At 40.8% G+C, this 144,179-nt stretch overlaps 1 long non-coding RNA gene and 1 pseudogene across 1 annotated transcript; both read left to right on the top strand.

Moving 5' to 3' along the window:
- Positions 1-41,582: 41,582 nt before the first annotated feature.
- On the top strand, positions 41,583-106,282 carry LOC148019749 (3-deoxy-manno-octulosonate cytidylyltransferase, mitochondrial pseudogene; annotated as a pseudogene).
- Positions 106,283-118,330: 12,048 nt separating this feature from the next.
- Positions 118,331-119,544, top strand: LOC148019748 (uncharacterized). Its single transcript, XR_015694867.1, has 2 exons — positions 118,331-118,724; positions 119,084-119,544. It is a non-coding gene; the product is annotated as an uncharacterized LOC148019748 (long non-coding RNA).
- Positions 119,545-144,179: the final 24,635 nt, after the last annotated feature.

Raw genomic sequence — 144,179 nt, 5'->3', positions numbered from 1 at the left:
TGCACTTCCTTTCCACAACTCTCTTAGGGGTGGCTTCCTCACCCTGCTCTTTTGTTTGTGCTTGAATTTGCTGTGGTGGGCTTGGCTTATGCGGTTGCTCTTCTTCATATCCTGGCTTCGCTGAAAGTATGGTCCTTCTTCTCTTGATGATTCCATTGGGGCTACAATGGATGGTTGATCTTTTTGTTACGGCTCTCCAAATCCTAATTCCTCTAGCTCCTTTGTCAAGAGCCTAGCCTGCCTTAGGTACTGTTGTTGTTACTCCATGCTTAGGCTAGTGCTCTCTTTTAGTACCTTTTCATAGAGTCCATATCTCAGGGCTCTTCTTATAATTTTTAGCTTCCTTCTTAGCCCTTCTACTGTATCCTCACCCTTCTCGGCCTGGGTCACATGCAACACTGTATTCATGAAGGCTTGTTGTTGGACTTCCATACCTACCTCCACTGCTTCCACCCTTGCTAGTGCCATGATTCATTCACTTTTTGCCAAGGCATCCCTAAGCCTTCCAATAGTCCTTTCTTTCCAAGCCCTGGCCTTTTCCTCCATCTTTTCTATGCCTAGACTTTGGTATTGAGATAGGGTCGTTACCATTTGTTCATTCTCTTTCTAAATCTCAAGCATCTCCTCTTTCTATTGTTTGAGGTGATTCAATTGCTATTCTAGTCATTCTTGCTCTAGGAGGGCCACATGGAGTTAATTTCCACCTTTGTTAGTCTTTTGGTGGATGATACCTCATCTCTTTGTGCCTTAACCTCATGTAGTTCTTTAAGTAATCGTTTCTTTTGTTGTTTCTCCTTACAGAACTTTGCATAGGCCTAGATCTTTACTCTTTCTAGCTCCTCGATGAGCTCATCTCTAATTTTTCTCAATTTCTCAAGGTGCTTCTCCATGTCCTTATTTTGTTGTAAGAGGGATGAGCAATCCATCTCTAGCCCTATTGCCTCCCCTACCTGCGTATCCTGGGGCTCTTTTGTGCTCTCTTCTTCCTTCTTTGCTACCAACTCCTTCCTGGGGTCACTTATTTGCCTCTGCTAGGTGGCTATTTGCTTAGTCTTCTTTAGTTGGTAAGCTGAGAATGCATCTTTTTTCATTTCCAACTCCACCAACACTACCTTTCCCTCTTCTTTCACCTTTTCTAGTTGGCCTAGTAGCTCTTGGACGTATTCATCATACTTTGTCAACTCTTGCATGGCCCAGGGTATGGACATAGTTGAGGCTTCTACTCTTGCTTTCTTTGGATCTTTCCTTGACTTTGCACATCTAGAACAATAGGCCTCTTCATCCTTGGCATTGGGGCTCCTCTACTTAATGCTGGGCCAAGTTGCTGCATTGAGCTTATTAGGTACTGTATCCATGTTGCTTTGGTCCATTGTTGCATTTGTGGTTTCCTGTGTGGTGGTAGTGGTGGCAACCATGATGGGCAGTGGTGGGTCTAATGGAGCCTTCCCTTTGCCTACCACCATTGTAGGTCGTCCTTGAGTTGCTTTTGTTGTTGGAACATTGGTGCCTGGTGCATCTTCTAGGCTCACCCTTTCCCATTCTTCTGATTAGGAGGTTTGCTTGATTGACAATTAGAGGGCAAGAGCCATCTGCTCATCATTTTCTCTCTTTAGTCTTTCCTCTTCCTCTCGTTACTTCTTCCTTTGTTCTTCTTCTCAACTTCTAGACTCTTCTTTTGCCTTTTGCAGGCATTCCTCCTCTTCTTCCTTTATTCCTCCTCTAGCTTTCTTGATTTTTCCTACACGGCTTTTCTGAGGCTTTGTTCTCCTCCTCTGTTGTAGTTTCCTTTCTCTTGCCTGGGATTTTCAACATGATTTTCCCCTTCTCTCCTTGAGTCGATGGGACAGAACCCTCCTCACCTTGCTCACTAATGGTCCTTTTTCTTGAACCCTTCTATTGCCGCTATGCTTGGGGTTGAGATTCTTTTTTTCCTTGCAGCTTGCTCTACTTCTTCTTTGTATATCTTGATAGCTTATATTGTCTCCCACATTTCCTATTTTTGGAGACATTGATGGGCTTTTTGTGACCTGGGAGTGGTGCTGCTCTTGAATAGGAGATCTCTCTAGTGCCCCTATTTTGTCTTCCCTTTCCATCTCTCCCACGGCTTCTTGGATGATGGCCATCAACACCCCTCCAAATCCTATCATGGATGCTTTTGATGCATGTGTTTTTCTATCTGATTCAGTTGTGGTGCTTGGTGACTGACCTCATGTAGGTCTTTGGCTTGATGACAATGCCTTGGTTGACGATTCAATCATTTTACGGATGTAGAAATTCAAATTCACTTTTTCTAGGACTCCTGATCTGTGTTACTTTCAAGCATCGGCACTTGCATTCGAGTCATGATTGAAGTGTATGTGACTAGAGAAACGGGCATGCACCATCTTTGCCTATAACTGGATGGCAGGGTCAGGGATGTCTACTAAACTAATCCCATCATTGGTCTATACCTTTGTCTTCGACATCTTTAGCATGCTGTAAATATTTCTCTTTGGTCTCTTTCCCCCTTGTGTTTGGCAAACCTCATGCTTTCTTCACTTTTTCAAGGCTAAGTGCAACTTCTATCCTTTGGGTGAGCCTCCTTGCTTGACAGTTACCATACCACTATTCTTTCTTGCATCGAAAGATCTCAGGAACTCAGTACATCTACCGTGGTTGATTTTTTTGCCAATCTTCTCTATGTATTTGTGGAGATTGCATTGATCAACTATTTGCTTCACTGCATCTTTCTTGGTCACCAGCTCTTCCAAATTGTTGATGCTTTGGTATTTTAGCTGGTTGTAGACTTGGGTCTTAGTGGCCAATTAGTACCTATTGTGCTTTTCCTTTGCGAATGGAAATTATCCTCATCATCTCGAGTTCTTGTTATGGCACAATAGCTTACAATTAGCACATTTGAGAGTACCTTTTGCATATAGAGAAAAAAATTATGAACAAACACTATGGAATGGTGTGCACAAAAAGTATGGAATGGACATTTTTAAAACTTTAAGCAGTCCACGCATTCCAAGCACGAATTCCATAAATTTTTCTCCTCAAGTACAAGTTCACTTTATCCATTCTTTTTTGCTTTTGAAGTTTGGTTTGAAGTTTTGAAATTCATATCATGTTTTCTTTTCCACCTTATCCCCTCCCCCCGAGAATGATGAAGATCCTTCCTAGGATTGGAGGATGAAGGATTAAGGGCGTAAGCATCTGCTTGTTGTGCTTTATTTCTTTGTGAGCCAAGCATATAACTATGGGTCTCTAAGTGGATGTGGCGGTCCATATTTTGAGGCCTAATGCCTATGTGTGTAATGTAGGTCAGGACATTGGTTAGGAAGTCACTAGAGTTCATCTTGCTAGTGATGTGCAATTCTTCCTCAGATTCAAATAGGGATGGGCCATAGCATGCTCTTCTAAAGGTTGATTGTGCGTGATGGCCAATACTCTAAACGAGATAGGAGCCACATAGGTTGGATCATACTTAGAGGTTTTGAGTGCACATCTCTGCTCAGTGTTAGTCATAATTTGGTAGCCCTCTTGTTCCAATTAGAGATGGAGAGCATACCATTTTTGCAAAAAGAAAGAGTTAGAGTCGGTTAAATATTTTATCTCTTCTAGTTCCTGGGTTGTTGTAGAGACTTTGCTCTTGCTATAGAAGGTGAGCAACCGTTGTTTGAGAGCTTATTCTCGAGAAATTTTCTTCGCAATCAAGTTATCGGCTACCTTGGAAATCTTGAAAAACATGAATTTATATTCCTCCCAAGTGCATGGCAAGGAGCGTACATCCGCTCTACTAATGGCTCATTGAGGAGGCCTAAATCTAACTATTCATACCTTATTAGCAAATGTGATGAAGGTGATGTCCAAGAGTCTAATGTAAGTGATGAGGTTGTCCCTTGTAATTGTGGCTAGGTCGTCTGAGGCCAAAGTAAGGATAGATCTCTACTCATAGGAGGGTCTAAGGCCCACTGGAGGTTTGGGGTTTGGTTGGATTGGATAACTTAGCTACTGATGTCTACTTCATGGGCTAGTCAGTGGGGTGTTTGTTGGCCACTTGTGCAATGGGTTGGTCTTGCGGCTCAGTTAATGTATTGCTTTCTACTTGTGGAGCAGTTGGAGTAGTAGAAGTGTCAGGTTGAGTTAACTCAGATACATCGGGTTGCAAATTTGGTCGATAGGCATGTTGAGGCTCGATCAGTTTGTTCCTTTTGGGTTAGTTCATTTCTTATACCTAGATGGCTTTTAGTCTCATGGAGATGGGCTGGAAGGTAGTGGTTGAGGGAATGCATGCCACTCGTGGTCTTAGGTAACGAAATCCAATTGTTGCCTTCGTAGTAGCCTTGAGTGTGTAATAAGGCTTTGGGCATCCATCACAACTTGACTATTTGTTGGCTTATATAGCACCAGTTTTGTACCCTAGGCCTAGGGTGTGAGGTTCTGGGATTATGACTCCATGGGGGTTGGCTTCTTCCAGGTGACTATGATTGTCATTTAGGTACTCATTTGAGTTTTTACTCAGTGGCTTTGTGTGCATTTATTGGGGATTGTAGCCAGTTTATTATGGTGGGTTGGGATAAGTCACGACCCCCCCCCTTAGGCTTGGCACTAAGTTGCTCTACCGATGGTGTTGTGGCCTTAGATGGAGCTACGCTACCCTTGCTAAAAGCTGTCACTATTCAAACATTGCCAATGGTAAGGTGAATACGCTATGAATCCTAGTCGACATTGTAGTGTGCTTGTTTCTTGAATGCACATCTTAGCAGTGATTCCTTATTAGCAACCTTGGTGTTAGGCAACACATAGAAGATCTCTAGTAGGCTTTCAATCTCAATAGAGATTGCTACATTGCACTTTTCCAATAGTGAATAAGATTGCTCCCCAAACAAGCTAAGTTTAGTATTAGCAGGTTGCAACTAGGGCTGATCAATGAGGGTCCAATGATCGTATAAGGATATTAAAGTCATCTTTCTCGTCAATGAGTGCATCATTAAAGGCATGTGTCCTCTTGGTAGCAATCGATATGCGCAGGTATGCAGGTGCCACTGCTTCCTCATCCTCATCCTCTATCTCATTGATGGTGGCTACTCTTACGTTCACAGGCGGGTCCAACATTGAAGGCTTGTGTAGAGGGTGTGTTGGTGGAGTGTAGTACTTATTAAGGTAAATTCCATTAAAGAATCCTATGCTCTCTTCCTTTAGAGTCTTGAGCTCTACGTTGCTGGTTTGACTAATGTTACGGACCTTGAAAGGTCCCAATCCTGTGAACTTCATCTTTTGCTTATGGCCCTTCACAGATTACAGGAGTAATAGGTCACCCTGCTCAAAGTCGTGTTATTTGACATGTTCATCAAACCAGCTCTTGCATCTTTCCTTTTCACAGATCGGTGCATGGGTTGCTAGGATTTGGGTTTTAGAGAGGCCTTCTAACTCCACCAGACATTCCATCTATGCTTCCTTTCCATCCCATCTCTCTTGTACTGCCACTCTCAAGCTTGGAATGAAGAACTCCGCTGGCAGGATTGCTTCAGTCCCATAGGTAAGCTTGAATGGTGTCTGCCCTACAATTGTCTTATAAGTTGTCACATAGGCCCATAGTGCTACCATGAGCTTATTGTCCCAGTCAGTGTGTGCGCGAGGTGGAGACTACCTTAGTTAGAACATTTACTAAGATCTTAGTTATAGATTTCACTTGACTGTTAACTTGAGGGTAATATGGTGAGGATTTCCTATGGATGGTTAAGAAGGTGGATAGTAAATGGGCAATCACTTCATTAATGAAGTGTGTACCTTGATCACTAACTAGTTTGATGGGGCAACCAAAATCACGAGATCACTTGCTCCCAAAGGAACTTAGCCATGGTCCTAGAATCATTTTTCCTGGCAGCCCAAGCTTCAACCCACTTTGTGAGATAATCAATTGCCACGATTATGTACTTTGCCTATGAGTATTGCATTGTAGGACTGATCAGCCTAATGAAGTCAATTCTCCACTTTTCAAAGGGTTATCATGCTATTATCAGTGTCAACTCCATCTTGTCCTTATGGATGGGGACTTTGGTTTTTTGGCACTCGTCGCAATGCTTCATGAACTTAGTTGCATTGTGGAATAGGGTGGACCACCATAGTTGAAATTGTAGCACATTGTATGCTATGGTATCTTCATTGAAGTGTCCTCTAGTAATTCCACCATGCACTTGCATCTTGTGCTCACATACACATCTTTGTAATAACCCATACTGTCCTAGTCTATAGAGCTGGCCATCTATTAATTGATAGGGCTAAACCTTGAGGATAAAGCACTTTAGCCTAGTTTTCTCTATAGGTCTCTCAAGCAATCCATGCTCTAGGATTTGGACTATGTCATCTACCCAATACGGTGTTAGATTGGCCCTTAATAGGTCTCTCTCACTGGGCATGCTAAAAAGTTGTGCATCTGGTAAGTCATCTACGATGCCTTGGGCAGTAGCTTCTCTTGTGGGTATGTGGGACACATGGTCTGCCATGTAGTGTTGCTTGCTTACCCTTGTATACAACCACGAAGAAGTCAAACTCTAGAAGCAAAAGTAACCATCTAGCTATGCATCTTGTGTAGCACAAAGCTTGTTTACTAAATAAAGCAAAGTGTGATGGTCAACGAAGAGGGTGAAGGGTGTAGCTAAAAGATAATGACAAAACTTCTTCATAGCGAATACCATAGCTATGCCTTCCCTCTTCGTCATGGAGTAATTCATCTTCATATCTATGAGTTGTTTGCAAGAAAAATTCAAAGGATAATCAAGATTACATTCACCAGTTTTGCACAAAATAGCTCTTGTGGTGAACTTTGATGAATCAATGTAAACATGGAATGTTATGTTCGAATTTGGGGCTTGTAGGATTAAAGCAATCATAAGAGCATTCTTTAGTTCTTCCTAAGCGTGTTGACATTCCTCAATCCACTCAAATACAATCAACAATTTGTAAAGGGGTCTAGCAATCAATGCATAGTTTAGAACATATCATCGATAGTACATTGTATGTCCCAGGAAGCACTAAACTCTCTTATAGTTCATGGGTGGTGGTAATTTGACAATGACCCTCACTTTGGAGAAGTCATTGGCAATGCCATTCTTAGATACCACATGCCCTAGGATACCTTCATGTTTACCTAGAACTAACACTTTAGGGGATTCAAGGAGAGATTATATAGCCTACACCGCTCAAAGTCTACATGAACTTTATGTACATGTTCCCTCCAAAAGTGGAGTGGACACATAGATAATCAATGAATACCTCCAATTCTTGCCTAAGTGTGTCATTGAAGATGGTGCACATGAGGCACTAAAAGGTAGCTAGTGCATTCGTTTGTTCAAATGGCATGACTATGTAGGTAAATACACCCCATTTGGTTGCAAAATGTTGTCTTATGTCTCTCGTTAGGGTGCACATGCACTTGATTGTAGCTTGAGAAGCCATCCAAGAAACTGTGGGCTTCCTTCCCCGCTACTCTTTTGAGCGTGTACTTCGTGTAGGCTAGTGGATAGTTGTCCCTCTTAGTCACATCATTGATCTTTTTATAATTCACACATTCTTGAATCTTCTCATTCTTCTTTAGGATAATAACTACATGTGACACCCAATCCGTGTGCTCAATTTTATAGATGAATCTGGCCTTTAACATCTTATCTATCTTCTCTTCCTTAACGGCATGTGCATGCTTCAAATTTATTGGGTATGATCGTTGTTTAACTAGCATTGCATTAGGAGTCATAGGGATATTATGAGTCACGACCCTTGGATCTACTCCTTTTAGTTTGTTTAAGGACCAAGCTAACACATCTATGTACTCTCGTAGGAGAGAAACGAGATTAGCCTCCTCTTGCTCAGTCAACATCAGGTCCTCCGCTATGAATACGGATCAAGGCTTTTCACCTTCCCTTGCTAAGTTGACCTCCTTGACCTTAACAGGCCCTTCTATTGGTTCGCTTGCCTGTCCTTGCCTCTTAGCTCCTATTAAGATCACTATCTTGTCGACCTTTTTGAACTTTGTGAAGTGCTTTGATAGATCCTGAGGCTTCCTTTGCTCTTCGGCTTTTGATCCATTTGACTACCTCCTCTTTTCCTCCTTCAACCACTTGCGCCTTAGGTGGAATCATAGGTCCCCTTTGGTGCATTTGGTCTTGGGTGGTTGAGGTATCTCTAGATCGCTCTCTGACCTCATTTTCAATTCAGAGTTAAACTCACAACCCTTTCTAAAAGGAGTGTCCCTTGGTGGTTGTAGCTTTGAGGCCAATTTAATTCTAAAGAGTGGTGTGGTACTTGGCTGAACTAATCCAACTTACTCATAGTCTATTACACCTAGACCAAGTACAATCACATTCCGTCTTGATGGCTCCTCTTTCAATCCTAAGCACATTTCTTTTGTGGCTTAGAGTCTACTTGTATCTGTTCGTCTGTCATACTCTATTGTATCGGCCTCTTCCTCTCACTTTTTTCATTTGTAGAGTAGTAGTCTTTGTACTTGTCATTTGAGTCGTCATATTCTACCTACTCATTATCTCCTATGCTTCTATTCTTAGCCTTGTTTTTGTTTGTGACGAGTGTCCAATTGTGCAATAGATTCAAGTCGTGCACTTTGGTCCATTGCCACTTCGACGATCCATAAGGTCCTTGAGGGGTTTGAGATTGGCAGCTAGGTTACCAGCTAGCTCTCTCGTCAAGTATTCAAGAATCCCCCGGAGTTTGATTTTGTTAGATGGAATGTGAAAGGGGACATGTGTTGGTTGATTGCTAGAGCTCTTGGCCATCATGCAAAGTGGTATTGATGATGGGATTGTACTCTTCGATAGCTAAGATGGTGTGACTTTGTGGGACCCATCAACTACCCTGTCAGCCTACTTATAATCCTCCTCATAATCTGAGAATGGCAGATTGATGGTGGCTAACACATGCATCCGATCCCACTCATCCTCGGGGCAAGGTATATACTTTGTTACTAGCCCATAGGACTTGCTAACTTGCGAGTCGCCTTTCAAGATAGTAGCTGGCATGGTCTTCCAGGTGTCCATCTTGACTCTTATAGCTTCCGTTCTGATGCCTAAGAATGTTAGACCTTTGCCCTAGTCTTCTATCACTCGTGTGCTTTGCATCTAGGGTCAGCCTAGCAGGATGTGGTAGTCCACTTCCTTCATGATTATGAAGTTCACAGAGAATCAGACCCTAGCTAATTCTCTTAAAGAGACTCTGCACATGGGTGACGTAGTCTCAGATATCCTCCTTATCCTTTTGGCTGACATTCATCAACTTGATGATGAGGTATCAGAGTATCCCACTTCAAGAAACCAAAATTATTATGTCTAGCATTGTCTAGGCAAGTAAACCACATCTATCCTTTGTCTCCTATGCAAAGTTTGAAAGCTTGTGCTTATTGAGCAAGGTTCGTGAGGCTATTCGCATCGCATACTTGCTTGAACTGCTCCACGAAGTCATACAAGTCATTGCATACTTGTTGAGTTGCTTAGCAAACAATTGCAAGTTTTGGTATGGCTCTTAGAGTTTGGCATGATTCCTAGTCCTACTAGCCCTAGCAACTACGGTTGCGGAGCTGCTCTACATATGTATTATCTAAGAGTCACTTTGTGAGAAGCTCGCTCATCATAATATCATCCCCTAGCGCTCTCTCCCTCTCAGCATTTGGTCTTGTCCTAGTTCTATCGGCAAGAGCTAAGATGCATTGGACCTCACGCATTTCTATGTTTTGTCTTAATTTCTGAGCTTGCTACTCTTGGTTGTAGGTAGCTATACTTTGCAGTGCTTTCCTTGCCAACTTTCTCTCTTTCTCAAGATTGGCTATGATATCCTCGGCTGGTCTACCATGATGCACCATTTTAGTTCATAGGATGTACTAATTTACCACTTACTGAATGTCGACTGGAAATTCTCCTGACATGTTAGTGATTTCTTGAGCAACTAGGATGTCGATCAGATTGATAAAATTGGGTAAAGCTGCATTCTTAATCGTGTCGGTTCTCTTTTCTTCTCCTTTACTTGATGATTTGCAATCGTTCTTTTCAGCTTTTGGTTCTCAAGTTGTATTTGGCTTCTTGAGGTTTGCTCCTATTAGTGGGTTCATTCCTTACTTAGACCTCGTTAGCGTGTTCCTTGTTACACAAATCAGTTTGCAATGTTACATGAATTGGACACACGAGTGGTGGAGTGGATTTGTGCCAAATTAGGCTTTCTATATTTTGTTGTGCAGTTCAAGTGTTTATGTGATGAAGCGTGTGAGTTTAATCATAATCAACACAAACCACATTCCCTTCAATTAATTTCTGCTAGTTGCAGCTCTTGCGTGCAAGTGGTTGCCACTCGTAGTGGTCCACTCTAGGTCTCTGTTGCGCACGTTTGATGCATGGTTTAAAGGGTAGCTGGTTCAGGTTGTCAATTTATCGGGTCTTAACCATTGAGTCAGTCAGCTCTATTGCCTATCTACTTGCATGGGGTTCTATTGGGATGTCCTATAGCTAGGGTTTGACCCCTATAGCATTTGGGAATGTAAAAAACTGCTAGAAATTGATGCTTTGTTTCCTTGTTTAATTTGCAGGTTTTAGTCCATTCTGAGAATCAAATTCCTATTCTGGGCTGTTCGATTCTAGATTATCTAATTTTGATCCGAATGTGCTGCTCGAATCTGATTTATTTGAATCAAACGATTAGAGTTGTCCAAATTTTGTGGGCCAAGTGTTATATGATCGAAAAATATGGTTACGATGTGTTGGAATATGAAAATCAGATGACTTTTGATAGTTGGATGATTCGATTCTGGGAATAGGACAGCCTGCGGCTCTGCCTGACGGCAACAATATGTGCAGACTCAATGAAAATCTGGTGTATCACACTCAATGCTTCCTCTTGGTCTCTAGCAAGCTCCGTAATCAAACAACAAGGGGTCAACAAATCAAAATAGCTCACTTGTAGCCTCCGAATACACCCAATTGCACAAATTGAAGCTCCCCTTGCCTCCTTGCTATCCTACAGCAAACCTATCCATCTCTCTTCCTCTCTCTCAAACCCTGAGTGTAAAAATGAGCTCCCCCTTGCTCTCTCTGCCTTTTAAACCCCTTCTCTTTGAGTCTCTCTCTCTCTCTCTCTCTCTCTCTCTCTCTCTCTCTCCTTAATGCATTGAGGCCCCTTTTTCTTCCTGTTTTACCATGTTTTACATCTGTAACCCTACAATTTGTTTCCCTTCATTTCCCTATATTTCCCTACCTAAATGCATCCAAATCACAAGCAAATACTTAAGCTAGTTCAACCTACTCACCTAAATCTTAAAAATCAAGAAAACTTGCAAAAGAGATTGAATGCCCTCCAACTCCCTTACTTCCTACCTATCTCAAGCACCGGTTCTTCGGGGAAACCCCTACTTCAATGCTCGATTCGGAGTATGAAAGCACTCAAAGCTTGAATTCGTTAGTCCCAGGAAACGAAACCAAAATGTAAGAGCTCTCGCTTGATCACCAAGACCCATGGATCACTTATTATTTTAAGTGTTTCAAGCCAAGTACAATGGTTACCTCTCACATATAGCGGTGCGCACCCTCACACCTACAAGTGTAGTGAGCTTATCTTTATGCCCTATGAAGTTGCCTTCTCCCACGAACTCTCCAATAGCTCCACAATCCAAGGTGCAAGCTCAATCCTCAAGCTCCAAGCACCAAGCTCCAAGCTCCCTTGCCACGTGGGAGATGAGAAGAGAAGAAGAAGAGAGGAGAAGATGGAGAGCTTCTTCACCATGGTCCCCCACCCTCACACACTCACTCACTCTCTCATTCTCCCTCTCTCAAGCACAAGCACAAGCACAAGCAAGAAGAAGAAGAAGAAGAGAGCTAGTTTTGGCCATACACAAGAATGAGCTTCTTCATTCACTTTTTGCCTTTTATATGTACCCTACCTACTCCTTGGGCACCCATCCCTTTTTTACATGACCGGCCATTTTACCCCAGGTCCTCTTTAACCTATTTTCTTTCTATTTACACTATTCCTTCACCCATGCCCTCTACATTTACAGATTGCAAAGGAGGAAGCTTGGCACTCTTTTACAAGAATTTAGGGTGCACTTTTAAATTTAAGATATGCCATTTCCCTTTTGTATTTGCTCTAGACTTTTAAATTTGCTCCTTGGGCTTTTGGCCCTTTTGACTCTTGTTTTTCTGTTGGGCCACCTTTTTCCGTTTTGTCTTGCATGTTTTTGATTTTTGTTCGCTTTCTTTTTCACTTTCTTTGCACTAGGGTTAACAAAAGGGCATTGGAAAATAGCATTTTTAAATCCTAGAGTTAAATTTACAAAAGTCCACATATATTTGTAGCTTCCCATTCTTCTTGGGTACAATCGAACCCATTCACTATTGGCCACAGGATAAATAAACTTGGCTTCTAAAAGCTTTAACAACTCTTTTTTAACCAAGGATTAGTAGATAGGACTCATGCACCTTTGACATTGCCATATAGGCTTAGCATCAAGCTCCAAGTTGATGTGATGCTGACATGTAGTGGCATCAATCTCCTTCAAATCCTTATATGACAAAGGAAACATGTCCAAATTCTCTTTCAATAGGTCATAACATAGGATCGATAACTCCTCATCAAGAAGATTCCTACCCACTTTGAGATGACATTCAGTACCATCTACATCAAGATAAGTTAATTGCTTCTCACCTTCCACTTCTCTAATGAAGGTCCCATAGATAAGTTCTGGGTACATGTCAAACTCCTTCAAGGAAGTTGCCTCCTCTTTAGATGCTCTGCTGAAACTAGCTTCTTCCACATTTAGTTGTGATGCCTCGAATATTGTTGGATGTTGAAATGGAACAAGAACTATTTTTTATTTGGTTTGCAGATTGCTCACTTCTTGAATCAAGGATTCATCATCCAAGGGAGCATCTAAGAATGTCACATAATATGCACTTTTTGGATTGCATTTCTTTTGTGGCATTGGTACTTGTTGGCATAGTGCATACATCATCATCATTCTCTCTTGAGGAGGGTAGAATAGGGCAACAAGGGCTATTGGTGAAGGAAATATTGGCTTGTTTAATGTATTTTTGATGCCTTCTACATTCTTCTTAGATCATTAATTAGCCCTAAAGGGCACCATTGTTATTCCATCTAGTAGCATAAGGTTTGCATCCTCTAAGGTCTCTCTGACAGTATTATCATTAGTTTTCTCTTATGATGGGAGATATTCTTCCTTTACACTCTCAAAATTTGGCTCTTCACTTCCATCATCTTTCTTTTCGGACTCTATTTTTGCTTCTCTATGGGCTCTGTAGGAGAAGAACAAGCTTTTTGGTTCAAATTCTTCTTTTGTCTCTAGCTCTGCTATGACCATATAGTAAGGAAAGTAGTATATCCATGCCTCTATTTCAGTGTCAAAATTGAATTTTAGAGGTTACTTCAGGCTCAAGCAAGAGATATTCGCCATTCACAGTGACTTTGCTTCCTTAAGAAGTTGTCTTACTATGATTTTTTTTCAGAGCTTCTTTATCAATTGATGTTCCTTCTACCTTGCTAGAGTTACATGATACTTCAATGGAAGTGGATCCATTTCCTCTTTGCAAACCATATAGTTTCAGCATCACCAATTTATTAGGTTCTCTGTCTAGGGTTAGGATTCCTTTAATCCAGTCAATCCTTGCTTGTGCTTCAAACAACCATGGTCTTCCTAGAGCAAGACGTAAGAGGCCACATAAGGGTTTAGCTTCACCTCCAAATAAGTCAACTAGTAATCTCTTCTAGACAGGGTAGTCTTAACATAAGGGAGAATGCCTACATGCTTGATTTTGCTTTGATCTGCTAGCTTGATGAGCCATTGAGTAGGCTCTATACTATACTACTTTGGGGCTCTATTAGAAGCTTAAATTTTCTAGTTCTTATAGGGGGATTATTTTCTTTTTCAATTATTCATTCTTTCTTTTTAGCATGAATAATTGTGACAACATCCAATTCTACCAAATTGAATGCAAGTTCTTGAGCCTTTGAATAATTGTCAATGGTGTTAGGCTTCACAAGATGTAGACTAGGATAGTCTTTGGTAGTATGGCCTTTGCCTTTACATCTACTATATAGAGGCTTGTAATCCATAGACCTTCTAGGGTTTGGATAGTTTTGGGAAAATATGACCCTTTCTCCACATCTATAATGTTCTAATTCTAACCTCTGACCACTCGTTGACTATCTTCCTTTGTAGCTTTGAGATGGGAACCTCCTTATACTGAAGTTAGATCCAAACTCCCTATACTTTGGTTTAATGTCTTGGGTTATCATCTTGGATTCTAGTAGATTGAATCTTGCTTCCTTCATTCATACATCATTAGGGCTTTTTGGCAAATTATGGCTTTTTGGCAAGGCTAACATCATTGACATGCATATGTGGCACCCTTTATATGCACTTGTCCACAAGATGTGCACTCAAACAGAGGAAGGGGGGGCCATTGACTCCATAAAGCAGAAGCTAGGGATTGCATGCAGCAGGGCCCTAAGAGTAAGCCTGCAGATGCTAGTGTAACCCATGGGGTGTCAACCTTGGTCTTGAGGAGCAACAAAACTATCTACTGCAAACAAGCTTGACCCCACAAGAAGTCAATGCACTAGGGTTTGTTGAGGGGGCACAACAAGAAGACCAGCAAGGGAAAATAAGTTAGCATAAGCTTTGACATGGGACCTCACGAAGAAGAACTTGTCCCACAGCCTCCTTTCCCACACCCAGAGAAGAACATCATCAATAGATAGACACCTCTACTGAAAGAAAAATGGAGCTTAAGAGGAAGAGAGAACATATGGTGGAGCAAGTGAAGAGAAGATTGAATGCCAAGTTAGCAGTGGCCCAACACTTGGTCCAACACTGTGCCTATCCCACCAAGCCGAGACAACTACCCAACAAGCTCTCCTTTGTGTGGTTCTTCCTTAGATATATGAACAAAAATCTCCAAAAATGGTGGGTTTTTGGGTACATTGAGTGGCTAAATATTCCACTTTGTGGCATTTTTTGTACCAAGTATTTGGCCTTATAGTGTCTCAAGCCACTCCTATAGGATTAGAGATACTAGCAGTGTTTATCTTCAACGTTTACAATTGCTTTGTTATCACGTCCACTAATTCCTTCTTAATGTTTGTGAAGGGAGGTGAGCCTTGAAGTGGAAGCACAGAGTGAAAGTAAGAGTATGGTGGAAGGAGCGAGAGAGAGAGAGAGAGAGAGAGAGAGAGAGCTCCAACAGTCATAATGTGTGACCAGCCTTCCCTTTATGTAAATAATGAATGAAGTGACAATGACGGGTGTAGCCACTTGTAGTGTATAGGTGTGCAGGTATGTAGGCATTGTTAGTATAACTAATATATGGGTGGCTAGGCATAAGCGCCTTTACCCCCAACAAGCTCCCACTTAAAGGTGCATGTCTCCCTAGTGAGGAAAGAATAGAAAAAAATGGCAAATTACAAATGTACATAAGTACAATAGGATGAGAAAAGATGTCATCTCATCCAATGCCCATCAACTTGCTAGGTGTGGGAGCCTTCGTTTAATTGCCAAGACCCACAGACTGCTTATTGCTTCAAGTATTTTAAGCTGAATGTTATGGCTACTTTTCACATAGTCGTATACACTCTTGATTCTACGAGTGTAGTGAGCTTACTTTGATACCTAATTGTGTAACCTCCTCTCTCAAGCACTCTGGTAGCTCCACGATCCGAGATGTGAGCTCAAGTAAGCTTAACCCTCTACCTCCAAGCTTCATCCTCCATAGCTGCATGCATAAGAGAAGAGAAGAGAAGAGAAGAGAAGAGAAGAGAAGAGAAGAGAAGAGAAGAGAAGAGAAGAAGAGAGGAGAAGATGGAGAGCTTCTCCACCATGGTCCCTCACCCTCACTCACTCACTCCCTCACACTCTCACACTCCCTCTCTCAAACACAAGTGCAATCATAAGTAGGGAGAAGAGAAGAAGAGAGTCACTTTTTAGCCATGTACCAAGAATGAGCTTCTCCATCCACTTTTTGACTTTTATACATGCCCTCATCCCTTTGGGCACCCATCCCCTTTTTTGCATGACCACCAACCGTCTTAGAGAAAGTCTTCTTTCCTCATGTCTTCCTTCTTTTCATGGTTCTTTTGCTCTTGCACTTCTACATTTATAATTTGCATGGGAGGGGTCTTGATGCTCTTTTCTAAAAAGAATTACATTGCATAATGCACTTTCCTTGCTAGAATATTTTATGCACCTTGCTAGAATCTTCGGTACCCTCCTATATTTTTTTTGAGCTTGCCTTCTCTTCCACTTTTCTTGCCTGGGAAAAATGAGCTTCTTTATTCACTTTTTGACTTGGGCTTCCTTGGTCTTCCTTTGCTTCTTTTTGGGATGTATGGTCCGTAACATTACCCCCTCCTAGTCGAGTGCCACTCCCATGGCACTTATGGGTAAGGACTTGGTTGGCTGAAGGTTGACCTTGTGGGTCGGTGATGGGCTTTTGTGGGGCTTGGACATGGGAGAGAAGCATGTCGAAATGGTTGAGGTTGTGGAGGCCGAGGGTACTTTGAGTGGGTGATGGGGGCCTCCATTGCCTGTGATTGGTCACATCTGCATTTATGTAAAAATGAAAAGAAAAGTGCACTACCTAGGGGGTGTGTCTACCTCACTATGTGGTGCGTTGTGTTCGTGCTAGTGGAACTGGGAGCTAGGTCAAAGCCCGGGGTGTTGTCCCACACTTGAAGACCCAATTCATGTATGGGGAAAGTGCAGTGAGTGTAGCTTAGGGAGACGGGTCGAACCATGGGCAAGTGTGACCTCCCTAGGTGTGTCCCGCCCTTGATGTGCCCTAAGCGTGAAGTGGGGAACAAAATGGGTTAGGGGATTAGACATGAAGTCGACAGCCGACCAAGGCCACCAAACGTACCTAACTTGAGGACCCCTAGGTGCAGTGATTGTGGCACTCATCAAGTGAGGTGTGCTTTTCTAGTTTTTGTTTAATCTTCTTTTCCTTCCTTGCTCTTGCCAAACCTACACATCATTTGGTATGTGCCATTGATGCACCACCCGGGTCAAACACCCATAGCATCAACTTGTCACTTATCATACATATAAGAAAGTATCCCCTTGGATCATAGATCAAAATACTTAGTATATATATAACTCTTCAGCCATACCAAGTACCCCCTCTAGGGTCATAAGGCCTTGGGTGCATATCATACACTAGAGGTTGTTGAATATCCATATACATGCTATCAATGCACCCATCAACAAATACATAGCAACATGCTTGCTCTTTCAAAGTCGAGCGCATGAAAATCTGCTTATATTGACAATTGTATATCATATCAAATATAAACTGAGCCTCACTTGCATCCAACACATATTGACCATTACCAAAAGTAGTGAAGTAGTACATATCTTGAAGCATCTTTGAATAGCCTATCAAGGCCTCTGATAAAGCATCTGAAACAATTTCCACTTGTGAAGCATTACATCTAGCATCCTTTAAAGGCATATCCTTGAGCTCATGAACTATCTTAGAAATGATAACTTTATCCTGCATATCATATGCATCCAACACTTCATCAATCTTCCCTGAGTCCTTGCATTAAGTAAAACATGAACTTCATAAATCTCTTCAGATGCATTATGAAAATCTACAAATGCAATGACTGACTCTTCCACTTTCCAAGGTATCCATGGCTAAGTCAATATTAGACTATAGCTTATATCCGAGCTGCTTGCCCTCTTGCTTGCTATCTTGTTTTTGCTCCTGATCAACCTCTTCCATAACGTGTTTGGGAGGTGACTGATTTGCAATTTTAGGAGGATCCACACTTCTTCTTGTTACTCTCTTAGATATATATGCATTACCTTCATCTCTCTTTTATTTCTCTTCCACAAGTACATCCATGTTTTGTCCTTTTGCTAAATATACATCCACTGAATATACATATATGGGTGACTCCCAACTAGTTATGTCACAAATTTCTTTCCCTACATGAGAAATTTCACTATCAGTAACTTTCCTCTTTTCAGTTGCATGCAAAGCAGTGTCCATATTGTAGCCTTCGGACCATTATCCTGGCATTCTATCCAATTGCAGACCAAAAGTAGAAGCATGTACAACAATGCGGCTGAGTTAGCTGAGAAAGAGTTAATGGCGGCCTTCCAGTTGGAAAAAACCTAGCAGGTGGCCATGTACCAAAAGGAGATTCACGAGCTAAAAGCAAGGCTCAATACCAAAAGAAAAGGATGAAGCTTGGAGAAAACAACTCTAAGATGAGACCTAGGAGCTAGTTGGACTACAACACGAATATAAACTCTTAATAATGCAGCATGAGGACCTGGAAGCTCAGCCAAAGAGAGTTCAACTGGGAATGGATGAGCTCACTGCAAAAGAAGTAGAAAGATAGCAGGAAGAGGAATAGCATCATCGAGAGGTTGAGCACTTGGAAAAGGAGGAGGTGATGACTTAGAAGTGGAAAGAATAGGAATTAGTAATAACAACCTTAACACAGAGGCAGGGGGAGAGCTTTAGGGAGATGATGAAGAGAGCAGAAGAGCGGGCAACCCGCCATGAAAGGAGGGTGAAAACCTTGGCGTGCCATCTAGCTCAAGTGGAGAAAGACAAAGTACTCGCTGAAAATAGAGCAGAGGCCACCCAAGGGGGCTTTCAAACTTAGCAACGTGCCTTCTTGAATACCTTACTAGATGTCACACAAGCAGAGGAAGGAGAATCCATAGAAGCCGTGAATAAAAAGCTAGGAATAGCATGCAAGTCCCTGAGAGCAGGCCTATAGATGCTGCCACAACTTGTGGGAGTTGGCCTTAGTTTTGAAGAGTAGTGCAAATATCTCATGTTGGCAGGCCTAACCCCATAAGAGGTTGACACACTTGGATTCACAGAAGGGGCACAGTAAGGGCCAAGGCAGGAGGAGGCTAAAATGGACTTTGAAATGGGACCACAAGAGGAAGAGCTTGTCCCACCACCTCCTCCCCCACGGCCAAATGAGTAGCAACAAGCAAATACATCCAAAGAAAGAAAGGCGGCACTAAGAGAAAGGAGAAAACAAATGGTGGAGGAAACAAGAAGAACATGGAATGCTAGAGGAGTAATAGCACCAACTATACCTATCCCATCATGTAAGAATGAGTCCCTAGCAAGCTTCTACACCAACCTTGTGATCTGGGAATGGCAAGAAATGGCCAGGAAGCCCTTTGATTTTAATTTCCAATTTCCCACCACCCTACGTAGAGTTTTGCCCATCAAGGTGGTGGTGGAGGAGGTGATTAATATTGGAGGTAGGCTCAGGGAGAAGTGGCTGAAGGAGAGAGAACAAAACCCCACTCTATGGGGCATTGAAGATACTGAATTTTGGAAAAACAAAGTTTTTGAAGTGCCGAGGTCTGTGCTTGGTTACGAATGCCAACCTACATGGAGAAGGCAAATCAACGATGTCAACATGGACACTTGGATGGCCTTTTGCAACAATCAACCCTTTGAGCGGAACAACCCAACGTTCATGCCATACCCTCGAAGAGTAGGAGTGGATTTTGACCCCAATGTCCACGGTCGGTACGTTTTCCCGATAATCTACAATCCGCATTGTATTACGTATGAAGATGCCCTTATTTTCACATCAGAAATTGTGTATGATACCACATTCCACTTTATCAATGATTTCTCTTCGTTCCCTAACCCCGCCTTTATTACCACCTGTAATTACCTTAGATTGCCTAGGATACTCCTTAGGCAAGACCCCATTCTGCAGAAGCGCAGCCTCTCAACCCTCCATTTTGATCCTAATGCTACAGATAGTTGTGCAATGGCTTGACTAATGATGCAAGCGGCACTAGTACCTTCATTTTGCTTAGCTCTTCTAGAGGATATGAATGATAACTGCTTCACCCATTGCAATCATCCATTCCTCTCCACCACCACCCTTCAAGTCCGCATAGACCTCAAGGGGTATCTCCAAAGCCACCAATTCCTTAACAAATCTATTAAGCCTTCTTCCCCACCTCACTTCGATGATGAAGACTAACTTTTGTCATGACTATGTAACTCAAAAAAAAAGAGAGAGAAAGAAAGAAAGAAAAGGCAAGAAAGTACAAAACAAAAAAGAAAAACAATGAGAATGGAAATGAAAGGATAAATCACACAAAGACACAACGAGCTGCATATAGACCACAATCATTGCACCTAGGGGTTCTCAAGTTAGGAGTGCCCAATGACCTTGGTCGGCCAGCTTCATGTCTAACCCCCTAGCCCTTTTTGATCCCCCACTATACATGCTCAGGGCACCTCAAGGGCAGGACACACCTAGGGAGGTAACATTCGCCTACGGTTAGACTTGTCTCCCTAAGCCATGACCACCGCACCTCACTTCCGCATGCATGTGGTCCTCAAGTGTGGGGTATCACCTAGGCTTGCATGTGGTTAGAGACCCAGCTCCCTGTTCCACTGGCACAAGCATGATACACTACACGATGAGGTAGACACTCCCCCTAGGTAGAGCACGTCTTCTCTTTTCAGGTACTCCTAGATGCTACAACCACCAACATCGAAGGCCCTACCATCCACTCAATATACCCTCGGTCTCCAACAATGCAATCATTGCCAAGCTCCTCAACTGCTACCAATCAAGACAAGGCCCCATCATCCTCTTAGGCAACCACCCTTCGAAGCACCAGACCTTCAACAACAAAGCCCTGCAAGTGTCATGGGTCTGGCACTCATCTAGGAGGGGATAATGTTAACCCCAGCTCAAGATGGAAGCAAAAGAACTAATATGTAGATGAAATGGAAGAAGCAAGATAGATGCAAGCTAAAGCAATATCAGATTGAGCTCTTCAACGTTGGTGTAATGGCTCTGATTCCAATTGAAGGGAGATGAGCCTTGAAGTGGAAGCACAAAAAGTGGAAGCAAGAGCAAGAGAGAGAGAGAGAGAGAGAGACAAGATGTGAGAAATCCAACAGTCACAATGTGTGATCGGTTTTCCTTTATTCAAATGTTATTGAAAGAAAAAAGAATAAAGTGATAGTGATGGGTGCTTGCCACTTGCAGTGTACAGGTGTGCGGGTACTGTCAATGTAACTAATACATGGGCGGCTAGGCAGCACATGCACCTTTACCCCAATAGTTTGCAAGTAAAATGGACATGCATTTCTTCAAACTTTCTCCTCCTGATACATTTGCAATGGGACTTTCAAGTATTTCTATGATCACAACATATATCGACCGAGTTGATGTAGAAGAACCTATGTTCTAATTTTGATTCAAAGCTCTTGTTTTGGATTGCTAGATATGTTGATTCTACTTAGTAGGGTTCTATTGTTATTATTGATTTGCCATTGGGAGGACTGTCTAAGGCCATTGTTGTTGTGGTTAAACCATCATAAGAGGATACTATTTACAGCCACTATGAAAGGTGAGTGGAAAATGGAAGCACAAGGAGAAGTAAGAAGAGAGCAAGAGCTATGGAGGTCCAAGCAAGAAGAGAAAGACCGTTGTGTGGGAATTCCAACTGTCACAATGTGTGTACTATCTTCTTTTATTCTATTTGTCACTAAAAGAATAAAGAATAAAGTGATAGTGGTGGGTGTCTGCCACCTACAGTGCATAGGTGTGTAGGTCTATATATAAGTATGGCTAGGCATTGGTAACCTTTAATCCCCAATAACCTTCCACTGAAAGGAAAATGTGCCTTGGTTAGGAGTAAAAGGAAAACAAGAAAACTTCAACATATACATAGAGTACAATAGGATGAGGAAACATATCATCTCATCTTACACTCATTAACCTCCTAAGAAAGGCATATTGTTTCACTAGGAGACTTTTAGTGAGTAGATTTATAGAATTAATATCTACAGGGATCTTGACAAGCTCAATGGACTTGTCCTCTACCACCTTCCTAATGAAGTGATAGTGCATCTCAATGTGCTTTTCCTTTGTATGGAAGACTGGATTATGGATAATTGAATGGCACTCATGGAGTCTGAATGCAGTGTAGGAGTCATAATAGATAAGACCATGTATTTCTATACCCTGGACATCCAAGAGATAGCACCTCTAGCATACATAAAGACATGTCAAAAGATGGACTTCCTACTATCTGCATGTTATGTATAATCTCAGTTTCAATGTAATTGATGACTCCTATACCTTGGCTACCATAGCAAATGCACATATCTGTAGTGGCTTTAATGTATCTCATAATACTTTGGACACTCGCCAAGTGTAGCTATATAAGTGCCACAATTCCCATTGCAGATGTTATGTCCAGACAAGTAGCTATCATGGCATACATCAAAGTGCCCACAACAACAAATGCATAGGAACCTTGGCCATCTCAGCCCTCTCATCATCTGACTACAAAGTAGAGAAGTCCCTTAGAGCAATTGCATGTAATGCGCATACCAAGTATATGTGAGGCATATCCCATGTCTTTTATCTCAAAGTTCTTCTTGAGTTGACTCTTTAAGCTATCCGACTCAACATGAGTATTTCCAGCTAAGTATATCATCAACATAAAGCACCAAAATAATAATGCTATAATTACATGCCTTTTTGTGTATTAACACGGATTCATATCATTATAGGAACCCTTGTGAATGCTTGAAAGCACCAAACTTACGATACTTCTTCTTAGGTATTTGCTTAAGCCCATAAGGACTCCTATTTAATTTATACACTAGGTCTTTCCTACCTCTTTCCATAAACCCCTTAGGCTGTTGCATATAAATGTCCTTATGTAGGTCTCCATGTAAGAAAGTCATCTTAAAATCCATGTGATCGAGATCAAAATCCAACAGAGCAACCAAGGCCAAGATCAAGCGTAGGGTAATCATCTTGATGACTAGAGAGAAGATCTCATCAAAATCAACTCCCTTTTCCTACTTAAAACCTTTAGCAACCAATCTAGCCTTATATGCTGGCTTTGGGCGACCAAGGATACTCTTCAACTTGTACACCCACTTGCATAGCAATGCAGACTTTCTATCTGGTAAGGAAAATAAGTCCCATATATGATTTTTCTACAGCAAATCAAACTTAGACCACATAGCCCTCTCCCAAGAATGAGAATCACCTCTATGCATAGCCTCCTCATAGGTAAGTGGCCTCAGTAGAGTCTATCACCATGTCATAATCCATAGAAGCAGTCACGGGGATATGAAGCTGTAATAGAGCATTTCAAAACTGGCTATGGGCCACCTTGTAGGTTTTTAATTTCTATCCAACATCATGATCATACATAATATGTAGATCCTAAGCCACTACATTATCAACAACTATAATAAGTTGTCTCACTAGGGTTGATTGGGCTGTATAGTAGGAGGCTCCCCTTGAAAGATCACCCTGCGTATCACAATCACCTCTTCTAGTCTCATATGCATCTTATCCTCATGGAAGATAACATCATGGCTATGCATAACCTTCCAAGCATGTGGATCCCAAAGATGATAGCCCTAAGCCTACCTCACGTGCATCCTCATATCCAAGAGAGATGCATTTGATAGACTTCCAACTTATTGCACTTGTCTTTGGGAATATGATAGAAAGTCTAACATCCAAAGAGACACAAGCGTGCATATGAGAAAGGCTTACCAAGCCATACCTCATATGGAACTCTATCACTAAGAGTAGTGTATGGAGATCTATTAATGAGGTATATAATAGTAGTAATTTTCTTAACCCAAAAGTTTTGTGGTAAGCCTACTTGACTAACCATACTATGGACTCTCTTGTGAATAGTCCTATTCATGTGCTTTGTAATACCATTCTAGGATGAGGTGTATGGGGCGGTCAATTGACACTTTATACCCCTCTCATCACATAGCTACTCAAAAGCCTTAGATATGCATTCACCCCCATTACCAAATCATAGTCATTTCAATTATATCTAGACTGGTTCTCAATCATGGCAAGAAAGTGTTGAAATATAGACAAAATATTTGATTTCTGCTTAATGGAATAGACCGCCCAAGGATTGATAGGGCATGGGGCCACAAACATCTCAATGCAAAGGAGCCAAAGGCCTTAGCCATGTGCATAGTGTTGAGATATTGACAATCACACCTTGCTTAGCCTCTTTGTATGTAGCAGTGTGGGCTTAGGATGCAGAATCCCATATGCATAGTGGTGGAAAGTACAGCCTAGTCTATTCCTATAAAGCATTGTACTTGCTCTCCTTTTTAATGAAATATCATGATGCTTTCCTCTTTTAGTTAGTGTCATTGTCAGTCCATTACACAAGATTGTGTTTATGAGTCCAAGCTTCCATCTTGGAACCTAATTCACTTGTGTAACACTTGTCTACCCATTGTCTATGTCAACATGATTCTAACCTTCATCTTCTATCCACCACCATAGCTTCTGCCATGCTCTAGATCCGACATTTTAATATGGTATCAAAGCTCAACTGAGCATGGCCTAGCTCTCCTTTGACTCCTCTCAGCTCCCCTCATCTCAGTCTAGCTCAGTTTGAGTGCATGACCTTGTTTCTTCACCTAAATCTCATACCCACTATCTGGTAGCCATAGCCAACCTGTACCCTGTCCACTTGGAGCCTTCATATCTCACTCTATAGGTCGTATTACTCAGTACTTCCTTCTAGAGGTTGTTCCTCTACTCAAGGCATTGGTTGTTGGTACCTCAAAGTGCGACATTGGCCATTGTATGCTCCAGCATTGCTTGAAATCATGCTCGCTGCCTATTTGCACCCTGCTCCTGGTTGTACCGTCAATTCTTCTCTTGCGCGCTATGATGTTGATCATGATCATAGGGCAATGAAAGCCCATCACCTAAGGCATGGCTAGCTCAAATATTTCCCAAAATAATCCACTGTATGAGCTGCATAGAGAAAAAAACCAGGCCCCTGCCATGCAAACCCTAATTTGCAATAGCCATTTCAACTTCAAGCTTCTAGTCTTCTTCATTTTCTCTCTCCTGCCACTCAAATCAAACTTCTAGTCACTCCGATCTCACTGAGAATTGAAGTTTCCAAGCATCAAATCAACAAGGAGGGGAGAAATCCAAGCATCAAACTCAACATCAAGTGCTTGAAAGCATAGTACCTATTGATACTTATCAAGTGTTATCTGACACTACATTCCTTGTGTCTCTTGACACAATTAACTCTTTTGCTGCTCAAATTTGAGAGTTTTTTGGTGTTGATTTGCTGCTCTAGCATGGGAAAAAGACTCTCCAACTGTTCGGTTCAAAGGGGTCAGGTTTCACACCTAGCAAACCCGCATCAAGCTCATCCTGATGAAGAAGGGTCTTTGGGCCATTACCAATGGCAAAGAGAAGAAGCTTCAGGATGCAGACCTTGCAGCTAATTGGTAAAAGAATGATGACAAAGCACAAGCCATCATTAAGTTGGAATTGGATGATAGCTACATCCACCATGTGGATACCTGTGAAATCTCTACTGATACATGGAAGAGATTAGATACTTTGTTTGGTGCACAATCAAAGTCATCTAAATATGGATTACTGATTGAATTTTTTAGGCTAGGTATGAAATCAAGCACATCTCTTGCAACTCATTTAAACTACATGGAAAATATCATAACTTGGCTTGTAGGGATTGATCTCAAAATGGATGAAGATATTTGTATTCGAGTGTTGTTAAAAAGCCTGCCTCTTGACTATAATAATGTATCAATTACATTAATCAACATGCCTAGTCCTAAACTGGTTGACATTAAGGCCTCCCTACTAGGAGAAGAAAAGAGGATAAAATCCAAAGAAGAACCAAGCACCTCTAAAGATGAACAAATGCTATATGTTGGTAACATGTACAAGGGCAAGAAAGATTATTTGGTATGTGACTTCTGCCAAAAGAATGGGCACACGAAGAAATTTTATCATGCCAGGAAGAGGTCTCAAAAGGCCTATCTAGGTGTTGTTAAAGAAGAAAAAGAAGAAGAAGAAGACCACTAGGAGAAGAACAAGCCTCATCAGTCCTTCTACTCCTATTTTGATAGGCTTTTTTAGCCTTGTATTGCCTAGCCCTAATGCTTCTGACATAAGCTTGTAAACTCCTCATGTAACCTTGTACTATAGCCTCGGTATACTTTGTGAGGCCCCTGTTACAGCCTCCTCTAGATGTTCACCATGTCTTCGGTACCCACACTTAGCCTTTTCTATGATAGCCTTTGGTGTTTACCATGTTTGTGGTGTGCCCACACTTTGCAGGTGGTTGCTCACTAAAGCCTCTACACACTTTGTACTTTTCTGGTTGTGATTGAGGAGGGGTGTTGAGATACTGGCAATCACACCTTGGTTAGCCTCTTTGTATGAAGCAATGCGGGCTCAGGATGCAGAATCTCATATGCACAGTGGTGGAAAGTACATCCTAGTCTATTCCTATAAAGCATTGTACTTGCCTCCTTTTTCATGAAATATCATGATGCTTTCCTCTTTTAGTTAGTGTCATTGTCAGTCAATTACACAAGATTGTGTTTATGAGTCCAAGCTTTCACCTTGGAACCTAATTCACTTGTGTAACAGTTGTCTAGTCATTGTCTATGTCAACATGAATCTAACCTTCATCTTCTATCCACCATTGCTTCTACCATGCTCTAGATCCGAAATTTTAACACATAGAACCAGACTTATGCAAATTATGAGTCCTCCTACTATAAAGACAACGATCATATGAATCAAAACAAGAATAATCCAAGGGTGGAAGATACTACAAATGAGTCAAGACGTTTAATCCTTTCAAAGCCATGTGCCCAAGGTGAGGATGCAATAAAGATACATGAAGAAGATCATTCATAGCCAATACATAGTCAATAGGTCCAAAAACAAGCAAAGGATAGAGGCTATAAACCTTGGCACCTCTAGCAAAAACAAGACTACCACTAGTGATCTTCCATGAAGAATCACCAAAGGATACATGGTATCTAGCATCATCCAACTATCCAGTTGAAATAAGCCTTTTTGTTAAAGTTGGAACATGATATACATCATGAAACACAAATGGACTACTAGTACTGAAATGTAATCTAATATCACCTATATTAATGATATCCAATGCAGTGTCATCTCTTGGTTTAATTGAACCCGTAGTAGTATGATATTTATGAAACCAACGGTGATGCAGAATAACATGAAAGGAAGCCCCCAAATTAAGAAGCCAACATTGAGACTATGTGGATAGTGCATCAATCAATTGAGTAGTATCAAGAGATGAAGCAAAAAGAATGCAGTTATCAAAACTATACTCCAAGGCATTTATCTCCATTATTTTCACATTGGACTTAGGTACAGTCTCAATGGACTTTGGATTTTCATGTACTTTTTTCTTGCCTTTCTCATTGTGCCTATCATTGCACATTTTATGGCACTTTGACCTAATGACCATGCTACCAACAATTATGACATGCCAAAGAAGACTTACAAAACACGTGATGTACTATGAGATTATTGACCCCACGAGACTAAGACTTAACCTTGTTGGGTTTTAAATTTCTACTACAAATATTATTTCCATTTCTGCTTCTAATAGTCAATGCATGAGAAGTGTGAGTGATATCAATATTCTTCCCTTAGGATGATAACCATACATAGTAGTACAAAAGTATTCCATGACTCGGGTAGTATGACAAGCAAGAACAAAGACTTTATATTATCCTCAAATTTGATGTTTTGTGAAACAAGTTGGTTGAAAATAGAGTGGAACTCATTCAAATGAGTAGACATAGGCATGCCCTCCTTAATGCAAAGGTCCACAATCTTCTTCAATAAATACAATTGAGAAGCAGGACCGTGGTTGTCATAAAGATCCAGGATCTTCTTCCATAACTCAAACGTACCACCCTTAGTAGAGATAACATTGAAGTACACTTGCTTAGACAAAGACAATATGATAGTAGACTTGCACAACTCATCAAGATCATCCCAATTTTCTCTATTCCACTCTTTTGGCTTTATGTCATTTGTCTTCAATAGCATAACCTACTTCTTCTGTACCAAGCCTTGCCATATTTGGTCTTTTAATATTGGAAGTTGTTGGCATCAAGCTTTTGAATATTGAAAATAGCACTATCAGTTGATGTATGAAAAGTACCTACCATAATGACTACAAAGAACTACAACTAACAAGAGAATTTAGACTTCTATGATTACAATTAAAACATCCCCAAAATTGATCCAACAAGGCAAGCAAGAGGGTAGGAACAAAAGAGGGTATTGCTATCCACCAACTGCAATAAATAGAATGCCAAAGCAACTGGTTTTCTCTCTAAAAGAATACCCAAAATAGTAATTACAAAACTGTTATAATAAATGTAGTAGTATGTGTCAATCCAATTGTGGATAAATAGATAAGATAGCAAGCTCCCACTAGTAGGGATATTTTGATAGCAATTAGGATATACAAAATGCAACTAGCAATGAATAGGTATAGATCCCCATACCAAAAACTATCATGAACTCAAAGTGTTAGTAGACAATACATCCCATAAGCATATACATCATGCATGTAAAAGATCTTAAGAGCAACTACAAAGATTTGTCGAATGCACAATGGATTGAGCAAAGAGCAATGATGCTCAGTACATAACCAATATGGATGTAATACATCACTAACAAATTGCTTTGACATAGATAAGTGATGGTATCCAAAGCATATAGAATCAAATCAGCCCACAAGTAGAAGTAATTACATTAAGCAGCATACATGAGAGCATAGACATAAATCAAGAGAGTCCCATTATCTCAAGAACCAAGCTCTACCAAGTAGACACAAGTGTCTCCCACTAGAAGTAAATCCAGAATGATAAGTGAGAAAATCAAGCTCAATGCATATGCATCAAATCATCCAAGAAGCCCAAGAGCATAAAAAATACATCTAGGAGTAATACATTCAATAAGCCTTCAATAAAAAATACATCTAGGAGTAACACATTCAATAAGCCTTCAACCCGTATGTGAGTAAACATTGAAGAAACTATTCAAAGTTCAAGTACACCAAATGTAGCTCAAATCCAAGCCTCAAAGCATGTCATAAGCATATCTAGGCATATAGAGCAATGCTAAGTATCATTGTAGCCAAGTAGCATACCCGAAATATATGTAGGCATAATAGTCTTACTATCCATATTGTTATAGTAGTGAAATTAGAATTGATCTAATGCAAGCTCAAATGTGTCCCCAAAGCACCTTAATACATCCACAAATGATCCAAAATCAAGACATGAGGATGTGAGCATCAATGAAGCTCAAATAGTGAAGGAATGACTATCCTATATTTGTATACATTATGTATCACAATCAGGAATTGAGATTGCAACACTCCAAATGAGCATCAAATGGTAGTAAATGATGTCAGTACAATGACCAATATCCAAGAGCTAAAGGGAGAGCCAAGGGAAAAGAGACAAAGAAACTTGTAGATCAAATATAGAGGTCTACAGAAATGCACAAATCACATTGGTGATGTTGATGCTTCTATTGCTACCGCTAGTTGCTATAGAGTCTCAAAAAAGGCTTAATGAAGCCCATGTGATCCATGGAACAAGCCTTAACAAGTGTAGAACAAGTTGGACATTAGTATCTACCTTGGGAAGAAGAGACAATGGCTGCCATGAAACCTTAAGTTGAAGCTTCTTCATAGGTTGAAGTAAAATATGGATGAAGCTTCTTGAATAACCGCCTTGCTGCCAATTGAAAGGTGTGCAAAAGGTGAAAGCATGAGATAAAGTAAGAAGAAAGCAAGAGCTATGGAGGTTCAAGCAGGAAGAGAGAGACTGGCATGTGAGAACTCCAATAGTTACAATGTGTGACATGCCTTTCTTTATTCTATTTGTTACTAAAATAATAAAAAATAAAGTGATAGTGATGGGTACCCACCACCTGTAGTGTACATGTATGTGGGTCTATATACAAGTAAATGTAGGACTTTAATCCTCAACACATTGTGGAGTTGGTGCATTGTATTGAGGCTCTATAGGCGTTTGTGGATAGGGATAAATGATAGTTATTGGGATTACATTAGGCAAATGTGCTATTCTTGGCATAAAGGGAGATAGGACTCCTCTTCTTGGGGTCATGGACAATCTAGCTTCTATCTCATCATATAGTCTGGCACCTTCCACTATAAATTGTAAATTAGCTTGCCTTCTCAATTCCATAAACTTATAAATTAGTTTGTATTCTTAGTTCCACAAATTTGTGAGCTTCTAGTAGAAAGACTCCCTTCTAAATTCCTTCACCCAGATTATGGTTAGTCTATCATTTAAATATGAATTCCAATCTTAAGACTTATGCTTCAACTCATTCTCCAAGGGATTGGCTTAGATCCATGATTCCTCCCTCATTTTCTCTTCAAAGCCTTCATATCTAAATTTGGTGAGAAAAGATAGCTCCAATTCGTCCCATATACCAAAAGTTCTTATTGCTTGCCTCTCATATAACTGAAATACCACACCATTGAAAGTGATGGGAAACATTTCCAACCAATGCTCTAGAGTTCTGGCATTGTTGATGACACATGCTATCATGAACTCTACTATATGAAGATCGAGGACTTCATTGTATTCTCCTTTAAAGATGGGTAACGGGACCATATTCATTGTTCTATCATCATCAACATTATTAAGATTTATCTAACTAGGAAGGGGACCTTGATTCCACTATGCTATTAGGACTTATGTAAAGAGTACCGTAAGGGTGTCAAAAGATTCTTCACTTGCTTTGTCGTTCTCTACTCTAGCCTTCACTTTCTGCCTTTTTGCATACCATTGGAGACTCTCTAACGGTTGTCTCTTTATTGACTCATTCATCAAAGAGTTGGCTCTAGCCAAATTTTCAGTGCTCGACAAAAGGGGATTAAGAGCCTTCTATTTGCTTTAGTATTTGGAAGACTCTCTACCTAGTACTTCTTTCACTTTTTCTTTCTCATAGTCTTCGAATTTAGCCTTCATGCCATTGCAAAGGGGAAGGAATTCAGTTTTGAAGGTCTTAAAAGTTCATCTATTTAAGGATAGCCAAAATGCCATCATACTTTTGATAACACTAGCTTTAGAGGATTTCAATAGTATATATGGTGAAGAAGACACAATCCACCAACTTCCCATGGGTTGCTCATTGAACATAAAAAAGGTAGTCAATGTGCCAAGTATCTCAAGTATTCTGTTGTTGAGCATCTATGAATAGATTTCAATTTTTCTATTTCTTGTTATGGTAGACTTCCACTGTTAACCCTCAAACGAACGAAGGTGGAAAAACCGAAAAAGCTAAAGTAGAAGACAAAGACAAAGGCCAAGGCAAAGAGAAACGGAAGACAAAGACGCACAAGACAAAGAAGCACAAGGAGAAGAGTCCTAAATAAGGGAGAAAGGCGCACAAGGAAAAGCGCAAGTCAAAACTTTTGTAAAAGAGCGCAAGCGCATCATGGTTTAATTCAAGGAGCACCGGCTCTCACCCGTGCAATTTGTAAATGCAGACGGGCGGTGGAAAGGAAGCTAGGAAGATAGAAGGACAATGGGAAAAAGGGCCCTAGGCTACGGCCGTCCATGTAAAAAGGGGAAAAGGGGATGACCGCCCAAAAGGGATTTAGGGTTTTGTATATAAAGTTGAAAAGTGAATGAGAAGCTCATTCTTGTGTGTGGCCAAAAGTAGCTCTCCTCTTCTTCTTCTTCTTCTTGTTCTTGCTTGCTTGAGCTTGTGCTTGAGAGAGGGAGGGTGAGAGTGTGAGGGTGAGGGACCAAGGAGGAGAAGCTCTCCATCTTCTCCTCTCTTCTTCTCTTCTCTTCTCTTCTCTTGTCTTGCTCGCGGCAATGGAGCTTGGAGCGTGGAGCTTGAGGATGGAGCTTGCTTGAAGCTTGCACTTGGATCGTGGAGCTACCGGAGTGAGCGGGAGAGGAAGTAACTCGAACGGCATGGAGGTAAGCTCACTACACCCGTAGATATGGATGGCACGTCGGTTATGTGAGAGGTAGCCATTAGTGCTCGGCTTGGAACGCTTGAAACAATAAGCGGTCCGTGGGTCTTGGCGGTTGAGCGAAAGCTCCCACATTTTGGTTCAGTTGCCAGGACCAACGGATTCAAGCCTTGAGCACTTGCACGCTTCGAATCGAGCATTGGAGTAAGGTTTTTCCCGAACCAGTGCTTGAGATAGGTCGGAAGTAAGGGGGGTTGAAGATGGTATTCGATCTCCTTGGCAAGTAGGTTTTTTGATTTTTTGAGAATTATGTTGTGAGATGGAGTAGTGTAGATGATTGCTTTGTGATTTATATGCATTTAGAATAGGAAAAAACAAAGAAAAAGAAGCAAACAGTAGGGGTTTCTGTTGCTGTATAACAGGCTAAAACAGGGGAATAGGGACACAGATCCTTGGAGTGCCGTTTGATTCGAGCAGCACAGTGATTCCAGGCATGTCTAGCATTCCCTTGTAGTATCTTGCACCTATCTGGAAGGCGCTAAATGATTCGGTCTAGTAGACGTCAGCCTAGAGGCATCGCGTGCAACTCGCGGGCCGTCGGCCGCGTAGTCAAACCAGCTCGTCCGAGTCCCAGAATCGGACCCGGGTCTAGAATTAGACCAGTCCATAATCGGACGCTCGGTCCGATCGGACCATCCTGTCCAATCGGACCACTCGGACCAACCCGTCCGATTTTGGAAATTGGATCACTCGGACGCTCGGACTCGGACACTCGGACTATTGTCCGATCGGACCAACCCCGTCCGATCGGACCAACCCATTCGACTCGGACACTCGGACACTCGGACCACCCAGAATCGGACCGGACTGTCCAGAATCGGACCACCTAGAATCGGACGAGTCCGAAATTGGACCAACCAGAATCGGACCACCCTGTCCGATCCGATTCCCAGAATTGGACCACTTTGAAAATTGGACCACTTTTTCGATCTGACTCCTAGAATCGGACATGACCAAAATTAGACCACTAGGCCGATCGGACCAACCCAAAATTAGACGTCCGATTCTGATAATCGGACTCCTGAAAGTCAGACATCTGAGAATCGAACAGAAAACTGTCAAAATCATCTAAACCCCGAGATTGACCCCAAAGGCTACGTAGAGCTAAAAGCACATCACAGATCCATCACGGGGCTAAAATTTAGAGCACGTAGCTCAAAATTTGGCTATAAACGGTCCTCCAAATTGTGCATGGATTTTACCGTAACGGCCCTGCGGGCCGAGGGGGACTGCTCCCCCCTCCCCCGGACCCCCGCAGAGGGGGCTCTGCCCCCTCCGCACCTCCCCCAAGTAGGTTGGAGAGAAAACGTGTGCCGTGACAGGTCCTCCAAATTGGACCCTAATGAAGTAATGGCTCTACACGAGCATGGATTCTCACTTGCAAAAGAGCAGCCAAAAGCCCATACCCGAACAGATAGAAACAGAGACCCTAGAACATCAATGGGCCAATCTAGCCATCAAGGGCAAAAAGGCCACACCACGAGAACACAAAGACATTGTGTTCATACCATGTCTAGTCAGAGCGAAATGCAACATCAGAAAGCTACAAATGCCAAGATGACTAGACATGACACTCTTGACGAGAGATGTATCTTGAGCAACACTGCACAGACGATCCAAGACATTGGTGGAGAATCCACGTCTGGTCATGCAAGTGGGGACTCAAGTGCATCTGTCAGAAGGCTTAAATTTACAAGCCAAGACCCGGAAGATGAAGACATAGTACCACCTGCTTATCTTAGGGTCAAACTCCGCAGAAAGAGAGCATAGTGTTGATGCTCTCATTGATGAAGGAGCAGATTTCAATATCTTGACTTACGAAGCATGGACTCTACTAGGCCAACCAGAGCTCACACCGACTAGTGCAACTCTTAGCCCTTATGGGGGACACCCACAAGCACTTGTAGGGAAGTGCAAAATCCTTATGACAATTGAGACGGAAAGCTTGCCTATCCTATTTCATGTTCCTCCAAATAGTGCTAGCTGTGGGAAAGAAACCCTCCTAGGAAGACCCTTCAAAAGGGCGACCAAATGTGAGGCTGACTATGTAGCACAGAGGATACACCTGACACTACCAGGTGTGAGGATAGTCATGACCTTTAGCAAGGGTGACCTTATCAAACCTCGGGGGAAAGGCAAGCAAGGTGCTGACATAACAGTCAAGCTTGCTAACGAGAGCAAGGACTTGTTTGAAGAGTTAATACAAGCACAGGTCGAACAACGAGAACCAGTGATTGAGTGAGGCCATGCCTGAAACAAGAAGGTCAAGAGACAATGCCAAGGACGGGCTTTGGACTTACAAATATCGTAGAAGACCCCAAAAGAAGCCCAAGCCTTATAGACGCAGGCATCGATGGAGGGTCAGCACAACACCGCGATGGATATCCAAAGCGTTGCTACGTGCTCAAGGGTACTACGCATGCAACCGATGGATTTGGGCACCAAAACCCCCTGTTAAACCTCCTTCGTTGACTGAAGGCCAAGACGTATCAAGAGCAAAGAAGCGTAGGAGGAGATCTAAACGAAAAACCAAGTCCCAAGTCAACAATAGTGGAGTGACCGAGCCCCTCATGGTCGAAATCAAGAAACCAAACAAGACCAATCAGAGGGTAGATCCTCAGCCTAGCGTGCTTGACAAGCAGATGCCAGATGTAATCATTGAGGACACACAGAAGCCGCTAGTGCCCAAGGAGCTTTTGATTCCCCAAGAGGATAGCAAGCATCATAGGAACAACATTGCTTAGGGCAAGGTTAAATGCTCAACAAAGCAAATAGCACAATCATCTAACATCCACGAGCAAATCTCCCAGCCAGTGTCAAAGCCACTTAGGAGTCCCAAGTCTCCTACACCCTCTTCCCCTAAACGGACATAGGAAGCACTACACTCGTCAAGTGCAGCTACTCAATCCCAATCTCAACCTACATCAAAGCTTCCAAATGTCCAAGAGGCAGGACACGACACCACCCTTAGCTCTCAATATAAGGATGTGCATGTGCAATCCACCATGGCTAAATCAACGGATACTCGATCTACACGGATGAGTGCTCAAAGGGAAACAAAAGGCACGACCACTTCTGATCTGTCTAAGGACTTGACATCGCAGTCTACCAATGGTAGCCAGTCCACTAAACTAGCTGCTACTACTTCCAATCAGGGATCACAGCAGTCACAGCCCTTGGCTGTGACAATGCCCCTTGTGGAACGTGTCCTTAGTAGTTTACATGTGGAGGAGGTGTCGCAACCAAATCCCTCGACAACTCCAGCACTTTCAAAGTGCCTAAAGCCTAGACTGGAGGAGTTAAACACAAGGGAGTTGGCTGAAGAGCTAGACTCTCCGAAAAGGGAGGTAGTTGTGTTCTCATAACCTAGCAAGGCTATTCAACAGGCCACGGCCATGTCCCATAAGGACACACTAGAGAAAGAGAATACTGAGGCCCAACCAAGCACATCAACAGTTGACCTAGTCCAAGGTCCTGAGTCGTTGAGTTATGCACCTTCACTGACCAAGAAAAAGAGGAGGAAACAACAAAAACAACAACAGTTGCAGGTGGTTGCGGACCCCAAGGACATTGGGACAAAGAGTGATGGAGAGCTGATGAATAAAGCATTGACTCCACCCCCAATGGACCCATTGACGCCTCTCCTAATAGCGGTGAACCCTCAGACACATCCGTGTGCTCTGAAAAACCAAAGCAACCATTGCCATCAACAGTTGCTTACAACACTCTATCCACTGACAATAGAACTCGCATTGACCAATCAAGAGTGGATACAACGTCATCACAACAGGGTGTCAAATCTATACGAGTCACATCCGAGAAGAACCGTGACAAAATAGCAGCAAAACCTCAGGAGAAACGTGAGAACCCCAAGAGCATAAGAAATCCTAGCGTTGACCAATCTTGCTCATCTAGGCCTGAGCCCCCAGCTATGCTAAAGCCTAAGGAAACTCTTAGAACTTTGCATGAGATAGCAACCGAGCAAGCCCTCGTTGAACATAGAAGTGTCACGGAATGCTTAACTGAGTTGGATGCTAAGCTCAAAGTGTTCGCATGTGTCTACGTCCTTGCGGATGTGGGCACAATCCCCAAGGAGCAGCTTGGAGATTACTTGCCATTCCCCTTATCTTGGGAAGAGCAAGAACATCTTGACGAGCACTATAACAAGCTCTTACGTGAACGCATGCGACTCATCTTTGACGAGGAGGCCGACGAACTGCACTTAACCGTCACGTTCAATGAAGTGCTCTGCCGACCAAATCTCGTAGACATAGAGCAACTAAAGCGACTGCCAGTAGGCTAGAGTCAATTTGAGCAGCATTGGTGCGAAAGCCGTGTTGTAATGGCTGAACTAGGGGCTCAGATCATGACAGTCTCTGAGGAGCGATTGGCCAAATGGCGATCCCAAAGGGACCCAACCTATGTGGCACCAACTTCCCTTCAAGTGCTGACTGCCATTCGGGGTATGAACTTAGCTGGAACTAGCCAAGAGAACGCTCTGTTTGATAAGGTTCTCACTAAGGAGGAGTTATATATTGCTAGTAGACTCGGACAAGGTTCCATGCTACTCGATGTGGCAAAATATCTATCGGTATTGAGTAAGCTGCCATGAATACTAGATGCGTGTGCCACGCTCCAGTACAATCATGAGTTCTACAATTGGTTTCTATCCTTGTGAGGTGACATGGATTCGTATATGTATAGATGTATATATATAACAATGATTTTTGTGTCACCCTGTATAGATACTATCAACACACACAAGCAATGATAGTCAAGCGCAGGGAGAAGAGTTGGGTTTGACAGGCTAAGCTCCTCAGGTCCCCCTCTCATCACGCTTTTAAAAGCCGTGTGACCATCCCCACCTCCAAGTGAAGGGCATGCAACCCACATTACCGCCATAGGAAGCCTTGACCAACAACTTTGATGGTGTAGACAGGGTATAGTCCCTTTCTATACACCTTCTTCCCTTTCCAATCTATCCTTCCGAGGAGGAGCCCTGCCTAAATCCATGACCGTCAGCCGAGGTAACTCAGTGTGAACCAAGATCTGCTAATGGCAGGAGGCTAAATATACATCATGGGGGCCATCCCCCTACAACAAGCACTTCATGCCCTACCCCTCCCCTCCTCGTCCTATGCGCTTGATAACCCGCTCTATAATCCCTTACATATGAATGGTCTTATCGTGTCACAAATCCTAATCCTTGATTCGCATCTTACAGGTCCCCCTACGAGGAAAGCATGGAGAACCAAGGGCACCTAGCTTGCAAGGACGCTCTCTGCAGCCAACGGGAACATGCAGCACATGCCCCTCCCCCAATGCGCTACGTGCACATTCTTAAAAGGTACGCCAAGAAATGCGGCCCCAAGCAACACCGCCCCGGATGAAGGCCGAAGAATCCGCGGGCCAGGGGAGCGGATGCTCAGGGAGGCATACAAAATGTGGCAATGCCAGTTGCACAAACCCCCAACGCACGCTCGGGCACCAGGTGCTCACGAAGTGACAAGGCGGCCAGGGATAGGGCAGAATTTAATGAATTGTTTAAAGACATTCTGGAAACGGTAGCGACCCGAGACTACACCATTCATGTCTCGGCCGACATGTTCCCTGCCTAGCCTCATGGGAGCCCTGTACTAGCACCGCCCCGATCGCCTAGCCCATCTGACTCACCCCGCCTCATACCTATCGACTAAATTCCTATAATGTGCAAGTAGCTCGACAAGTTAGCATGCCAGAATATTTTGTTTTTTGATAAGTAAAGGGGCAAGATCCCCACTTGTACACATTCCCGTTACTTCTTGTTAATGTATGCGACCTTAACAAGCAATGAAATAGGTATCCCAATAGACATCATAGAATTCTGAAAAATTATGTCTTATCATGATTGCATTTGTTCGATGCACTTAACACAAGCGAGCATATACTCTCACGAAGTGACAAGTGGATGTAGGATAATACAGGTCCTTGTGCGAAAGTGTTCAATGACTAATCACCGCAAGACCATTGACCCCACAAAGAGCCGTGACAAAGCCACGCTGCCAAAAGCAAAAATCACCCTTGCCGACCGCCCACATCGCATGGCCCAAAGCATATTCATGGGCTATGCTCTCTTTCTGGGTCAAGCTCTATAGTTGGCTCACGACAGTCGTTACCTCAATTGTACCAACATCGCGTGTGTCACAAGGAGGTTTGCAATATCCCAAGTGTATCTCCCCATCTCAACATCTGCTTCTCTAACAACGAGGCTAGGGCACAATCATCACTGTAATATCCATTTCCTGAGCCTTCCAAGCTTGACATTTTCCAACCCATTGAAAGGCTGATAGCCTCAACATATTGTAATGGCTTCACTCAGGCAAGTCCCAAAAAAAAAAGAGAGGAAAAAAAAGGAGAACAAAACGAAAAAAAAAGAAGAAAAAAAAAAGAAAAGAAAAAGAAGAAGAAATGAACGAAAAGATAAGAAGCACCCACGATCATAGCATATCACCTAGGGGTCCTCAAATTAGGTACGTCCAGTGACCTTGGTCAACTGGCTCCATCCCTAGTCCCCTAGCCCTTTACCATCACCCACAATTGTTCAGGGCACATCAAGGGCAGGACATACCTGGGGAGCTTGTCTCGCCTATGGTTAGACCTGTCACCCTGACCCACTTGCACAATTCTCTCTTGCACTCTGCCTTAGTGCCATTGCAATCAGTGGTGATAAGCACCGCACAATTGGCCATGAAAAGTACACCGTACTCATCAAGCAAGTCCAATAGTTTCCAGCTACTGAAAGTGCAGTGTCCCTGTATTCAATTATGCTACGTCGTGCAGTCACAATGCAAAGGATGTCTCATATACCTTCACGTGTACTTCTTCTCCACATGGACAACTTTGCTTCATCCACGCATTGTTATGAGAAACTAGCCCGCGGTTTTCTAACTACGTAATATCTAAGTATGCACGAGCACTCACATAATATCTGCACCGAAGTATATCCACAGTTTGGGTCCTCAAGTGCAGGACAATACTCCAGGCTTGCTTAGAGTTCGACCTGTCTCGCAAACTAATCAAAATATGTCTTGTGCACGATAAGAAGACTAGCACTACCCCTTAAGGAGAGACCACATGCGAGGTCTTCCAATTGCAGGTATAAGGTGTTGTTCGCTCTTCATCAACACTCAACTCTAAATTCCTATCCTTATCACCCTGTAAGCCTGCCAAGAATCATCATGTGTAGAATCCCCAACAAACCAACACTTGTGCTGGCCATCAATGCAATCCCAAACACAGAATAGCCCTACCACCAACTCCAACAACCTTCCACCAGCCACCTTGACCACCAAGAGGCCCCCAGGACCTTCTGCCACACCACCACCAACACTCCTCCACGGAAACCACAGGCGTCCTTGTCACCCACGTCTTCGGTGCATGCTACAGCCTGCTACCTACGATGGTGAGTGCCATGGGACTGGCACTCGTCTAGGAGGGGGGTAATGTTAACCCTCAAACGAACGAAGGTGGAAAAACCGGAAAAGCTAAAGTAGAAGACAAAGACAAAGGCCAAGGCAAAGAGAAACGGAAGACAAAGACGCACAAGACAAAGAAGCACAAGGAGACGAGTCCTAAATAAGGGAGAAAGGCGCACAAGGAAAAGCGCAAGTCAAAACTTTTGTAAAAGAGCGCAAGCGAATCATGGTTTAATTCAAGGAGCGCCGGGCTCTCATCCGTGCAATTTGTAAATGTAGACGGGCGGTGGAAAGGAAGCTAGGAAGATAGAAGGACAATGGGAAAAAGGGCCTAGGCTATGGCCGGCCATGTAAAAAGGGGAAAAGGGGATGACTGCCCAAAAGGGATTTAGGGTTTTGTATATAAAGTTGAAAAGTGAATGAGAAGCTCATTCTTGTGTGTGGCCAAAAGTAGCTCTCCTCCTCTTCTTCTTCTTCTTGTTCTTGCTTGCTTGAGCTTGTGCTTGAGAGAGGGAGGGTGAGAGTGTGAGGGTGAGGGACCGAGGAGGAGAAGCTCTCCATCTTCTCCTCTCTTCTTCTCTTCTCTTCTCTTCTCTTGTCTTGCTCGCGTCAATGGAGCTTGGAGCGTGGAGCTTGAGGATGGAGCTTGCTTGAAGCTTGCACTTGGATCGTGGAGCTACCGGAGTGCGCGGGAGAGGAGGTAACTCGAACGGCACGGAGGTAAGCTCACTATACCCGTAGATATGGATGGCGCGTCGGTTATGTGAGAGGTAGCCATTAGTGCTCGGCTTGGAACGCTTGAAACAATAAGCGGTCCGTGGGTCTTGGCGGTTGAGCGAAAGCTCCCACATCCACTGACCAAGACTCCTGAAGCTTCTTTACTATTTCCCACTTGATATTGTCGAGAAACTCCTCAATAAATGTAAAATCCATTATTTATTAACATTATCTATGCTTCTTATTCTTCAATTTTCTCGCAAGAATTCTACTATATTTTACCATTCTCTATGCTTTTAATTCTTAAGTTTTCTCCCAAGCAATCTGAGACCAAGATGCAAGTCACTGTTGCTTTTGTAGATAGAGAGAATAGTTCGTCATATAAAGGCCACATGAAAATAGCATTGTGCTTCCACCATTGGGGAATGGATCTTTTACAAAAACATGGCTTTGGCTATGAATCCTTTTAATTCTTTTGGAGTTCTTGGAATTTTACAATCTTCCATTGGTTCTCTTTCTCTTCAATAGTGTGGTTCCTTACATTTTTAGCCTCTTTTGGGTGCTTATTGATGGTAGTATTCCCTGGCTATGCATGAAAATATGAAGATCTCTAGAGAAAACTAAGGATACTAGGAAATAAATGCAAAAAAAATCTATACTATAGCATTAACAAGCATCTTTTTCATCTCTTCATAGAGCCACACAAAGAAAACAATAGAAACAACAACAATGCCTTCACGCAACATTGTAGACATAATTATCCATGAATTTATCTTCAATAGAATATCACATAGTCTTCATAGCAATTAACAAAATATAATAATAACACATATACACCATCATATGAATGGCATCAATCACATAAACTTCATATTATAGCTTTCAAGAATGTAGACATGTCTTTTACTCTCACAATCTCCCTCGTATACAATATATCACCCTTTGAAATGACTATCTCTCAGTCACATAGTCTCAATCACTCACACATGAGAATACCATACAATAAATACCCAAAAACCTTTCTTGGTCGTGGAGACACTCTCCAAGGGGTATGGCTGATTGGAAGAGTTGTTGGAACCACTAAGTGTCCCTTTAGAGCTCATCACTAGCAACGTTACTCTAAGTCTTTACTTTAGTCTTTAACTACTAATCCTTCCTTCAAACTGTAATATTTCTGCTGAAAATATTACGAGGCCGTATGAAGTCCCGGGCAAATGATAATGCCGGCATATTGGTCACAGACGGTGTGAGCTTTAACACGATGTGTCATGATCTCCATTGGCAGAATCGAGACTATGGTCTAATGAAACCGTATATTTTCATGAGAACCTCCTCTTAGGGAGAAGGTCAAGAGGATAATATTGGAGTTAATGCAAAAAATTTTTAATCCTCTTCCCCCCAACCGAAGCGTGGCTGAGGGAAGAGGATGGTGCTAAAATGGGAGAGTGTAGACGTGGAGGGGAGGCACGATGACTGTGCACCGTGCTGGGGCTCATGGAAGGCTTGATGCTCATGCATCAGGCCGCGTGGGGGAGGGGAGGTACCTCTCCCTCTCCCTATAAAACCCATCGCCATGGGAGATGGAAGGAGGGAGCTAGGAGCCGTGATGCCGCCAGTTTGAGGAGGGTAAGGAGTGTTACGCTGCCATTAAGAGGGAGCTGGAAGAGATAGCGTATCGCTGACTGAGAAGGAGAGTGGGAGGAGATTTGACATAGTGAAGAAGGAAGCTGCCACCGAATTCTGCCTCGGCCTCATCTCGGCCCTGCTGCCAACACGCCGCCAGAAGGACTGCCCGCCATCACGCCGCCAGAAGAATCGTCTTCTTCCTCCAGGTGGAGTGGCCGTGCCCACAGAAGCTTCTCAGAAGCTTCTTGAGAAGCTTCTAAGGGGAGGATCTAAGCCCCCCTTCATGTGGCTTCCTTAAGCCTTCCTCTAGAAGGTTTTTATAACCCCTTTTCCCCCGGGATCCAAAGCCCCCCTTCCCGTGCCTTTCCTATTGCCTATACAAAGTGGGTTTTTTAAACCCATCCCCAAGATTTAAAGCCCTTCTCGTGGGTTCCATATAAGTCTTTTTTTTAAAACCTCGGGTTTCTTAAAAACCCTTTCCGTGAGGTTTCCACCCAAGTCCCCTTTCTCTTCGAAATTTCCACCTTAGCCCCTTCTTCTTGAAATTCCTACCCAAGTCCCCTTAAAGTTTGACTTATCCCAATAATTAAATCCTTGTTCCCCCCTTTTAGCATTTCACAAAGCCCATCTAAAACTACCTTCCTTGGGCTTTTCATAGGCCTTATCAAGCGGGTTTTATTACCCCCAAGGTTTTAAGCACTTTTTTTTTTCCTTGCCTTCCCTTTTAAATTCCATCATAGGCCGGGTTCTTTTCTTCTATAAAAAAAAAAACCCTTCCCACATAAGCCTTTTAAAACCATTTCATGGAGGAAGCCTATACAGCCTTCTAAAGTCAATTCCGAGAAACCGTGCAAGCGGTCACAAAGGGAGTTTCGCGTTCAAAAGAGACGGGCCAAGATCATAAGTCCACGACCAATGCGAGAAGGTCAAAGCCACGATGGCTCCTAAGAAGGCACAAGGCGCAACCGCAGGAGGATCATCTCCTAACATCCATGTGGACATTTCACCACAAGTCCAGGTTTTTCTTCCTAATTTTGATTAACGTCATAATATTTCAATTGTGCATGGATCATTTATGGAATTAGGATGCACTTTTTTTGATTGAAATACCTTGACTAAATTAAAAGAAATAACTTCAATCAAGGAATTGGTCATTTGTATTAAACGAATGAAAAAGAACAGCATAAGATCTTTATGCATTCCTGGCAAGTGGTTATTATGCATTGAAAAGTAACGAACTCAGATTAACTAATGCCCATCTTTATAAAATTGAAATTACTGATGTACACTTTCGATTATGCATGGGAAAGAATAAATCATATGTTGCATTATTAGGCATCTTTCCTTCGAAATGATTCATTAAAAGAAGGTCGCTAATAATCCGTAGGAATTTACAAGGCATGGAAATGGTTCTTAAAACTAAGTAAAGTAGATTAAAATCTAGTCAATTGGCTTAAATCTCAATCAACTACGTAAATAGTTACAAAAGGTTGTACAATGCTTATTCAGCATACGAAAATCTCATTTAGAAAAGAAGTTAGAAAAAGGTTGCATGGTTCACATAAAACCCTATCGCTTAGTAGCATGAATCTTAAATGCATCAATAGAAGCTATGTCGTAACTTAGCATATGCTTTGGTTTTAACCAAAAAAGTAGGGTTTGTAAATATACTCAAACGTAGGAAATGAATCATGTGGTTACGAGAAGGGTATCGTAAATACCTCCAAGAATAGATAAGTAAATTGGTTTACCCTAAAAACACCTAAACCGCAAGCAACTCGTTCAAGAAGGGTTAAATCAATGCAACATATACCAAAGAGCTAACTAGGGTTTAGCACATTGAGGATGTGACCTAATCGCTCTTATTGCCGAAGCTGAAACTCTTATACCCTAAAGACTTGCCCTCATTCACGGAATGTAGGGACAATAGGACACACTTGCGAGAAACGATCTAGGGTTTTTACCCTAAGGATCGCTCGCTAAAAGAATGAAACTCGATTTGGATTTGGACCTTTAGGACTGACAATATCGACCTAGTGCAATCAGGAACGGATTGTTATGAAGATACCCTAACCCTATTTCCTATCTAATCATCATTTCGTGATTAGACAACACCATTCGATGGGTAAAATAGTCCCATGATTTTGATGCGACACTCGTGCAATAGGTTGTAGAGTCGCATGATCTTGTGATTTGATCAAAAGAGAATGGCCAATTCCTCGGAATGAGATTGGCAGATTCTTATGCAAGTTTATCTTGCAAGAGGAGAAATAATCATCGTGATATAGTACCTTTCTTGGGTAAAGTAACCAAGATACGAGGATTAGATATTTGCTTGGAAGCAAAAGACCAATTAGTAAATTGGAATAACATATTTACTGCTAATAGAACTTAAGGTATTGGTTAAGTTGGGTTAGTAGGGTACGGCCCTAACTCAAGGATATAGGGTTAACAAACAAACCCTTGGGGATCTTGCCAAGTCGCAATTGATCCTGGATCGAGTGCTGGATACATTCGGAGAGAAAGATTCACTCCTTAGCAATTGGCCAAATAAACGACCACTTGAATTGATTGTGCTTGTAACAGTTTAGAAAGCACTGTTTGCATTGTTTGCTCAAGGAACTAAAGGATGAAAAGATATGTAATGCTTCAGGTTGAAGGCCTGAAGGGAGAGGCAGCTTCAGTTACCCCCGACTGCCTGCCTGACCCTAACCAAGGGGGTTGTTGACCGTGTTGGGAATGTGGACCGAACCCGCCACGAGAGGTCTCTCCGTTGAGTTCTACTTGGAGCAGGAGGACGCTTGGGTGCCAGGGGGGGCTCTGGCCGTAAAACCCTCGCCTTCCGGGACCTGCACAAGAGGCTAACGTGACTCGGGATTGGATCTCGAGGCCCGCATACTAGTTTACGGGTGGAAGCTTGGAATAGTAATCCTTGTGGATTACTGGATAGCCTTCGGGCGGATTATGGACAAGCCTACGGGCGGAACTCCTTGTATTTCAAAGATAAAATGATGAAATGATAATAAAGAATTTGTTTGATATTGTTTTTCTATGTCACGTGATAAGATTACGTGAAGGAACCAGTGCTTAACGGATTAATTAAAGAAGCTGATTGTTACATGTCAAAATTAATATGTTAGATAATTACATAACTAAAACAAACCGAGGAAAGTGCGGAGGATAGGCCATAGGTCCGCGTCCTATGGTTGGGTGGTCTCGGTTAGCCGGGAACTTTTCTCAAAATCTCGAAGAACAGCTAAATGATCGTCAAAGAAAATGAATAAAGAAAGCAATAACCTAGAGTTATGTCTTAACCGATTTACGCTGTTTTAGGGGAACGGAATGGGACTATGCCTTATGGCAGAGAGGTTGAGCTTTGCATCCCCCTCATTTCCCATTCTCCTTGAACCAAGTGCAGCGTAAATCCGCTTTGGATTTGGTGTTTCTGCGTAAAGTAGTACGCTTGGGTTCGACGCTAGTTGCTGTTAGATAATGACCAATCAGGATAACCCTAATTCCGGTTGATCCTAAGTGGGAACGGCCAGGATACTTCCGCGACGTGGCAGACGCGGGAAGACCTAGATCGCAAATCCCGTAACATTCCATGGGAGTGCCGGGCAGAGCTTTCTAGACATCCTTTCCGATGGACTGCTAAGACGTGTCCTGGATGATTCTAATGGACACGTTACACAAACAAGCTACAAAGAACTTCCATTCTTCTCTTTCCAAGGGAAGAATATATCCACAAGCTAAAAATCCATCCAACAAAACATATACAGAAGCATACATACCATTTATAAAGACTTACAAAAGCTCACATAACACCAGTAAGGGCCAACCAAATGCAACAAAACCACTTAGCTCTAACCATACCATTCCAAATAATCAAAAACCATTAAATACATATTCAATCATACTGAAACTCAATCTTTCACAATCTCAACTTCTCAATAGAACCAAAGATAGACCCAAACAAATATAACCAAATTACATCAAAATCAATCAAACCATGTACAAAATCTACCAACACATGACAACTCAATCAAAAACCATCATAAGGTAACCAAACGTACTCAACCACAACTGAAAACATCTAAAGTGCTTCAAAAACCAACCAAACTTAATCAATCATGCACTAAAACAACCATTCGGTACACCTAAAACTTAACAAAAAATAGGCAAAAATACACTCTTTTCAACTCTCAATAATAGCAAAAAATTTATCGTGTATCCCCTTTTTGAGATATAAGACTTTGTATTCTATTCATTTCCTCATATTGACTAAGTTTAAAAGAGTAAACCATTTCTAACATAATAATTATACGTTGCACTTTAAAGGTGATACATTGTTTTATCACTCCAAAAGCAATATTTCATGAAAATGCATTTTCTTGAACACCAAAAATATAGTATTTCAACCAAAAAGGTAGTATTTCGAACATGTAACAAATAAATTATCCAAGATTCCAAAAATTTCACTTGGAATTGATGTTAATCCTTCTCTAAGAAAGATATCTAAACTTATCGATAGATGTATTATATTGAGACTTTTCTATATCGCCACACTAAAATTTGACACAAGTAAAACATAAGAATGTGTCAAAGTCTCAAAGTATTACAACAAGATATACACAATGCTCTCCTTTACATGTTTCAAAATATCAGTCCATATCAATATTCCATTTAAATTTTTCTTTGTAGCAATCATTATGTTATGGTAGTTCAACATGGAGAAAGTTTAATTATGAAACCTTTATGGTAACCATATAGGTGGCATGTATTATAGAAGATATTATTTCTTTTATTAGAATCTCATATATTTTATGCTAGTGCTACAATCAAATTAGACATAGCAAAGTTAATGAGGTACGATCTTGAGCCTTCTTTGGTATGAATCAGTGAGGCCAAGGGTAGATTGATGGTGATATAATGTATAATAAATGATGATGCCTATGAATTTGTCAATAGATAAGCTTCTAAACATTGAAAGAAATGGATATATTAAGTATGGCAATATTTATGGAGTTTTCCATACCCTTCACTTTGCCCCCTACCCCCTACCCCCTTTCCCAAAACCCACCCCCCAAGCCATGCCCCCTCTCCTCTCCTCTCCTCCCCCTTACTTTTAAGGTAGAGGAGGAAATTAATGGGGTTCCCCACGAGAAACTCCCCTACTATCTCTCTCTTACTGTCACATTAGGGGTAGGTCCCCATTAATTTCTTTACTTTTAAGCTACCCAAAGAAAAATCCTTGAGACATACAGTAGTAGAGGCATTTTGAATACGGGAATGCACGTGAAGCGTTATGGATAGGAGGCCCTTTTGTGGACACTTGGAGGAAACATATCCTGGATCCCATAGCTTGTTTTGCACATATCTTCAAATCATATTTTCATTATCAAAATTCAAACATTTGAGATACGATACTTATGTATGTTTTAGAGCTTAATTTCTCTTTTATTTGGCAAAGATTTTAGAATACTAAATATCACTATTTTTTATAATTATTATTATGTGAATGGATTTTTATATTATCAAAGAAGGATGTGTATTACCATATCTTTTAAAATTACTACTACAACTGAAATGCATCAACGTACATATATGGGACACACAGGGGTATTTAATCTATGATAATTGTATGCAAAGAGTATGTTTATTGGCCTATCATGAAACATAATATAGTAAAATTGATGTCTAAATGCATTGTGTGTCAATGTATGGGACTTGAACATAAAGGCTAGAGAAAGGAGTATAGTATCAGAGTTTATCAAGATGAACGTGTATTTTTGTGGCCATGATCAAATGCTTCAATGTGAAGGCCGTTTGCTGTAGCAAGGGGCTGCACATGACATTGTTGCAGGTTGTAAGGGCTAGCAACGAGATTATTGGCAGTGAAAGTCTTGTCAACAAACAATTGGTGTCAACCAAGAAAAATATGTTCGTGAGAACCCATGGCAACTTGAAGAGATTATAACCAATCCCTCAAATGACCCATAGTCCATGGAACAAGAGTCTTTAATTATTATCGATGCAATTAGGACATAGTATATCTATGAGACCATCAAACCTACCATCATTGCAGCCCTTGCATCCACAAAAGTCACCATTCTACTCAAAACTCTACTCAAAGGAAGCCCATTGATTTGGTAGGGATTAAAAGATTGGGTAGAAGGAACACACCTTCGATAGGTCTCACTACATTTCACAACCTAGATTTAGTGCAACTTCAAACCTAATTGCTTTAGGGGTTAACACATTTTGGAAAGGAATTGATTGGCATGCTCTTCTTCCTATGGAAACCCTTGGAGACACTATCATATGGAAATGAATTGTTGACATTGGATTCAATGTGATCATAGTTAATCAAGACATACTCCAAGCTTGGAAAAACCCATTGATTGAACCAATGCATTTTAATTTGACTATCGTTGATGTATTTGAAGTCAAATCAATGGGACTATTAAGGGATTGTCTAGTCAATATTGCTAGGGTATGATTCAAGTTTAACTTTGTTGTTATGAAAAGAGTTGACTAGGACATGTTGCTTAGCTGGCCATGGATGCAGATGCATATCTCATTAAGGATTGGGGCAATGGTTTAGTCTTTCTAAGAAATAGGAAGGAGGTAGTCCGCATTGAGATGGAGTCTTGCAAAACCTCAGACTTAGACTCTATCTCTACACTATTATGAGGAGATCCTAATGATCCTCCAACCTCTTGATGGTTGGCTAGATATATTCCCTCTCCCAAAGATGAGTAGAATTGGATCACATTCTTGTCACCTTGGAGTTTCCATCTATAGAGGAGCTCAAATATCAACTAGCTCATGAATGCATGAGTTAGAAAGATGGACAAGATACTTCAGCCCTCATTGTAGAACATCACTTAGAACTGATTTTAGTGCCGCTCTTTATGACGGCCCTTGACTTAGTAGGTATGCCTTACAAGAAGCAAGTCAGTAATAGTTGATGCAATCATTGATGAGAGATAGGATTATAACACACTTTCTTATTATTATTGAAAAAACCTCGGCCAATTACAACTATAGCTAATGGATATAAAGTTGAATCCATAAGAAGGACAACCCTACTTCTTGTTGAGAAAGTGTAAATTGATAGTCACCATTGATATTGAGAGCATCCACTCCTCTTCTATGTTTTTTGGAACTCTGAAGGAAGTAGCACTGAGATTCTTTTAGGATGAACATTCAAGTTCCTAAGCAATTGCAATGTTAACTATGTTGATAAATGCATTCATCTACAATTGCAGATGTGCAAGTGATTACAACCTTTAGTTCCAAAGAGATGTAGTCTAAGTCTACTTCGCCTACCCCTATGTATTCTTTTGACCAATCACCTAAAACCAAGATGTGATTGATCTAGCTCTTGAATTATCAAGCTCATAAGAAGCCATCTATTAGCTCCACTATGTAGTGGAAGTGAAAACCCAAAACCTCTTCATACACATCTATATATCATAAGCTTAGGAATGAAAGGTAGAGTAGGAGTGGAAGCACGAGCAAAAGCAAGAGAGAAGCAAGAGCTATAGAGGTTTAAGCAAAGAAGAGAGAGACCGGTATGTGGGAACTCCAATAGCCATAATATGTGACATGCCTTCCCTTACTCTATTGTCATATAAAGAATAAAGAACAAAGTGATAATGATGGGCGATCAACACTTACAATGTACAAGTGTGTGGGCAATAAGTACAAGTAAATATAGGCAGTTAGGCATATGCAATTTTTATCCCCCGATAACCTCCCACTTAAAGGCGAATGCACCTGAGTATTAAAACAACAAGATAAAAGTGACAAAGTACAAAGTGTACATATAGGTATGATAGAATGAGGAACACATGTCATATCATCCTACACCAAATCATCTTCCTAAGGAAGGCATAATGTTCCACTAGGAGACTTTTGGTATATAGATTTACAAGATTCTTATCAATTGAGATCTTGACAAGCTCTATCTACTTCTCCTCAATCGCCTCTCTGATGAAGCGTAACAGACCTCAATATTCTTGATCTTCATATAAAAGATTGGATTACATGCTAATTGAATGACACTCATAGAGTCCAAATGGAATGCAAGAGTCATATTCATGCCAAGGTCTAGGCCCAGTCATAAGGCCTCCTTGCAAGTCTCAATGGGCTAACTCAACCCCACTACAAATACTATGTTAGGTCTAGTGGCTATCTTGCATATATCAAGGTGTCGACCATGGATCCATATGAGGTTTTGGCCATCTTGACCTTCTCATTATCTGACTAGGGTCAATCTACATGACTGACCTTCACATGAGAAGGCAATAGGCAGTCAGTAGGCTTACCATCTCACATATTTAACTACTCAAGGATGTACTCCATTTATGATAAGAGGAGTCCCTTAAAGCAACTGTGTGTAGTATGCATAGTAAGTATGTGAGAGACATACCCCATGCTCTTCATCTTAAAGATTATATTGAGCTAAGTCTTAAAAGCATTTAGCTCATCATGAACACTCCTAGCAATCAACATGTCGTTAGCATATAACACCCAAATGATGAGGCTATAAGCACAAGCCTTCTTTATGTAAAGACACAGATATATATCACTACTACAGGAATAAACCTATGAATGCATAAATGTATCAAACTTACGATACCATTTTCTAAGTGTCTACTTAAGTTCATAAATACTCTTCCTCAACTTGCACGCTAGGTGTTCCTTGCCCTTTTTTCAAAGCTCTTAAGCTACTACATATAAATGTTCTCATGCAAGTCCATATCAAGAAAAGCCATTTTCACATCCATCTAGTACAAGTCCAAATACATTTGCACAACCAAGGCCAATATTAGGCATAAGGTAGTCGCATTAACCACAAGAGAGAAAATCTCATCAAAATCAACTTCCTTATCCTGCTTCAAACCCTTAGTCAACCAATTTGGCTTTATATTTTGGCTTGGAGTGACCCAGGGTACTCTTCAACTTGTGCACCCACTTATATGGCAATGTAAGTTTTCCATTAGGCAAAGGAACCAAATTCCATGTAAGCTTTTTCTCTAATGAATCATATTCAAACTACATGGCTCTCTTCTAAGAGTGATTATCATCTCTGTGCATAGCCTCCTCATAAGTAAGAGGCTCAATAGAATATGTCACCATGACATAATACATATAGGGCTCAAAACAATTAGGATGGTGTGAGGCATTAGTGGAGTAGCTCAAGATAGGCTATGGGGTCTTATGGCAAGTCCTCTCTATCCAACATCATGATCCTATACAATAGGTGGATCCTAAGCCACTACATCATCACAACAGGTAGGCTATCTAACTAGGATTGGCTATATTATAATAAGAGGAACCTCCTAAAAGATCATGCTACATATCTCAACTGCCTTCTTTAGTCTCATATGCATCTTTTCCTCATGAAATACAACAACATGGTTGTAGATAACCTTATAAGCCTATGGATCCCAAAGGTGATAGCCCATCTCACTTATATCACCCTATCCAAGAAAGATGCATTTGATGAACTTTGGATCTAGCTTATTTCATTTTTCTTTGGGAATATGGTTGAAAGCCTCATATCCAAAGATACGCAAGTGTGTAAACAAGGGAGGTTTACGATGCCATACCTCCTCTATAGCTCTACCACTAAGAGTAGTGTATGGGGATCTATTGATCAAATATAAACTATAGTAGTAGAGCTGCCTCGACCCAAAAGTACTTTGGTAAGATTGCTTGAATAAGCATACTATAGACTCTATTTTGAATAGTTCTATTTATATGCTTTGCAACATCATTTTGGGGTGGGGGCGGTAATACCTCTCTCATCACAAAATTTCTTAAATGCCTTAGAGATATATTTGTCCCCATTGTTGAATCATTTCTAGGCATTTCAACCTATGCCTAGACTAGTTCTCGATCATAGCAAGAAAGTACTAAAATATAGCTAACACCTCTTACTTTTGCTTAATAGGATAGCCCTAAAATTTATACGAATAATCATCAATGAAGGTCACAAAGTACCTAGCACTACCTAATGTGATTGATAGAGCATGGGACCACAAATATGCGAATGAAAAAAATTCAACACCTCACCCATGTATATGGAGCCAAAAATTTATGAGAGCTACGTGTCTACCTGCCATATAAATAATGATCATAAGAGTCAAAACATGAGTTGTCAAGAGACAAGAAATACTGCAAACGAGTGAGTATTTTCATTTCTTTAAAGGGCATATACCCAAGATGATGATGCCAAAGAGATACATGAGGAAGATCAATCACGGCCAAAACATGATCAACATATACAAGCAAAGGGTACAGGTTGCCAACCCTGGTACTTCTAGCAAAAATGAGATTACCATGAGTAATCTTCCATGCGAAATCACCAAAAGGGACATGATAACTATCGTCATCTAGCAGTCTAGTGGAGATAAGGATTTTAGCTAAGCCAAGACATGACATACATCATGAAGTACAAATGGAACGCTAACGCCAAATTGCAATATCACATCACCTATGCCAATAATATTCAATGCAATGTCATCTCCTAGTATAACTAAATCTGTAATAGTATGATAAGTATAAAACCAATGATGATGTGGGTTATATGACATGAAGCCCCCAAATCAAGAAGCCAACACTGAGAGCAAGAAGATGAAGTATCAAACAATTGAGTAGTTTAAGTGATGAAGCACCCAAGTATGCAATAATCAGAGCTATACTCTAAGGCATTTGCCCCTTCTATCTTAACACTAGACCTAAGAACAATGCTACGATCATAAGAAGATTTGGCATTATCTTGCACTTTTCCTTTGCCTTTTTCATGCCTATCATTGCACTCTTATGGCAATGTTGCCTTATGTGATCCTACTATCCACAATAATGATAATTAAGAGAGGACTTAGGACCACATGGCTTACTGTGTGATTACTCATGGGACTAAGACTTGCCCTTGTTAGGCTATGAGTCTCTACCATGATTGTTATTCCCATTACCACCTTGTCTACCTCTCATTGTAACTATATGAGAAGTATAAGCTGCATCAACATGCTTCCTGTTTATTTCCTCCCTGAGCAAAACACCCTCTATATCCCTAAGTTGAAAGCCACCTTCATAAGGGTTTACACATACTATTATGAAATGTATCCCAAGACTCGGACTGTATGATAAGCAAGAAAAGAGACTTAACATTCTCCTCAAACGTAAGGCCCTACAAAGTAAGCTGACTAAAAATGGAATGAATCTCATTTAAATGAAACGATATAGATGTTCCTTCCTTCATGTAAAGGTCCACGAGTTTCCAACTGAGTTCTAGAACTTTGCTTGTTATAGAGATCATAAATTGTTTTCCATAATACATAAGCATTGCCCTCAGTCTCAATGACATTGAAGTATACCTACTTTGACAATGATAAAATGATGGTATACTTTCATAGCTCATCAAGCACTTCCCCTTCATCTACATCACAAAGTTCTAGCTTTATGCCATTTAATTTCACTTACTTAACTTGCTTCTTCTGCACCAATACATGCCAAATCTGAGTCTTCCAATACTGGAAATTATTGTTATCTAACTTCTCTATGTTGAAGATATCACTATCATTGGAAGCATTTGAAGCACGCATGATGTCTACCAAACAAAGAGAGTATGAGATATTGTAACAACAATAGAATTAGTCCCAAAACCAAGCCAAAAGGAGTGTAGTAGGAGGAAGACTAAGCCAATACACAACTGTCCACAAGAAGCATGAAGTAATAGAGTGTTGAATACAAGTATCTGCTCTCAAAAGAATTGCTCAAAACTAATTTTTAGCTTGGATGTCCATAAAACTACAGTAAATCAGCATGTAACTATAGGCAAACATGCAAAAGAATAAGATCTTACTACTAGGCAAATCCTGCTAGTAATTGGGATATACAATGCAAGTAGTAGTGTCAAGATAGATCATAAACCACAGAATATCGGAGACTATCAAAACATCCAAGTTGTCAGGTACATATATGCATACCATATCACAATGCATGCCAAGCATGTATTCGCCATTCATCACAACCTACTGACAATAAGTGGTAAAAGGTTACCACATCAAAGGTAAAATTAGCCCATAATTATAACCTTTTGTAGTGATAGTATATGCAAAAACCAAGAGAGCAGTGACAATATATGCCCACATTCATAACCCTCTATAATGACAATATATGCATAAACCAAGAGAGCATAAGAGAGTCTCCCATTGACTCAAATGACCAAGCTCTACACAAAGAAAATACCAAACACTCCCACTAGAGCGAATTCAAAGTATCCAAAGTAGCAAAGGAAGCTCAATTTATAGAGCTCATAGCATCTAGGTATCCAAAGTACATCATGTACACATTCAAAGCATAAACCTTCAATAACTCTCCAAGCCCATAAATGGAAATCACTGAAGCAAAGAACCAGTACACAAAATATCATCAACTGAGCTCAAATCCAAGATGTACAACTTAACATAAGAATATTCAAACATAAAAACATTGCCAAGCATTAGCATAACCATGTACCATACTCGAATGGCATGTGGGTATTCAATATACAGGCATCCACTATGAATGCTTGCTATCCAAACTTTGTTGCAACAATGTTGAGAAATAACAAATGATGTATGCTCCAAGAAGAGATGTCCTAAATCCCATATGCACAGTGAGGAGATAGGAGAACCTGAAAAGCTATAAAGACATGTACTTGGTTCACTTTTTTGTATATGCTATTTTGTACTTTGTACTTCACTGTGAGTCTCTGTTATGTCCTACTCAGGATTGTGTTTATAAGTCTAAGTTGTTTGTCTTGGAACCTAATTCAACTGAGTAACAGTTACCTACATTGTCATGGTTCTAGTCAATACATTCAAACCTCCATAGCTACAGCCATGCTCAAGATCCATGATTTCTTTCATGGTATCAGAGCTGTCGTGGGCATGATCTAGCTCTCCTCACTGCTCCCTGAGCTCCTCACAATCTCTAGTCAATCTAGCTTAAGCATTTAATCTCATCTCTTAAGTTACACTTCTTCTTCCTGCTGTCTACCATAGCCAAGCTTCACCTACCTGCCTTGGAGCTCCTGGATCTCTCTCCATACACCATATTTGTCTATGGTTTCTTCTAGGAAAACACTCCTCTAGTTAGGGTGCACCTGCTAGGCATGATAAAGCCCAACATTTTTCATCGCAACAATAGGCATTGCCGAAATTTGTCATCGAGTGTGGATCTGCACACTATCAGTGGTCATACAGTTGAATCATCCAGCACGCAAAGCAAAATACTCTGCGATCATAGGGCTTTCTTAGCCTATCATATGACCTACCTTCTCAGTGATTTCTAGCACAAATGGACCAAGAATCGTGCAGATATGAGTTGTTGAAAATCAAACGATTGTAGAACCCTAACAAAGAACAACCATGGCTTGACTCAAACTAAGCTTTCTCTCTCACCTCATTTACTCTTTTGTTGAAATCTCTATCATTCAGTCCTGTAATGGCAATTTTCAAGAAGATTTGAAAGAATCAAATCAACAATCAAGATTATCATAACTAGTATCTATTGATACTCAAATGGTACTTCTTGGCACTTAAAGTTTTTTCTTTGGCTTACTTAAGAGTAACTCATCTTCAGCTGCTTCAAAGCTTACTCTCAATTTGTAATGATTTGAAATTTTTATTGATCCAATTCGTTGTAAGTATCTATCTCATTGTAAAAGGACAGACACTGCCCGAGTGTTCTCATGGTAAGACCTCCTTCTAAGATGACTGAACTAGAGTAGATAGAAAAGTTTAATGGTGAAGGCTTTCACGCTTGGAAAGAGAAAACCATGTACCATCTCATGAGGAAAGACCTCTAGGATCTCTTTGAGGAAGATGATCAGCCTAAAACAAAGACATGGAAGAAGATGAACAACAAAGCTCTAGGTATTATTGCTTGGGGTCTATCCAATGATGTACTACATCATATTTTCGGCATCAGGGATGTAAAGAAGGCATGGGAAGAACTTGAAAAGATCTTTAGTACACAAGCAAAGAATTCGAAGGTAAATTTACTTATGCAATTTTATAAATTGGATGTGAAAGACAGTTCATCTATGACTATACACATCAATAAGTTCAAGAGCCTTAAAACTCAGCTAGCAACTCTTAAAAAGAACATTGATGAAGATGAGGCAATAGCAATGTTACTTGCCAGTGTTAATTATGAACCATATGAGAACCTTGTTTCAACACCAAGTAATGTTTCCAGTTTTTCACTCAAAGACATTAATCACTCACTGCTTGATGGAGAAAGCAAATTTAAAAGCAAAGATGTAAAAGAGACCAGCTCAAGGGAAAATCTCTTATATACCATAGGAGCTACTGGACCCAAGGGAAGAGGTCGAGGATTCAACACCGACAACAAAAGTCGGATGATATCTTATTATTGTAGTAAGACTGGCCATATTTCCAGTGAATGGCAGATGCAGAATGGCCACCACCAAAATCAATTCATGACCACCACCAAAGTCAATTCATGAATGAAGAAGAAGAAGAAGAAGAAGATACTTCCGCTACCATCAACAACTCTGACAGATTGTTCTAAGGAACTTGTTCCCATAGTGGAACTCTATGTTTTCCTTAGTAGATTTGCTTTGTAAAAACCCTTGCCAAAGATATAAAGTCTCAAGCTTTAACTTGACTAGGCTGCCTATGAGCTAGTCTCCTGGGCCATCTTATCATGTAGAGGGGGGAAAAGCCAACAAGTGTAGGGACTCATCATTTGAGGGGGGGTGTTGAGAAATGACAAATGATGTATGCTCCAGGAAGAGATGTCCTAAATCCCATATGCATAATGAGAAGAGAGGAGAACCTAAAAAGCTATAAAGACATGTAGTTGATTCACTTTTTTATATATGCTATTTTGTACTTTGTACTTCACTGTGAGTCTTTGTCATGTCCTACTCGAGATTGTGTTTATGAATCCAAGTTGCCTATCTTGGAACCTAATTCAACCAAGTAACAGTTACATACATTGTCATGGTTCTAGTCAATACATTCAAACCTCCATAGCTGCAACCATGCTCAAGATTCATGATTTCTTTCAAATAAGCCTTTCAAAAGTTGAGCTATTTGAGCTCTAATCAATCCAAGAAGGTTGCCCAAGCATCAAACTAATATATGAAAGTTACAAGCTTGCCTCATAAGCATTACATAAACCATAGGTTTTCAAATACATACTATCCAGAGTGTACTATAGCAAACCTATCATGAAACATAATCAATGGTTAAAGGTATTTAGCCTCAATGTGTTCCCAAATACAAGCTCTCAAGGCTGAGGAGGACACCCAAGCAAGACAATGTGAGAATAAGGCTTGATGAAGGGAAGCTCAACAAGACTGATGCATTTCTTGATGTGTGGCTATCATGAAAGCTTCATGCAACCTCTTCTTCTTAAGCTAAATGCAATGTTGGTGAAGCTCCTTGAATGCCTGCTCTAATACCACTTGAAAGGTGGAGCATGAGTGAAAGTGTAATCAAAAGCAAGAGAGAAGTAAGAACTATGGAGGTTCAAGCAAAGAACAGGGGGGAGAGAGAGAGAGAGAGAGAGAGAGAGAGAGAGAGAGAGAGAGAGAGAGAGAGAGAGAGAGAGAGAGAGAGAGTGTGTGTGTGTGTGTGTGTGTGTGTGGTGTGTGGAAACTCCAACAGTCACAATATGTGACCTACCTTCCCTTATTCTATTGTCATAATGAATAAAGAATAAAGTGGCAATGATAGGTAGCCACCACCTATAGTATATAGGTATGCAGGAAATAAGTACAAGTAAATGTAGGCAGCTAAGCATAGGAGACCTTTAATCCCCCAACAAGCAACATAATTAAATGAATGGCAATGTTAGTTCCATAATAGCCCACATATCACAACTCGATGGGTCCCAAAGAGCCTTTTAGAAGTGCAAGGGTAGTATGAAGGCTACCAAAAGCAAAAGACGTATCTATGTTTATTTGATAGGACATGATCTCTTGGAAAAGAATAACTCTGGCTACCAAAACTATCCATGGCTACACACATAGTCATCACATGTACACCAGCTATAGCAATATCTCCAATAACATGCCATGGACCCCAACTAGGCCAGTAGACTACACTATGTTTACTGGCCAGGCCGCCAAGCAAAGGAATTCTATTTCTTTTACTACAAACTCACATTTTTCTAGTTTTGCATATAGCGTAAGTGTTATTGTCTTCTTCTAGGGTTTTGCTATAGACTAGGAGATCATCAATGTAGATAATGACAAAGACATCTATCTCGGGTCTAAAGACTCCATCCATGAGGCCACAAAACGTACCTGACCCATTACTTAGTCCGAATCCTAAGACTAACCATTCAAAATTGCCATATCAGGTGTGGAAAGTTGTTGTGGGGATATCTTCTTCTGCTATGCGAATCTAGTGGTATCCAGACCTAAGATCTATGCGGCTAAAGTACTTGGCTCCATGTAGCCTATCTAAGAGGTCCTCCACTAGAGGCATGTGATATTTGTCTTTGATGGTGATTTTATTAAGGGCCCTATAGTCTACACATAGTCAAAGCCCCCCATCCTTCTTCTTAACAAGCAACACTAGGCACCAAAGGGGGATTTCCTGGGGTACATGAAACCTTGTTTTTCTAATTCATGTAGCTGCTTCTCCAATTCCATGAGTTTTGTGTGATTCATATGATAAGGGGCTCTAGACAGTGGGGCAAATCCTGGAATGAGTTCGATTTTGTGATCCACATCCCTTTTGGGTGGTAGGCCCTTGGGTAGCTCTGTTGGCATTACATCCTTGAACTCCTCAAGTATTTCTACCACTTCTGTGCTGCTGGTTTGGGGTTTGGGCTTCTTAGTGACCTACTCAATGGGTCAAATTATGCATAGATAAATGATGTCTCCTTACTTAATTGATTTCTCCACTTGCTTGGCACTACACGTCATGATACGTGACCTAATAGGGTTCACTAGACACAGTGTTGCTTGAGTTGGTACTCTTGGTTGGCTTGGACTTGACTTCATTGTTTGGCATGAAGCTTCGAGCTTATTCTCCTTCATTTGCACTTTGATTGGTGTCCTGCCTTTGGCAACTGTATTCTTTCACAAGGTACTCTGACGCCTTCTCCTTGCATATCCAGCATCATCTCATTAACTCCCTTTCCAAACATTGTGATGACATATTTATCATAGAATTCCAAGCCCAGGATAACTTCAAAATCATCCATGGGGATTACTAAGAAGTTGAGTTTTACTTTCCATTTCACGGCTTCTACTTGTACTGCGACGACCTATTTCACTTCCTTGGCCTCTCCTTGTGCGAATGTTACTATTAATCCCTCTGGGGCCTTAGACAATTTCAATCCATGTTTGGTTGTGCACTCCAGTGTGATAAAGTTGTGGGTGGCCCATGTGTCCACCATAATAGCTTGTTTCCCTTCGCTCACTCTGTCTTTGATGTATAGGTGGTGGACTGCTGCTACCCGAGCTTCCATGCATTGAGGTTGTGCACTGACTATCCCCACTCTTGGGTGGTCCATGTTTTTATCACTTCTGCTTGGGATTTCTTGGATGTGTGGGGGTTGCGGTTCCTCTCCTCCATACGCACTAGTGGTTGTCAACCTTGACCCACTTGATGAGGCTGTGTCTTCCATGGGGCATCTGTTTTGATCATTTGGTCCCCCACATTTGAAACATCTAATCCATATGGTTGGGGCTTGGGGGTCTCCATCATGATGTGTTTGATCTCGTGAGACCATATGATGCACTTGGGGTTGGCCTGTAGTGGTTGTTCCCCCATCTGCCAACAATTGCTCTGCTTGGTACTAAGGAGGATTATGGCACGGCTGGGTTATGCTTGAGGTCTAGCTCTGCATCTCCATGAATGGACCTCTAGAAGCATTGGGTCTCGAGGTCCATGAATTGTTGTTGAGGTTGGTGTTGAATTTGTTCTGGTTCCCCTAGGCTGTCCTCCTACCTTCTAGATCCACTAGTTTTTCAACCATTATCATGGCCTTGACTAAGCTAGTTGGCTCCTGTCTCTCTATGTCTCTTCTAGCCCATTTTTGCATCCCAAATACGAATCCATGCAAATTGGTGTCAGTGTCCATGTTGGGTAGTTGTAGCATGAGTTGCCTATATTTGTTGACATACTCTTTCATCTTCCCTTGCATTTACTTGAGGTTTCTCCATTCATCTCTGACTTTGAATTTCTCCATCTTTGGAATGAAGTAATCTTTGAGTTCCTCTTGGAGTTCTTCCCATGAAAAGATGGAGTGTCCTTGCTCTTGTTCTAGCAAGTACCAACTAGTAGTGTCCTCCTCCAAGTAGATTGCTACCACCTCTCCCTTCCTATCTTCAGTGATCCTGGCATACTTTAAGTATTTGTCCACTTCTGTGATCCATTTCTTCAGAACCAACCCGTCCCTCTTGTACTTGGCGTGTTGGGACATCTTGAATTTGCCGTAGTCGTCTTCTGAATTGTCACTATCCTCCTCTTCTCTATGGTTGGGTTTTTTGTCATTCTTACTTTCGGCTTCTACTACATTCTCCTTGTCTTTTCTTGCATATTGCACCCTCCTAGAAGTCTCCTCTCTCCCTAATCTATCCATCTCCTCTTATATTTTCTGCCTTTTCTCCTCTTCTTGTTGTTGTAACACCCACTCTCTATAGCCCTGCTCCACTTCTAATTTTCTTCTCCTTTCCTCTTCCTCCTTCTTCATCTACATGTTCCTCCAAATTGACTCCAGCATGCTTAACATGCCCTCCAAGTGCCTTTCCAATCCAGCTACCTTCTCCTCTTAGGCTACTCTCCATTCTTGCACTCTACTCTTCTTCCTCTCTTCCATTGTTGGGATGGGTACATTCTCTATGTCATCCTCCATGTGGTCATTGGGGGCAGGCTTTTGGGGTTGTCGAAGCGCGAAAGCTGTGTCACGTCTTCAAATGGTGGATGGTGTTGGGGTCATCGTGCCGAGGTGTCACGTTGGGGTCAACACGACGGGGGTCGATGCGACGTGGGTCATTTCAGCTCATTCTCTTTGGGACACTAGATCTTATCTCCTACTTTCGTGAGCACTCCTTCACTCCGAGCAAGAGTTTCTCTGATACCAAGTGTGATGCACATGCATTCTTTACTCACTCAATACGGCACAGAAAGGTAACACGATATGTGAGAGCAAGGTATACTCATATTATTCAATCAAAGAAACGGTACAACATAGGCACGTCCCAGGACTACACCCTCGTGACACCGCACATAAGAGGGTTTACCACCGGGTATAGGGAATCACACGTAGAGTGGAAACTAAGCATGGCTCAAAGTCACTACTACTCTCTATATAAGTGTTTCTGGTAATAACACCATGATATAGCTACAAAGCCCTTACCCTGCATCCGTTTCTCTCTCTCTCTCTCTCTCTCTCTCTCTCTACACATGTATATATATATTTTTATAAGAAAAAGTAAAAAATGATGTCCCTTCTCCTAAATTAAGTAATTAATTAACTAACTTACTAATTAATTATCTTATTTTATTAACTAATAATTTAATTAATTACTAATTTTTTAAATAACTATTAAGTGGCATAATCAACGATCAAATTTAACTACTTGGTTTAATAACTATTAAGTCAATTAATTAACTTACTAATCATTCTTACTAATTAATTTGACTAATTATCTTAATTAGTATATTAACTTACTAATTAATTAACTTATTCATTAATTATTTAATTATACTAGATAACTAATCAGTTTAATAACTATTGAGTCAAATAATAAGCAAATAAAATTAACTATTAACTAATCAATTAATCATCAATAAATTAGCTATTAATTATTTAATTAATTATTAACAAAATTCACTTATTAATCAATCTATTGATTAATTAAGTAACTAATTAACCAATTAATAATTAATTAAAAACCAAGTAAATAATTAAGAAATCACTTAACCAATTAAGTAATTAATTATTAAAAATAAATAAAATTATATATTAGTTAAGTAGTTAAAATTAATAACTAAATGCTTAAAATTAATTACTATTTAGTTCTTAAAACTAAGGGGGAGGAGGGGGATTTTGGGGTTATCAATGCAGGGAAGTCGCGTCACGTCTTCAGATGGTGGATAGTATCAGGGTTGTCGTGCTTGGGGTGACATGCCGGGGTCAACACGACAGGGGTTGATGCAATGTGGGTCATTTCGGTTCATTCTCTTTGGGGTACTAGATCTTATCTCCTGCTTCTGTGAGCACTCCTTCACTCCGAGCAAGAGTTGCTATGATACCAAGTGTGATGCACTTGCACTCGTAACTCACTTGACACGGCACAAAAAGGTAACACAATATGTGAGAGCAAGGTATACTCATATATTATGCAACCAAAGAAACAGTACAATATAGGCACGTCCTAGGACTACACCCTCATGACACCGCACATAAGAGGGTTTACCACTTGGGTATAGGGAATCACATGTAGAGTGGAAACCAAGCAAGGCTCAAAGTCACTACTACTCTCTATATTGGTGTTTCTGGTAATAACACCATGGTATAGCTACAAAGCCCTTATGGGGGGGGGGGGGGGGGGGGGGGGGGAGAGCAAAGAGGTTGTTTGTGTGTTGCAAGGGGACACTGGCGCCCCCTTCCTGGCACCAAACTCACCTGTGCAAGCACTCACCTGCCGTCCGCCCACCCGCATCTGCCTCCCTGCCCGCGTCTACCTGCCACATCTGCTTGCCCGTTCGCCTGCCCTGGCCGCTCACTCGTTTGCGTCCGCATCTGTGTCTTGACCCCGTCCATGCCTTGCCCACACCCTCGTCAATCTCCTCCCCGCTCGCATCCATCTCTCTCTCTCTCTCTCTCTCTCTCTCTCTCTCTCTCTCTCTCTCTCTCTCTCTCTCTCTCTCTCTCTCTCTCTCTCTCTCTCTCTCTCTCTCTCTCTCTCTCTCTCTCTCTCTCTCTCTCTCTCTCTCTCTCTCTCTCTCTCTCTCTCTTTCTACACATGTATATATACACATCAGAAAAAGTAAAAAACACTTTCCCTTCTCCTAAATTAAGTAATTAATTAACTTACTAATTAACTAATAAGTTAATTAATTACTAATTATTTTAATAAATATTAAGTCACTTAATTAACGAACACATTTAACTAATTGGTTTAATAACTATTAAGTCAATTATTACTAATCATTCTTACTAATTAATCTAACTAATTAACTTAATTAGTATATTAACTTACTAAATAATCAACATATTAATTAATTAATTATACTATATAACTAATTAGTTTAATAACTATTAAGTCAAATAATAAGGTAATAAAAGTAACTATTAACTAATCAATTATTTATCAATAAATTAAATATTAAGTATTTAATTAATTATTAATAAAATTCACTTACTAATCAATCTATTGATTAATTAAGTAACCAATAAAAATTAAGTAATAAAGTTTTTAATAAACTAGTTAATTAAATTTTTTTAAATTTAATTATTTAACATGTAATTAAATAATTAAGTAATTAATTAGCTAATTAAAAACCAAGTAACTAATTAAGTAACCACTTAACCAATTAAGTAATTAATAATTAATAAACAAATAAAATTATATTAGGTGATTAATTAAAATTAATAACTAAGTGATTAAAATCAATTACTATTTAGTTCTTAAAATTAGTCATTAATGAATAACTAATTGATTTAATAACTATTAAGTCAATTACTTAGCCAACAAAATTATATATTGTTCGATTAGTTGAAATTAATAACTAATTACTTAAAATTAATAACTAATAACTAAAAACCAATTAGTAATAACCAATAACTAGTTACTTGAAATTAATAACAAATTGGTAAATTTTAATTTTAAGTATTTATTTTATTAAAAATATTAAATAACTTATCACATAGTTATTTAGAAATTAGAACTATTTATTACTCAATTGATTAATATTAATCTATTAATTAAATAATTATTTATTTAATATAAATCAAATAATATTTACCAAGTTGATATTAGTTAGTTCATTGATTAATTAATTAATGTACTAGTCAAGTTATATCAATTAAAATATTTATTAATTTCTTAATTGATGATAGTTAGCTTGTTTATTAGTTCATGTATATTAACTAGTTTATTAATGAGTTAGTTATTATAGTAATCAATTAGTATGACGTGAACCATTGGTATATTAATATTACTTAACTTGTTTATTAATTTATATAATAGTATTAATCATTTCATATAAATCAATGTGTTAGTATATTAATACTAATTAATCAGTTAATATGGTTGTACATTAATATGTTAGTTGTATGGGATTTTTTTTGGAGGGAATGAAAAGAAAGTGCAAGTGCATGTGGATTAGGATCGTTCTACTTGCCGAGAAAGGGGTCGCTAGTGCCTGCATCTATCATAGTTATTTGGGTTTAAGGTCCAAGGTATGAGAGAGAGAGTATGTGTAGGCCAAGATGGCTAATGAGAGAGAGTGAATGTGGATTGGGATCATTTTATCACCAAAGAAGGGTTTGCCAACGGCCCAATATTTGGTGTAGAAAAATATGACTAGCACCCCTTCCCTCCCCCCTCTCACATCTCTCTCTTCGTATGGCACATGTCTCTTAGTCTCCCTTTCTCTCTCTCTCTCTCTCTGTCTATATATATATATATATATATATATATAACATACATTTAATGCTCCACTATCTCAAAGTGGTTATATAAGGCCACACACCCCCTATGACACAATGCCTCCCCCTCCCTCAAGTTGTGGAATATTTTCTTAATCTCACAGGTACATACACATCCCCCCCCCTCTCTCTCTCTCTCTCTCTCTCTCTCTCTCTTTTCTCCTCCCTCTCTCCCTTCTCCTCACTCTATTCATCACCCCCCGATCTCTCTCCCTGGCTCCCTCTTGGTGCTCTCCAACCACCCCCTCTCTCTTTCTCTCTCTAGCACCCACATCCACTCACACACACACACTCTCTCTCTAGCTCCCTCTTTTGCTCTCTCCCTCCCACACAAATCTTTATATCCTCTCTCTCTCTCTCTCTCTCTCTCTCTCTCTCTCTCTCTCTCTCTCTCTCTCTCTCTCTCTCTCTCTCTCTCTCTCTCTCTCTCTCTCTCTCTCTCACATATCTGGCACCTGCATCCATACACACAGACACACACACACTCTCTCTCATGCCAAATACTTTATATATCTAGCACTCGCACACACACATGCGCGTACACTCTCTATCTCCTTCACTCTCTCTCTCTCTCTCATGCACACTCTTTATATATCCTCCTCTCTCTCTCCCTCTCTTATATATGGCATACACCCCACACTAGGTCTTTCAATGACACCCATATCTGACATGTGTATTCGTACATGTGTAGATAGCTTTGGAAATGGATCCAACATCCAGTGCTACACCAAATATCATGGTCCACATATATGTATCCTCTCTCTCTCTGCCAAGCCTATTATGCACTACACAAGTAGTCGGTTCCTGATGTTGAACAAGGAAGACATTTGCAATGGTAATGGCTACCATGTTCTTGCTATCACCCATGCAATTGGCTGAATATGAAGCACGCTGATCCATTGTAACAATGACCATGAGGCTGTATTGGTATATGTTCTGGATACCTTGGTATTGCAAGACTATCTTGTCGAACAAGGAAATGGACCTAGATTGCAACCTTCCCCCACCATAGACCTCACCCATAGCCCTTGTAGCATTGAGAAAACAACAATCACCATGGAAGCCTCACCACCCCCCTTAGACATTGAGAAAAAAAAAACCATCCCTATCACGCTTGATGTGGAAGAGGAGGGGATGCGACAATCCTCTTATGTTGTAAGTGTGGTTGAGTACATAATGTCTTGGGGGGACCGACACCGAGTGTTGCATCATTTGCTTCAGAATACGAGTGCTATAGAGAGAGTGGAGGAGATCCCACTTTTCTATGATGGCAATGTGGCATATGAGCTTCCACCAGTAGCAGACAATATGCGTCGAATGGAGGATATGGAGCAAAAGTACGATGGCCATTGCCGACAAAGCCCGCATCAACATCGATGGCATTCCTTGATACTATTTGCTGAAGAAAATATATCGAAGATCTAGAGTGTCCCAATAGAGATTGTACTGGCACGTTGATTTTTGGCTCCCCAAACAAGGTGGCACGGACAGGTTCAAGATTCTTCATTCTCTTTGCTATCATTAAAATGATTGCAGAGTTGCATGACATGGTTCTAGTACCCTATTGCAAGTAAATCATACTAATCAAGTCCCAATACATGGCATGCATGTAAACTTCATACCAACATGCCGGCTATCGGAATGTCAGCTGATGGTCTCGGAAGCCTTGGATGCTTCTATTGTAAGAACCCCCCCATCCTGCTCTCCAAGTGCGAGTGTGCAGTGTATTATGTGATGTCAGCAAGGCCAATGTCAAGACTATTTATCCATCGAGGCACACATAACCATGAGGTGCAAAGGGGCACATGTAGAGCTAATATGAAAGAGGTGTGAAATATGGTAGAGAAAATGGTAAGAGACTTTAGTGCAACTGGACCTCAACACTTGCAAATGATTGTGGCTAGAAGGCTAGTGATGGGTGCCTTGGTTCGTGAGCAAGGTGTCCCCATGTCTCTCACTAAACTCTCAACGATGCTCGAGGAACTCCAACCACTCATTCAGAGGAACATGTAACATATTATTCCATTCATGACACATTCCAAAATATCATTAAAAAGCTAGGATCTAGATGCAACTATGAAGGACCACACATTGGTAAAGCCCTTGAAGCATGAGGCTTTCAAACTAGAGATAGCTAACTCAAGTGTCATGCATGAGTGTTATGATGTGCACATTGCAAAGAATCCAACATGTGATTGCCGAGATTTCATGGACTATGTTGTAGAAGGAAAAGTGTATTTGGCATGCAAGTACCTATACTATGTGTACCTCCGAGTGTTTGGGATGGATGCAAATGCCAAAATGTCTATACACCAACCCACACTCACTAAAGAAAACTTGCACATTGTATTTGGAAGTATAAGAACTTTTCCAACAACACCTATACAATGACCAACAATGCAATGCCAACACTACCTCTTAGCACAACCCCATTTTATTTTGCTAAGAAAGTCACCGTTATACAATCCAGTTGGATGGCAAGCCTTTGGTGACCTTGTCTCTCTTAATTTGACAAGCAAAAGCACTTTTTCCAAAGTTAACACAATATAAATATACATTTGGATTACTTGTATGAATTGTCTTGTATCATATTTATCCATTGAAATTAAAGTTCTAAAACACCAAGTGGCTGCCCAAGCATTCACATTATGTGAGAGAGAGAGAGAGACGTATTTAGGATTTAAGAGAAGTGTTTGTTACAACACATGCCATAATCTAATGTGAGGCATTATTATACAAAGTGGATTGATCGCATGCATGAGAGAGAGAGGGAGATAAACATGAAAAGTGAGTGAGTGACTAAGATTTATATACGTATGTGTGTGCGTGTGTGTGCGTGTGTGTGTGTACATATATATATATATATATACATATATATATACATATATATATATAGGTGAGAGGGAGAGAGAGAATGTAGAGTGAGAGGGAGAAATTGCATGTATAAACCTAAACTAAGAGAGAGTAAAGACATGCAGTAATGAGAGAGAGAGAGGGAGAGAGGCGTGGGCTGTGGTGTTCCATTCTTCCGAGGTGATTGCATGAATGAATCCACATTATGTGCTAGAGAGAGAGAAACTTTTTACACGAAATAGAGTGCTATTTGATCAAGTGTGCTAGAAAGAGAAAAAGAGAATATACATGTAGAGGGAGAAACTGAGAATGAGAGAGAGAGAAATAGAGGTACATAAAGTGAAGGTAGTGGTGGCAATCGTAGAGGTGGTGGGGATAATGGTAGTGGTGGTGGAGGTGGCAACAGTGGTGGCGGTGGCAAAGATGGTGGAGATAGCCGTGGTGGTGGTAGCGAAAGTGGCAGTGGTGGTGGTAGCGATAGTGGCAGTGGTGGTGGAGGAAGCTGTGATGGTGGTGGTGGTAGTGGTGGTGGTGGTCAAAAAAATCAAGGGGTGGAATAAGTGGACTATGTGGAACAAGAAATGGAGATTTCCCAAAAAAGCTTGCTCAAAATCTTGCTCAAAAAGCTCGCTTCTCACACACTCCACACACCTACTATAGCACATACTCTACAACCACAAGGCGAATCAACACACATGGGCACCACTCATACTAGTGCACCCTTCTCCTTTTCCACTACCTAAGTCCAACATACTTGAAGGAAGGATAACAGGAAGTGAGAGAAGAGGAGGGTACCTTGGAGATACACTAATATACACACATGCAATCGTGTGCACCCTTGCACACACCATCACTACTTAGTGTGCCTAGTATGCACCCACCCACTCATGTACTTTGTTGCCACCTATACACTATGTGCATCCATCAACTCACATATTGTTTTCACTTAGTGCATACATCTAAGGCCACACACAGTGCACCCCTAGTGGCTCGCATAACAGCACGCATGCACACACTGCACCCTCTACACCTCCACACACACACGTCCATACATGCTCCATAGACACTTTCCAATCCATACTTATGTACACAAAAGCAAGTCTATACTCTTGTGCACACTTAGACCTTCTCACAACTCACATCCAACCTACTACTATACAAGGAGGATTAGGGGTGAGTGAGAGGCACATGATGTCTCCATTTTGCACTCGTGTGCATCCACTGTTGCAACCATACATATACACACACACCCCTTGCAACAACTATATGCACACATCTACACATAGCCACATGCATAGTCACACCCATGCACACACACTCACTTGCTTATACTCCACACAAGTAGGCACTCATACACACACACACACACACACACACACACACACACACACCATGCATATATTCACACACCATTCAACCACTTCCATGCTTCACCCATATATTAACTTGCACTACCAAGTGCACATGCATGAATACAGATGCTACAATGTACACTTTTGACAACATAAGCACCCGTGAGCACTAGTAGAGGCACATGCATGTAATATCCCTTAGGTTGTCCATGTGTCCTTATACTTCACACAACATCTCAACTCCAGCATAAATCCATTCATTCACATTAGCACATACACACGTGCATATGCAAAATAGTGACCATGCATCACTTACACATGTGCACATCTTACATCACAATTGCAAAAGTGTCTATTCATTGTGTATTTCATGTTTGCCTTCTCTTAAACTAAAGACAAAACAAAAACCAAAATAAAAACAAAATTGATGTGGGAGCTCACACTCGACCACCAAGACCCACATATCGCTTATTGCTTTAAGCATTTCAAGCGAGCTCTAATGGCTATCTCTCACCTAGCCAATGCGATTTTGATCCTATGAGTATAGTGATCTTACCTTGATGCCCTAATGAGTAGCCTCCTCCCTCAAGCACTCTGGTAGCTCCATGATCCATGATGCGAGCTCAAGCAAGCTCAACCCTCTACCTTCAAGCTCCATCCACCATAGCCATGTGTGCGAGACAAGAGAAGAGAAGAGAAGAAGAGTTTAGAAGATGGAGAGCTTCTCCACCACTATCCCTCACTCTCACACACTCCCTCCTTCACACTCTCGCACTCCCTCTCTCAAGCACAAGCACAAGCAAGAGGAAGAGAAGAGAAGAGAAGAGAAGAGAAGAATAAGAGAGCTACTTTGGCTACACACCAAAAGTGAGCTTTTCATTCACTTTTTGAGTTTATACACAAATCTTAAATCCCTTGGGCACCCAACTGCTTTTTTACATGACCAGGCATATTGCAAAGTCCTCTTTTCCTATTATCTTTTATTTACCTTATCCCTTCACCTATGCCTGTCTAGATTTTACAACTTGCACAAGAGGGAGCCTGGCACTCTTTTACAAAATTTTAGGGGCGTCTTTTATTTAAAAATGTGTCTTCCGTCTTTTGCATTTTTTGGAGGTTACCTTTGCGCCTTTCACCTTTTCTCCTTCTTGTTGGCTTCATTGATTCCGCATTTTGTAATTCTCTTGGATTTATTTTTTCCTTTTCTTTTTCTTGTCCTATCCTGGGGTTAACATTTCCCCCTCCTAGTCGAGTGCTAGTCCCATGGCACTTTACGATTCTTTGTTGATGAGGGCTCGGTGAGTTGAAGGGTAGGTGCGAGGGTTGATGATGGGGCATTGTGGGGATTGGTCATGGGAGACAAGCTTGTCGAATGATTGAGGTGGTGGAGGCCGAGGGTCTGTCGAGGGAAGGATGAGGCCTCCAAGGTGGTCGGTGATTGGTCACCTTCATCTTTACGTGAAAAGAAAAGTGTGTTGCCTAGGGGGTGTGTCTACCTTACCATGCAGTGTAATGTTGTGATCGTGCTAGTGGAACTAGGAGTTGGGGCAAGACTAGGTGTTGTCCCACACTTGAGGACCCAATTCATGCATAAGGGAGATGCAATGGTTGAAGCTTAGGGAGACAAGTCTAACCATATGCGAGTGTAACCTCCCTAGGTATGTCTTGCCCTTGATGTGCCTTGAGCATGAAGTGGGGAATCAAAAGTGGCTAGGGGGTTAGGGATGAAGCCGGCCAATCGGGGCCACCAGATGTACCTAACTTGAGGATCCCTAGGTGTAGTGACTATGCCTCTCATGTAGTGAGTTTCTTACTTTCTCTTGTGATTTTCTTCTTTATTTTCTTACTCTTTCTTTTCTTTTCTTTTCTTTTTCTCTCTTTTTTTAAAAGGTAACGAAGAACTAATCTTCGTCATCATGGTCATAAGAAGAAGTTGGGAGCCTAAGGGACTTGCTAAGGAAGGCTTTTCCCTGCATATATCATTTTAAGTTCATTCTAAATTGGAGAGGCGTTGTGGACAAAAATGGGTGGTTGCACCTAGTGAAGCGACTGTCATTCATGTCCTCTAAGAGGGCCATGCAAAAGGATGGTAAGAGGGTAGCTCGCATTATCAACCTATCCATGGCACAGCTATCTGTGTCGGCATTAAGATCAAAATTTAGGGGTGGGAGGTGGTATTCTTATGGTATATGATTCTATTTAAGTAGTATCCTAAGTAATCTAAGATAGTTATAAGTAGTGATAAAGGCAAGATCTGGGTAATAAGTGAACTCATTAAGAAAGTGGGCAATAGAGTCTCGTAATTCGTTCTCGGAGAAGGTCAAGGCTTGGTGGCATTTACATTGTATATTTTTGGGAAATCATATATGCCATGGATGTCAGGGTTGAAGTCCACCCCTATCCTTCTCGATTATGCCATATATGTGGGGTTGTTTCTCTTGAAGGGTAGTGTGTTACAAAATGACATCTGAGCATCCATGTTTCCCTCTTAGATTCTCCTCCTTCACTTTGGTTGGGACTCATAGCCTTTCACTGCCCTGGGCACCTCCATGACTTTGTTTTTCCAATAATCAAGTGCTTCCATTCCCCACTGCATTGGATTCTTCTCCCTCTCTTGGTTCCACCTATCGCTGAGCCTTCCCCCCACGCTTATCACCTCCTCCACCACTTTGGTTGATAGCACTCTACATAGTGTAGAGGGGAATTTGAAGGTGAAGTCAAAGGGTTGGAAACAATCTTCTCATGGTGGTGGAATGGGCGCTTTTAGGGCTACTACTAGTTCAACTTTTAATCTTCTCCTTGTCTACTCCAACACATTCATTCTCTTCTTCTTGATTTCTACTTTTTGCTCAGTATTGGTGTCCACCTCTTGCTACATTTCTGGTCGTGGAGAGGGAGGTTGTAGGACAAGCTTCTCATAAAGCCTTGCTTCTAGAAGGGGCCCCTGCATTTCATCTTCTCTCCTGGACTCTTGTGGTTCTCCTTCCCTTGAAGCCTAGCAGATCCACATCTTGGACCATTAGCCCTACCCTTAGCAAATAACTTCTTTGATCATGTTGGCTTAGGCCAGTCCCTTCTCCTTGCAGTTGAGTACACAGCCCATGCCTTATGGCTTTGCGGGTGATCTCTAGATTTTTCTTTAGTGTCTCAACGGCCTCCTCCTCTTCTAACTGTGTGACATCCAAGATAGTGTTGAGTAAGGCACGTTGTTGGGCTTCTAGTCTTGTCTATGTGGCCTTTTCCATACTTTCTGCTCACACTCTATTCCCTTCAACAAGGGCCAGGCAACTCGCCATGTCTTTCACTCTTCGTTACCCATTCATCAGCTTTCTATTTCATTTATTCTAAGCTTTTATTCTGTCTTTGCGTTAAGGCCACTATGGTTGTTCTTGTTCTTTCCACTTTTTTGTTATTTTCTCATTCTCTTTCTTCAAGCATTCAATCTCTCTCTCTATCATCTCCCTTACTCTTCCATCTCCATCAACAACCTACCTATCATTTTATCCATTTGTTTTTTATGCTCTTCTCCTTCTTGAGCTTTCATTGCTTCTTCTGTTGCAAGCCAATCCATGGCTTCTTGGATTTTGTTCATCCACCCTATCAGCTCTTCATCTTGCACAATGAGGAATTTATACTATCTTTGTAGGCTGATTAGATCTTGATGCTCTTCCTCAAGCCCTTTTCTCCACTTATCTTCTTCTCATTCTTTTGCCTTGAGCTCTGGCTTTAGCTCAATTTCCTCCTTTTGATAGCCCGCCACTTGGCATGTTCCCTCGAATTGGTAGGCTACTAGTGTCTCCTTCTTAGGTTCCAACTCAGCTATCGCTATCTTCTTATTGTCCTTTGCTTTCTATAGTTGTGAGAGAAGCTCTTTGATGTATTCATCATCGTAGGCTATGGAAGGTGGAACGGCAATGGGGATGGAAGTGGTGGAGGCCTCTATCTTTTGCCTTTTGGGGTCTTGCCTTGACTCGACATTTGTAGCTACCGGACTCTTAAGTCCAATTACTAGGGTTCTTCTTGCACTCACATCTAGGGTTTTCTCCTATGCCCTGTCCACCACGAATTGCACCCAGGCCATGAAGTTGCTAGCATCTACCTTGGGCATAGTGCTTTGGGTGGTTGTGACTGGGATAATTGACACGAAAGTGGGTGAGGTTGGCTAAAGTAAGCCCTTGCCCTTGCCTTCTGCCACCCAGGGTGGTATGATGTCTAGCACTTGGGCACTAGTTCTTGGGCCTTCTTCTCTAAAATGCTCATGGCAACCAACTCCTCCTCCCTAGAGCACTGCTCTACTAACATGCGGATGGCCCTAGCTAGGTCCTTATCTTCTTTTCTTCTAAGCTCCTCAACCTCTTCGTCTACCTTTCTCTTTCTCTCTTCTTCGGCCTTCTTGGACTCCTTTTGTGCCTTGAGGAAGTCGGCTTTTTCTTTCTTCATTATCTCTTCTTCAGCTTTCTTTTAGGAAGTCCTTTTCTTCTGCTTCTTAGTCTCTCCTTGGCTAGACTGTGTCTCGTGCTCTCCTACCTCACTCATCATTCTCTCGCTAGATTGTTTCTACTCATGGAATAATGACCTATCATAGGTGTCTCTCCAACCTGTTCTTCACCTTGCACATCTCCCATTACCTCCTAGATGATGGCCATCAATACCCCACCAAATCCTATGGTTGAGGCCTTGGAGGATGACTTCTTTCTTGCCTTGGAGGCCGGTGGGGACTCTCCACTTGCTAGTCTTCCACCTATGGCCAATGCTTTTGCTAAGGTTTCAATTGTTTTTTGCACGAAGCCTTTCAGGTTTACTTCGTCATCTAGGGATTTGGCTACAATGCTTTCCAGCATCGGTACGTTGATCTGGCTCATTAGTGCATTGTACCTATGACTGGAGAACAAGGCATGCACCATCTTCATTTGTAGTTGGACTTTCAAATCTGGGATGTCGACAAGGCTGATGCCGTCATTGGTGTGGACTAGAATCTTGTCCATTCCGAGCATGTTATACACATCCCTTTTGGGCCATCTCTCAACTTTGTTAGCTAGGCCCAACACACTCTCTCCACCAACTCAAGGCTCAGCTCCCTGGCGAGTTTTCTCTTCTTGCCACACAGTCACAGTGCTGCGGTTCCTATTGAAGGTTCGAAGGAATTCCACACACTTTTCGTAGTCCACTGCTTGCCCAACTGTCTCCAGATACTTCTCTAGATTGCATTGTTTCACAATTTGTTACATGGCCTGTTCTTCCATGGGGCTACATCCTCCGAGTTCAAGACAAACCTGAACCTGAACTGGTTGAAGGCCCTTCTCTCTACTAACAGCTCGTACTTTGCTTGTTCCTCTTCCAAGAATGGAAGTTTGCTGCTTTTTTTTTGACCTGCCATTGTGGGTCCCTGTCATAACACCACAATTAACCATTAGTTTTCTTAAGATGATTCCTTGCAGGAAGATGAGTAGAGAATGATTGTGCACTTATAGAAACATGAAATGCTTAAGTACATAAATAGATTTTTTCTTCAAGTAATCCGCACAATCTAGTAAAAATAGAAAGAGAGTTTTTCTTCAAACAATTTGCACAATCTAATAAAAACAAAAGGAGCATTTTTCTTCAAGCAATCTACACAATCCAATAAAAATCCATGAATTTTTTTAAAAATTATATTTTTTTCAATTTTTCTTTAAAAAAATTTCCACCTTACCCCCTCTCCCCTTGGAAATGAGAAGAATCCTTCATAGGATTAGAGGGTGAAGGGTTAAGAGCAGTCAGTGCCAATTCATAGTGCTTTACTTTTGCATAAGCCAAGTGTAGAATTGCAGGTTGTATTCCAAGTAGGCATGGTAGTCCATGTCAAAAGGTCCAATGCCAACACGTGTTATGTATGTCAGGACATCCATTAGGAAGTCATGAGAGGTAATTTGGCTAGCAATATGTAGTTTCTCCTCATTTAGGACGCAATCAAGGTAGGGATGGGCGAGTTCATGGTCATCTAAAGTTTAACGGCGAGTAATGGCTAAGACTCTGAATGAGGTAGGAGCCACGTAAATTGGATCATACTCTGAGGTTTTGATTGCGCAACTTTGCTCAGTGTTGGTCATGATGTGGTAGCCCTAATGTTCCCATTGGAGTTAGAGAGCATACCATTTATGTAAGAAGGTAGACTCAGTGTTGATTAGGGCCTTTAACGCTTCAATTTCATGGGTCATGGGGCAAAGATCATGCATGTGTCATAAGATGTGATGAGTTGTCATTTGCGCGCTTACTCGCGAGAGATTTCGTTGTCAATTAACTCTTTAGCTACTATGGGAGCCTTAACGAATACGAATTTAGATTCCTCCCACGAGCAAGGTAGCGCGCACACTACAGTTGCTAAAGGCTCGTCTAAAAGACCTAGGTCTAATCAGTCATAGCTTTTAGTAAGCATAGTGAACGTAGCGTCTAAGTGTTGAATGCAAGTGACCAAGTCACCCCCCGTATTCTCAGCTAAGTTGTCCAAGGCCAAGGTAAGGATAGATCACTGCTCACAAGAGGGTTTATGGCCTGCAGGAGGTTGGGGTTTGACTGGGGCTAAATAGCTCAATAGATGATGTCTGCAACTTCTATGGATTTGGAGGGGTTGGTTAAGATTCCTGAGTGATAGGCGTGGTTTGCGATTTTGTTGTTGTGCTGCTAGATGCTTGTGAGGCTCTTGAGATGCTAGTAGTGCTAGGTTGAGGTGGTTTAGGAGCAGCAAGCTATGTGTTTGGTTGGTAGACTTGTTGAGACTCTGTAGGCATAGTGGGTTTCGGCTCTATGGGCTTCATAGCTTGAGTCTTTTGCGGCTTTAGCTCCTTAACTATTGTGTTGTCCTAGTTAGCCAAGTTTAAGGGTTGCACTTGAGTAGTGCCCTTAGCAGTCTAGGCTTTAGGCACCCATATCCAGATATTGTCCCCATAATAGCCTTATGCTTGCAATAGGGTTTTGGAAACCCATCACAACTTGACCGTGCGTCAATGCCTATAGTGTCTTTTTTTGCCTCCTAAGTTTTGAATATGAGTCCTTAGCATTGCAAGATCATGTTTGCTTATTTCTAGGTGGTAGGCCTCAATGTGTAGGTACCTATTTGAATTTGGTCTCATTGGCTTTGGTCGCACTCTCAGTTGTATGCTGGCATTGAGGCTTAGTGGGTTGTGATGAGGCACGACCCCCCTCCTTAGACTTGGTTGTAGGTTTCTCTATCGATGGTTTTGCGAGCTCGGGTGTGTGGCTGCACTACCCTTACTAAAGGCGGTCACTATGCGTACATTGCTAATGGTAAGGTGAATGTACTGTGACTCGTAATCAATATTGCAATGTGTTTGCTTCTAAAATGCATGTCCTAACAGTGATTCCTTGCCGACATCCTTTGTGTTTGGCAACACATAAAAGACCATGGGTATGCTCTTAGACTCGATAGAGACTACGAGCTTGCACTTTCCCAAAAGTGCATAGGATTGATCCCCAAATGCGCTAAGCTTAGAATTCGTGGGTTGTAGTTGTGGTTAACCAATTAGAGTCCAATGATCATGGGTTAAGATATTAGAGTCGACTCCCTCATCGATCAAGGCATCGAAGGTATATGTCTGTTTGCCAGTGAACTGTTATGCGTAGGTAAGTGGGTGCTACTGCTTCCTCATCTTTGTCCTCAATCTCTATGATTGTAGCAACTCATACATTCGTTGGGGACTTTAGCATCGGAGGCTCATGTGATGGATGCTTGGGAGGGGAGTACTTCTTCATGCGGCTACTATTGAAGAAGCCTATGCCCTCTTTATTTAAGGTCTCGAGATCTACATTGCCAATTTGATTGATGGTGCAAACTCTGAAAGGCCCTAATCCCCTAAACTTCATCTTCTATTTATGGCCTTTTGTGGGAGCTTTCACTCAACCGCCAAGACCCACGGACCACTTATTGTTTCAAGCGTTCCAAGCCGAGTATTAATGGCCACCTCTCACATAGCCGACGTGCCATCCATATCTACGGGTGTAGTGAGCTTACCTCAATGCCATTTGAGTTACCTCCTCTCCCGTGCACTTCGGTAGCTCCACGATCCAAGTGTAAGCTTCAAGAAAGCTCCATCCTCAAGCTCCATGCTCGAAGCTCCATCACTGCGAGCAAAAGAAGAGAAGAGAAGAGAGGAGAAGAAGAGAGGAGAAGATGGAGAGCTTCTCCACCCCATGGTCCCTCACCCTCACTCAGTCACTCCCTCACACTCCCTCTCTCAAGCACAAGCTCAAGCAAGCAAGAACAAGAAGAAGAAGAAGAAGAAGAGGAGAGCCACTTTTTGCCACACATAAGAATGAGCTTCTCATTCACTTTTCAACTTTATATACAAAACCCTAAATCCCTTTTGGGCGATCATCCCCTTTTTCCTTTTTTACATGGCCGGCTATAGTCTAGGCCCTTTTTCCCATTGTCCTTCTATCTTCCTAGCTTTCTTTCCACCGCCCATCTATATTTACAAATTGCACGGGTGAGAGCCCGGCGCTCCTTGAATTAAACCGCGATGCGCTTGCGCTCTTTTACACAAGTTTTGTCTTGCGCTTTTCCTTGTGCGCCTTTGCCTTCCATTTCTCTTGCCTTGGCCTTTGTCGTTGTCTTCTATTTTAGCTTTACGGATTTTCCACCGCCTGGAACTCATTTACAAGATTTTAGGGTGCGCCTTTGTATCTTAAAATGCATATTTCCCCTTTTGCCATTGCCTTGGACTTTTAAGGTTGCCCTTGCGCTTTTGGCATTTTCTCCTCTTCTTTCTTCAGTCGAGCTACCTTTTTACCGCCTTTGCCCTGCGCATTTTTTATTTCCTTTTGCTTTCTTCATGTTGGGGTTAACATTACCCCCCTCCTAGACGAGTGCTAGTCCCATGGCACTCTGCGTCAAAGGTAGCATGTGGAGCTTGCACCGAAGACGTGGGTGGAAGGGTTGTTGTGGTTTGCCTTGGAGGAGCTCTTATGTTGGTGCATAGGAAGGGCGTTGGTGGCACTGTGCTATTCCGATTGGTTGGTGATATGATTGGTGTAGGGGGCGATAGGGCTACGCGTTGTTGGGAATGGCCATTCATGGTTGGCACGGGTTTGGTGTGCATGGGATGCTCATGGGGGATCCTGCTCGTGATGATGCCCTAGTGGTTTGCATGATGAAGTAAAGAACAAGAGTTCAGAGTTGAGTATTGATGTAGAGCAGACGGCGCTTTCGTTGGAGCTTTAATACCTGCAATTGGAAAACCTCTCAGGTGGTCTCTCCCTAAGGGGTAATGCTAGTCTTCGTAGCGTGCACAAGACATATTTGGATTAGTTTGGGAGACAGGTCGAACTCTAAGCAAGCCTGGAGTAGTGTCCTGCACTTGAGGACCCAAACTGTGTATAGACTTTGGTGCAAATATTATGTGGGTGCTCGTGCATACTTAGATATTAAGTAGGTAGAAGACTGTGGCTTGGTTGCTCATAACGTCGTGTGGACGAAGCAAAGTGGTTTATGACAGAAAGAAGTACGCGTGAAGGTGGGTGCAACATCATGTGCATTGTGATTGCACGACGTAGCAGGATAGAACCCAGGGATAGTGTACAATCCTTAGGTGGTAGACATGGGGCCAGTGCGATGAGAACGGTGTACTATGCATGGCCATTCGTGCAGTGTGTGCCCCAATTGATTGCCATGGTTGTAAGGCAGAGTGTAGGAGGGAATTGTGTGAATGGTTCAGGGTGACAGGTCTAACCATAGGCGAGACAAGCTCCCTAGGGCTGTCATATCCTTGATGTGTCCTGAATTATTGTGGGTGATGCTAGGGGGCTAGGGGACTGGGGATGGAGCCAGCTGACTAAGGTCACTGGATACACCTAATTTGAGGACCCCTAGGTGCGGTGCTGTGATCGTGGTTTTTTTTTTTGCCACAATACAACCATTGCAATATGCAGAGGCTATGAGCCTTTCAATGGGTCGGGAGATGTCAAGCCTCGGAGGCTCACGAAATGGATATGACTGTGATGATTTTTCCCTAGCCTCATTGTTAAGGGAGCCATTGTTGCGATATCGATGCGATTGCAGTGACACCCGTCGTGAGCTTACTGTGGAGCTTGGCCCAAGAAGAGAGTGTAGCCCATGACTATGCATTGGTTCATGCGATGGGGGCACTCGCAAGGGTGATTGTTCGCATTCAACAGCGTGGCTTTGTTGTGGTCCGTGCACAGTTGCTGGTTTTGCGGTGACCCGGCCATTGGACACGTTTGTACGAAGACCTGTGTTACCCTGCATCCACTTGTCACTTCGTGAGAGCACATGCTTGATTTCGTTAAGTAATTCAACAGATGTAGTTATGTTAAAACATGACTTTTCAAAATGCTATGATGTTAATTGCAATGCCCATGCGATTGCTTATCAAAGACATGGCATACATTAGCGATAGGCAGAAGAAGTTATACAAGTGGAGAGTTGCCCTTTTACCCATCAAAAAACAAAAAGTTATGTCCTGATAACTTGTCAAGCTACTTGTACATCATAGGGGCTTAGTTGATTTATACTAGGCGGGGCGAGTCCGATTGGTTAGGCGATTGGGGTGTGCTGGAGCAGGACTTCCGTGAGGTTGGGCAGGGCACATATCGACCGGGACATGAATGGTGTAGTCTCGGGCCGCCACCGTTTCCAAAATGCCTTTAAATAATTCATTGAACTCTTCCCTGTCCCGGGCCGCCTTTTCTACCCTTGAACATCTGGTGCTTGAGCATATGTTGGGGGTTTGTGCAACTGGTGTTGCCACTTCTTGCCTGTCGTTGAGCTTCGATTTTCCTGGTCTGAGGGTTTTTCATCCTTCGTTCGGGGCAATGTCGCTTAGGGCCCTGTTTCTTTGCATACCTTTTGAGGGTGGGCACATAGCGCATCGGCGGAGGGGCGTGTGTTGCATGTTCCCGTCGTCCACGAAGAGCGTCTCTGCAAGCAAGCTGCCCGTGGTTCTCCATGTTTTCCTTATGGGGGGCCTGCAAGATGCAACCCAAGGGTCAGGCCTTAATGCGGAATAAGATCGTTCACATAGGAGGGATTTCAGTATGGGTTATCAAACGCATATGACCAGAAGGGGCGGGGTGAGGCATGTAGTGCTTGTTGTAGAGGGATGGCCCTTCCATGATGATGTTCATTTACCCTCTAGCCATTAGTAGATCTTGGCTCACGCCGCGTTACATCGGCTGGTGGTCATGGATTTGGGCAGGGCTCATCGTTGGAAGGATGGACCGGAAAGGGAAAGGTGTATAGAAAGGGATTGCACCCTGCTTACATCATCAGGGATGTTGGTCAGGGCTTTCCACGGTGGCAATGTGGGTGCATGCCCTTTGCCCAAAGGTGTAAATGGTCACGTGAGAGAGGGATCGAACGAGCCCAACCCATTGGTCCCAACTCTCCTGTCTGCGCTTGACTATTATTGTTTGTGTGTGTTGATAGTGTCTATACAGGGTGACACAAAAATCATTGTTTATATATATATATATATATATATATTTACGAATCCATGTCACCTCACGAGGATAGAAACCGATTGTAGAACTCGAGATTGTACTGGAGCATGGCACACACATCTAGTATTCGTGGCAGCTTACTCAATACCGATAGATATTTCGCCACATCGAGTAGCATGGAACATTGCCCGAGTCTACTGCCAAGATGTAACTCCTCCTCAGTGAGAACCTTATCAAACAGAGAGTTTTCTTGGCTAGGTTCAGCCAAATCCATACCCCAAATGACAGTCAACACTCGAAGGGAGGTTGGTGCCACATAGGTGGGGTCTCTTTGAGATCGCCATTTGGCCAATCGCTCCTCAGAGACTGTCATGATCTGAGCTCCTAGTTCGGCCATTGTAACGCGGTTTTCACACCAACACTGTTCAAATTGACTTCGGCCCTTTGACAGTCACCTTAGTTGCTCTATCTCTAAGAGATTTGGTTGGCAGAGCGCATCATTGAATGTGATCGTTAAGCGCAGTTCGTCGGCTTCCTCACCCGAGATTAGTAGCATGCGTTCATGCAGGAGCCTGCTATAGTGCTCGTCAAGATGTTCTTGCTCTTCCCAAGATAAGGGAAAGGGCAAGTATTCTCCGAGCTGCTCTTTAGGGAATGCGTGCATGTCTGCCAGGACATAGACACGTGCGAACACCTTGAGCTTGGCATCCAACTCAGTTAAGCATTCGGTGACACTTCTATGTTCAATGAGGGCTTACTCGGTTGCCATCTCATGCAAGGTTCTAGGAGTTTTCCTGGGCTTTAGCGTAGCAGGGGGCTCAGGCCTAGATGAGCAGGATCGGTCCACGCTAGGATGTCTGATGCTCTTGGGGTTTCCATGTTTCTCCTGAGGCTTCGTTATTGCATCATGGTTTTCCTTGGATATGACTGGTATAGGTTTGTCACCCTGTTGTGACAGCATTATATCCACTCTTGACTGGTCAATGCAAGTTCTATTGTTGGTGGATTGAGTGTTGCAAGCAGCACCATTGATGGCAACGGCTGCTTTGATTTTTCACAGTACATGGATGTGTCTGAGGATTCACCGCTATTAGGGAAGGCATTAATGGGTTCATTGGTGGGTGGACTTGATGCTTTATTCATCAATTCTCCAGCACTCTTTGTCTCAATGTTCTTAGGGTCCTCAACCACCTGCAGTTGTTGTTGTTTTCGCTGTTTCCTCCTCTTTTTCTTGGTCAGTGAAGGTGCATCTCTCAACGACTCAGGACCCTGGACTAGGTTAACCATTGTTGTGCTTGGGGCTCAGGCTCTTTCTTTCGAACACTCATGTCTGGTTTCTTGCTTTGAGACCGAGAGTTTCTCTTAGATTTCCTCCTGTGCTTCGTTGCTTTTGATGTAATCTTGCCTTCAGCTCTAACAGAGATGGTTTAGCCGGGGGTTTTGGTACCCAAATCCATCGGTTACTTGGGCACATAGTAACGCTTTGGATATCCATTGCGGCGTTGTGCTGGCCCTCCACCGATGCCTTCGCCTATAAGGCTTGGGCTTCCTTTAGGGTCTTCTACGATATTTGTAAGTCCCAAGCCAGTCCTTGGCATTGTCTCTTGATCTTCTTGGTTCAAGCATGGCCTCGCTCACTGGTTCTCGTTGTTCGACCTGTGCTTGTATCAACTCCTTCAACAACTCCTTGCTCTCATTACTAGGCTTGCTTGGTATGTCAGAATGCTCCTTGCCCTTCCCTCAAGGTTTGGTGAGGTCACCCTTGCTAAAAGTTGTGATTATCCTCACATCTGGTAGTGTTAGGTGTATCCTCTGTACGATATAGTCGGCTTCACACTTCGTTGCCTTTTTGAAGGGTTTTCCTAGGAGGATTTCCTTTCCACAATTCTCGCTATTTGGAGGAACATAGAACATGACTGGCAAGCTTTCTGTTTCAATAGTTACAAGGATTCTACACTTCCCTAGAAGTGCTTGTGGGTGTTCCCCATAAGGATTAAGAGTTGCATCAGTTGGTTTGAGCTCTGGTTGACCTAGTAGAGTCCATGCTTCATAAGTTAAGATATTGAAATCTGCTCCTTCATCAACGAGAGCATCGACACTATGCTCTCTTTCTGTGGTGAGTTTGACCCTAAGATAAGCAGGTGGCACTATGTCTTCATTTTCCAGGTCTTGGTTTATAGCCTCAAGCCTTCTGATACATGCCTTTGAGTCCCTAAATGCATAGTCAGACGTGGATTCTCTACTGAGGTCTTGGGTCGTCTGTGCGGCGCTGCTCAAGGTACATCTATCGTCAGGACTGTCGTGTCTAGTCATCCTTGTATTGATAGCTTGATGATGTTGCATTCTACTTTGACTAGACACAATTTAAACACAATGTACATGTGTTCTTGTGGTTAAGGTTCTAGGGTCTCTGTTTGTCTCTATTCGGGTGTGGGCTTTTGGTTGCTCTTTTGCAAGTGAGAATCCATGCTCATGTAGAGCCATTACTACACTAGGGTCTAAGTTGGAGGACCTGTCACGGCGCTTTTTCTTTCCAACCTACTTGGGGGAGGTGCGAAGGGGGGCAGAGCCCCCTCTACAGGGGTCCGGGGGGCAGTCTGCTCCTTGGCCCGCAGGGCCGTTACGGTAAACACCATGCACAGTTTAGAGGACCGTTCAGCTAAAACTTGAACTACTTGCTCTAAGTTTCAACCCAGTGATAGATCTGTGATGTGCCTTTCGCTCTATGTAGCCTATGGGGTCAATTTCGGGGTTCAAACCTTTTCTAATTTGTTGCCTCGTTCGTCTTTGAGTCCAATCAGGCTTTTCCTTAGCGGTTTGTGTCTAAGGCCCTAGTCTCGCAACTGCCTACTTCTAGCTGCCAAGCGGCTGCGCCCTATGATTTTGCCTATTCTGTGTGCCAGAATCAAGTTCTGAGCGTCCTAAGGGCTTTTGACAGTTTGCGTTGCTGAGTTCTACCCGAGTCAGGTCAAATCTCTGAGAATTTGATTGAAATTTTTTACTCAGCCCAGCTGGTCTGAATTGCAGGGTTCGAGTGCCCGATTCGGACCGTTCGAGGGCCGAGTAACAAGGGCCGTATGTAATTGTCCAAATGCCAATTTCGGCCAGTCGAGCCTAGATGTCCGAGGATCGAGTTGGCCAAGGCTGAGTCAAGAGGTCCAAGTGCTTAATTCGGACGGGCCGAGCGTGGGCGTCCGAGTGGTAGTGGCCGAATGGTTTGAGGACCGAGTGGCCGAGTGGGCCGAGTCGAGTGGTCAGGAGGGCCGAGTGGGCCGAGGGCCGAGTGGCTGAGCGGTCCGAGGGCCGATTCTGGGACTCGGCCCAGAATCACTGTCACTGGGACACACCGGCCGCGGCACATTTTTTTCGTCGGGCTTCACAAAATTCGTCGTGTCGGGTGTTGGAGGCCTTCCCCCTAGTCAAGCAGCTCCAGATCCATCCTACTCATGTAGGGAAAGGTGTAGAATTACCTAGGCTGGGTAAATATCTCTCGGATGACAAGATCGAAGCGGATCCACTCACGAAGCTTTCCTCTTTTCTCCTGCTCTCCTAAAACCCTGCAGTGCACAATGTGGCCTTTCTTGCCACTTTTGGCTCTTATACCCCTTTCCCAAGTATGGTATTGACACCCCCTATCACTCACTTGGCGACCTTAGGCATCATAAGCGAGTTTTTTACCATTTTTTGCACGATTTTTGCCCTGTTTTGCAACAGTAAATCCTAAGGCTTATTTTTCTTTGTTTTTCTTTATTTTCTCCTACTCTAATGCATCCAAATCACAAAGTAAATACCTACACTACTCCATCTCACAACATAGATCTCAAAAAAACAAAAATCGACTTGCCAAGGAGGTCGAATACCATCTTCAACCCCCTCCCTTCCTACCTATCTCAAGCACCGGTTCGGGGAAAATCCTTACTTCGATGCTCGATTCGAAGGGTGCAAGCGCTCAAGGCTTGAATCTGTTTGTCCCGGCAATGGAACCAAAATGTGGGAGCTTTCACTTAACCGCCAAGACCCACGGACCACTTATTGTTTCAAGCGTTCCAAGCCGAGCACTAATGGCCACCTCTCACATAGCCGACGTGCCATCCATATCTACGGGTGTAGTGAGCTTACCTCCATGCCGTTCGAGTTACCTCCTCTCCCGCACACTTCGGTAGCTCCACGATCCAAGTGTAAGCTTCAAGCAAGCTCCATCCTCAAGCTCCACGCTCCAAGCTCCATCACCGCGAGCAAAAGAAGCTAAGAGAAGAGAGGAGAAGATGGAGAGCTTCTCCACCCCACTGTCCTTCACCCTCACTCACTCACTTCCTCACACTCTCACACTCCCTCTCTCAAGCACAAGCTCAAGCAAGCAAGAACAAGAAGAAGAAGAAGAAGAGGAGAGCCACTTTTTGCCACACACAAGAATGAGCTTCTCATTCACTTTTCAACTTTATATACAAAACCCTAAATCCCTTTTGGGCGGTCATCCCCTTTTCCCTTTTTTACATGGCCGGCTGTAGTCTAGGCCCTTTTTCCCATTGTCATTCTATCTTCCTAGCTTTCTTTCCACCGCCCATCTATATTTACAAATTGTACCGGTGAGAGCCCAGCGCTCCTTGAATTAAACCGCGATGCGCTTGCGCTCTTTTACACAAGTTTTGTCTTGCGCTTTTCCTTGTGTGCCTTTGCCTTCCATTTCTCTTGCCTTGGCCTTTGTCTTTGTCTTTTATTTTAGCTTTTTGGATTTTCCACCGCCTGGCACTCGTTTACAAGATTTTAGGGTGCGCCTTTGTATCTTAAAATGCACCTTTCCCCTTTTGCAGTTGCTTTGGACTTTTAAGGTTGCCCTTGCACTTTTGGCCTTTTCTCCTCTTCTTTCTTCAGTCGAGCTACCTTTTTACTATCTTTGCCCTGCATCTTTTTTATTTCCTTTTGCTTTCTTCGTGTTGGGGTTAACACCTTTCACTAAGTATAACAACACTAGATCACCCTGGTTGAAGTCTCATTGCGCTTGATGTGCTTGTCAAACAAGCTTTTACATCATGCCTTTTCGCAAATCAGTGCATGGGTAGCTAGAAGTCGAGTCTCTAATAGGTATTCTAGCTCAATTAGACGTTTTGTCCATGCCTCCTTTCCATCCCATCTCTCTTGGATGGCCACTATTAGGCTATGGACAAAGAATTCTATGGTAGAATGGCTTCAGTTCCATAGGTTTGCTTAAAGGGAGTCTACTCCACAACTATTTTATAGGCTATTCAATAGGCCCATAAAGCTACCATGAGCTTGTCCAATAACTTATTTGTGAATTCAGCCTGGTTGTTAGCTTGGGGGGTAATAGGGTGAAGATTTTCTATGGATGATCAAGAAGGTAGACATGATGGGCAACCACTTCATTGATGAAAAGCGTACCTTAATCATTGACTAGTTCAATGGGACAATCAAATCATGAGATTACTTGCTCCCAAAGAAACCTGGTTGTGGTCCTAGCATCATTTTTCCTAGTGGCTCATGCTTCTGCCCACTTTATGAGATAGTCTGTGGCGACTATGATGTACTTGGCATGTGACTATGATGTAATTGGCCCAATGAAGTCAATTCCCCATTTCTCGAATGGTTGTCTTGCCATGATTGGGGTGAGCTCCATCTTGTCCTTGCGAATATAGGGACCTTGGTCCATTGGCACTCATCACAATGCTTCACAAATCGCAATGCATCACAGAAAAGCGTGGGCCACCATAGTTGAGACTACAACAACTTGCATAATGTCCTATCTCTGCTAAAGTATCCTCTTGCAATTCTGTTGTGTGCCTCTGCAAGCACGTCATGCTTCTCATGTTCGCATGCACATCGTCGTAGTAAGCCATCTTGTCATAACCTATAGAGCTGACCAACTATCCTTTGCATACTACACAGAGAAGTCGAATTCTAGCAGCAAAAGCAACCATCAAGCAATGAGTCCTATAGCGCAAGGTTTATTCACAAGATAAAGCAAGGCTTAATGGTCAACATTGAAGGTAAAAGGCATAGCCAGAACATAACGTTGAAATTTCTTTATGGTAAACACCATGGCTAAACCCTCTCTCTCTATAATATTTCCACGCAATTAAAAAGTTTGTTGGTTAGTGTAAAAGTTAGTTAGTCAATCAATAAGTTAGTAAAGTTACTAACTAAAAACTAACTAAAGTAAAAACTAACTAACGTTAATAACTAATATTTTTATTTAATTAAAAATATATGTTTAAAAAAATTGAGAGTTGTAATTTGATATTTTTCTCAAATTGACAAGGATCGTAGCCACCCTTCACGAAAGTTACAATGTGAACGAGAGTTATGAGCCATATTAATCACCAGTATTAATGTGTATAGTATAGATGGTCCAAAAATATTAGATTTTTGGGTAAAAAACTAGCATATTTTAGATATTTTAGATATTATCCTAAAGACATGGAGATTTCTAGAACTGGATGTCATTTTTAAAAAAAAGGCAAGTGATGTTTTAGTTAGTTTTGGAGATTTTTTTTTTAAAAGAGAAAGATTGGCAAAATCATGCACACTGCAATCGCAGTTTGTAGGCAATAGACAGCACTTCGAACAGGGAGAAAAAGAATGAGTGATCTAAGAGATTTTTAATCAAGTGTCTTAGCATTTTACTCCCCTTTTGGAGCCAATGGAACCATCATATTTATGATTTGAGCATCAGATCACTGATTTTTCCAAGATCCCCTCCACCAAGAGCTCTTTTTCTCAAGCACAAACCCTCTTCTCTAATTCACTATAAATATGAGGCATGGCGAGGCACAAGGAAGCATAAGGAGACCCCAAGAGGTTGCGAGAGAGAGGTAGAAGTATACTCCTCCAAGAGATTGTGAGAAGGAGCTTGAGAGAGAGAGAGAGAGAGAGAGAGAGAGAGAGAGAGGAAGAAGAAGAAGAAGAAGAGAGAGGAGTTACCCCAAGAGGCTGCAAGGGAGAGAGTTAGCTCAATTCCCCCTATCTCGCGATCTTCGACTAAGCCATATTCTCTTATGCTCTTCCATCTCAAAATCCATTCCTTCCTTATCTCTTGAATCTACTTGCGGACGATGGCCCCCAAGCGAAGAATGTCGTGTGCGGATGGCAATCCTACAACCAGCAACGAAGCTTCGGGTAAAGGCATCACGGTCAATCCAACTACGATATCGGTTGTAAGTAATGTATTTCCAAATTGATAGATGCTTACTTTGAATCTCGTATAAGATATGTTAGGACCCATACTATGATGCACGAGTGTAGGTCATCGAAAAGGATAAATTTCATCTCACATATTCAAAAGATGGAGATTGCAAAGTGCATGTATCAAGGGAAGTTAATTGCACCTAGTTGCATATGGCTTATTCGTTGATAGAGCAATTACAAGGAAGAATCAATTAGGGGTTATGAATGGCATAATCGTAAAAAGAATTACATTAAAAAATTGTGCATACAAGTATTAAGTAAATTTTACATAGAATCGCTCTTTGATCCCAAGGGGGAGAGAGAATATGCAATGGAATTGTTGTCATGTCCATTCTTGGATTGTTTAGGAAAAATACAATTGGTTTTTGTTGGTTGATCGAACAACTCCCTAAATGCTTGTACATTCAGATGATTGCTGGATTGTGGTTTGGATGATTACTCCAAGTGCTTGTGATTGATGGTAAATTCATGGTCAGGGTCTATGATGATAAATTGACATGGAAAATAAATGATGTTTTCTTGGAAGATGATATTAGGCTGATTGCCTTGATTGTGCTTGATTCTTAATTGGATTAATTAAGGAAGGATATTTTACGCGGGTGGATCATCTCCAAGATCACATCGCATTTCAATTCGAGAGAGCATTGCTCGATTCACAAGCCCAAGGTCGAGTGGTGAAAAAGCCATCCATAGAAATTGTGTCTCACTCCTAGATCACTTGGGGTCATTGGAGCTCTGGACAACCCTTGCCGAGTCTAGGATGAAGCTAGAGACTTGTTGTGAGCCCAACATTTGTGGCGTTGGAAGATCCTATTCTAGATAAAGGATAGAATTTGTGGTGCCATGTGATTTGGACAAGTTGCATCTGCAGGACAGAAGGGGTACTTCTGTTGGACAGAAATGGATATATAATTCTGTTGTATGGGCAGGAGATAAAGATTAAATTGAGATAAGTTAAGGAACTTGTTTGTCAAAGGACTACTTGCTCTGTATTCCTGTATGTGACATAAACTATGTGAACGAACCATTTTCTAAAAGGCTTAATTAAGGAAGATGATTTTAAGTGTCACACATAAATGTGGCAGGACCTAATTAGAAAACTAAAGCTATCAAAGGAAGTGGATGGGCGGAATTCCCGATGGATCCATCCTACGGCAGGGTGGTCCCAGAGAACTAGGAGGCTTCTCACAAGGTTTTACCGTCTCGACCCTTAGGTATTGTTAAGTTAGAACCCGATTCATGCTGTTTTAGGGGACTGGAATGGGACTATGCCCTACTATGGGCAAAGAGGTTGAGCGGCGCATCTCTCTCGTTTCGCATTCTATTTGAACCAAGTGTTGCATGGGTTTGCTTTGGCTTGGGTATCTCAGCTTAAAGTAGGATGTCCAGAACCCGATGCTAGGATACTGTTAGGAGACCTTAACCACTAGTAACCCAGATTTCAGGTCGATCCTAGTGGGTTCGGCCGCAAACATTCCATTGTGTGGCAAACTCGAGAAACCCTAGGCGACATTCCTTGGAAACCATGGGAGTGCCATGTAGTGGTGTTTAGATTCATTTCTCGATGGACCGCTAAAATGTGCTTGTGGACAGCCGATAGGCGGGCACGTTACAGTTGGTATCATAGCAAAAACTTCATAATGTGATTGATAAATGTATGGTTTGTAGACATATCCTAAATAGAAATAACCTAAGTGGTATGACTTGATTGTCAGGCATCTTTTGTATCTAGGAATGCTGACATGCAAGAGAATAAATTCCTTCTCAAGCAAATTAAGGCAATTGAGTTTGATGGAGAAGGGATAGATGTCGCAGCAGAGGGGGAGATATGGATTGAGTCGATGGATGATTATTTCTCTGCTTCGAGAACTGTTGCTACCAATCAAGCAATGATAGCCAAACTTAAGTTAGTTGGCTAGGCTCGATTATGGTGGAAGCAATGGTGCAAAGATCAAGGTATTTTTTAAGCCACTGTCACTCGGGCTCGGTCGAATGATGTTGTACATGGACGATATCTTCCACCAACCTACCAAACTTTGAGGATGAATGAATTCTTCAAGCTCAAACAATTGGAATTAACCTTGGAAGCCTACTACTCGAAGTTTATAATCCTACTAAAATATATGCCACCTATGGATATTGCGTAGCAAGTATCCAAGTTTTGCCATAACTTGAACACTCCTCTGAACCACCGTCTTGAAGCAATGCACCCAACGGACTTGTAAGATGCATTACTTCGAGCAAAGCCAATCGTCCAATAACTTAATTCAGATAATTGTGACAAAGATGATTTTCGAGATTCGGACAAGAGATGCCACACATGCGGTGAGACAGGGCACATCCGTAGGAGATGTCCCTATCACCAATGCTTTCATTGTAATCAACTAGGACACATCCAAGCAGACTGCCCTGACCTAAGTCCAAAAGACATTGAGCCTCCAAGAAAACGAAGATACGTAGGAGCAATCTATGGATATATAGAGGAATCAGATGAAGACGAAGACCTAGAGCTTACTACACCTCTTTAGAATGATTAGAAATCCTAAAAGTTCTATCGACATGTAACCCAACTTGTATTGGAATAAACTTTACTCTTGTAACCATAGTTAACCCGAGTAATATGAGTTGCATCTATTTGGGGCCTAGAACTTGCAAATGATTAGAGATACTCTAGAAAGAAATGACAGTTATAACTTGCAATGATTTTTCCTTAAGTGTTCTTCTCAAGTAATATAGATTGGGTCTTACCAGAATGTCGAAGTTTGGGAGTATTCTTTAATATTAAAAGTAAATCCAATTGACCGGACCTCAGTCTAGATCTAAAAAGAGGACAATTCGGAAACAAAGTTTCCACAATAAATGACCACTTCAGTCTACTGAAATGGTCCTAGGACAATTTGGTTTAAAAAAGAAAATCCTGCCAAGGACGACCATGAATCTTGTGACTCCAAATGATAAAGCTTTGCATTGTTTCTATTGCAAAGAGCTAGGCCATTTCAAAAAGGAATGTCCAAAGCACCCTAAACACCGATGCTCTGAGTGCCACAACATTGGAAATATCCATGTCCATTGTCCCAATAACACTCGAAGAGAACTTGAGCTTACAAGAAATAAAGTTGCACAAGCTTCAGTGATCTAAAGCCTACAGGAAATTATCTGATACTTAGGAAAAACCTAGAAGATATTCATGAGATGTAACTACAATAAACTTTTCTTTTGTAACGACTCGGATAAATCATATACAATAAGTTGTTATTCTAAGAGGCTGCATACTTATGAGTGGTCAGAGTGTCGCAACGAATGCGTAAAGGGTCTTACCCCACAAGTTCCAGAATGAAACCCCCAATTTCTCTCGAGATGAGGACATCTCGATTTCTCTAAGGGGAGGAGGATGTAATATTTCCACACAATTAAAAGCTAGTTGGTTAGTTTAAAAGTTAGTTAGTCAATTAACAAGTCAGTAAGATTACTAACTAAAGACTAATAAAGTAAAAACTAACTAATGTTAATATTATTTAATTAAAAATATATGTAAAAAGATTGAGAGTCCTAATTTGATATTTTTCTCGGATTGACAAGGACCGTAGCCACCCTTCACGGAAGTTACAATGTGAATGAGAGTTACGGGCCATATTAATCACTAGTATTAATGTGTATAGTATGGATGGTCCAAAAATATTAGATTTTTGGGCAAAAAACTAGCACATTTTAGATATTATCCTCAAAAGATATGGAGATTTCTAGAACTGGATGCCATTTTAAAAAAAGACAAGTGATGTTTCAATTAGTTTTGGAGATTTTATAAAAAGAAAAGAGAGAGAGAGAGAGAGAGAGAGAGATTGGTGAAATCTCACGTACCTCAATTGCAGTTTGCAGGCCGTAGACAACACATCGAACATGGAGCAAAAAAAGGAGTGATCTGAAAGATTTCTAATCAAGTGCCTTGGAGTTTTACCCCCCTTTTGGATCCAATGAAACTATCAGATTTATGATTTGAGCATCAAATCACTGATTTTTCCAAGATCTCCTCCACCAAGAGCTCTTTTTCTCAGCCACAACCCCTCTTCTCTAATTCACTATAAATATGAGGCATGGGGAGGCACAAGGAAGCACAATGAGACCCCGAGAGGCTGCGAGAGAGAGGTTACTCTTCTAAGAGATTGCGAGAAGAAGCTTGAGAGAGAGAGAGAGAGAGAGAGAGAGAGAGAGAGAGAGAGAGAGAGAGAGAGAGAGAGAGGAAGAAGAAGAAGAAGAGGAGAGAGGAGTTACCCCAACAAACTGCAAGGGAGAGAGTTAGCTCAATTCCCCCTATCTCGCGATCTTCGACTGAGCCATATTCTCTTACGCTCTTCCATCTCAAAATCCATTCCTTCCTTATCTCTCGAATCTACTTGCGGACGATGGTCCCCAAGCGAAGAATGTCATGTGCAGATGGCAATCCTATAACCAGAAACAAAGCTTCAGGTGAAGGCATCACTGTCAATCCATCTACGGTATCGGTCGTAAGTAATGTATTTTCAAATCGATAAATGCTTACTTTGATTCTCATATAAGATATGTTAGGCCCCATGCTATGATGTACGAGTATAGGTCATCGAAAATGATAAATTTCATCTCACATATTCGAAAGATGGAGCTTGCAAAGTGCATGTATCAAGGGAAGTTAATTGCACCTAGTTGCATATGGCTTATTCATTAATAGAGCAATTACAAGGAAGAATCGGTCAAGGGTTATAAATGGCATAATCATTTAAAAAATGAAATTAAAAAATTGTGCATACAAGTGTTAAGTAAATTTTACATAGAATTACTCTTTGATCCTAAGGGAAAGAGCGAATATGCGATGGAATTGTTATTGCATCTATTCTTGTATTGTTTAGGAAAAATACAATTGGTTTTTGTTGGTTGGTCGAACAAATCCCTAAATGCTTGTACATTCAGCTGATTGCCGGATTGTGGTTTGGATGATTACTCCAAGTGCTTGTGATTGATGGTAAATTCATAGCCGGGGTCTATGATGACAACTTGCCATGGGAAATAAATGAATGTTTTCTTAGAAGATGATATTAGGTTGATTGTGCTTGATTCTTAATTGGATTAATTAAGAAATGATATTTTACATGGGTGCATCATCTCCAAGGTTACACCGCATTTCAACTCGAGAGGGCACTGCTCGATTCACGAGCCAAAAGTCAAGTGGTGAAAAGGCCATCCATAGAAATTGTGTCTCACTCCTAGATCGCTTAGGGTCAGTGGAGCTCTGGACACCCCTTGTCGACGAAGTTGGAGACTGCCATGAACCCAAACGTATGTGGCTTTGAAAGATCATATTCTAGATAAAGGATAGAATTTGTGGTGCCATGTGATTTGGACCAGTTACATCTGCACGACAGAAGGGGTACTTCTGTGGGACAAAAGGGGATATATAATTATGTTGTATGGGCAGGAGACATAGATTAACTTGAGATAAGTTAAGAAACTTGTTTATCAAAGGACTGCTTGCTCTGTATTCATGTTTGTAATATAAATTATGCGAATGAACCCTATTCCCTAAAAGGCTTAATTAAGGAAGATGATTTTAAGTGTCGTACATAAATGTGGCAGGACCTATTTAGAAAACTAAAGCTATCAAGGGAAGCAGTTGGGCGGAATCCCCGATGGGTCCCTCCTACGGCAGGGTAGTCCCAAAGAACTGGGAGGCTTCTCACAAGGTTTTACCATCTCGATCCTTAGGTATTGTTAAGTTAGAACCTGATTCATGCCATTTTAGGGGACCGAAATGGGACTGTGCCCTATGGACAGAGAGGTTGAGCAGTGCATCCCTCTCGTTTCCCATTCCCTTTGAACCAAGTGTGGCATGGGTCTGCTTCAGCTCGGGTATCTCAGCTTAAAGTAGGATGTCCAAAACCTGACGCTAGAATACTGTTAGGAGACATTGACCACTAGGAACCCAGATTTCAGGTCAATCCTAGTGGGTTCGGTTGTGAATGTTCCACTGTGAGGTGGACTCGAGAAAGCCTAGGTAACAACCCTCGGAACATTTCATGGGAGTGTCAGGCAATGAAGCTTCGATTTGTTTCTCGATGGACCGCTAAAACGTGCTTGGATAGTCGATAAGCGGGCATGTTATACTCTCAGTCATGGAATAGTTCATCTCCATATCCATGAGCTATCTACTAGCAAAACTCACAAGATAGTCCAAGTAATATTTTCTAGGCTCACACAAAATAGCTCCCACAGCAAACTTTGAGGCATAAATGTGTACATGGAAGGTGATGGTCTAGTTTGGGGCTCGTAGAATGGGTGCAATTGTCAGAGCCTTTTTCAACTCTTCATATGCGCATTGGCATTCCTTAGTCCATTCAAATTTTATTAGTAGTTTGTAAAGTGGTCTAGCGATTAGCACATAGCTCAACACGAATCACCGATAGTATCCCGTATGTCCTAGGAAGCACTAAACTCCCTTGTAGTTGGTTGGTGGTGGAAAGTCAACAATAACCTTGACTTTTAAGAAGTTGGTGGCAATGCCCTTCTTGGATACCACATGCCCTAGGATGTAGCCATGTTTCATCCAAAATTGGCACTTAAAGGGGTTCAATGAGAGAAGAATACAATTTGCATCATTCAAAGACTGTGCAGAGTTTGTCTAAGTGTTCCCTCCAATTTGAGTGAACACACAGATAGTCAATGAGCACTTCTAACTCTCTCCTAATCATATCCTTGAAGATGGCACACATGAGCCATTGGAATGTGGCAGGTGCATTTTGTTAGCCCAAAAGAAGGCATGACTACATAGGCAAAGATACCCTATTCGGTAGTGAATGTAGTCTTACGCCTATCATTGGGGTGGACTTGCACTGATTGTAACGTGAGAAGCCGTTCAAGAAACTATAGGCTTCTTTGCCATCCACTCTCTCAAGCATATGCTCAGTGTATGGTAGTGGATAGTTGTCTCTCTTCGTAGCAGCGTTGACTTTCTTATAATTAACACACACTTTGATTTTTCAATTCTTCTTTAGGGCGATCACAATGGGCGAAACCCAATCCATGTGCTCAATTTCATAGATGAATCCCGCTCTTAACAGCTTTTCTATCTCCTCTTTGACTGCATGAGCATGCTTGGGATTCATAGGCTATGGTTGCTGCTTGATCAGCATTGTGTCTAGTGTCATGGGAATGTTATGAGTTACTACACTCGGATCTACTCCTTTCAGCTCATCGAGGGACCAAGCGAATACATCTATGTAGTCTCGTAGCAGCGCAATGAGATCTACTTCTTCTTGCTCGATCAAGTCGTTAGCTATGAAGACAAGTTGGGGCTTCTCCCCTTCTCCAATCAGGTTGATCTCCTTGATCTTGGCAGGCCCTTCTATGAGTTTGTTCGCTTGTCCTTGCCTCTTAGCACCTAGCAAGATCACTACTCTATCACCTTTCTCAAATTTTGTGAATCGCTTTGGTAGATCTTGCAGCTTTTTCTACTCCTCAGTGTTTGACTCCCTAGGTTGCCTCCTTCTTTCCTCCTTCAACCGTCTGTACCTTACGTGGACTAGCAGGTCCCCCTTGGTGCATTTGGTCTTAAGCGGTGGTCGGGGTATCTCAAGACCGCTATCTGAGTGCTTACTTCTGTCTCAAAGTCAAACTCTCCGTCTTTGCTAGAAGAGGGAGTCTCTTTTGATGGTCATAGCTCCGAAGGTGATTCCATCCTAAGTAGCGATGCGGCACTTGGTTGGGTGAGCCCTCCTTGTTTGTAGTTAATCACTCCCATGTGCTTCGACCACGTGCGATCACACTTTGCTCGCATGATTCCTCTCTCAGCTCTAAAGGTACTCTCTTTTCGCGGCTTGGAATCTACTCGTATTTGCTCAATCTCATGTCCATCAATGTCATACTCTATCGTGTCAATCTCTTATTTGCTCTCTTCACTGAAGGGACATCAGTCCTCGTACTCGTCTTCCTAAACTATCCTCATCCAACTGCTTGTCAATTGCCTAGGTTTCTACACTCATTTTTCTTCTCATTTGTGACCAAGGCCCAATTGTACACCAGGTTTAGATCATGTACCCTGGTCCATTTCCACTTGGGTTTGTCCATGAGATCCTTGAGGGGTTTAAGATTAGTGACTAGGTTTCCACCTAGCTTGTCCATCAAGTACTCTAAGATCTCGTGGAGCTCTCACTTGTTGTGTGGGACTTGGAACGTGATAGGGTTGGGCCAACTACAAGAGCTTCTAGCCATCATGCATAAAGGTATTGAGGGCTTATCTATGGGCTTATTGGCTGACATGGTGGCTTACTCATATTCATCCTCATTGTGCGAGAATGGCAAATCGATTGTGGCTAGCACATGTATCCAATCCCACTCATCCTCAGGTCAAGGGATATACTTTGTTAGTGGCCCGTAAGATTTTCTAACTTGAGCGTCACCCTTGAGCATGGTGGAGATGGTATCCAAGTCGATTGGCGTGGTTTTACAGGTATCCATCTCTACCCTTGATGTTTCCTTTTGATTGCCCAAGAAGGTAAGACCATTGCCCCAGTCTTTTATGACTTGCGTGTTCCTCATCCAAGGTCACTGCTCAGTTTGTCCTTTTACCCACTGCTTCAACTGTTGCCACGCTGTTGGGTGATGTCTAAGCAGGTCTCTTAGGCGCAGAGTCACAGGGGTTGACACTAGCATCGTAAGAACATTGTTTGCTACCTGTTTCCCTCCTAACTCCATGCTTCTTGGCCAATAGTCTTGGCTAGTTTACTGGCCCGTGGTATTGCGGTACTACTCATGGTGCAGATGCATCTCTTGTCGAGTTGGTGAGACTATTGTGCTCATACTAGAAAGTTCATCGATTTCATATTCTTATATGGGCTCTGTGTCCTTTAAGTGCTCTTGGGATTCTCTCACCCACTCCTTGGCCTTATCTATGACTTCAAGCTGGCGCTTTAGGTTAGAGTACTCCCCAACCTTAGCACTTCCTTTTTCTACAAACTTCGGAGCAGATGTTTCTACCTCTGTATTTGTGACTCTTTTTCCTATGGGTAGTGTCATGGCACTCTCCGTCTTAAGCATGACCTTTGCCTCAGTTCTCGTCTTCCTTCACCTACGGCTCTTTTTTCCTAGTGAGGCTACATCTAGGTTACTAGGCCCTACCAGTGATATGCTAGCTTGCTTCATCTGTGCTCAGGTCATAACATGCAACGAGATAGGCATACCCTCTCTGTCGAGTGTTTCAACTCCAAACAGCCCCAATGGCACTGATTGGCAGGATTACCGAACTAGAGGATGGTTTCCTTCTAGGGCAATCGATGAATAAATAGGTGATTCCGCACTTTGGGCATGTGAGGTCAGCCTTATGTCTATTGGCTTGCTCCCTCTCAAGGTAGCACAAATAAATGTGACTTGGGTGACCGCAAGTCCAACATTGGATTGTTGGCTCTTGGTTCTGCCCTCCAACCCTCTACCTCTACCTCTACCTCTGCCTAACGCCATCACCGACACTAGCCAATAGTCCATGAGAATGGGGTTGCCCTCTTCATTGTATGAGACGTAAGGGTTTATGTATGCCTCTCATCATTTGGTTCCTCCACGTAATGGACTGGAGTATCACTCAGTGGGTGGGTTACGAAAGGTCCAGGTGGCCTAGGAATGCCTATGGGATTAATCTTCATTCTAGGAATGGTTGGTTTCACGTTGTTAGGCACCAAAAGAGCCAATGGGACTCCCCTTCCAAAGAAGTTTGGTGGTCTATTCCCTAGGTATGGCTAGTTGTATGGTTGCGAGCAAGAGAGCCTCCTTGGTAGCCTGCAGTGCATGGAGTCATGGCCAAACCCACCGCAATTGGTGTAAGAATGTCGGGACGACCTAGGGTCCTGACATTCTACTAGAAGGTGATTTCCGCCGCAATAATGTACGCACTAGACATGTGGGCACGTAAGTCTTCTCACTATCTCTGGAAGCCTTGTTAGCTCCATCTTCATCTCTGCTAGCTCTTGCATTTAGTCAATGCTTTTCCCGTTATCTTGGATACTCAGGATTGACCGTTTGCCAAATGTCATGGCTCTCTCTGAGGATTTGGAGTTGGTACCATCTTGATTCGAGTTCCTAGATCTTCCCTCTTTGATTTGGTCGTCCACTCTTATGGCCTCTTTGAAGACCCTAGCTAGTATATCTCTCGGCAAGCTCAAGTTGCCTGCCAAGGCCTTGTAGAGTTCCTCACTATTGTGAATTCCATTTATAAAGACGATGGAGACCGCTCTCTTAGTGGGTCATTCGTTAGTTGAGATTCTCTTAAAGAGACTTCGCATGTGGATAACAGAATCCATGATGTCCTTTTTAACCTTCTACTTGATGTTCATAAGCCTAACGATGAGATTGTCGAAATAGCCAGCCTCAAAGAACCTCTTGATGAATAGATTCTTGAGGTTGTTGTGCTTCGCCACATCTAAGCTGGTGTACCATGTCCTACCCTTATCACCTAGACAAAGGCCAAAGGCTTGCAAGTGTTGGGCAAGATCCATGAGGTGGTTAGCCTTGTAGCCTTGCTCGAACTGCTCTACGAAACTATATGGGTTGTTGCCCGAACTATATGGATCATTGCCCGACTGGCGTTTGTCTAATTGCTTCATGACTATGGGGATTTTTGACTAGCTCTTGGAGCCCTAGGTGACTCCTAACCATGTAAACAATGAGGTTGCTAGGGCTGTTACACTTTGCTTTGCAAACATATTGTCTATGAGCGGCTTCGTGAGAAGCTCGCTCAGCATCAAGTCCGCCTCTAGTGCTCTCTCCCTTTCTATGTTAGGTCATGTGAGATTTCTATTGGTTGGCTAGAGCTAAAAAGCACTAGATTTCTCGCATCTCAATGTCTTGCTACAACTTCCTAGTTTGCTGCTCGTGGTTGTAAGTTGGTATCTTCTATAGCACTTGCCATTCTAATCTCCTCTCCTCCTCAAGGTCTATTATGATGTTTTCAAATGGCCTACCATGGTGATCCATCCTGGTTTGTAATCTCTTGGATGTTGACCAGAAAATCTCCCAAGTCAAGCTTGTCATTCTCGCAATTGGAGCTAGATCCTGATATATCTACAGCTTCTTGCTCCACTAGGCTGTCGATTAGGCTGATTAGGTCAGCAGGCAGTGTTGCACCTCCAATGGTGTCAGTCCTTCAATGCCTTTTGCATTTTGTGTTGGCTCTCTCTTGGTCCTATTGGCCAGGGTTCTTGATCATACATCTAAGTCTGAGGGTCATCTCATATTAGTGGGTTCATTCCACTTGTTATGTATGAATGGGTTCCTTCTTATTACAAACAACCCTCAACTTACGTTCACTCAAGGTGTGTGTGATGATCCTTTTGTGCACAGTGCAAAATCAAGCTTTCAACTTTCAAGTGCGCTTCAAGTGACAAACAATATGGGGTGCACATGTAGGATGATGAATGTAGTTCTCGCTCCCTCCTCATTCTGTTTTCGGCCACATATGGCTCCAAGTGCAATCGGTGGCCGTTCTTATGGGATCACTAGAGCCTCTACTATATCTCTTGACCTGGTCAAGGTGTGATTGTGGTATGTGGTTCAACTTGGAGCTTTAAATGGGTAGATAGCTAACATGTTCACTAGCTGTGGCTTTTAGGTCATCAGGTCGCACTTCCCGCAGTCAGGAGGCTCTATGAGTCATCGGACGTGTCTAGAAGGCTATCGAAATGTTTCCCTACTACGAGGGGCACTCGATCCACAGCCCTGGGATGTGCTGGAACTGGCAACTTTTCCTATCACCTTCTGGTCCAATTTACAAGCGTCCAACTATCAAAATCGAACTGTCTGATCGGATTGTCCAATTCTGATGTGTCCAATTATGGGTGGTCCAATTGTTAGATTGTCAAAATCGGACTGTCCAATTGTCCAATTATTCGAATCAAATGAGTCAGTGTCTGATCAGACGGGTTGAGTAGTGTCTGAGTGGTTCAATTTCTAAAATTGAACCGTTTGATTATCCGAGATCGGGCATCTGAGTCCGATTTTGGGAATCAGACCCTATCAAGCATGTCTGATTCTGACGGCTGTGGTTTTAGACGAATGAAAAAATCGAATCGACGGCAATGATTCTGGGCATGCCACCAAGCCACACAAACTTCCAAAATGCAAGAATAGACCAAGGCCAATGTTGGTATATACCTGATGTGGCTAAAAAACAATAGTACTATGTGACAATCGATCCGTGCTTGGCCTAGGTCTCTCTTCTCTCTCAAGCTCCATTCATGCTCTTGCCTTGTCAATAGACTTCAACTCCTTTTTTCCCTTGTTTTTGCCCTGTTTTGGGTCTATTTATAGCAGCAACCCTAAAGCGATTCGCTTTGATTTCTTAGTCCCATCCTACTCTAAATGCAACAAAAACCAAAGCTTAAGTACTGAAATGATTTATCCTACTTGCCCAATCATTAAAAACTCAAAATACTTACTTGCTTCAAATATTTAACTCCCAATCTCCTGCCTGCATCAACCACCAGTTCAGGGATGAAACCCTACTTCAATGCTCAATTTGAAGTTTGTAAGTGCTTAAGCTTGAATCCATTGGTTCCAAAAATGAAACCAAAATGATGTGGGAGCTCATGCTCGACCACCAAGACCCACGGACTGCTTATTGCTTCAAGCGTTTCAAGGGAGCTCTAATAGCTATCTCTCACCTAGCCAAAGCGCTTCCGATCCTACAAGTGTAGTGAACTTAGCTTGATGCCTGAACAAGTAGCCTCCTCCCTCAAGCACTATGATAGCTCCACGATTCGTGATGTGAGCTCAAGCAAGCTTAACCCTCCACCTTCAAGCTCCATCCACCATAGTCGCATGCGTGAGATAAGAGAAGAGGAGAGAAGAGAAGAAAAGAAGAAGAGAGCTACTCTTACCACACACCAAGAATAAGCTTCTCATTCACTTTTTGAGTTTATATACAAGCCCTAAATCCCTTGGGCACCCATCCCTTTTTTTACATGACTGAGTGTCTTGCCAAGGTCCTATTTTCCTATTCCCTTCTATTTACCTTACCCCTTCACCTATGCCCGTCTAGATTTTACAATTTGCACAAGAGGGAGTTTGGCACTCTTTTACAAAATTTTAGGGGCATCTTTTATTTAAAAATGTGCCTTAACGTATTTTGCATTTTTTTGAGGTTGCCTTTGCACCTTTTGCCTTTTCTCCTTCTTGTTGACTTCATTAGGTTCAGATTTCAAATTTTTCTTGGATTTATTTTTTGCTTTTCTTTTTCTTGTCCTGGTCTGGGGTACAGAAAAATGCAAGTGATCCTCAACCAACATGCAGACAAGAAACTAAAACTAAGGCACCCCACCCAACATTTCAACTTGCCTAGGGATGTGAATGCCCCAAAACAAAACATTTAAGAAGACTAAGACCCCACACATAATACACAAGGGAAGTGCATGTGCTTATGAAGTGGATGTGAGCTTCAAACTCTACCCACTAATAGAGACACTAGTCATATCCTAGCTCTTGACCTAAAGAATACACCCCTTAGAGACCTCATCAATCAAGTGATTCACCTAGTTGATCGAGAAACCACAAGGATTGCAGCTAGCACCATCAATAGGTCAAGAAACTCAAGTGGCATCTTTTATGATTTCCAAACATGGACAAATTGTTCTCAACCATCTAATTGACATTAACAATAGCACCAAGTTGTAGCTTACCACCATGCAAGCTGAAATGGATAATATCCACAGGATGTTGTTTAACATAGGAGCAATTGGCTCTTCACATGACTCTTTCTCTGACCTCGTGCAATGATGACTATTTGATCAATAAGACATCCTTCAAGTTGGAATGCACATTTCACAAACCATACTAATTGGGATGGAGAATATACTAGTCCAAAAAGACCAATCTAAAATCCCTTTAGTGGACAAACAGCCTAATCCTTATAGCTTTATAGAACAATTTGAGCAAGGCTTCGAGGCAAACAGCCTCTTAGTGATGCCAAACAAGTGCAAATCTTTGGGCTTTTTCTAGGAGGAAAATGACACACCTGGTTCACAGTTCTAGATGCCATAGAGAAGGCCTCCTTTGCACTGTTGAAAGACTTGTTCATCCAGTGTTTTCTTGAGGTTGGCTAAGGAAATAATCTCATGGTTTAGTTGATGAAAATTAAACAACAACAACAAGAGAGCTTGAGAGAATATGTCTCTAAGGTCCAGAGTTTGTTTAACCCATATTCCATGCAAAGAGACCCATACTCAAGGCTGTTACAATAGCCTTCATCGAGAGCTTTATGCGGCTTTAGTAGAAAACTCCGAGTTGAATCACTATATCATCAAAGACATCCTTGATGAGGTTACCCATGTGGATGGCCTCCACAAAGAGCACAATAGAGACAAATGACCAATAGGCACCCATTAAGGGACTTGCATAGGATGAGCTTCCACAAAGAGTAATGAGACACTAGAATTAATTGCTGATGTCAAGAAGTAATATTGGGCATTGCTTAAAATTATAGAGTCTCTTAAAATCTCAAAAATAATATCGCCAAAACACGTAGTGCATACACGACAATTGAGATCACCTCTCTTTGGAATGGTCCAAACCACCAAGTGTGTCCACCAACTACAGCCATTTTGATCATGAGGCTACTTATTGTAGAGCCCTACAAAGGCTCCCAAGTCCAAACTTTGCTATTCAACAAGACAACGGAAGCATCAATTACCCCTACCAACTTCTTCAAACCCTTGAGCTACCACATACAAAGGAGAAATCAATCCTTCAAGAATACCTAGATCCCCTATCGTCACACATCTGCCTAGCGATTCTCTGGTTCACTTCATTGAGGAACTAACATAGGACAATGAATACATGAACCTTTTTTTTGTCATGACAAAGAAGGGCACCTAATCCTTATGGATTACAAACTTGTTTTGATCATGATGTTGAGACAAGGTTGCAAGCAAGGGCCAACCTCTACTAGAGACCCCATTGCTTGTTAGACTTGTGGGAAACCAAGACATGTCTCCTTGAGATGCCCATAGAGGCAAGAGCAAACCAAGGGAAATGAAGTGGATCAATGATGTTCCGAATGCAAAATCAAACACATGTATTCTGATTGTCCATAATGCAAGGCAAACAATAGCAAGGCCATTATGCCTTCAATACCATTGAGCCTATTTTTTGTTGTAGAAATGATTAATCATGCAGACAGTTTTCCCATTCTTATGGATGCCATCACTTATTCTCAAGGCAAAGTTGGGGGAGTCAATATTGACAACCCAACAACCATAAATGGTTTCATGATTGGCAAGAAAAGTGCCAAAAAATGGAGGTGAATTAAACTCAAACTCAAGAGTGAAAGCCTCTCCTCAATTCCACAGACTGCTCTAAAGCACTATCTCAGCTCCGTAAATCATCACGAAGAATATGGCAAAGTATCATGCTTACCCTAACCCCATTCAATAGTTAGCTACTGTTGACAAAATCAAGGAATGAGTAAAAGCAACACAACATGAGTTGCGGGAATTGCAATCATATAATTAGCTTCCCTAGCCTATCTCACATGCCCAATGCAACTTTTCCAAAAAAGGCATGAAAACTCAATAAGCTCACAACTCATAGCCACCATAAACTAAGCCACAACCCATTGTATAAGAGATTTCTCCTGTCCCTTATGCAAGTTGATCACAATAACTCTACAAAAGTATTATAACCTCCATAATCATTGCACTAGCATCAACCCAAGTTAATACTCCACTCGAAACCCTACTTAAATGTAGTTCCATGATCTAGCAAGGATTGAAATTTTGGGTAGAAGGCATGAATCCTAGTTGAACCTACCAAGTTCCAAAGTTTAGCTTCTGCATTGAGTGCTTTAGGGGTCAACACATTCTAGGAAGGGACTGAGTGACGTGTAATGCTTCCTGTGGAGACCATTGGAGATAGCACGTATTGAGGCATTATAGACACAAGAGTTGGTGTGAGCATAGTTAACCATAGCATATTTCAAGCTTGAGGAAATCCACCCATTGAGCTAGTGCACTTCAATAATCATAGCGGATAGATTCAAGCTTCAAGCATTGGGAGTGCTAAGAGATTGGCAAGTCAGAATAGCCAAAGTGTTGTTTAAGGTTAAGTTTGTTGTTATGAAAATGCACACCTCATTGAAGAATGGGGCAATGGTCTAGTCCTCTTAGGCAATCGGAAGGAAGCTGATGCTAATTTGACTATGTTTGAAGACCTTTTAAACAACCCCACATGGCAATGGACAAATTTGCACCATGTCTTGTTTTTTTTTCACAACAACCTCTATATTTCACTAATGCAAGAACAAGGCATAGACACTAAAGAGATAACTGACTTTGAGGACTATTTGTTAATTTAGGACAATGAAGATTTCGATTCAAACTTATTGGATTACGATACTAATGGTTGCACCATTGAGCAAATATTCTTGGAATCAAAACCCTTGCACTAAAAAAGACTACTCATTAATGTTGGAATTGCTAGGATCACATATGAATTCGAATGGCTAGATTATCTCAAGCTTCTTGATTATGAACATACAAGGCATGCGATTGATGATTCATGTCTTGAATGAGATGTATTCTTAACCAAAGATGACCAAGACCAATTCCAGGAGGGCACCATGACAAGCTTTGACTCTTATTCGAAAGGAGATCACGATTCTGACAAAACTAAACTTTTAGTCCATCTAAGAAGAAAACACTTGAGGCAACATACACGTAATGTTAAGTAATAATCTAGGAGCGAGAAGAAACCATATGACCTACCATCTTGCTTCATGAAATTCAAGAAAAGAAATCGAATAATCATTTTTCTTGGAGCTAAGCATGAAGGTGCATCCAATAAACCCATTGACAGGACCAAAAATGTTCCATAAAAACAATACATGTGAGCTTGAATTTGCAAACTAAAAGATAGTCAAGATATGGAATAGTACACCTCTTCTAGTCTTAATTAGCAAGATATCGACCTACAAGCTACAATCAAGTCTCTTTCAATACCATTACACCCCTCCTCCAAACTACCTACTTCCTTGATTGATTCTAGTTAGTAGGAACTCAATCTACTATTATAGAAATTGCTAGAGTTTACTATAAAAATAGGAATTTACTATGAGAATAAGTTTATTTTTATTTGTTTTAGTAGATTCTGTCTACCACATGATTTGTGACTTGTTACATGCAGCACACATCAAACAGACAAAATCCACAAAAATAATAAAAATCAATTTACTTTCATAGTAAATTTCCATTTTCATAGTAAATACTCATATTTTTTACAATACCTACCAATGTAAGGATGTTCCAAGTTGTGATTAGTTAGAAATTGCGTTAATATCAATGCCAAAGAAACTATAGTGAGGAACTATTGAGTCAACTTCCATGCCAATTCTATTGAGAAGTCAAATGATGTATGCCCAGAAGAGGCTGGCCCATAAGTGGCTTTGTATGAGAGATATGAAAAAGATGTATGCTCTAGAAGCTCTAGGAAGAGATGTCCAAAATCCCATAAGCACGGTGAGGAATAGTGGCACTATCCAAAAGCTATATAAGCATGTACTTGACACTCATTTCTATGTATGGTGCCTTTTAGTTTGAGTCACTCAAGATTGTGTTTATGAGTCCAAGCTAATCTATCTTGGAACCTAATTCACTTGAGTTACAATTTCTTATTTTGATAATGTATCGTGTGTTTAATTTGAATCCACCATAGCGGATCTAGTTCTAGGTCCATGTTTTTCAACATGGTATCAGAGCTATGGATGAGCTAGGTAGCTAGTGGTGTGTTTTCTTCTTCTTTACAAGCTCTACAATCTTTAGCATATTTGTATTCCAATCTCTCAAGCTATTAAACATCCATTGGTGTGTATGAGGTAAAGGAGTGCTAGGAAGGAGGTGTTGTACTAGTTCACGGTTCATGTTGGTGCTCCCTTGAGGGTAGCTAAGGGCTTGCTTAAGGAAAGGGGTCTATTTTCTAGTTTTGAGATCGAGAGAGAAGAAAAGAAGAAGTGGATGAAGCAGCAAGTCATTTGCTACTGCTTCAGCTTGACCAATTTGTGTTTTTTTCAGAAGCAAATCTGAGAGCCATTGCTCATAGAATCCACAACTAACAAAGAAGATTGTCAAGCAGGTCTTGAGTCAGACAGAAGAGTAAAGAGAGCCTTGAAGCTCTATACTCCATAGCCTCTACAAGTAGACCCTCGGCTCCCAGTAGCTAGCCCGCCACAGCACTTGCCAGTGCGGTATCAACCTAGGCTACATCATCTTCTAACGAGAAGGGCTCTGTATTGCCGCCCTTGAAGCAGAGTGGTAGGCATTATCCCTGCTAGGCAACAGCATCTTCTAGCGAGAAGGGCTCTGTACTGCCGCCCTCAAAGCAGAGTGGTATGCATTATCCCTGCTTGATACACATCCTCTCGTTTCAAAGGCAAGCCCCTAGCTCTCATTCTTGGCAAACCCATGATCCAGAGGACATGGGAGCAAGCAAAGCTTGCAACAACTTTGGATGATGTTGTCGTGGCCACAGATGATGAGCGAATTGCAGATTGCAGATTCCTGCAGAAGTTTTGGGGTAGATGTGGCTATAACATCAACATCTTGTGCAAATGGTATTGAGCATTTCCAAGAAGCCTTGGGAAAGCTGAAGAAGAAGTATAACTTTGTAGTGAATATTCAAGGGGATGAACCACTCGTTGATCTTGATATTATAGACTGTATTGCAAAAGCATTACAACAAGCACCGGATGCTGTGTTTAGTACTGCAATCACATCCTTGCACAGCCAGAAGATGCTATGAATTCTAATAGAGTAAAATGTGTTGTTGACAATAAGGGTTATGCCATCTATTTCTCTCGTGGTCTAATTCCCTTTAACAAGAAAGGGCATGTAAATCCAAAGAAATATGTATCCATCTTGTATGCCCAAGTCAATGCACTATTCATAAAATTCCAAAATGCATGTATCCCAAGACAAATGTAATGAATCACCAAGCCATGTATGCCAGAGAGACTCTGCGAAGCCAAAATAATGTATTCATGTGTATCCATCTCAAGTTCATTAAGCAGAAAGAATGTGTCAAGAAGACTAGAGTAAACAGCATGTACCACCCATCAACAAAAGGGATAAAGAGCACAACAAAAGCCAAGAAGTAAGAAGACGAAGAAGATCAAAGATTGGAGCAAAAGATCAAGGGTTGCTAAAGAAGCAACAAAAATATGAAGAAAATATTTTCCGCTGCTACAAACCAAATGACTTCCCATAGTGGATGTAACAAACCCTACAAAAAATGTAAAGTTTCAAGCTTGACCTCGCTAAGGCTACCAAAGAGCTAGTCTCCTGGTCCATGTCTGCATGTAGGGGGGGCAAATATTTGCTAGCAAGTGTAGGAACTCATCATTTGAGGGGGGGTGTTGAGAAATCAAATGATGTATGCCCAAAAGAGGTTGGCCCATAAGTGGCTTTGTATGAGAGATATGACAAAGATATATACTCTAGAAGCTCTAGGAAGAGATGTCCAAAATCCCATAAGCACGGTGAGGAATAGTGGCACTATCCAAAAGCTATATAAGCATGTACTTGACACTCATTTCTATGTATGGTACCTTTTTAGTTTGAGTCACTCAAGATTGCGTTTATGAGTCTAAGCTAATCTATCTTGGAACCTGATTCACTTGAGTTACAATTCCTTATTCTGATAATGTATCGTGTGTTTGATTTGTGTCCACCATAGCTGATCTAGTTCTAGGTCCATGTTTTTCAACAAACTCAACTATTTGGGAGCCTTGATCAACCCTCTTAGCTAGTTGCCTTCCTTGATTTGTAATTGTTGATGAACTTATTACTAATGAAATTAGTGATATAGTCTTCTAAGCTTTTCTAATAGCTTTCTTCAACCTAGGCTGGCTCTTACTACAATCAACTGAGGTAACTTAGCTCACTATTGAGTGCTCAAATTTCCTTTTAGCAATATCCACTTTTATTGTGGTCATACTAACTACAACAATCTATTTTTAAACAAAAATATGGTACCAATACCACCAGCATAACTTAGAAAAACCCCACAAGTGTTCACTTGGCCCTCCTCTAAATCACAATCCAACCAGCTTCTAATTGAACCACCTTCTAAAAAAGGGAGATTGAGATTTTTATCTATTGGTGCTCTCCTGTTTTGTATACCTACCTTGCTTGTTTTCTGTCTAATCCCTGAACTCTTTCTCTCCTACCTCAAAACATCTTCCTACTCACATTCTTCCCCGTCTTAAACTAGGCCCATCTCCTTATATCAGGTCTCTTTATGGGATACTATATTCTATAGATTTTCAATATGCTACAATTGATCAAAACATAATTGGAAAATATCACTCTCATGCCATGAAGCCACCTTCTACAGAGTAGAGTCACAACCACCCTCAACAATGAGGCTGACCTCTTTTTTAAGCTCTACTTATCTTTGCCCCTTTGGACAAGGGTCCTCATAAGCCCCGTTGACATGCATAAATGTGCATACAAACACTTAGATGTGATATGCACACTAATAATGCACATATATATGTATAGCTAGTAACCACAACACATACTTATTTTGCTTACAGAGTAGCACTACCTCTACTCTACCATACTCACACACAAATCCATGATGCAACCTCAACAAAACACCCATACCATACACACCATAAACATGATCACTCCCAAGTACAATACTTGGCACTATATGCAATAGGAGGCCCCAAGAAACACACTAAAAGAAAAACATGTTATAGATTGACACACAATTCCACTCTTCTCAAACTCACCTCTCGAGATGATGAAAATCTACTTTCATCCCATCACCCTCACATTTCACTCGAAAAAAATTCGATTCCATGTTCCTCTCTCTAGTGCCCAATATAGGGGATTCTTCATGATTCTTATGCTCCTAGACAAAAACATGCTTAAGTAATTGATGTACTAGGTGCTCAAGCAGTAATGCTTTGAAGAAAATGCAATTTACAATTAGGCATGCACACAATTTTTACAAGGGAAAAATGAATGCATTAAAAAACCTCATGCAAAGTCCTAGTTAAGAAAAAACAAAACCCCTTTCTTTTTCCTTTGTCTTGTTGCATCTAGATTGCTAAAAGAAAGATTTGGTGTTTAGTTCATCCTCTCCTCTCTCTAAATCAAAACTATGTTCACACCTATGGCAAAAGAGGAGAAAAATAACCTTCATTTACATACTTTCCATTCTAGAAAAAATGCCCAAACTGTCATTAATAACAACCAAGAATACATCTCCAAGTGTAGACATATAACACATCACCATCATCATTGCTTATGGCATTGATTCCTATATCTTTGCCTATTGTTTCTCTTCCTTCTTGATACCATCATGACTATGTTTCTTTCCTTTATTCTTGCCTTTGCAGTTGAAACATTCCTTCTTAATGTGACCCTTTTTCACATAATAATAGCATTCCATGTCTTTCCTTGTGCAAAACTTACAAGTCGAGCTTAAACTATTATGAGCATTTTACCCTTGTATTGGACCTTCCTCTAATTATAAGTGCATTAGAGTTCTTGGAACCTACATGATTCTTCATATTCACCTCTATTATAAGCAAGCTACTTTCCACATTATTAGCAATAGTCAATCGGGTGGTGCCAAGTTACTAATTGCAGTTTTGATAGTATACCGATTTTGAGGTAAGGTGACAAGTAGAAACATGCCCTGCGTTTAGTCATGAAATGCAATCTTGTGTGCTGAAAATTGACTAAAATTTGTATTAAATTCATTTAAATGATTGAACATAGAAGTCCCCTCCTCCACGTTATGGACAATGAGTTTCTTTAGCCAAGATACCTCTATGATGCAACACATTCATTCTCACAAAGGTTGCATGGTTTCTCCAAGACTCAATATATGCCACCATGTGTATCATTTACATTGAAATAAGCTAACTTAAAGAGACTAAGCATAATGTTAGAGCATGCAAGCTCTTCCATCTCATCCCACACATTTGTTTTACATGTCCTCAAGCTTTAAACTGACCAATTCAAGTGGCTTAATTTGCCTCTTTTGTACCAGTACATTGTAAATTTGCTATTTCCCATACGAGAAAATTTGCTCTTTGTTGTATGAGAAATTTGTCTCACTAAATTTCTCAATGTTAAACATGCATTCTTAGAAGAAAATGAAGCCATTGTCATTACAATGTGTGGCAAAGCACCAAGCAACAAAGATAATGACAACCACAAGCCCAAGAAGACAAATATGGTTGTAACCCAAGGGCCACTACAACAACCAAACAATGGTTGATGTAAAATTTAAAAAAACCCCAATCTTATAATTTGTTTTGGCAATTCAAAATTAGCTCCTCTACATTGACATAAGTAGCTTAACTTGTCTATCATTATTTTGTCTCTATGGCTTAATTTGTGAGCAAGTACATTGTATTTTTTGGTTCTCATTAAATTTTTCAATTCTAAGTGCTTTGATATTTTTTAATCTTTAGGTACAATTCTAAAGTGGAACCACTTATTATGATCTTAATAAACTAGCAAATGAAAATATCATAGATGTCATTTTGTTTAAATAGACATGATAAGCTGAACTTTGGTGATGGTTTTCTAAAAATGGTAAAAGCTCTTTTTTCAAGGGTAGAGGCCTACATGTATGTCAATGGGTCAAATTCAAAACCTTTTCCCCTTGATAATTTAGTTGTGTGGTTGCCATTTTGCATCACTCTTGTTTGCAATCATTACAATTTGCTATTACAAAAAATGGACAATAAATTTCAAAAAAAAGGGCTAGTTTCCAATCCTTTTGTAGATGGCAATTCCACTATAGTACATGAAAAGAAAGGAAATGTAGATAGACTCATGGAGCTTTAATCAATTTACACAATGGTCTATCTAAAGTATATATTTTTGCCAAATGCTATCTCTTGTATTTAGGATATGTTTCTAGGCCTCTTTGCTAATGGGATATGGCTCCACACTTAGTGAGCATGATGATATCTTTAGATGTCCGCAAGCTCCTCTTGGAGTAGGTATCACTATGAAGCAAAGGATACATTGGTTCAAATATATTTGTAGGGAGTGTCAATTTTAAGAATCATCTTAACAAACTTGATCATCTTTATAGCAATGGTTTTAACCCACATCAAGATGGTATGGTCTTTGTTGAGAGGATATTCAAAGACTTCATTTGAAACTATGGGGACAAGAAATCAATAGTTACAATCTATTGGGATTTAGTCACTTTAGACAAATGTAGAGGGGGAGGCATACACAGAAAAGCTAAAAGACAAGGCTACTCTTATAAGGTTGTCACTTTTGAAGAGAATAAATCTAAAATAGCTGTTGATAGATAACATGAATTATTAGCTATATGTGCTAAATTGCATGGTTGTAAATGGTCCCTAGTTAGGTGGGATGATGCCCTATTGGTAAGGGATGCTAAATCCCACATTAAAGTTGTAGATACAATATCAAAATTATTCAAGAATTGGAGATTATTACTTGAAGGCACTAAGTGGGAGAGTGCACAAGATCACATGGGTGATATTTTCTTATTGCAAATGTAGGGCTAGTCCTAATAGCTCATAGGTATTAGCCAACCCATCTCATGTCAAAACTATCAAGAAAAATTCACAACAAATGAATTTGGAAGTGGGAAGATATTTGGGATAGAGCCACCAAGGATTAGTGGCCTTTAGAGAGGACTATGAGGCACCTTAACCCGGGAAGTAAGGAAACAAAACTTGTTGCTACATCCAATCAAGTGTGATGCTCAAAGTTTTGGTCTCTCATAAAGGCAAGCTCATGTGGAAATGCCAAAAGTGTAATGATGTCATTAAATGAGATGGGGAGCGCACGACCAAATTAGCTAGCAACTTGAAAAATGCTTATTCCCTTTTAACACTAGAAACTTGGAAGAAGAGAGTCCAAAATTTAATTTAGCCCTTTGGAAAGTTGTGATGGGTAAATTTAATACCAAAGATAGGATGGCACATATAAAGGATGCCTTTGATATGTCCTATATGCAAATATATTTGGGGAGTGTATAGAAGTAAAGCTAGTTCGGAGTGAGACAAAGGATGATGATGAAAAGGGAGGGGCTACATGAAAAAATTTGCATGTGGGTAGCACTTTTTGTAGACCAACAAGAAGATGAATGAGGACTTATTGAAGCTATGGGATGTAATTAGAGCATTCAAAAATTGAGTTCAAATGGAGATCTAGGACTAATATTTTGTTCTTAGAGAAAATATCTTAGTGACCTTTATGTGCTTCCATAAAAGGACTCAAGTCTATAAAGTTGAATGCAAGGTGCTTAGGAATAGCTTAAGCTTGACTACCCAATATTTTAGTGGAACCACATGTCTCATGTCATTTGATGATGTATTATAATTTCACAGTATCATGAAAAAGTAACATTTGGGATCTAATGCTTTATACAAAGGATATATGATTGAGGACAAGAATAAGCAAATGAAGGAAAAGGTATACAATCCATTCAAGCATGCATTTGTTAAAAAGTAATGTCACTCTTTCGATATAGAGCTACACCAAAGCAATTCTTTTGGAAGAGGCTTGCACACACAAAAGAGTTGAGATTTTCCAATGACTATTATGCTTGATTAAATTAATGCAAAATACATAATAAATACTAGCCTCTTGGGAGTAGTACTAGCCTCTTAGGAGTATGTCTGCTTTAGTTTATTGGTGTGTCCTTTTTCTAGGAGTCCTATTAGCCTCTTAGGAGTATCTTTGCTTTAGTTGGGTTTGGGAGTAATACTAGTCTCTTAAGAGTATGTATAATTTAGTAATTATTGGAAATTTCTCATTACTCATGGTACATGTCTTTGCGATCGCCCCCCACCCAAAACCATGAGGCAGTGACACCCCTCACAACATTATCTAGAGAGAGTAAGGAAAATCCATACTAGCATTATAGCTATGCACAAATAATGTAGCTCAAAAGGCAAATGAACAATTGAGCTTGATGCATTGGGATCCTCATCCTTCGCAATCCTTCCCAAAGGAGGAGGTGCATCTCCCAACATTATAATTCCCAAACTTGTAACCACTAGGTCTCAAAAAGCTTTGAAAAGAGAGGGCAAGGTGAATCCAACCTCTCCTTTCCCCATACTTGTCACATCATCTTATAGAATATTGAAAAATCTTCAAGTACTAAATGAAAAAAGGTAATCGCAATAGAAAACAACTCAAAGGAGATGGTTTGAAACCAAACCTTACAATGAAGAGACTCTTCATGGTTCATTTTCAAGCTAGCTTGTACCATAGCATAATATATATTCTCTCTCTCTCTCTCTCTCTCTCTCTCTCTCTCTCTCTCTCTCTCTCTCTCTCTCTCTCTCTCTCTCTCTCTCTCTCTCTCTCTCTCTCTCTCTCTAAGTTATTGTCACACTTTTTGATCATGTGTGTTGTAACGCATGTTTGCTTATGATATATGTATCATATTTACTCTTTAACTAAGACAACAAAAAGAATTATATTTCTTGGATTTACCTACATGTGTGTTTGTGCATTCATGTGTGTGTTTGAATGAAGAACTATAGATTCACACACATAGTGGCAAACATACAATTGTGTTCATATATCCGTGTGTGTGTGTGTGCAACATTATACCTTGTTGTTAGAGAGGTGCTTAACCTATTCAACAAGCTTCTACCATCACTTCTACAAGTAATTGTCTTAACATAAGTGGTGGTATATAGGATTAAGTAATTTACTTGTGCAACTTTTTGTGAAGACTAGAATTCACACTTAGTGCATTCTAATAATTAACTTCAATACGACAAGGATTGCCATTTGTAGGTTATTGTTTGTTAATTATAATTATGTCCAAATAAACACTTTCACATTAATGATGTCATTGTTTAAACATCATATGCTTGGCATATGGAACTAATTGCACAATGAAAAAATGAATTTTCTAATTTAGAAAAGTATCGTAACAAAGCTTAAACCATCCTTCATCAATGTTTGTTAACTTTCAACTTTTTGTTTATGCACATTATTTTGAGCTAAAACAAGGTTAATACAAGCATTATATGGTTTGGGTAAGTGTGGACATCAAATAAATGCTTGTCTTTTCATTTAGAAATGACTTGGTCAAATGTCAAAACATGTTTCCTTAATGTTTCATAAGGTAACCTTGTAGCATGCCTTTTGTGCCTTGAAATAGCAAAAAAAATTGATTACTTTGAGTATCCAGTGCATAAACGTTTATTTTTTGTCTAAAAATAGATTGTAGGTTGTAGGATTCTTCCAAAAGCACAATCTAGTGACCTCCTAGCATAACCACAAAGTCTAGGAGAGCCAATTATTATAAGGGCCACAAGCTAGACCGCCTTTAGTATCACAAAGACATGCATTTATATTTCTAACAATAGCTTAGACTCATTCACAACAACATTAAGCACCTAAATGATCACATCAAATATGACATTAATGTTTTTGGTCATAGATATGTCAATCCCAATTCGATACGCTTAGGGACAAGCCTCATTTATTTAAAGTTGGGGCTTATTAATATACACATATCACATCATTTGGAGCTTCTCCAAACCAAGATGTGAAAGCATCCATATCTTGCTACTAGGGTAAAGGGGTCAATAAAGTAGCACCCTCCAAAAGGAAAACACACCCCACCCAGATTGAGTGCCAATTTTACAAGAAAGATATTGTGGCTTTTTAGTCAATTAACAAGTGCAAATGAGCTTAACTTAAGTCAAACAATTGAGCCATGTATATTTTTTTATATTTTAGATTTTGTAAAACCCTAAAGTAATGCATCCTCGAGTGTCACTCTATTGGCTCCTCACTGTCTATCTTTTATGAACCTTTCATTTGTAACTAAGGCTACTTGATAAAAATATCAAAATATCCTAATATTTTTTCTTTGAGCTCTATATAATATAAATAATTTGACCATTAAAAAACATTTATGCAACACAATTGGAAAAAATTATAATGGAAGATTGTTAGATGACAATCTATTGGCCCCTTTACCCTACATTATTCTGGTTATAGATTCGAAAAGCCCCAAACCTCCAGACGGTTTCCAAAACCTACCCCCTTTTCCAAACCCCATTTTTTAAAATTAGAACCCCCTTCCCCTCTCTCTCACATGTAATCTCTCCTTTTTCCTTCCCCCCCCCCCCCCAATGTGTAGGGCTTAGGCTTTCTCTCAATCTCTCTCTTTTACCTCCCTTTTTAAAATTAAAACCCCCTCCCCTCTCTCTCAATTAGATTAATTTTTTTAATTAAAACCTTTATTTGATTAAATATTTTTAAAATATTTTTTAAGTTAAAAATTTTTTGACGTAGTTTTTCACACACTTTAAGAAGAAGAAGAAGAAGAGAGAGAGAGAGAGAGAGAGAGAGAGAGAGAGAGAGAGAGAGAGAGAGAGAGAGAGAGAGAGAGAGAGAGAGAGAGAGAGAGAGAGAGAGAGAGAGAGAGAGAGAAGATAAAATTTAAAAGATAGGGAGAGAAGAAAAAGAGGAGAAAGGGAAGGAGAAGAAAGGGGGAGGTGAGAGAGAGAGGATAAAGAGAGAGAAAGAGAATATGAACATAAAGAGAGAATTATAGATAGGGAAAATAAAATTTACATACTTTGAGAGAGACTGAGGGAGGGAAAGGAAGACAAAGAAGAATAAGAAGGGGAGAGAGAGAGGATACATGGAGAGAGAATTACAGGGAGAGAAAAGATAAAATTTTAGAGAGAGAGAGAGAGAAGAAAAAATAGAGGTGAGAGAGAGAAGGAAAAGAGAGGAGAGAGAAGAAACACACATAAAAGAAAAGGAGAGAAAGAAAAAGAAGAGAATATGAACACAAAGAGAGAGAATAATAAAGAGAGGAAATATAAAATTTAAAAAAGAGTGAAAGAGAGAAATGAATTTTTTTAAAGAGAATGAAGAGCGAGAGAAGAAGAAGAAGAAGAAGAAAATGAAAAAAGTGGAGAGGGAGAGAAAAGAGAGAGAGAGAGAGAGAGAGAGAGAGAGAACCATGAGAGGAGAAAATAAACTAAAATAGAAGGCACAGAGAGAGAATTAGACGTAGGGAATTGGGGGGAGAGAGAGAGAGAGAGAAATTAAAAACACGAAGGAAAAAGAGGAGAGAGAAAGATGAGACATGAATTGTTGAGCGAAATGGCAACTTCGCTTGCCGTTTCATGGCCAAGCGCACGTGGAATGCTAGTATATTTTATGAAAAACCCATGTATCATAGGGGCATTCTTAAAATTTAACAATATATGAACTTCAATGCTTTCTCTTTTAATTAAATTAAAATACACATCTTGGTGATAAAGACAACCTAACAAGGCCTTTAACCATCAACAACATGACCTACTTTGAAGGGAAAGCAAAATCATAGGGAGAGTATACAAACAAATGTTAGAGATGAGGAGTGAAGCTCTCTATGTTTTTCTCTTAAACTATTGCTACTATCCACTTCTAGTTTTTTTAGTGTAAAGCACGTTTTCTTTTAGTACTTTGATGCCTATAACATTCCTAAGACTCTTGAAGGCTAAATCATCCCAAAGTTGCCAAGTTGAGGGTTTTGAACCTTAGACATCCTAGAATTAATGTACACTCCCTTCCAAAAGGGATATTGGGAAGGACAGAAGGAAACACACACAAACGCACATGCAAGCACACATGCACATGCATGGGTGAACATCTACGCATGCACATAGACATGTGTGTGTGTGTGTGTGTGTGTGTGTGTGTGTGTGTGTGTGTGTGTGTGTGTGTGTGTGTGTGTGTGTGTGTGTGTGTGTGTGTGTGTGTGTGTGTGTGTGTGTGTGTGTGTGTGTGTGTGTGTGTGTGTGTGTGTGTGAGAAGTCATGCATTCTCAATCATTTCATGCAAGTAATTAAAAATGTAAGACATCAATTGTGTTGCATGTCCACTTGACTTAGCTTAACTCAAGGTAAAATTTTTAAAGCTTGAACTTGTGAGACAATCCATAATCCATGGTATCTAGCTCATTTTCACATGAACTAGTATCCAATTCATAATCTTTGATATTTCTTGAAGCTTAAGGGCTTAAATACTCTCTATTTTTAACCTTGATAATTATGAAGAATTGGGGTTGGCATAAGTCAATTCCCGTAAAAAGACATGAAATTTAAGGGTGGCAAAATGTGCTTAAGAGCCAAGATGCATGGACTTTTGTTACTTAGCACATGTATGATGCAAATATATTTGTGTAATGTAGGTTAGAGTCACGTCTCGTGGATGGAGTAGGGGTAATGGTTTTTTAGAGTGGTACAACAAAAATTGCCACTATGAAAAGTGAGATGGTTTTCACTCAAAGTTTGTAAGAACCACATCTCTCATTTGCGCATCCCATCGATTGACTAACAATATTCCCTGGTGGCAATATGATTCCTTAGTACTCCTATGATGACAATAGTACTAGTCATCTTAAGAGGCATGTAGGCGATTTCAAAGCTTTGTGAAACCCAAATCCCCCTCCTTTGATAGGGTTCGTGGATTGATAGAGTGACAAAAAAATGTGACACCCCTTGATCATGCTCTTTTCTACTCCTCATTGTGAGTTGCCTAGACATATATGCTCTCAAGCATTTAGAGGGTTACAAATTTCATTTGGGTAGTTGCAATGGAGGGAAGAGACATATTGAAGCTTAAGACTGTCATTACTAACTTCATGAAACCTAGCTCTTAAGGGCAGTGCCACGTTGAGCTCAAATTAGACTTCATGGTAGTCTTACAAGTAAAGTGAATATGATGTGACATGTCATTTTGCTCCTTACAAAAAACGTAGCTACCTTGACTTTGAAGCTCTAGTATCTAGTATGACACTACCTTAAGAGCCACATTGACATATATGAGTTAACTCAATCGACAAAAAAGCTCATGAGGCCTACGAAGTTAACTTGATTTAACTAGGCCTCCTTCAAAAACAAAACTTATTGCTGTGAATGGCATACCCTCCAAAATGGTAGATACTCCATTAACTTGGAGAAGTTTGGATGATGCTGTATATCTTTATTGGTTTGTAGTCATCCCATCTCTCATGTGGTACATTCTCTCTCATCCACTCACTTTCTCTTCTCAAAATTACACACACACACACACTCTCTCTCGTGCCTCTTCAATGCACTTGACTATACATTGTAGTTTTTAGAGCTATGCTGCCACAATCGACTTGAGCATGTGTGGGAATGCTAGTGAGATAACACAGCCATGCCTGACCATGAATTGTGACGTGAGCTCAACGACAACTAGGAGAGAGAAAGCATGACTATTGTCAGAGGAGAGAAAGAACATGTTGGCCATGCGTTTGCTCCTGTTGTTGGTTGCCACATATGCAATGCTTCTTGAAGTCGATGTAGTACGCTCATTTTTAGAGGGACTACATTAACTCAGCTAAGTCTCGAGACTGGCACTCTTGAGTGGGCCCTGATAGGTTATCGAAGTGAAGTCTCATGTCCACATGTAGTTATTCTTGGACTTTTTGGACTCACCTATTGACATGGGCGAGTCCTGTCCCTTATACATGGTGTGGGGATGTAGGATGGTACACTAGCTGAGTGACAAGTCAGCCCACAAGTTCAAGGACTTACGTGTGTCTCGACTCTAAAAGTGCAAGTGTAAACTTGAAGGTGCGTTGTTGCATTATTGAGAAAAAGAGGGAGAAGAGAGTTGCATTATTGAGAAAAAGAGGGAGGCGATTTTTAGACCCAGAGAGAGAGAGAGAGAGAGAGAGAGAGAGAGAGAGAGTTTGCGGGTGGAAGAGGGACCAGATTCATGTGGTTGAGCTACGAGGACCATGTGCTGCAATGATTGAGACACGGAGAGAGATAGAGAGCCAGAGAGAACGAGAGAGGGACACACACAGAATTTTTCAATAATTTACTTAGTAAAGGGTGAAATTCGCAGTTTTCTTCGATTTTAAAAGCGCAAATTGAATTTTGTGAAGAGGCGGAAGCCAACTGGCGAATAAAATATCGAACAGGTGGGGTCGAGGAGGAGAAGGAACTCCCAATCAGATGTCTAAGGCGAATGAAGGGCTGACAAGTGTGCCGCCGCAGGCTTACATAAAGCACACCGAAACTAGCAGAAGCGGTGTTTCGTCCTCGTTTGCGTGGTTTTCCTCCTAGGAAACTTCTCTCTCTCTCTCTCTCTCTCTCTCTCTCTCATTGTCTGTGTTGAAGGCTTCCTCCCCCCTGCTCCTCCTCTCACGCATATTTCCATGGCCGCCTTCGGCTCTTTTGCAGGCCTCGCCTCTGCCGGCGCTGGTGCCCTCTGCAGTTACGAGACGCACGCTCTCAGTATGTTCGACTTCTCTCGCTGCTCCAGCCAGAGCCAGAGCTCTAACCTCCCTCAGCACCAGCAGCATCCATATCAGTCTCACCAGCAGATGCCTGGGCAGGAACCTAACGTATGTGTCTTTTTACTGGCTAATCTCTCCGAATCTTGCTTCTGCATCTAATCTTGGTGGTTTTGGAAGTAGCCGTGCAGTCTGGATGATAATTACTAAATTCTATCTCTTGCTCCCTCAGAATTCTCTTTATTCGGTGGAAGAAGCCTAATAAGTATGTCTCATAGATGTCGAGCGAGTTTTTTCTTTCGCCGTCTGATGTTGTAGATTTTGATCCCATATGCATCAAAAGCTGCACGAGTTCTATTTTGCGCTCTTTGAAGCTCTAGAATATCATGCATCATGATTGAGTTTTATCCTGCTCTGAATGTGCTTGTTGCATACCACAGGGTGTTGAACCTTCTTCTGTTTGTTAACAGGTTCTCAATGGAGCCTCACAACGCCAAGTCTCTCAAGCGGAGTCGTGTATGGAGTCTGTAATGCTGTCCTGGGCTCCCTAACGATGTGCTGTGTTTGTACTTGTCCTAGATATAATTTTTGTAGGCCATTCAGGCTAATCCGGGGAGGCATTCTCCCTCTGTAGCAAAGCTGGGAAGGTCACTCGGCGTCTTTGTATAATCCAACATTCTTACAGAGATTAATCGCGTTGTAATATTTAGAAACGTTTGTTGAAGGTTTATTCTGAATCTTGGATGGGCTGATCTTCACCCGGAAACTTTCCCTTTTCCAGATCCTTCAATCCAAAACCGTGTTGTATGTGTCCATAATTTGTAAGGCAGGATCTTTCCATGGTATGCAAGGATTGATAATATTCTACTTTTTTGTTTGCTTGTTTGCTTGCCTTTGGTTTTCCTTTCCCTCGTAGCGTTGTCATGTTTGGATGTGATGAGCTTTCGTACGTGTAGATGCAATAAGAGACGTGTTCGTGTAGTTTAAAAACTTTGATCCTGCTTTCTCCTGCAGCTTTTGGATGTTTAGACTTACATGCGAAAGGTTGCACGCAAGTTGTTTCTGACTCGATCGCATCATCGCAGAGATCGCGGTTAGGTATCAGCCATGGAATCTACAAGTTGCGCTTTCTTTATTTAACATTTTGCCAGGGAAGAACGGGTTTTGCGTGCGGAAGGGAAGAATGAAAGATTACGAAACTCTGCTGTAAGTTGTCTTGTTCAAGAATAAGGAGATGAGCAAGTCTCGCGGATCGAGATTCTTGGTATGAGCGCAAAATGCTCCGGTACGGCCAAAGAAATTTGCAGGCTAATGCGCGTGTTGTCGATCACAATTAGTCACATGAATTTTGCCGTATTTGTGAGAATCCTATTTTGAAGCAGTGTTCACTGTTTCAGGGTTTAGGGCCGTTTAATAAAAAAGCAATCGCAAGCTTTGCAAATGAAGAAACTTCAGAAGGAAAAGCGTTATATGTAAAATTGTGCTGGTTCTCATAAATCGACATGTACTTGGTGGCCGGTTTGTGAGAGTTCCCATTTTGAAACTTAACTTCAAAATGATAAACGTTGCAAAACCCTTGATTTGTAAAATTGATGTAGCAGGCTACAAAATTCCTGGATACAAACTATTGAATCGCTTTCGAACGTCATGATTTTTCTTCAAAGGGAAAGTAGAATCTGGTGGTTGTATATACTGAAGCACTTTACGATACTTTCCAACAGTCCTGAAAGTAATCTTTTTAAATGTGGAGATATGAAATCATTGGTCGGAAATCCAACCATAAGGAGTACTGGTAACTGCACCGAAGGATCACTTTACTTTCAAGATACTTTATGAAAAGCTTGATGCAATATAGTCTTTTCCTTTTTCTTGGTGTGGGGGGCAATGCCTGGTTGGTTCGCTTTACTATATTAACTGGTTGGGGTGACGCGTCACCCATGACCGGCGCGGTGAAGAAAGTTCCCCTCGAACTGCTCCTCACCATCAACTTCCACGCAATGCATGTATTAAATGTTCTCAACCGAGCCCCCTAGTACCCTACCCTTTAGGGGATAGCTTCACGACGTAAGTGCCCTAGTGTAGCCAAAATCCATTTTACAACGTAAATTTTACTTGTTTATTAATTTGATTTGTTATCGCATGGCAAAAAAATTGCGCGGCACCATCCTTCGATCGCAAATAGTGGAATATATCAATAATAAATACACGGTTTCCTTCCAAAATCAACTTCAAAAATCTTTGCTTCAAGTGTAGAGATGGAGCTATTGACTCTAGTTTAATCCACTTTCTTTTCGTTTTTGGTACCCAGTTGAGGCACTTAGATTGTATGGCATCGATTCCCCTTGGGAACCCTTAATACTTAAACATCTTTTGCTATACCAATCCAAATTTATTATCTATTAATTAGTTTAATTAATCTTATAATAATCTATTAATTTGCGTATAAAGGCATGGTGTTAATATTTATTTAGGTGCATTTGTTTATTGAAGTGTTTGATAAATATTATGTTATTTTGTATGCGCATGGGTGTTTGATTTACATTTCATTATTGGACATTGTATTTGGGCATAGTTTGACTTTTGGATTGTCCAATTGTTTTATTTTTTATATGGACAAAATCAAACATAAAACTAAAGCATGCTAGTTGTAAAAGTGGGTTATTTTTTAGATTTTAGATGAATAAACACATATTCATTTATATACATTTTTCCTTTTTTCAAGGTATTCAATTCTTGCTTTAGTTGAATCTCAAAAATTGTCCAAGTTGCATGTGAAGTTTTTGTATTCTTGATATGTCCCAACATCGAATTAACAATGACTGCACATAACCAATTCAGTGCACTACATGGATGATGGGATCTCGAGTTGCAGGTCGGGGCTTGTGATTATACTTGAAAGAAAAGAAGATGCACTACTTAGGAGGGTGTCTGCCGGTGCAAGGTGCTTGTGCTTATGGAATTAAGAGATGGGTCTCTCTAGCACTAGTTGGGGACCTCCAAGACACACAAGACACTCCATACGGCCTCGCGGCCAAAAGCGTTTAAGACTCACACTACACTAAACTCTAATATCGATTTTGCATTTGTAATAGGACACGGTCCAACATTTACATTTCTCTACTCCTCAGAAGGAGATCCCATAACATATAGGTATAATTTTGCAAAAGTTAGATGTAATATTTGAATTTCTAGTTGGATGTTCATTTTTTGTATTGTCAATGTACCTCTCTCTCTCTCTCTCTCTCTCTCAAATCTCATTTCCTTTTTGTAAAGAATAATGTCACCTCATTCTCCTTCACCACAGTGGATGAAGTTGAACTTGAAAGAATAATCCCCTCTCCCCTTCACCACAGTGGATGAAGTTGAACTTGCAAGAAGACGCTTGACACTTTCTCTTCTTTTGTTGTAGCTTTTTTCTCTTGTGGCTTCATCAATTATCTTCTTGGCAATAGAGGGAGGTGAACCTATTAATCTTTGGTAGGTGAGGTTGCAACTTCCTCTTCTTTTGCTGTGGCTCTCTTCAAGCTTCCAGCTAGTCCACCTACTCAAGTTATGGGATATCTATCTAGTTATCTTTCTAGTTAGCGTGTTCGCAATATGTTTTCGCTTGTATATTATTTATGATATACTCTCTCTTGGTAATCTGTCATAATAGAGAAGAAAAGAGGAAGAAGAAATATTAGGGTTTTTGACTTTCTATCTTGTGTGCATTCTTTGTGTGTTGTGTGTCTTGTAAGACCTCAATGTTGGGGATAAAGGCACCTATGCCTACACCACCCTATATATACTTCACATACCATGACAGCAGATACATACTCTATAGTAGCAGGTGCCCATCATTGCCACTTTATTGTTTATTCTTTTAGTGACTATTGAATAAAGAAAGACCAATCACATGTTATGACTCTTGGAGTTCTTATATACGTAGTTCCTCTCTCTCTTGCTCTATCCATCGTAGTTCTTGCTTTGCTCTTGCTTTTCACTTGTGTGCTTTCACTTGGGCTCTACCTTTTAACTTGTATTAGAGAGGGCATTCGAGGAGCTTATTTATCTTGCTTCAACTTGAATTCAAAGCTTCAGCTCAAGGCTTCATGGCAACCATTGTTTCTTCCTCTTAAGGTATGTGTTGAGTCATTCCTTCTCTCGGCTTATTCAAGCTTGCTCTTGGCTTTTTAAGGAGCTTCCTAGGACTTAGTGAGCCTTATTGAGTGCTTATTGAGCTGAGAAGCAACCATTCTATTCATTTAGATATAAAGTATATTATTGAAGTCATGGATAACTATAGCAACTTGACAGCACTTTCGTATTTCGGTTATAAGTTTTGCATATGACATCGAATTTAGATGTTCGATAGCTAAAAACGAAGAATGCAACAAGGGCTACAAAGTCAAGTATTTAAAGAGTTGATCCTATGTAGTTTTTAGTTCTTTGTTTCACAAAGAATATAATAGTTTTGGTTTAGAAAACAAACAGTAAATTCCATAATGTATGTTTGATGCTTTGGAGACTCTATTTTGGTGCCTGTATGATGGTTATACTTTGGAATACTCTTTGGATTGTTTAAATATTGATTAACTCGGTTTTGTAAAGGTCTATTGCTATCATAATAGTTTGGATAGCAAGCATACAACAATGAATTTTATGCTTTGAATACCTATTGTGCGTATATGGTATTTTGAGTGGTATTTCGAGTGTGCTATGCATCTAGGGTGATGTCTGGCATTGATGTATGAGCCTGAACATAGTTATGATATACTTTGCTACTCATATTTGAGCTACATTGAATGCTTTGGATCTTTGGATTTATGCTTCACTTGCTTTAGTCATTGACATAATGAGTTTGAAGACTTACTTGGATTTCATGCTTTTAGATGTGTCTTGGATTTTGGATCATCATGTATTTGATGTCTTGAGCTTGTATTGCTCATTTGGCATTTGGATTTGCTTCAGTGAAAGCTTCTTGCTATTGGCATTAGAGCTTTGGATTCTTTATATAGTTTAGATTAGTTTTTTGAGACAGTGGGACTCTTGGTTCATAAATATGCTATTGGATGCAATTACTCCTACTTGTGGGCTGCTGATCTAATTACATATGCTTTGGACATCAATACTTACCTTAGCAGTTTGTTAGTAATGTATATGTTTATGGGATACGTAGTTTACTAACACTTTGAGTTTGTAATAGTCTTTGGTAGTGATGGTCTAGGCTTAGTCACTATTAGTTGCATTTTTTTGTATTCTGGTTGCTATTCGAATATCTCTGGCAGTGGGAGCTTGCTTTCTTGGATATTTTTCCATAATTGGATTGATAAATATTATTTTTTAAAGCATTGCTATAATTACAATTTTCATCAGACGTTGTACTTTGGTAGTTTATTACTTGTAGTTAATGGATAGCTCTATACTTTGGTATTCTCTCCTATTTATCATTACTTTGGTTGTGTTTTGAGACTATTTTGCAATTATTTAAATAGCATGTACTCTTGACTTTGGCATTGGGATCATGTCATTATGGTTGATTCTTTGAATGATAGTGCTATTTTTAATATTGAAAAGCTTGTTAGCACAAATTTCACATATTGAAAGATGTAGATATGGTAGGTACTGGTTTAAAAGAAGCATGCCATGGATTTGAAAACCAAGAGTGTAAAGCCTAAAGGCATTGATCAAGATATTTGGGATGAGTTGGATGAGCTATGTAAGTCTATCCTTATATTATCATTGTCGAAACATGTTTATAAAATATTGTGGCACTTGAGGATGATGCTTGGCAATTATAGGATAATATATATAATCTTTATGACATGAAAAGTCATGCTTCATAAATGTATTGGTCAAAACAACTCGTGGAAGGGACTAGTGTGTCCACACATTTGAATGAATTTCATTATATTTTCAACCAGTTAACTTCGTAGGGCATTGAGTTTAAGGATAATCTTCCTCCTTTATTCTTACTTGTGACACTTTTCAAGTCATGGGACACTTTTCATATGCCATGCATACTAAAGATGGTTTAAAACTCCAGGATGTTAAGGGTGCCTTACTCACAAAGGAGATAAATAAGAAAAATATGGATATAGCTCATACTTCTTATGCATTGATTGTTAGGGAAAAACATAATGGTAAGAGTAATAATGATTATCATGGTAGAGACTCACAATGATCATAATCTCATGGGCTGTCTCGCAGTAAGTGCCATGGTTGTAAGGCCTCTCTTACAAGTCATTACTGTGAAAAGCATGGTCATATTAGGCCATAGTACCATTAGATGCATGGTGATAAGCACAACGAGAAATTCAAGGGTAAAGTGCAAGATAAGTCTGATAATCACAACATTGTTTCTAATAAGTCTAACATGAAAATTGATGATAAATGCCTTGGAGCCTGAGTCTGATGATGATTACATCTTCACAACTTCTTCTCTTGATATTGGCGAGTTGATTGATGCCTTGTCCAATTTTCCTTAATGTTGGCTGCTTGATTTAGGGCCTTGTTTCAATGTTACCCTGCATAGGGATTGGTTTTATTTCTTTCGTAACATAACATGTTCTATGAGACTAGGAAATGACTTGGTATTAGATATTATTGGCATTGATGATATTAGATTGCAATTTTCTTAGGTAGTACTATTGTTTTGTATGATGTATGCCATATTCCAACCTTAACCAAAAGCCTACTCTCTATTAAACAGTTGGATGATACAGGATATCATGTATCTTTTGATAATGCTGTATAAAAGTTTATGCGTAGGAATCTTGTCTTTGCTTGAGATGCTAAGATTGGGAGCCTCTATCCCTTGCTTGTATCTAGGTCTATTGACCATGTTTTAGTTGTGATTAATATACCACATATATCTTTATGATATCCTTGCCTTGGGCACATGTTCTTAAAAGGAATAAAAATGCTTTCTCATTTTTAGTGTCTTCCGTCCCTTGATTACAAATGCTTTCATTCATGTGATCATTGTCTTAATGATAGACATACATGTACTTCTCATAAGAAGTTTGGCATTACGTGTATAGGTGAGCCTATCCGTCTCACCAAGTGGCGTGAAGTAATTTATGACTTTTATTTATAATTATTCGAATAAGAGCTAGGCATATTCCATAAAGCAAAAATTGGATGCATTTGCTACCCTTCAACGTTGGCTTGCCCTTATTAAGAAGCAATCTAGATATAGGCTAAAATACCTAAGGTTAGATAATGGAGGTGAATATGTCTCTAAAGCATTATTAACCCTTAGACAAACAAGGTGGAAAATCCAAAAAATCTAAAGCAGAAGATAAAGCTAAGGAAAAAGTGAAAAGGAAGTTGAAGGCTTGCCAAGAAAAATATGGAAACACAAGTGCAGAAAAGTCATAAATCAAGGAGAAAGGCGCACAAGAAAAAGCGTAAGTCGATACTTTTATAAAAGAGCGCAAGGCGCATCGTGATTTATTTTAAGAGTGTCGAGCTCTCACTCATGCAAGTTGTAAAGGTAGATGGGCGGTAAGAAGGAAGCTACGAAGATAGGAGGACAATGGGAAAGGACCTAAGCCTAAGCCACGACTGCCCATGTAAAAAAAAGGGGATAAGGGGATAACTGCCCAAAAGGGATTTAGGGTTTTGTATATAAAGTTGAAAAGTGAATGAGAAGCTCATTCTTGTGTGTGGCCAAAAGTAGATCTCCTCCTCTTCTTCTTCTTATTCTTGCTCGCTTGGGCTTGAGAGAGGGAGTGTGAGAGTGTGAGGGAGTGAGGGAGTGAGTGTTGAGGGTGAGGAACCGTGGTTGAAAAGCTCTCCATCTCTTGCTCATGGCAATGGAGCTTGGAGTGTGGAGCTTGAGGATGGAGCTCGCTTGAAGCTTGCACTTGGATCATGGAGCTATCGGACTGCTTGGGAGAGGAGGCAACTCGATCGGGCATGGAAGTAAGCTCACTACACTTAGAGATAGATAGCGCATCGGCTATGTGAGAAGTAGCCATCAGTGCTTAGCTTGGAATGCTTGAAATAATAAGTGGTTCGTGGGTCTTGGCAGTTCACCTCTACATTTTGGTTCCATTGCTAGGACCAACAGATTCAAGCCTTGAGTGTTTGCATGCTTCGAATCGAGCATTGAAGTAGGGTTTTCCTCGAACTGGTGCTTGAGCTAGATAAGTAGGAAGCAAGGGAGTTTGAAGAGATATTTGATCTCCTTAACAAGTAAATTTTTGGTGTTTTGGATTTGGAAAGGTAGATTGGAGTAGTGTATGTATTTGCTTTGTGATTTGGATGCATTAGGGTAGGAAAAAACAAAGAAAAACAAGCATTAGGGTTTGTCAAAACAAGGCAAGAGGATATGATTTGCTTGCCGATTTTTATTTTGGGATTTATTTGCTATTCCAGGTATATACAATCATTCATTAGGGTCTATTCTTACATTCTGGAAATTCGTGCAATCCCTCATAATCAAAGTCGTTAGAATCGAGTTGATTTTTATCATCCTTGAAACTTGTTCATAGGAATCGGACACTGTTACCATAGTCCAATTCCCAAAATCGGACTGGGTCCAATTTTCGGACTCGGACAAACCCATCATGTCCGATCGGACATACCCCATCCGATTTTCAAAATCGGACCAACTGAAATCGAGTGCACAAAAATCACACACCTCATAATTGGACATCTGATTCCCAAAATCAGATTTCTAAAATTGGATGCACGAAAATCAAACACACAAAAATCAAACATTAAAAAAAATCTAATTATCTAGAATCAAACACTCCAAAATCGAACACATGTCAAATCAAATGCACGAAAATCGGATCAACCCATAATCGGACCACTGGGACTCACACCGTTGTTTGATCAACTGATCAGACCAACCTAGAATCGAATATCCAATTTTGATAATCAGACTCATGAGAATCGAACCTCTGAGAATCGGATAGAAAACTGTCAAAATCGGACAAGTGAATAGAACACAGATTTGACACATCTAAGCCTTGAAACCAACCTAGAGACCGTAGAGAGCTGAAAGCACATCATAGATCTGTCAGCAAGCTGAAATCTAGAGCAAGTAGTTCAAAACTTGGCTACAAACGGTCCTTCAAATCGCGCATGGTGTTTAGCGTAACGGCCTTGCAGGCCGGGGGGGACTTTCCTCCCCAAATCCCTACAGAGGGGGCTCTGCCCACTCCGCGTCTCCCCCAAGTAGGTTGGAGAGAAAATGCGTGCCTTGACAAGTCCTTGAAATTAGACCCTAGTGTAGTAATGGCTCTACACAAGCATAGATTCTCACTTGCAAAACAACAACCAAAAGTCCATACCCAAACAAAGACAAACAGAGACCCTAGAATCTCAATGGGCCAATCTAGCCAACAAGCGCAAAAAGACTATACCACAAAAACATATATAGATTGCATTCGGACTGCATCTAGTCAAAGTGAAATGGAACAACATCAAGTTACAACTGCGAGGATGACTAGACGTGATAGTCCTGACGATAGATGCACCTTGAACATCACTGCATAGATGACCCAAGATATCAATAGAGAATCCAAATCTAGCTGTGCATGTGAGGACTCAAAGGCATGTATCAGAATGCTTGAATTTATAAGCCAAGATTTGGAAGATGAAGATATAGTACTGCCTGCTTACCTTAGGATCAAACTCACCACAAAAAGGGAGCATAATGTTGATGCTCTCATCGATGAAGGAGCTGATTTTAATATCTTGACCTATGAAGCATGGACCCTACTAGACCAACTAGAGCTCACACTAACTAATGTAACTCTTAGTCCTTATGGGGGACACCCACAAGCACTTATAGGGAAGTGCAAAATCTTTGTAACTATTGAAATGGAAAGCTTGCCTATCCTATTCCATGTTCCTCCAAATAGTGTAAATTGTGGAAAGGAAACCCTCTTAGGAAGACCCTTCAAAAGGGCGATGAAGTGTGAGGCCGATTATGTAGCATAGAGGATACACTTGACACTACAAGGTGTGAGGATAATCACAACCTTTAGCAAGGGTGACCTCATCAAACCTCAAGGAAAAGACAAGGAATGCTTTGACATACCAAGCAAGCCTACTAACAAGAGCAATGACTTGTTGAAAGAGTTTATACAAGCGCATGTTGAAAAAAGAGAATCAGTGAGCGAGGCCATGCTTTAAACAAGAATGTCAGGAGATAATGCCAAGGACAAGCTTTGGACTTACAAATATTGTAGAAGACCACAAAAGAAGCCCAAACCTTATAGACGAAGGTATCAATGGAGAGCCAACACAATGTTGCGATGATATCCAAAGTGTTGCTACATGCTCAAGGGCATTACGCAGGTAATCGATGGATTTGGGTGCCAAAGCCCCCTGCTCAACCACCTCTATTAGCTAAAGGTCATATTGTATCAAAAGCAAAGAAGCAGAGGTAATCTAAACAAAAATCCAAGCCTCGAGTCAACAACATTGAAGTGATTGAGCCCCTCACGATTGAAATCAAGAAACCAAACATGACTGCTCGAAAGGTAGATCCTCATCCTATCGTGCTTAACAAGCAGATATAGATGTAACCGTTGGGTGTGCACTAAGACCACTAGTGCCCAAGGAGCCTTTGACTTCCCAAGAGGATGATGAGCACCACAGGGGCAATGTTGCTCATGATAAGGCTGGTTGCTCAACAAAGAAAATGGCAGAATCGTCAAACAGCAACGAGCAAATCTTCTAGCCAGTGCCAAGTCCACCCAAGAGTCCTAAATCTCCTACACCCTCTTTCTCTAAACGGACACATGAAGCACAACAATAATCGTCAAGTGCAGCTGCTCAATCCCAATCTCTATCTCAATCTGAGCTTCCAAATGTCCAAGATGCGGGACATGACACCACCTCTAATTCTCAACCTAAGGATATGCCTGTGCAATCCACCATAGCTAGCTCTCGATCTACACAAGTGAATGCTCAAAGGGCAACAAAAGACACGACCACTTCCGATCTACCTAAGAACTTAACACCGCAGTCTACCAACAGTAGCCAGTCCACTGAACTAGCCGCTACTACTTCCAATTAGGACTCACAATAGTCACAACCTTCGACCGTGACGATGCCCCTTGCGGAACATGTCCTTAGTAACTTATCTACAAAAGAGACGTCGCAACCAACATCTTTGACACCTCCAGCACTTTCGAAGCACCTAAAGCCTAAACTTGAGGAGAAATCTCTTGAAGATTTGGCCAAGGAGATGGCGCATTTGACTAATGAACGAGAGATGAAGTGCATGATGAAGCTTGATCACAAGTTGATAGCCATCACACATGCATATATCCATGTGGATATCGAAAGGGCAACACCAGAGCACACAAAGCTCACAGCCGAACCCCTAACTTGGGATGAGCAACAACATGTTTGCTCCCACTATGTAACTGTCACTAAAGAAGTCATAAAGGATATCCCAAAAGCCACAGCTAGAGAATTGCACTTGATACCCTCACTCTATACTTCCCAATGTGTGACAAACAAGGAAAAGCTCAAAGCAATCAAAAAAAAAGGGAAAGAACAAGGAAACTTTGTACAAAAATGGTACTTCAACCAAAGTTTGGCAACCAAAATTGGCCATCGACTAATGACACTCGTTGAGCAAATTTGGATATCAATACATGATCCCACGTATGTTGCCCCGACCTCATTAAGAGTGTTGGCAATGGTCCATGAGCTCCAACTTTCTTCCACTATCCAAAAACATCCCTTGTACGATAAAATGCTTCTAGAAGAAGATCTACATGTGGCTAGCAAACTAGGAGTAGGGAACATGGTACTTGATGTTAGCGCATATGTCTTCTACCTCACTCAAGATCCTACAATCCTAGATCTTTATGCTTCCCATCAATATAACCCTGACTTCTTCAGCTGGTTTCATCCAAGCTTATATGACATGAATCCTAAACTATCTCTTAGTTCTACACTAGAGTTACCCAAACCTCTTGAGCAAGAGAAAAAAAAGTCTAAACACAATACCCACACTGATAAGAAGTAATGGAGACATGTTCTAATGGGTAAGGACAAGAGCCTAGAGCAAACGCCCCCTGACCTGGAGCAACTACCAATGCAATCGGATAAGGAGCTAAATACAAGGGAATTAGCTGAAGAGCTAGAATCTCCAAAAAGAGAGGCAATTGTATCCTCACAACCTAGCGAGACTTTCCATCATGCTGCAGCTATGTCCCATGAGGACACACCAGGAATAGAGAATGTTGAGGCCCGACTAAGCATATCAAGGCTGACCTAGTTCAATGTCCTGAATCTTTAAAGGATACACCTCAATTGCTCAAGAAGAAGATGAGAAAACAACAAAAACAACGACAGTTACAAGTGGTTGTAGATGCCAAGAACATTGAGAGCAAGAGTACTGAAGAGCTGAGGAATAAAGCATCAAATCTGACAAATGAACCCATTGCCATCTCCTCTAACAATGGTGAAACCTCAAACACATCCGTGTATTCTGATCAGTCAAAGTAACCATTACCATCAACGGTTGCTTGCAACACTCAATCCACCGATAACAGAACTTGCATTGACCAATCAAGAGTAGATACAACACTGTCACAACAGGTTGACAAAACTATACCAATCACATCTGAGGAGAACCATGGCACAATAACAGCAAAGCCTCAGGAGAAACATGAAAACCCCGAGGACATAAGCAACCCTAGTATTGACCAATCTTGCTCATCTAGGCTTGAGCCCCTAGCTATGCTAAAGCCTAGAGAAACTCCCAGAACCTTGCATGAGATAGCAACCGAGCAAGCCTTCATAGAACATAGAAGTGTCACAGAGTGCTTGACCGATTTGGAGGCTAAACTCAAATTATTCGCATGTGCTTACGTACTTGCGAATATGGGCACATTCTCGAGGGAGCAACATGAGGAATACTTGCCATATCCGCTATCCTGGGAATAGCATGAATATCTTAATGAGCACTATGAAAAGCTCCTACATGAACACATGCAACTCATCTCTGACGAGGAGGCCAATGAACTGCACTTAACTGTGACATTCAACGAAGTGCTTTGCCAACCAAATCTCTTAGAGATAGAGTAACTAAAGCGACAATCAAAGGGTCAAAGTCAATTTGAAAAATGTTGGTTTGAAAATTGCACTACAATGGCTGAACTTGGAGCTCGAAATTCTCAAAGGAGCGAATGGCCAAATGGCGAGCTCAAAGAGACCCAACCTATGTGCCATCAACTTCCTTTTGAGTATTGACTGTCGTTTGAGGTATCGATGTAGCTAGAACTAGCCAAGAAAACTCTCTGATTGATAAAATTCTTATTGAGGAAGAGCTACATGTTGCAAATAGACTCAAACAAGATACCATGCTACTCGATGTTGCAAAATATCTGTTGTTATTGAGTAGGCTGCCACGATTCCTAGATGCGTATGCCACACTCCAGCACAATCCTGAGTTCTACAATTGGTTTTTATCCTCATGAAGTGGAATGGATTCATAAACCTATATATAAATAAATAATGTGTTTTGTGACTTAAAAAAAAACAAAGCCAACACATACACAAGCAATGATAATCAAGTGCAAGTGATATGCATCGAAGTCAACACCATGGGATTCAGATAAGTGATGTCTCTTTGAACTGCACCTGTTCATCATAGTTGAAGCATATGACTTGCATGTACTCTCACGAGTTGTCAAGTGATGTCTCTTTGAACTACACCTGTTTATCATAGTTGAAGCATATGACTTACATGTACTCTCACGAGTTGTCAAGTGGATACAGGACGGCATAAGTCTCTGTACGAAAGCATTCAATGTCCAAGTTACCACAAGACCACCAACCCCACAAAGAGCCATTACATAAAAAGCAACAGAAATACCAAGAACAAAAAGCCATGACAGAAGTCCCACTACTGGAAGAGAAAAGCACCCTTGCAAAAAACACACATTGCATTTGAGCATGGCCCAAAGCATAGTCATTGACTACTCTCTCTTTCTTGGCCAAACTCTACATTTGGCTCATTGCAGTTGCTACCTCAATTGTACCGATATCTCACATGTTACAAAGAGGTTTGCAAAATCTCAAGTGTATCTCTCCATCTCAACAACTGTTCCTCTAATATCGACGCTAGTAACACAATTATCCTTGTAATATTCATTTTTCATAGCCTTTGGATCTTGACATTTCTCGGTCCAAATGAAAGGCTGATAGCCTCAATGTATTACATTGATTGTATTCATTTTATTTTAAAAAAACAAAAAGAAAAAGAAAAGAAAAGAAAAAAGCACTCACGATCATAACACAACACCTAAGTGTCCTCAAATTAGGTACGTCCAATGACCTTGGTCGGTTGGCTCCGTCCTTGATCCCCTAGCCCTTTTATACATCCCCCACAATTGTTCAGGGCACATCAAGGGCAGGACATACCTAGGGAGCTCATCTCGCCTATGGTTAGACCTGCTACCCTAAACCACTTGCACAATTCTTTTTCGCACTCCATCTCAGTGCCATTGCAATCAATAGTAGTAAGCAAGGCATGGAAGACCATGTAAAGTACACTATCTTCAACCACTACAAGTAGCCACCATCTACCAAAGCTAAGACATCAATGAGCTCAACTATGCTACATCGTGTTGTCAAAATCACAAATGATATCTCAAGAAGCCTTCAAGTGTATTTCTCCTCAACATCAACAATTTATCCCACCCCATCAACCCTTGCTTCATCCACCTATTGCTACGAGGAACCAGACCAGCTGCCTTTCTAACTACGTAATATCTAAGTATGCACATGCACTCACATAATATATGCACCACAATATATACACAATTTGGATCCTCAAGTACAGGACAATACTCTCAACTTTGACCTGTCTCCCAAACTAATCAAACTAAGTCTTGTGCACGATAAGAAGACTAGCACTACCCCAGGGAGAGACCACATATGAGAGGCTTTCAATTGCAGGTATTGCAAACTCCAACAAAAGTGCCATAAGCTCTTCATCAACACTCAACTCTGAATTCTTATCCTTTATCACCCTGCAAGCCCACCAAAGAAGTGTCACCCAACTGTAGAATTCCCAGAACATCAACACCTGTGCCAACCCATGAGTGCAACTCCCAACAAAAACTAGCCCTATCACCAACTTCAACAGCCCTATCACCAACCAATCAGGCCAACAAAGTGCCACCAATAACCACCTTCATCCGCACCACCACCAAAACTCCTCCAAGGAAAACCACAATAGTCCCTTCCATCCACGTCTTCGGTGCATACCAAAGCCTGCTACCTACGACGATGAGTGCCATGGGATTCGCACTCATCTAGGAGGGGGGTAATGTTAACCCTCAAATGAACAAGATGAAAAATCCAAAAAATCTAAAGCAGAAGACAAGGCCAAGGCAACAATGAAAAGGAAGATAAAGGCGCACCAAGAAAAATATGGAAACACAAGAAGTGCAGAAAAGTCCTAAATCAAGGAGAAAGGCACACAAGAAAAAGCACAAGTCAATACTTTTCTAAAAGAGCGCAAGGTGCATCATGATTTATTTTAAGAGCGCCAGACCCATGCAAATTATAAAGGTAGATGGGCGATAGGCAGGAAGCTAGAAAGATAGGAGGACAATGGGAAATGACCTAAGATTATGCCACAATCACCCATGTAAAAAAGGGGATGACCGCCCAAAAGGGATTTAGGATTTTGTATATAGACTTGAAAAGTGAATGAGAAGCTCATTCTTGGGTGTGGCCAAAAGTAGCTCTCTTCTTCTTCTTCTTCTTCTTGCTTTCTTGCTTGAGCTTGGGTTTGAGAGAGGGAGTGTGAGAGTGTGAGGGAGTGAGTGTTGAGGGTGAGGGACCGTAGTGGAGAAGCTCTCCATCTTCTCCTCTCTTATTCTCTTCTCTTCTCTTCTATTCTCTTGTCTTGCTCGTGGCAATGGAGCTTAGAGCGTGGAGCTTAAGGATGGAGCTCGCTTGAAGCTTGCACTTGGATCATGGAGCTATCGGAGTGCCCGAGAGAGGAGGCAACTTGATCAGGCATGGAGATAAGCTCACTGCACTCGGAGATAGATAGTGCATCAGCTATGTGAGAGGTAACCATTAGTGCTCGACTTGGAACACTTGAAATAATAAGTGGTCCATGGGTCTTGGTGGTTCGGCTCTACAAGCATTCAAGTATTTTTGTGATGAGCGGGGTGTTAAGTGTCGATGGTGCTTAAAATAAATTATGATGCACCTTGCGCTCTTTTAGAAAGTGTTGTGCTTTTTCTTGTGCGCCTTTTCTCATTTAGGAATTCTGCACTCTGTGTTTCCATATTTTTCTTGGTGCGCCTTTATCTTCCTTTTCATTGTTGCCTTGGCCTTGTCTTCTGCTTTAGATTTTCTACTACTCCAGCACCACACGCCGCCAACCACCACGCCACCATATGGTCCACAGCCATTTGGTTTTGATGAGGTGCCATGTTTCCAAGTATAAACACAGTAAGTTGAATCCTAAATTAGTGAAATGCATCTTTCTTGGTTATGGGAATGTAAGTGAGATGGGATATCACCTATGGGATTTGCAAGCTAGGAAGGTCATTTGTAGTTATGATGTTATTTTCCATGAGGAGTAGATACATAAGCAACTTGAGTAAGTAGTTGAGATATAGAAGGTGATATTTCAGGAGGAGCCTCATGTTATCGTATAGCCAGCTAGACAACCTATAGCATATGTTTCAGTGGCCCATGATTTGATGTTGGATAGGATATATAGGCCTTAGAGTTTGTTCTAAGATGATCTACTAGAGATAGATATTAGCCTTATCAATTTGAGCCCTCCATGGATAATGTTATGGTGACAGATTTTAGTGAGTCCCTTACTTATGAGGAGACCATGCTCAGAGGTGATACTCACCCTTACTTATGAGGAGACCATGCTCAAAGGTGAGTCACTCATAGGAGAGGGTCATGTAGTTAGAGTATGACTCATTGTAGCAAAATTATACATGGGATTTAGTTCCTTTGCCCAATGGGAAACATGCATTGAGGAGCCTAAAATGGCTTTTTACTATTATTATGGAGAATGTGCTTTGAAATAGCTTTCAAGTTTTTGAATCGTGTTCATTTCCAAAAAGTTGTTCAAGGACTTTTTCACAATTAAAAGAGAACTTTGTACACATAAGTTTAGTAATATATCACATATGGATATGTACATCACCCATATAAAGATATGTGAGTCTTATACAACAAAAAAGTCAAAAATATCTCTTGAACACTTTACTAAGTTTTTGTAAGAAGGGCCACGTCCGCCCATCTTCTTAAGAAATGATGTGCTTTAGCAAAAGCCTAATTAGTGTTAGACTATTCATTTAGATTATCTCTTTCCTTAAGACCCATCTACTTCCAACTCACTAAACAATGCAAGTTAGCTTTCAACATTCTTTGCATATGGTTTTTCACAAACCCTTAACCTCACTACATTCCTAGAGCAGATGCTTAAACATTCTCATCATAAGATTTGCACAATAGATATACACTAGACACCCTCTTGACCTTGCACTACCTATCGTGGGTGGGAAGTTTATTTGGTAACACACTCCACAACATAACATTGAGCATATTAGGAGGTATTAATCTCCATGCCTTCTTAAGTGTGTGCATTCAAAGTGTATTAAAAAATGTGCTTTCCTTCCATGTTATAAGGCAATAAACCGAACCCTTTTTCTTAAGAAACTTACATGTTTTTTCAAATTGCAATCAAAAAGCTCATTTTATAATTGTAATCCTATAAACTTTATGAAATATGATAACTCTCTTGTTGTTTGAACATGGTACACTTATATTTTTGAGGCACACCCCTTGAAGTGATGGCATTCTTCTTCATTTCATAACTCTCCTTAGAAGCTAATTGATGTATTGTATTAAATAACTAATTTTTGCAAACACTTATTGGGATTTGACTAATTCAAAAGAGAGTTAAACTTAGCCAAGCCCTCTTTTCCTATTTTAGCCTTGGCTTCCTCTTAACTACACTTTGAGGGGGGGGGGGGGGGGGGTAATTATAGGGCTCTCAATTCCGAGAGGGTGGGCCTTTGTTTCCCAATTCTTTATAGATGACAATTCCACTGTAGCACGTGAAAAGGAAGGAAATGTAGATAGCCTCATTGAGCTTTATGACCAATTTGCATATTTGTCAACCTAAAATACATATTTGTGCCAAAGGCTAAACTCTTCTATTTAGGATATGATTCTATACCACATTAGCTAATGGGATATGGCTTCAAACTTATTGAGCATGGAGAGAAATTTAGATGCCTATATGCTCCCCTTGGAGTATGTATCACTATGAAGATGCATGTGCTCAAACATAAAGTTACAACATGCTCTCTAGGTGGACTTTGACTTTAGCTCAACCAACTTTTGAGAGGAGATTGTTGGTTTAAAAATCATCCTACAAGATCATCTTTATAACAATGGTTTTACCCCTCATCAAGAAGGTATGGTTCTTTGTTGAGAGGCTATTCAAAGACTTCTTGTAAATCTATGGGGATAAGAAATCAACACATACATCTCTTGAGAATTAGTTATTTTAGAGAAATTTAAAGGGGTAGCTACACATAAGAAAGCTAAAAGACAAGGCTTCTTTTATAAGGTTCTCACTTTTGAAGAGAATGAGGCTAAAATACCATTGGATATATATCATGAATTACTAGCTGCATGTGTTGAGTTGCATGGTATTAAATGGCCTATAATTAGGTTGGAGGATGCCCTGTTGGTAAAGGATGCTAAATCCCACATTAAAGATGTAGAGACCATATGACAATTATTCAAGAGATAGAGATTATGACTTTGCAAAATGTAGGGCTTGTCCCAATAGCTCGCTTAGTTTGGCATTAGCCCACATCTTGAGTCAAAACTATCAAGAAAAAATCACAACAAAGAAATCTAAAAGTGGGAAGATGTTGGGGATAGATCTACCAAGGATTAGTGGTCTTTAGAGAGGATTGTGAGGCGCTGCAACTTGGGAATTGAGGAAACAAAATTGGATGGTAGAAGTGCTAAAGTTGAAGAAGGAGAGATAGCCAACTTGTTAGTGCATCCAATAAAGGGTGATGCTCAAATTTGTGGTCTCTCGTGTGGAAATGCCAAAGTGTAAGGACTACAATAAGTAAGATGGAGAGTGTATGAACAAATTAGCTAGTAAGCTGAAAATATTTATTCCCTTTGACACTATAAACTTGAAAGAAGAGAGTCCATGTGAAAAGAGACACCTTCTATGAGGCTCAATTTAGCCCTTTGGAAAGTTGTGATGGCTAAATTTAATACCAAAGATAGGATGGCACATATAAAGGATGTCTTTGTTGTGTCCAATATGCAAAAGGGAGGAATAATCTATCATAGATCTATTTGGGGAATGTATAGAAGTAAAGCTAGTTTGGAGTGAGACAAAAAAGATGATGAAAAGGGAGGGGCCATGCGAAAATATCTCCATGCAATTAGCACTTTTTGGAGACACTGACAAGAAGATTAATGAGAACTTCTTGAAGCTATGGAACAAAATTAGAGCGTTCATAAACTAAGTTCAGATGGAGATCTAGGACTAATATTTTGTTCTTATAGAAAATATATTAGCAACCTTTATGGGCCTCCATAAAAGCCTATAATGTTGAATGCTAGGTGCTTAGGAATAGCTTAAGCTAGACTACCCCATATTTTTATGGAACCACGTGTCTCATCTTATTTGATGATGTATATGTTATGGAATAATATAACTTCACATTATCATTTAAAAGTAACATTGAGGTCTAATGCTTTATACAAAGAATATATTATTGAGGATAAGGATAAGCAAATGAAGGAAAAGGTATACAATCCATTCAAGCATGCACTTGTTAAAAAGTAGTGTCACTTTTTTCATATAAAGCTATACAAAAACAATTTTATTCAAAGAGGGTTGCACACACAAAAGAGTTGAAATTCTCCAATGACTATAGTGCTTGATTAGATTAATGTAGAATACATAATAAGTAGTAGCCTCTTGGGAGTATGTTTGCTTTAGTTTATTGGCTTGCCCTTGCTTTGGGAGTCCTACTACCCTCTTAGAAGTATGCTTGCTTTAGTTCATTAACTTATCCTTCCATTGGGTTTGGGAGTAGTATTAGTCTCTTAGGGGTATGTCTACTTTAGCAAATTATTGGAAATTTCTTATTACTTTTACAATTTACATGAAGATTTGTTGAGTTCTATTTTCCGATTAGAGTCATAAAGTAGAAAAAGACTTGATTTTGCAAAAGCAACCCAATGAAAAGTGTACACTTCTTTGAGATCACACACACACACACACCCCACCATGAGTGGTGACACCTCTCATAACATTATTTGAGAGAGTAATGCAAATCCATACTAGCATTATTGTTGTGCACAAATACTATAGCTTAGAGGAAAAATTAACCATTGAGCTTGATGCAATGGATTCTTCATCCCAAACTTGTAACCAATAGGACTTAAAAATTCTAAAAGAGATGGCAAACGAATCCAATCTCACCTTTCCCCATACTTCTCACATCATCCTTCCTATAGAATATTGAAAAGTCTTCAAGTACTAGATGTAAAAAGGTAGTCACAATAGAAAAAGACTCAAAGGAGTTTTTTTGAAAGCAAACATTACAATGAAGAGACTTTTTTTGGTTCATTTTCAAGCTATCTTGTACCATAGCATAATATTTATTTACTTTTGTGTGTGTGTGTGTGTGTGTGTGTGACACTTTTTGATCATCTATGTTGTAACACATGGTTTGTCTTATGGTATGTGTATCATATTTACTCTTTAACTAAGGTAGCAAGAAGAATCATATCTATTAGATCTACATGTGTGTTCATGCGTCTATGACGCTCTCTAAATGAGAAACTATAGGTTCATGCACATAATGACAAACACACCACTATGTTCATAGATTTTGTGTGTGTGTGTGTGTGTGTGTGTGTGTGCGCGCGCGCGCGCGTGCGTGCACGCACACATGTGCAAGTGCATGCAACAATTTGTATTATGTTATTAGAGAGGTGCTTACCCTATTCAACAAGCTTCTCACTTTTACAAGCTACTATCTTAAAATGTAAGTGGTAGTATATAGGTCTAAGTAATTCACTCGTGCAACTTTTTGTGAAGACTAGAATGCACACTTAGTGCATATTTAACTTCAATATGATAAGGATTGCCATTTTATAGGTTATTGTTTGTTATCTCAATAAATATTATAATTGTTTAAACATCCTATGGTTGGCATATGAAAGAGATTGCACAATGGAAAATGATTTTTTAAATCATAAAGACTACCCTTGCAAAGCAATCTTAGTTTACTTTCATTGTTTATGCAAACCATCCTTCATCAATCTTAGTTGACTTTCAACTTTTTATTTATGCAAATTATTTGAGCTAAAATGGGGTTGACACAAGCATTAAATGTTTGGGTAAGTGTGGACGTAAAATAAATTCTTGTCTTTTCATCTAGAAATGTATTGCTTAAATGTCAAAGTATGTTCCATTAATGTTTCACAAGGTAACCTTGTAGCATGACTTTCTTGCTTTGAAGCAACAAAAAATATTGATTATTTCTAGTGCCTAAACATTTACTTTTTGTCTAAAAATTAATCATAGCTTGTAGGATTTCTCCAAAAACGGAATCTTTTTTTTGTTGAAAAATAGATTGTAGGTTGTAAGATTCTTCTAGAAACATAATCTAATGACCTCCTAGCATAAGCATAAAGTCCTTAAGAGCCAATATTATAAGAGCCACAAGTTAGACTACCTTTGTTGCCACAAACATGTGCACTAATATTTCTAAAAAGAACTTAAGATATAACAATGTTAAAGAGCTAAACGAGCACAATAAATAGGACATTAGTGTTTCTAGTCATAGATATGTCAATCCTGATTTCGTGTGCTTAGGGACAACCCTCATTTATTTAAAGTTGGAGCTTGCTTATACACACACATTGCATAGTTTGGAGCTTCACACACACACACACAAAATGCAAATCTATCATATCATAGGGGCATTCATAAAATTTAACAATACATGAACTTGAATGCTTTCTCTTTTAAATAAACTAAAGTACACGTACTGGCAATAAAAACTACTTAATAAGGCATTGGACCTTCAACAATATGGCCCTACTTTGAAGAGGAAACAAAACCATAGGAAGTGTACATAAACAGATTTTGGAGATGAGGAGCCTTGAAGTTGTCTATGTTTTTCTCTTAGATGATTGTTGATATTTACTTCTAGTTTTTCTAGTGCAAAGCATATTTTGTTTTCAATTTTTTATGCTTGTGACATTCATAAGATACCCTGAAGGAGGGTAAATCATTGTAGAGTTGCCTAGTCTAGGGTTTTGGACCTTGCACCTCCTAGAATTTATACACACTCCCTTCCAAAAGGGATATGGAGAGAGAGAGAGAGAGAGAGAGAGAGAGAGAGAGAGAGAGAGAGAGAGAGAGAGAGAGAGAGAGAGGGAGAGAGAGAGAGAGATTATGTGACTGATTGTTTTGTTGTTTCTTAGATGGAATTCTTTTTGTGTGCTTAGACTAGGGTTCTTTTGGCATTGTTTTGGATTTTTTTTGTTTAAAGCACTTGATCTTTTTGGCTAAGATTGGTTTTTTCGTTGATAGATTGATACTAGATTTTGATTGGAGTTGTTGTACATCATGGACTAGTTACTTTCTTACTTATATCTTTGCACATCACTGAGATCATGGATTGACAAGCACCTCACATTACACTTCTTGTCAGATACACTATGCTTGAGGGTTGTCTCTTGTTCTTTTACATTTACAACCATGCTAGGGATAGGAATATGCAGGTGTGCACCATTGTTGAGCATTACACGAATGAGATCTACTATAGTTATGTGCAACAAAATCTAGATTGCATGAGCATGATGAGAGAGCACCTCAGAGAGGAGAAGGATGAGATTGAAGGTCATGTAGGACTCTATTAGTTTTGTAGCATGGGTTGTTTTCTTGGTTGACCTCAAAAGGACCACTTTTTCTTGAGCAATTGTTAGTTTTGGGTGGGTGGAGTGGAGCGTAATTATTTATCCTCCAATAATGGTGAGAGGTGAGGCTAAGGATCCGAATTGCAATTAAGGAATTTTGTTTGCATCTTTGCATGACATACCAACACTCTAGGCCATGCACAAGTTTTTTCAATCATCCATCTTTTTGTGTGCAGCATCGATCGTTTGATTGCAAGACATTGATTTTGCTTGCACTTCTTCGAAAGCATGATTATTTGAGCACATTGTCCATCAACAAAGTGTATTTTTAGCAAGAAGCACCACACAAATAGGTAGAAATGCTTTCAAATATATTTTTGAAGGCCCAAGGGGAACCTAGGATGCAATTGTGTTCTTCTCAAAGTTTGTTCCATTTATATAGGCATTGATAATCTATTTGGATGGCCTAGGCTACTCTCAAAAGGTTGGTTTCTAACAAGTGGTGCTCAATGGTCAGTCTTGGGTTCTCTTAGTAACATGCTTCTATGATGTTTGTCTTATGAGGGAGGCTTTGGGTGGTCAAGGTCCTATGACACAAACTAGGATCTTTATGTGGATTGAGTGAGCTTATCCTACATCCACTTTTGACTTTGTATGTACCAATTTTATGTGTCACTATTTAGCATATAACTTAAGTTTCAAGGGTCGTTTTGCTTCTAGCTTAGATCCTTAAAATTTGTTAAATGCACCTACAAGCATGGACTATGCATCCTAGAATTTATGGTTGAGCACATTTAGTGTCTAAACCTTCAATCTCAAGGTAAAATCACACCCATTAACTATGCAACTTTTACTACAAAATTACAACAAAGGTTCATTATCTCAAAAAATCCTCTAGGATCATGGACACCAAAGGCACTTCACTAAAGGAGAAGAATATCCCTTGGGATGGTACCTGGTTGGCCCAAGACTAGATTAGTTTACCTTGAGCTACTTATTTTCCTTCAATTGGGCTAGTTTTAACCTTGATTGATGTTTTCCTCCTAATCAAGTGCTTACTGATGGTCTTTGGTGCCTAGTGACACTACAGTACATATATTCATGCAAAAGAAAGTTAAATTTTTTGTGTTCTGCCAACTTCCATTACATGAGATTGTATGGCCCAACTTCTATAGCAATGGATGTAAGCAATGTGACCCCCCATACCTTAGGATATTGTGAATATGCCTTCTTATCTCTTAAGGTAAGTACACATGGTAAGCATAAAATGTACTCACATAGTGGCTATTTAGGCCCTAACACTTCGCCAAACCTAGTGGATGGCAATAGGGTAGCCTTGAACATAAGTCATGCATCCCTTCATTAAGTGAAATGCGATGCAACATTTTTATATCAATCTACTTGGGCTATGCCAAAATATCATAGACGATTAAAGCACCAAACTACTACTCCACAAATAAAACAAGGCTCCAATGGCACTAAGCAACCATGACGTAGGCAAAAGATATCTTATCCATGTGAACATATGTTAATGATACTGGAACATTTACATCATAGTACATGTATGGGTGCATTCACCACATAGATCTCAAATAAGGTATGCTATCTCAAACAAATTTTCATGACAACATAAGAAAACACGCTACAAAAGTCCATAGAGCAATGTGTCTCCATCATCCTAAAAATAATAAAACTGAACCACATTTGCATCTTGAACAATGTGAGCAAATGTTGGATCAATGAGAGCTATCTTGTAAATATCCTACAATGTGGAATCACATAAGCATTAATGCGTTACTTTTCCTATACATTGAGTTTGAAAAAGGATTCACGTTAGTGCTTTAAATAATTCAGGATAGCTTTCATGTTCATCTGATCTTAAATTCTACAATCTTGATTTTGTAGTCTGGAAGTCTCGTGTAACTTTGACCCTTGAAATTTTCCTAATTCTAAAAACTACACTTAAAAACTTTTAGGTTTATCATAGCACAAAGAGGAGAGTAGCTTGGATGCCCAAAACCTAGTTCAACCATTTTGATTGCAATCTAAATGCCATGAATATGCAATGATATGGTTTCTTTTCCATACTTGGTTTCTTTTCCATACTTGTTAACTTTACCCTACAGCGATTTTGTGGCGGAGCTTCAACTTGACAAGCTTGCTTTCTCATAACGATCAACTCTCCTCTATTGAATGATCCTCATATTGGCAAGCCTATGATGCAACCACTTTACAAACATTATCTATGGAGCATGCACATAGGCATCTTTTGGACTTCTGAAATAGCTTGGGCATCTATATAAAGCATTCCCTTTATATATTATGAAATAAGTAATAAGATACCTACAACTCTTTTGAGGGACATCTAATACACTATGCCAACTCCTGGGCTTGGATACATACATTGAGAGGATGTATGTGCACCTCTTATCCTATCGTGCCTCATACAAGTATATATTACAAAGGGATCAAATAAATAATGAACTTAGATGAAAAGTTGTATTCTATTTGATGTGTGCTTCTATTAAACTATCTTTGATTCTTCAATAAACTATGGAATAAGTAATATTTTCAATCTATCTAAAGGGTTTCTATAGCACGTAACTAGTCTATCCCTACAAAAAGACAACC

This window comes from Lygodium microphyllum, chromosome 19 (assembly GCF_053477565.2).
Source record: "Lygodium microphyllum isolate KBCC chromosome 19, Lygodium_microphyllum_v1.1.10, whole genome shotgun sequence".
Lineage (NCBI taxonomy): Eukaryota > Viridiplantae > Streptophyta > Polypodiopsida > Schizaeales > Lygodiaceae > Lygodium > Lygodium microphyllum.
The sequence above is the reverse complement of the archived record's forward strand: the minus strand, read 5'-3'. Positions and strand labels throughout refer to the sequence as shown.